Source organism: Cupressus sempervirens, chromosome 4, assembly GCF_028749045.1.
Source record: "Cupressus sempervirens isolate cs-2001-9-10 chromosome 4, ASM2874904v1, whole genome shotgun sequence".
Classification (NCBI taxonomy): Eukaryota; Viridiplantae; Streptophyta; class Pinopsida; order Cupressales; family Cupressaceae; genus Cupressus; species Cupressus sempervirens.
The window spans coordinates 439,524,148-439,668,326 of NC_143121.1; positions in this window are offsets into that span (position 1 = coordinate 439,524,148).

Genomic DNA, 144,179 nt, shown 5'->3' on the forward strand with positions numbered 1-144,179 from the left:
TGATGGATTGACTCAAAATAAACACACAAGGATTGCCCCAGCATCACACATGAAACCCAGAGGAAACAGTGTGGAACCAACACTGGGTAACCCACAAGCAAAAAAGAAACAAATGAAAGACTTGATCAAAATTGTATGCTCAGAGTGCCCCATTCATAGCATACCATGATATGGAAGATCATGGCAACCTTGAGGAGGGAACAAAAAGATTGCTTGAAAAAGATACTTCAAGACCCAAAAGGGAAGATTCCAAATCAAAAGAAAGCGAATATCCCAAAGAGAACCGTTTGCCAACGAGATGGGTAGGACAAGGTACTAACAGACCAAGATCAAACATGAGGAAAGCTATATCCTGCAAGGATCTATCAAAGAATACCTAAGCTGGTGGATTTGGATTAGTGATGCACTTGGTAAGCTAAACTAAGAATGATAACACTTTGGTGACAGGAGCTCTAGCTAAAGGATGCATTTGGAATAGTTAATCAAGGGTTGTGTGATATGTGCAAGATGTTGATCAAGGATGAAATAACACAAAAGCTGGATAGATAAAATGGTACTAAGCTAAAGAGGATGTACAAGCTGATGGACCAAGATATGGTACAAATGTACAAGTTGTTTAAGTTTTTGGTTGGTGAGATGGAAATGTTTTAGAGTGTGTTGGATGTTTTCAATGTGTGATAGATGGATAGTTGGATAATTTTAGGGTTTTGTGAAAAGCTTAAGTGAAGTAGGATTTGTGTGTGCATGTGATAGGGTACAAACTAGGATACAAGATTATTTACAAGCTAGAATATGGTACAAGTTTTGGACAAGATTTGGATATACAAGCTATGATACAAGGGATGATACAAGCTTTGGTACAAGATTTACAAGCTAAGGTACAAGATTTACAAGCTGTACAGGAGGTATTTACAAGCTTCATTATATGTTGGATATTTGGTTGGAACACCAAGGGAACAAGTAGGTGTTTTATGGGATGGTGAATGGATGGATGAGGGATAGGATAGTGATAGATAATAGATTAGTCTTAGTACACAAGGTTCCTAAATTACTAGGTTTTCACCAAGGTACCTATCCAAGGTGCTTGAATTGCCAAGTTTTCACCATTGGACGCTTATTTCTCTTTACTATTTTTTTTTGTATTTTTCATAAGCTAGGTATACCAAGGATCTTCAAGCATAGAACCTCTTGAGATGAATGATGTTAGTAGGGTCATTCAAGAGTTCTTCTTCCAGTGTACATAGCTAATAGGCTCCGGAGCCAAAGGAGGTAGTGACAACATAAGGACCAAGCCATGTAGGTTCAAACTTGCCTTTATTTTCTCGATCAGCTTGGACTTTCATATTCTCTTTGAGGACCATGTCACCTAGCTAAAAGTTTCAAGGAAGCACCTTCTTATTAAAGTTCCTTTTGAGACAAGATTGATAGACTGTGAGGTGATCATAGGCATGTTGTCTCTTCTCATCTAGGAGATCTAGCTGGGTGAGCTGAGCTACCCTGTATTCTTCATATGATATTTGCCCTTGCAAAGATATGTGCAAGGAGGGAAGTTCAACCTCTATGGGTAGTACCACTTCAGCACCATAGACTAGGGAGTATGGAGTTGTTCCTGTGGATGTACGAAAGGAGGTTCGATAGGCCCATAGGGCTGGATTTATTTGTACGTGCCAATCACAACCAGAATCATTGACAACTTTCTTTAGGATTTTGAGGAGGGTTTTGTTAGTTGCCTCTGCCTGACCGTTACCTTGAAAAGAGGTGATGGATGTGGAGGGAAGTACATAATTCTTCCATGTTGATATTTTCAAAGTTACCTCCGTAGTCGGTGAAGATGGTGGATGGGATGCCGAAGCGGCAAACAATGTGGTACAAGATGAACTTAGAGACCTAAATGCCTGTAGCTGAGACTAGGGGGACTACTTCCACCCATTTAGTGAAATAGTCTATAGCTATTATTATCCATTTATGTCCATCAAATGAGAGAGGTGTGATAGTTCCAACTAGATCAAGGCCCCAACATGCAAAGGGCCAAGGTGGTGCAATAGGTTGTAGATCTTGTGCTAGAGTGTGCACAAGATTTGCATGCTACTAACATGGGAGACACTTTCTAACCAAGTCATAGGAGTCTTCTTCAATGGTAGGCCAATAGTAGCCTGCTCTAAGGATTTGTCACACTAGGACAATACCACTCATGTGGGCACCACAAAGTTTGGAGTGTACTTCTTTTAATGCCATTGCGGCCTCATTTTGGTCTAAACACCTAGAGAGTATCGTGATAACCTCGATGATATAGGGCATTGGCTATGATGACATAGCGGGATGATTTTTGGATGAGGTTTTGGCATTGGGTTCATGTGAGGTGAGGGGATATGATACCATCTTTAAGGTAAGTGTGGATTTCATGGTACCAAGGGGATTGGGGACCAACCAAGATGCAAACACAATTTCAATCCTCATTCGCATAGGTGGGTGTGAGGAGCTGCTCGAGTAAAAACTCATACTGCGTAGCCACTTGGGTAATTTCCAAGAGCGAGCCAATAGTAGCCATAGCGTCTGTTGTTTTGTTTTGCATTTGAGGCACTTGTGTAAACTAAAGCTTTGTAAAATGTTGGGTTAGCTGATCAACTAGTTCTTTGTAGGGTAGTAGCTTTTCATCTTTGGTTTGATATTCATTTAGGACTTGCTTGATGATGAGCTAAGAATCACCAAAGATTTATAACTCAGTGAAGTTCCATTCTATGACTATCTTTAATCCTGCTATGAGAGCCTCATATTCAACTATATTGTTAGTGTTAGGGAATTGTAGCTTGAAAGCTTTTGGAATGTAATCTCCCTGAGGTGTGACCAACAATATTCTTGCCCTTGATCCATGAGATGTGTATGAGCCATCGAAATAAAGTTTCCATGGGGGTTGTTCTTCAATTAGACAGATATGCTCATCTAGAAATTTTATGATCAAAGGATATGTATCTACTAGAGGCGCATTAGCTAGGTGATCTGCTATAGCTTTCCCTTTGATTGCCTTTCTATCCACATATTGGATGTCAAATTTGCTAAGGAGCATATCCCATTTGGCCAAACGGCCTATAAGTGTTGTTCTAGAGAGCATATAATTGAGAGGATCAATTTTGGAGACTAGTTGGATGGTATGACTTAGCATGTAGTGGCGAAGCTTTTGAGTTGAGAAAATAACTGCCAAACAAGCTTTTCCATAGGAGTGTAATTGAGTTCATAACCAACTAGGGTTCTACTAATATAGTAGATGGCTCTTTCTCTTCCATAGTCATCGTGTTGTGCTAGAAGTGCCCCTAAAGTAGTAGGTGCTGCTGATATGTACAAGATCAAGGGATGACCAAGAACTGGCAGAACCAAGATAGGGGGATTGGTGAGATACTGCTTGAGATGATCAAAGCTGTGTTGACATAAAGGATCCCACTTGAAGTTTTCATCCTTCTTCAGTAAATGTGCAAATGGTGTACACTTATCTGCAAGCTGGGAGATGAAGCACTAAATGGATTGGAGCTTTCCTTGAAGAGTACAAAGCTGTCATAGTGTTTGGGGAGGAGGCATGTCTAAGATAGCCTTGACCTTCTTGGGGTTGATCTTTATATCTTGTTTAGAAACTATAAAGCCTAGAAGCTTGCCAGATGTGACCCCAAAGACAAACTTCTTGGAATTTAGCATGAGATGATATTTGGTTAACCTATCAAAGACTTTCTCTAGGTCATCAAGATGATCCATGAAGGTATGAGATTTGAAAAAGATGTCATCCACGTAATCCTCCAAAATGCTATGGATAAGATCATGGAAAATGGCTGTCATAGCTCTTTGATAGGTAGCCCCAGCATTCTTTAGGCCAAAAGGCATCATGTTGTAGCAAAAGGTTCCCCAAGGGGTAGTGAATGCTATCTTATGCTGATCTTCTACTGCAATATTGATTTGATTATATCCAAAAAATCAATCCATGAGGGACAGAATTTCATGTCCAGCTGTAAGATCTATAATCATATCTATGTTGGGCAAGAGAAAATCATCTTTTGGACAAGCTTTTTTAAGATCTCTAAAATCAATGCAAATTTTGATGTCATCGAAAGGCTTAGTGATGGGGACCATGTTGGAGATCCACTCTGAGTAGTCGATAGGTCGAATAACCTTAGCAGCTAACATTATTTCTAATTTAGCTTTGACCAGTAATGCCACCTTGGGGTACATTTTTCTAAGCTTTTATCTAATGGGCTTGATCTTTGGATCGACTGCAAGAGGATGAAATACAAGCTTTGGATCAAGTCCTGGCATGTCCTAATATGACCATGCAAATTAGCCAATTTTCTCTCTTAAGACCTTAAAGAGTAGGTTAGCTTGGTCTTGCAATAGGGATGCAGAAATGTGAACAAGTCTGGAGATCTCTAAAGAACCGATTTTGACTTCTCTAGTATCCTCAATTAGAATAGAAGACACCTCTGGTCAATTTTCTTAAGGAGACAATGTTAAATCCTCATGTTCTGCTTGTGACTCTAGATTTTCTTGCTGAGGGGCTCTCTTCACTACCTTAGCTAGTCTCGAATTCACCTTAGTTCCAGTTTTGGGTGTATTAGAACTAGGTTGGGGATTTTCTCCAAAATATGCTTTTGGATCCAACTTGTAGATATAGGCTGAGTCTAGTTTTGTTTGCTTGTTAGGTGTTTCAGCTGCCATGAATCTTAGAAGTGCTTCCTTTGATGTGAACTCATCAATGTGTATGACACTTGATTGGTCCCAATCTGTGAGTTGTGGATGGGCGAGTGGTAGGTCAATGAAATGGATGGATAGTTCTTGGAGGATAGAGTCCCCCAGGAAGATTTGGGCTGGGATATCATCGTAAGCTCTCTTTTCAACTTCCTCAGGAATATCTTCAATTTTGATAAGGTTGTGGTGAATGTTCAAAAAAGTGTGACCATTCTCATTGGTGCCCCTAGTTGTGGGTATGCCAAAGCCAAGACCTAACTTCGTTTCTCGCTTGCGTGCTTTGATGGGGCACTATATGCCTCTTTCCTCTAGTCCTAGACCACCACCTTGATAGTTCTATTTGTCAGTGATAAGCTTATGTTCTTGGGGATACTTCTGGCTAAAGTGATCAAGGCGTGCTTGATTTCTTGGAGGTGCATCCTTATGTAACCAATTGTTGATATCTAGAGTGAGCTCCTCATGAAGAGGGATTTGCGAGGATACAAAGGTTGTTGGGCCAAGCTGTTTGTATCAAGGAGGTGGAATCTCCTTAGCTTTGTGATATCTCAGTCGTCCATGGGTGTGTGGATCAAGTGGGAGTGCTCTGACAAAAAATGCATCTGATAGACTATACTCTCCACAACCTTTGTTATTGATCTTAATGGTAGAGAGGGTGGAGGCGAGAATGGTTTTTGGGTCATTACAAGTGTGGGATGAGCTGGCAATGGCTATGTCGATATCAATTTCAGGACAATGATTTGCATATGAAGCTTCAACCGCATTGCAATAAGCAAAGGGTTCTGGATCGGCATGGATGGTTACCTCAATGTCCTGATGCAAGAATTTGACGCACTGATGGTAAGTGGATGGAATGGCTTTCATGGCATGAATCCATGGGTGATTGAGGAGAATGTTAAATGGTAGGTTTAGATCAATAACATGGCAGAGTGTTTCTTGGACAACTGGCCCAACCTTGATTGGTAGCAAAATAGTTCCTTCTGTGGTTCTTTCCAAGTTGTCATAAGCTTTGATGGTGATAACCTCACTAACGATATCTGGCTCAGTATACCGAGCTTTTTTTATGAATTTTAGGGTCCAAATATTCATAGCTAATCCATTATCTATCATTACTCTTTTTATGACAAAATTGGATACCATGATGGCTATGCAAAGTGGAAGGGTGTGATCTAGCTCAACCACGGGTATGTCGGTGGGTTTCAATGATAGGGCACATGAGGAGGGTAGGTGTCCAATGAGATTACAAAAATTAGTAGCATTGATATCTGAAGGGACACGGGATTCTATGAGACCACTATCAAGGATGTGTTTATATAGAGGACTGGTGCAGATAAGGTCTAAAATGGAGATTTGGGCTAGCATGTTCCCAAGGTGTTCCAAGATATTGTATTGCATTTTGGACGGAGCTGATGATACTACTAGGGTTGATAGTACTGATGGGACTGATGGGGCTGTGATGTTTAATCGTGCTCTTCTAGTGGTGACTACACACTCATTGTTTGGGCCTTGGATATTGATAACATTAACAAAAGGCTCTTTTTCAGATATACAACCAATGAGGCTACCATAGTCTATGTAGGATAAAGTGTGGTCATTATTCTTCTCATGTTGGTTATTTGGTTGGTGGTTTTTGGTGTTGTTTTTGTTGGTTTGGATAGGTGCTTTTCTAGGATTTTGGTTCTTGTGAGGAGGAAAAGCATTTTTATAGATCTGTAAGCCTGCATTGGGAGAGGTTTGGGCACCAACGATGATTTCTTTTCAATCAATGAGGTCCTACACATAATCTTTCAGTTTCATGCATCTGAGGGTGGTGTGACCTTTTACCCTATGAAATTTGCAATACTCATTATCTCTGTACCATGCAGCTTCGGATTGGCCTGGGTCAATTTGCTGGGTAGGAGGAAATTTGATGAGGTTTTCCTTAGTCAATTTCTCAAAAATGACATCTAATGGCTCAACAAGGGGTGTATAGTTTCTAGGTGCAAGTTGGAACTTGGGCTTTAGTCCTACAGCTACATTGATGGCATTAGCTTGATTCCTAGACCTTTGAAAGTTGGGTCCTAGCTTGTGGCTTTGATAGCTTTGGTGATTTTTTTGTTGGTACTTGATAGCTTGTTGATTTTTTGGTTGATATGGTGGGTTGGGTTGACTTTGGGAAGGACCAACAATATTCACATGTCTTGTATCGGTAACCCCATTGATTGCAATGTGCTTGTTTTTGTTCCAATACCTAGACTTGTCATTGGAATGTGATTGATTTTGGTTGGCCTCCTTGTAAATCTTGACCACACCATCTTAAATGAGTCCTTGCTCAAGGATCATTCCTTTTTCTTTGATATCTTTGTAGGCCTGCAAATAGTTCATGGTCATGTGGTGAGCCAAGCTGAGATGGGCATTATCAATAAACATTTTTACCGAATGGCACTCTGGCAAGGTGCAAGATATGCGAGTGGTAAGGGTTTGCCATCTTTGTAGATATTTGGGAAGGCTTTCCCCACCTTTTTGCTTAGTGTGGACAAGATCAACTACTGATAGCTCTGTTTCAACAAGATGGGCATATTGGGCTACAAATGCCTTAGACAATTCAACAAAGTTTTCAATTGTGCCATATGGGATTCTATAAAACTATTCAAGAGCTGGTTTAGCCAAGCTTTTGAGAAAAAGGCACAAGAGGAAGATGTCATTATATGCCACTTCTTGGCAGTGCATATAGAATTCTTTGATGTGGGTGATCGGATCTCCTTTTCCTCTGAATTTGTCAAACTTGGGTATCTCAAAATTCTTGGGGAATGGAGTCATAGTAATGGCTCTATCAACTAGATAAGGACATGCAATCTCAAACTTGAATGTATTTGGATCATTCCCTTCTTGGATTGCTTTTAGAGTTGTCTTCATTTCTTCCCATTCTGAATTGATGGATGATGGTTGGGGTGCCCCCAATGTAGGAGTTCCCTAAGGTAGGTATATGCTAGATGGGGCTACTGAATATGGATGGTTGTGAGGCATTTACTGATAGGGATTGTACATGGCTTGGGCAACTGAATGGTGGATGATGGATTGCTGAGGTGGAGGTGGCACATATTGTTGCATGTGTTGCGAGGCTTTTTGTTGATATTGGATTTGAGGTTGGGATTGAGGAACATAAGTTGGTTGAGGGATAAATGAATTGCTTTGTGGAGGTAAGGTATAAGATGGTTGTAAAACTTGGGGAAAGGATCGAGGAGCTTGTGGAATTTGACTTTGGATTTGAGGAGTTTGACCAATATATGTGGGTTGTGCCCCCATTTGGGAAGGTATCTACATGGAAAAAGAGGCCAAGTATTTGGTGGTTGGTGGTGGTGGATTTCCTCCTAGAAGTGGCATAGAAAAATAGTTGGTAATAGGAGGTAATGGATTAGTTGGTGGTGGATGTGGTGGGAATTGAAAGCTTAGGAATGGAACTGATGGGGTTTGATAGCTTGGTGGTGGGATTTGAAAGCTTGGTAGAGTGGCGGCAGGAGCTTGGGTCACTTGAGAGCTTAGCAAAACATTGGTAGTAGCTTGTGGGGTTTGATAGCTTTGTGGAGTGAGGGTAGTAGCTTGTGGATTTGTGGCTGATGGAACTGAGCTCCAAGGACCTAGTGGAAATGATGGAATTATGTTCTGAGCTGAGGTAAATGAGATGGGGGTGATGAAAGGTTGATTACTTGTCCCCATGGGTGGCATCCCTATTGTATATTGCTGAGGTTGGCCAAAGATACTAGCACTAATTTTGGAGATGGGTGGATTTGGAAGGCTGGGTTGGAGAGCAGCAGTAGCAATAGTGAAGGGAGTTAATGGTGAGGTGTTTTGAGAAAAGATAGTTTGGAGTGGAGTGGTATGGACCAATGGTGGAGTGGTGGTGGTTGGATTGGTTTGCAGAAGGGAGATTTCAACTTGAGTGAAGGCTAGTATGTTTGGGTCTATTGGATCAAAAGGATTGGCTTGAGGCTCTTCTTTTCGTATATACAAAGGATGACTTGGATCATAAGAGCCTATGGGTGGTGGTAGCTGCCCAAACAGAGGGTGAGAAGGATCTAATAAGGGAGGAGGTCTTCCAAAATTGAAGGCTCCTACATTGTCCCTCTAAAAGTTTTCCATGATTGTTTCTTTGTTCTTTTCTATAATGACATTCACCAATACTACATTTCTTGGTTGGTTCATGAAAGCTTCAATGTCATTAGGTGATGCTATAGCTTTGTTTGGGCTGAAGGATGGTTGAGTGCTCAAGGGGAGCGATGTTGTTTGATCCAAATGATAGAGCTCCATTTTTTCCTTCTTCTTGGCTAAGCGAGTGACATGTGGCATGAAAATGTTCCTAGGGATGAGATGCAACAATGCTGATTGATGCAAAGGGGGAAGGATTTTCTATGCAAATGATTTCCTAGGTTGAGGAAAAGCTATATGAAAAACCTAAGGAGGATTGGGTTGGGGATTCTAACTTCAAAGATATGTTTCCAAAGCATGAAAGGTCTGCTTTCCTATGTTCAAGCTTGGTGGTGATTGTGTCAACTTAAGGATAGACTAAGGATCCTTTTGGAAAAACATGAGATTGACCACTTTTGGATCCCAACCTTTAGCTCAAGGTGATGAATGATGACAAGGGACAAGGCTAGATTACCCTAGAAAAAGCTCTGTCAGAGGGATAACCTCGGTGAGACTAGTGGATTTGTAAGATGGTAGGATTGGCAGAATTTTGGCAAGGTGACAACAATTTTGAAGGCTTGGATGTGAATTTTTTGATTACTGGCTAGATGGTTTGGTTCTAAAGAAAAGAACTAAATGAGATGGATGAGCTAAAATGCTTAAAGGGATAACCTAGAATGGCTAGCTTTCCTACAAAGATGACTCTAAAGTGAAAATTATGCAAGAAGATATGGAGAAACAAGGGGCCCTAATCATAGAAATCATGCCTAGTTGGTAAGACATAAGTAGTGTTAACTCCTAGATGCTTGCTAAATCTGATAGTGTGATCTAACCAGGCATCTTGACAGGCAGATTTGTCTTTTGCTTTGTGGAGTTTGGCAATTCGAGGGCTTGGTGTTACTTCCTTTCTCTTGGCTGAAATTTCTTGGTATGCCTGAGATGGCTTGAGTTTGGCTTTGTGAAACTTTTTTTTGGGTTTGGGTTGTTCTGACATATATTCTCTAATCCTCTTGGCTTTGAGAGATCTTGATTGTTTTGCTTCAACATGTTCAACTTTTGAAATAGGCAGTGACTACGCTAAGTGTGCTCTAAGCTAGGATTGACCAAGTTTGACAAATATTCATTCAACAAGTAAAAGATCAAGCATAGATAAGAACAACCAGATAGAAGTTTTGATTTCAAGAATGTGATACTTGCACTAGGGAGTGTGTATGTTTTTATAAATGTTTCAAGCAATCACTTCAAGCACATGAACATCCTAGATGGTTGGCTACAAAGCTGACAGTTGGTTTATCTAGGGAGTCCTCGATATACCCAAGGTATGTGAGGCCCAAATTTGTAGATGAAACCAAAACAATGTCACACAGCTGAGAGGAGCGGTAACCCACTTCTCCTCTTTCACTTCTCAAGGGTATAAAGTTCCTTGAGGGTTAGCCCAAGTGACAAAATCTTGATCCCAAGAGAGGTGTCTTTTGATTCACCTCCTGATCTTTATACTCCGTCAAAATGCTGGAGTTGAAGTCATCCAAAGGGGTGATGAAATCCCCAAGCAAGCCTCCTAAAAAGAAACAAGGTTTTGGATCCTAGTCTTAAGCACCCAAGATAGCCTCGAAAGATGACAAGGGTAGAGAAGATTTGGATGACCTTGGGCTAAAAAACATGTTTGTTCTTTTACCAACTGATTCTTATGTGTCTGATCTAGACTTTGCAAGCCCTCATGTTTAGGATGCAAATGTTCAATTCCAACATGAAGCATCAACAAAAGTAAAATTGATCGAAGAATGCAAGTAAGAAGAAGAGTTAGGGTCAACAAGAAAATAAACCTGTGCGCCCGGAGGCCCTCCACATCAAGTATTGATTGATTTTCTTTAAGGCATTCAAGAATGAGTGTTTGTTCATTTTAAAGCCAAAACAAAGATGTGTGTAAAGTTTGATTTCAAGCATGCACTTAGACGCCCTCCACGTCAAGATTTGTTCAATTTTTTATGCCCAAATGAAGTGTTAGAAAGAATAATGTGCATTCAAGAATTTTTCTATCTTAGAAAAACCAATAAAAACTCAAGTGAGTGGAGTTTGATTTTTTTGTGGAGCACTTAACACCTTCTTAGGTAGACCCATCCCCATATATGGCACTAATATTGCAACCAATGGTTAGAATGATGGGTGATTAAAGAGGGTGAGTCCAACAACAAACTCACTCAAAAGTATCTTTATTTGTTTTTATAACTTAGAAAGTTTCTAAAATGTGGATTCTTTTTATGCCCCAAAAGACGAAGTGTGAGATATTGTAATGATGAATTGATCTTTTGCATTCAAGATTTTGTTTGTTGTTTTAAGCGTGCATTCCAAGAAAAACTTGACTTTAATCCATGGCATTCAAGATTGATTTAAGTGACATACATTCAAAGACAAGTGTTTAAACATTCAAGTTCATTTTTCAAGAGCATTAAACCATGTAAGGAGAACCTACAAGAAACATGGTTAGTGGTTTCATAGATGCTCCAATCTGTAAAGCTACAAAAAGCCAATTTGATTAGTCAACCAAAAACCTCAAAAATTGAAGCTTAACTATGGAGAAAATAAAATCAACTTTTTTTGTTCTTTTCCATAGGCATAAAAATGTTTAGAAAAACCTCTACTCTATGAAACCACCAAAAGTTAAAATTTTTTTTTTTTTTTTTTAAATAAAAAGTGCAAGGATTACTAAGCCACAGAGATTCTAAAACATAAATGATGAGGATGCAGAGAAGCAAAAATAACCAAGTAGAGATGACAATTAACCAGGCAGAGACGTTAAACAATCGAGACGCTAAACTGCGGAGATGATAAACTTGTCATTTTGCAATATGATCTATTGTCATGATTCTTTAACACATCTCAGTTGGTTTTCAAGTTATGGTTATGCATTGCTCACTGGGGGCAACGGGTTAGCACACTTTCCACCAAAAACCCTTACAAGACTTTGGGTGTTCCCAAACCTCTCCAGTGTGTATATGTCATTTGTTCCATCATGACTCTGAAACCTACATCTATTTTCTTGAGGGTCTAGTCCACGCAAAGGAATCTTGTCATCTATGCTACTATAGCATTTGGTGCATAACTCCTTTTGCAAAATCAAACTAAGGTGTGCTCTCCCATATGAACACAACTGAATCTCATGCATTCATGTAGTTAAGTTGCATTTAGAAAATGAGGCAAACTATATACCTTTTTCACCCCATTTCTTCGAGGGGGCACCCTCCTCCCTTTTCATTGTTATGACACCACTCCTGGGACTCCTATCCTTCTCTGGAGAAACCTATGTTTTCTTTTCTTTGATATGATGTTGTCTCAACATCACATCAAAGAGGGGCAAAATGTAGACACTTAAAATTGTCCTAAATACTATATTAATTAATTTTAAAATTGCCTGTGACATTGTAATTAATTATTAATTAATTAATTATATTTCTCACATTCTTCTACTAATTTATTTAAATTATTTTAATTAAATGAGTTCATTCTCCTAAGTATTTAAATTTAATTTAAATACTCCTAGCCCTAATGTGTTAAATTAATTTAACACATGATTCTCCATTATCCCCTTTTTAAAATAAACTTTGTTGATTTAATCCTCACATCCTATTAATTCTTCTAAACCCATGATTAAATTAAATCCTATTTAATTTAATCCTAATCATATCCTAAAACCTAGTCTACAACCATCACTCTCATCCTTTTAAGCCTGCCCACTACTTAAACCCACTTTATTATCCTAAATCCCTTTCTAAACACCTTTTAGCTCCAAAGAATTTGCTCACACATGTGTGAGAAGCTCTTGATCCAATAAAGCTTCCACCTCTTACACATTTATCTCCCACTCCTTCCCTCAAGGTTGCTCACACATGTGTGAGCACACCTTGAGCCTCTCAAACATTAAAGGCTCTTTTTGACTTTTGCATGGCTTTTCCTTTTGCCCATGTGTCTCCCTACCTCCCCAAGGCCTCTCTCAAGCCTATAAATAGAGCCCTTGTCTCAAGCATTTTCCATCTCCTCCATATGCATTGTTATCATGCCAGTTTAGAGTTAGAACTTTCTAGAGATTTTATGCATAGTTACTAACCCTTTGATAGTTGTTTATTTATTGCATTTCTTTATATATTCATGATAGTATTACATTCTTAGATTTTCTTTCTACATCTATTTCCATTATCCATTGAGTGCTCTCAAGAATGGTTGCTTCCATAGCCATCTCTTGAACTATTCTTCATCATTTAGCTTAGTTGCATATTCATTATTGCATCTTTCATCATCTTGGGATTCATAGTTTTGTTTGGGGAGAGCACACTCACATCCCTCCAATCTAAAACACACTAACATGGCCTCTCATGGGTGCCTTTGTTGAGCTATTTGAGGTTGCATGAGAACTTAATTTATTGGTTGCTTGGAGTTGCAAAACTCAAGCATAATGTTAGTTGTGTTTCATTTTGTCTTGAATACCTTAATATCTATGTCCAACTAATGTTTGTTTGTTAACTCTTGCTTCTAACGGGTCAAATTCTCTTGCATAAACATGATGGTAAACTTATTAACAATATGTGTAAAAATATAAGAAATGATATAGAAACACTAAATTTATGCATTAAGGCATTAAGGTAGAGTATGGAGGAAGGGAAGCTGATATATACTAAGTGAAACATGGCATACCTTCACCTTCATAGTTTTGATGAACAAATCAATGAGAAGATAACTAAGCTTCAAACACTCATTGATAACTTTTTGAAATATAATTAGAAGTTAGAAACCACTGAGCATACAATGCAAGCACTTCATGATAGCATCTATGATATACAAGCTAGAAAAGGACAAAGTTTTGAAAAGATTTACTCTTTTGAGGGATTATTTATCTCCACAGATTATCATATGAAAAGTTTGTGGCTTCAGATTTGAATGGAACAAAATTAGCCACATATGCTCTATGCACCCTAATCAGTGTATCTAATACACTAAAAGATAGTTGGAAGAAACACCTTGCATAGATAAAAACTAAATTCAGTGACTGATTCTCCAAGTTTTGATACAACTTTCAAATTTTGACAGAATTTTATTTTGACTGACACATTTGTCATTGATGTCAAAGGGGGAAAGATAAGAAAATTATAATTGCAATTGTAATTGTAAGTTATATAATTTTATCTTGAATTATAGTAGTAAGATTTTCTTTAAGAAAGCTTTGTAATTGGAGTTATAAGGGATGTAATCTTTTTCAAAACATGAATACAATGTGTTTGTTGTGTTATGGTTATGTACTTTGATTGGTATAACAGCATGTTTGGGACTTAGCCAATTTTTCCAAAATGATACCACCAATGCCAAAGGGGGATATTTTTGGCAATATGACCAATTAGTCAAATAAGGTAAGATATGTGGTTGTCATTTATGGACATATATGTTTTTCATTTTAGTTATGATCATTTGTGAAGGAAAAATGTCTAAGTATTGAACAATGTTACAATAGAATGATAAGATTTATTGATAGTAGAATATTCCCTTGGAATATTCTCTTGCACGATTAACCCTAGATGCATGACGTTATCCTAATGATGCATACTAGTGTGCATGGTTGTATGAGTGATGTAGTTCAAGTTATGAAGGAAATACTGATGTAGTTATCTCATAGTGCAGAACAAAGCATGTCAACAAATTGACTTGTACAACTTGCAAAATTGTTTTGATTACTAAATCTTGATGAGATGACTCTAAGGAGGATATATGAGTTGACTAAGGAATAATTTTTTAATATGTTTGATATAAGTAAAGAACTTCAATTGTGAAGTTAAGAGTGAATATGATGAGATACTATGTGATGCAAAGTAATTTTATGTAATGTGAGATATGATGCAAATTAATATATGTGCAATTACCCTTTAATGAAGAATTGGCAATCAAAGGAATTGTGAAGTGCAACAAGTGATCTAGTGTTGTATGTATATATATTCTTTTGAAAAACTAATTTGTATAGTTTCATGTTAGGGTAGTGGGCTCTTCTTCCACATATTTGTATATGATCTACCAACTCCTAATAGAGTTGAAGTAACTCCTAATAGGGTTGAGACTTCTAACAAGGCCTAGTCTCCTACTAGGGACTCAAGACACTATACACTCTTCATAGACTCCTAACAGGGTCAATATCCTTAACTAGATTCATATATATAGTGAATCATCTTGTGAGTTTCACTCCCACTAGGGTCAGCCATTGGCTAGGGTTTCCCTACTTAACAAAATATGGTGTTATGAGTTCTATTTATGTATGGTTGTTTATATTGTTTATCATTGTTGGTTTACTTCCTTATGGATGTATAAAAGTATTTAATAATATTCAGCTATGGGTGAAAAGAAGGAAATACTAATTAACCCCCCCCCCCCCCCCCCCCCTCCTCTCAGTATTATCTATTTCTAACAATCTATTCTATTGGTGACACACCAAACATGGGTTATAATCTTTGATGAATCATTTGCACATAATGGGTTTGGTGCTAGAATTCTCTTCATCACCCCATAGAAATATTATCTACCCAAGGCATACAAGATTATTTTTCCTTGTAAAAACAACATTATTGAATATGAAGCCTTGATCAATGGGATGAAAATTGTCACTGAATGGAGGGTAGATGAACTGAACATCTTTGGTGATTCATAGTTGGTGATCAACCAGGTTAATGATATCTATTAGAAAAAAGATTTTTTTTTTAAATTCCTTGCAAGAGAATGGTTGATCATCTAATGAAGTACTTTACATATATTTCTTTCTAGCAAATTCCTCAAATAGACAATAAGGTAGCTGATACAATGGCTACCCTAGCTTCTATGTTAAAAATGTCAAAAAATGAATTTTGCATGAGTTCCTAGTGGAAACATTATCTACCTTTCCTATCATTCCCCTAAATCCTGAATGATTTGTTCTATCATAAGACATGATTCATTGTGCTACCACTACATATCCTTTTACTTATGTTACCATATTGTTCTAGACACTTTGACCTAGAATGAGAAATTTCACCTTGTTTGAAATGCTTTGTGGTATGTCATCATGCTAATGACTTGTTTAGGAGAGGTCTCAATGGTACACTCCTTAGGTTTTTAGAACCCAAAGCATCACAAAATACATTAATTGAACTACATGAAGGCATTTATGGATCACACTCAAATGACCTGACACTGGCTCACAGAATTATGAGAGATGGTTACTATTGGTTAGAAATGGAGAAAGAGGCAATCAAATATGCCAAGTCTTGCAAGCAGTGCCAACTCCATAGAAATATGATTCACACTCTAGCCAGGGAGCTAATTTCATTCATCACACTTTGGCCATTCTCACAATGGGACTTTAATTTGGTGGGTTAGATTCACCATTCTTCCTCAAATGGATACAAGTTCATCATAATAGCTATAGAATAATTCATTATATCTAAAAGAGCTATTTTTGAAGTTCAATATCATCCAACATTGGTCTTCCATTTACTACCCCTAGGCTAATGGACAAGTGGAAGCATCCAATAAAGCTATTCTCAAGATCCTACATCACACAGTTAAAAAATTTGGAAGGGACTCGCACCTTTAAATCAATCTATCTCTATGAGCCTATAGAATAAGTATCAAAGCTCCTACATGGACAACTCTCTTTTCTTTATTATATGGAGCAAATGTTATGCTTCTAACTGAGGTCAATATTCCTATTTTGTGAGTCTCTTTAAAGGTCCTCATTACTTATAACAACTATAGAATATCTTGTCTAAAAGAACTAGAACTACTCGATGAACATTGTAAGTGGCACTCAATCATCTACAATCTTACAAAAAGAGGATGTCCAAGAGCTACAACAAGAAAGTTAAACCATAGGATTTCCAAGTGGGTGACCTCCTTCTAATGGAGAACCCTAAGAATATGCAACATTTGGTACAAAAGGGAAAGTTTGAACCCAAATGGGTTGGTCCATACATCATCACTATAGTGCTCAGATCAGGTTCTTATCAACTCTTGACTACTGAAGGAGAACTACTCAAATAGCTGACCGACACCCTACATCTAAAAGGGTTCTATAGCTAATATTCTTCAAATCTCTTTGCACATATCTAAAATATCCTTAAAAGAAAGCCTAAAAATTTCAAAAAGTCCTAAAAAATATGTTATCCTAGTGAAAACCTAGCAATAAGAGCCTTAGTAATACCAAAAAAATGAAAAAAAAATTAAAAAAGAAAAATGGAGAAAAACAAGAAAAGTGTCATTGATGAAAACCTGGAAAATAGGTATCATGGTAGATAAAATAGAATCTCTACTAACAAGGTGAAAATATGGTAAATAGACACCTCTTCTCCCAAATTCTCCATCTTGCAGTACACCTTCTTTATTCTATACAATTACTTTCATGATTTAGTTTGTTGCTTTCTCTCATGCGTACATTCTTAATTATCTTCAAGTCTCTACTCCAAACAACATGGATTGAAATTGGTCATATTCTAGTGGGCAATACCCTATGTTCTTTGAAGACATGTTTTTCTTCAATCACTAGTTTTCCTAACTATGTCTGTCTACTAATTGTTAGTCTACTGATGAGATTCCTCTTGAAGAAGATATCTCTCACATCAATCACCAGATATCTTAATTGTGTCTATATTTTTTTTTAATCTATTGATGAGATTTCTCTTGAAGAAGATCTCTCTCTCTCTCTCTCTCTCATGTGAGTCACTAGTTATTCTAAATGCATCTATCTACTATCACTTATTCTACTGATGAGATTCATCTCAAAGAAGATCTCTTGCATGTTAGTCTCCAATTGTCCTAACTATGTCTGCCTAGTGTCATCAATCTATTGAAGAGATTTCTCAAAAATGCCATGAACTTCAAAACATGATATTAATCCTTTGACATTTAAATTGAGTTGGAAACACTCAAAAAATTTGAGTTATACTAAGATTTTCTTTGTGTGTTTGTCTTTCTCTTTGTCATTCCCCTTCAACAAAGTCCAAGATATCTAAATTTGACTAGAGGATCAAGGACTAGGGGCATGATATTTTCTCTATTTTTTGTTTGCTAATTTCATTCTAATGATCTAAAAAATCCATATAAAAGGGGTGTCCACTATAAGAGACTCTATCTCATGTTGGATGGCCATGTGTAACTTGACTCATTTATATGGAAACTTTGGCAAGGTTGGTTCTTCTCCTTGTCTATTTAAGTGAACTCTCTATGCTATAGTAAAATGTTGATACTTACCCTACTATGAGTATACTTACTACATTTATGCCTCAAGTTATGAACACAAGGGTCACTACAAAAAAAGTACTTATTGATTTCTTAGCATGAGAAATATCTCTTGTGTGTCTAGTGTGCTTGTACGCAAGAAACATTCTAGTCATCCTAGCGTTTATGCTCTAATTTTTATATTCTTTTTCTAAATTAACAAGAAAATATGTTCTCATCATTTGGGCTTCTTTTTCCTTAATGCATACATCTATTGTTGATAAAACTACAATATTCATATTCTCATTATTGTAATGTTAGTGAGGATTGTACAAAATTTAGTAGCCTTAACAAAATTCTCTATGATGAAAACTATATCCTGCAGGTTTAGTAACCAATCCTAGGGTTTTCATCTAGCAGAGGACTACATTTCATACTACACTTGCATTAGAGCATGATCTCAGTTAGTTATTTGATTTCATTCCTTGACTTAAGAGGTAGAACACGTATAATGTTTCATCTTGAGTGCATAATTATTTGATCCCATAGTCGATCCTTATGAATTCGATGGAGCACCTGTCATGAGAAAAAAATGTGAAACCTACATGAGATGTTAGTACATATCCATTTTTACATCATCACAACATTCATTTACATTTCACCATAATTAAATCATGTCATTAACATACATCACACACACACATATATATATATATATATATATATATATATATATATATATATATATATATATATATATATATATATATATATATATATATATATATATATAATCCATCACATACACATCAGACATCACATCCCATCTATGTTATGTATTCATACATCATAAACATCTACATAAATTGAAATAATCTTGAAAAAAATCATGTATGAACATCATCAAGAAAACACATATAAATATATAGAAAAGATCACTCTCATATATATATATATATATATATGTATGTATGTATATGTTGAATGAGTCAAAATGTGAGAATGATACAAAAAAGGTGTTACTCGAGCACTATGGAAAATAATGTCTTAGATAGATATAAATGTGTGTTGGTGATACATCTCATATACATGATCTACAATATATAAAAAAGGGATAAAAGGGATTAAGCTAAATGCAACCATCCCCCTCATCTACTAGTGGACAAGGAGGAGGATGGATATCTTCTCTAGCTAGAGGATGAGCACCTTCTAATGCTCTAGCATACTTGGAAAAGTAAGGCACCTACTATGTAGCCACTGGTACCACACTAACATATGCAACATAATAATATGCAGCTTGTACTCTCTATGTATGAGCCTCATCATGTTTTCTCTCTAACTGAGGCCCTATACATCTATCATAGACCTATTGAGATCTAATTGCACTAAGCACCATGTGTTAACCTCCTCGATGAAGCAGACATATTAGTAGTACTCCTGTGATATTTCCTACAACCTCCCATACTACCTCCACACTCATGTCTGTGGGAACCTCTCGATCACACGATTAGTGACTGTGACACAATCATATAACCTAGCTATGCCTGGGTATTTTCCCAAGCCTTTGTATAACTCCAAGGTTTCCATTCCACTAACTCCAGGTCATCCAATTATGTTCTCCACTACTTAGTCTTACCCATGCAAGATGGGCCATCTGACCTTTTTACCTACATATGTAGGGCTCATGTGGCAGTTGTAGGTCTTCACAAAGTAGTATAGTCATGGGAAAGTGCTCCCATACCCACACTTATAATACATACACCCCTACCACCATACTCATTGCCTCTTTATAGGTGACCTCATGCATCTTGTGAAACATGTGTTCCAATATACACTAGCCCCATCCAAAATGACCAGGCTGCTCTATCACCCTCTGTAGTACCCAACCCCATCCACACTTTAGTCCATGTTACCCTTTTTCAAGAATTAGGTAGCAGTCAAGGAACACACCCAATACCACTACTAGCCTATGGGTCAGATCATATTGTAGTACCAACTCCTCCCAAGGGATGGCCCTACCCATAATAATGGCATCTTGCAATATCACCCTCACTGCTAAGGTACCTAACCTCGACTATGTGTCATACTTGATGCATGGTCTATGAAATGGAATCCTAAGTATTTGATATATATTCTTAGCTACAAATGTCATCTCTCTAAGTGGAGGGTGGAAGGTATTCATCTCTGAATGGAAACACTCCACCTATGTTGTCAATAATTTGTAATTCACCCAAATGTCAGGTATATCACATAAATGAGAAAGGCCCAATGTGTAAATATATGTCAACTCTACAACATCCAATTGTCTAAATAAGGCCCCAATGGTCAGGTAATGTGATCAAAATCCAACATCTAGGAAGTCAACATAGAAATAGTCAAATAACATAATACAATTCATATGCAATCAATTAGAATGATATCCCTAAATACTACAAATGTTGCTACCAATTGCCTGCAAACATGCTAAAATAGCTCACAATAATGCTAGAATGATGAAAATCATTCAACTTGACTCATAAACTAACTTGATAGTAATCAAAATCTTGTACAATATTTCACAATCGCGTACTAGACATACACTTTACCATGCAAGGAAAGTTTGTGGGTCATGGGAGAAAACATGCTTGTGCAAGTCCTAACTATGCTACATGCAAGAAAAGAGCTTATCATAGGGTTTCTCATGTGGGATATGGTTATGTCTCCCACTAGGTTTCCCTCATAGCTATGTGATATTGTATTTTCATAGCACATCTTTGTGTGAGAACTTTTATAAGTTCATACAAGGAAATAAGTCCTCATGCGAGGACCTGATGCCTAAAAACCTAGAACAACTCAAAATGCAACATAATTTGAACAATATCCATAAAATATAGAATCACAAGGAGGTTTATCAATGAATTATTGGTGGTCCATAGTCTATTAGTTTGCTATGTCACCTGGATCACTTGAATCAATGAGAACACACAGGGATAAAACTTTTACGTTAGAGCTCCTTCTCCATAAAAGAAAAATGATCAAATGATGTAAAATGACCCTTTAGTGCCTTATATAGGTTTTGACCTAATTTTTCAAAGTGCTTTGATTGGCATGAAAATTACCTTCTAGCTAATTGGACTACTCTAAACTCATTTTTGAGATCGAAATTGAAATCTGACACACCTAAATAGTTCAAAATCACATATTTAAATTTTGGGACTGACATGATTGAATACTTGTGTACTCATCTTTCTTATGTAGAATTTTGATTAGAACAACAAAAATAAAAAATTTCTTAAAAATATTTACTTTTTTATATCAAAAGTCAACTCTAGTCAACCAATGTCAACCTTGGTCAAATGAAACTTTGAATCATGATGAATTGGCTCCAGATTTTTTACATACTCTCCTGATTCATTCTCTATTCTTTTGAATCTCTGATGACATTGGTATCTTCAAATCTACTACTTTACATCATTATTTTGATGTGTCATCTTTCAATTTCACTCCTGAGGGGGCATGATGATTACATCACTAAATCAATCAAATCCTGCTTCAATCTAATCTAAACTTAACGTTCTCGTCACTAGTGGCATATCATCAATAGGGGCATTATTTTTCCCTCTATTTGGAATTATATACTATCTATCTTATTTATTGATAAGTTGATCAAACTTATAGCTCTCCTTATTATAGTTTGATGAACAAGTATCTGGGCATTCTGTTTGGACTTCTAAGGGTTAATCCTCATTATGGGGATAATCCTATGACTCGTGATAGGTCTTGTTATCTCTTTTATGGACCAATATCTAGGAGTTCTATTTGGACTTTGGAGGATTAAGGTTTGATCCAGAGATAACTCTTATCTTTCTTTTTATTGTTTAATGGATAGATATCAATGCATTCTAACCCTAACTCCTAAGGATTAAACCTCATTGTGGAGACACTCCTAAAAGATGATTGATCTTGTCATATTTAATGAATAGGTATCAGTGAATTCTAACACTAACTTTGGAGGATCGAGTGTCATTCTAGGAACAATCCTATGAATCATGACAATCTTTATTATCTTGGAGTGGTATCTAGGTGTTCTATCTGGACTCTAGAGGGTTAAGCTTCACTCTGGAGAAAACAATAAAAATCTCATCAATTCATTTTCATATCATCAATCTCAAAATCAATCCTAGCTCTCATTCTATTCTTTAGACTTTTTATTTCTTTGAATCAACATGTTACTTGTACATTAATTCAAAGAGGGGCAAATGTAATACCCCAAAATTGGCACATTGGCATTCTGAACCAATTTCAATGTATCAATCTTGCAACATCAATTATTTGATCAATTAAGTTCTTTTTTACTAGGCATTCCTAATCCTAATTTTCTTGACTTGATCTCAATGTCAAATACAAAAAATCGCTAATCTATATTAATCACATACTTTATTTAATTCCTAAATATTGACTTAAATTAGCTAAATTAATATTCTAATTTAATTAATTTAATTATAAGTCTTAGCACATCAATTAAATTAAATTCAACCCCTTTAGCTAATAAATATGAAAATGGAATTAAATATACTTGATTTAATAAATACCCTCATCCCAATTGTTGAATTTAATTATTCAATTAATTAGAATATTTGATTATCAAGTCATATTTAATTGAATAAATCAAATATCATCTTCACTATTCCTTCCTCCTTAATCTTATTCAAATCCTTCAATAATGTAAACTTGTTATTCTAACTCAACTCTTGTCTAATTTGAATTGTTCATCTAGTTTGACCTTAACCATTGATTGGCTCTGAGATTCTATAAAAGAGACCATTGGCCTCTCATTTGAGAGGATGTAATTGATAAGTATGGAATCCCTTTTGGATTGAACACTCAAGGATTTTTCATTCAAGACTTCATTGCTACTATTTTCTTTCTCATATAGATTGCAATGCATGCAGTTTGAGTAATTTTCATATCTCATTCTTGGATTGATCTACATATCATCTAGATTATTTCATATATTTTCATATAAAATCTAAATAATATAGATTAATCTTGCATTTTCATTCATTTATATCCTTCATTCTAGTTTATTTGGTTTGTGAACTCTCGATTCTAAGTGTGCATAGTAAAACCTTGTCTAGTTAGAAGGAAATAGATTACCTTGTGCAGACATTTAGGATGAATAATCTCATGTTCATTCTTGGATAAACTTGAGAAATAATAATCACGTTGAAGTGTATGGTTAATTCAGAGGCATATATTTAACACTCACAGGAATCTCCTAACATGGATTCAAATTATCCTAATAGAGACTTATATGTATTGAATGTATTTCACTGACTCCTAATAGGGTCCATCTATTCACAAGGAACATTTATATTAGTACATCATCTTGATGGTACCATACCCATTCAAGGTTTTCTCTATTATCAAAGGTTTCTTTAGTTAAAATATTTGGTGTTATTGTGCAATGTTATCTTTTTTTTGTCTAAATGTTTCATAATTAATAAGGATATTAAGAGTTATTTTCATTGCATAACTAATCAAACCCCCCTCCCCCCCCAATTATCTTGGTGGACTTAACTTTCTAACATATTCAAGAAGAAAATCCTTGATATTGATAAATTCTCGGAAATGCTAGCTTGAATTTTCATGAATTCATGTATGCTCAAATTTGGTTAGTTAGAATGATGATAGATGAAAATAAAATTATCAAGCCTCCTTATGTACTAGTTTTTAGGATAAAAAACAAAGCAAGCCAACCAGGGAGAAATATTAAACAATTTAGAGATCTAAGACATTTCAAGACCCACGACTAAAAAAACCTTGTGGAAGAAGTCAACCTAGTTCATCCTCTTCTAGAAAGATCTAATAAATAATGAAACTACTAGAATATATGACAAAAAAAGGTGATAAATAACTTCCAAAAAATGAGAGATCACCTAGAAATTGAAGAAATATTGGGAAGAAGGAAGAGAGACAAAAACCACACTAAGGATAGCTAAAAGATCTCAAAATTATGTACTTTCATTTTTAGATAGTACATTCAACTCCCACTTTAGTAGGAGCATGAGGAAAGCCATAGTCTTGATAAAGGAAGATGGAGAAGAGAAGAAGAGATAATGTCACAATGAGAATTGAAAAAAAAAAAAAAAAAAGATAAATGGCATAAGCTCTCAAACCTAGGATCCTAACTCCATTCAAATCTACAAAATCATGAAAGAAAATAAAAAAGAAAAACAAAAAAATTAAATAGAATCAAAAACTCCAAATCAACTAGTGAAAGAGACTGTTAAATAAAGGTTCCTCACTCACTAACACCATATTTGGAAGGCTATTAAAAATCCTAAGAGGATAGATAGGAAAGGAAAGAGCGCCAAAAAATATCATATCCCACATAATTATTGTAAAAATCTGCCTCAAGCTCTTATACTATGTAAGGATTTTCGTAAGGAAAGAATGAAATGCCAAGATCTAGAAGCACAAAAGTTATCACAAGAGAGACAAGAGATGATCAAACAAGAATGGATAATCAGATAATTGGATGAATAGATCATAGGATAGCATTGTATATAAAGGAAATCAAGAGGACTATGAGTCATGCAAAGTGATAAGAAACAACTAAGTACATGTCTACAAGGAGTGGATTATCCTCCATTTTGCATGAATGTACATGAAACAATGAGAGGGTAAAAATATAAAGGTGTATCTCATACAAATATGAGTGGACAACATGTGCTCACATAAGATGCAAAAAAACTATGTTGTCAACATGACAACTCATATTAATATGAAAACTCCTAGGTGTCTATATCACAACTAATATGAATATGCATTAACCTAACTAAACTTAGGTAAAGTGTAAATAGCAAATACTTATTTGAACCAATAATTATATCCCATCAATATGGAATCACATGTGTGTGTGAGAGAGAGAGAGAGAAGAGAGAGAGGGGGGGTGATTATCCTAATCATATTTGTGTGCCTTATTGTGAATCACAATAACAAAAAATAAGGATAAAATGGTCTAAAAGGTTTGTGTGCCTAGTACTCAATCCTATATGCAAAAAAAGGATCAAATGGTATAATAGGTTTTTGTGCCTGGTAGTAAATCACATGTACCTATTGAAGAATTTTGCATGAATGTATTTGTATGTGTAACCACATGAGGATCAATTCATTGGTATCACATCATAGTCTAAATATGTACATACTCTCTATGGATGGACACATATTTTTTATCCATATGAAAAATGTGTGTGTGTGTTTATAAATTAATTTCCCTAGGATGGTGAAGTATCACCAATACCCATTTGGGAGTGGTATGTTGGAGTATAAAAGTAAAAATTTAAATTAAAACACAAGGAGTGTGTGTATACTCCTCTCTCCTTATGATGACCACATAGCCATAGAAATCATAAATAAGAGAATAAAAGATAACTACTTTTAATAATAATGAGATGCCTTTTAACAATAATTTATGCTAAAAACTTAACAAAGAGTGTTCACTCTTGTAAGCTAGGAAAATAGACAAACATGAAAAGATATGACACTTATGAGAAGAGAGCCTTGAAAGGAAGATACCTTATTGTCAATACATCTACCTATTGGCTATTTTTTCCCTCTTTCCAAAATGGAAATGCTTGAATTTAAACTCAACAAATGGTCACATGTATTTGAATAGTCAAATTAGGGCATGTAAAATAAATATTTTAAACCTTGGGTTATTCCTTACTTTTCTAAGTTATGCATGATTAATATTTCTTTGTGGACCCATGTTTTATCAACTATCTAATGCAGAAAGATTGAGGGTTGTCACTTTGTCACTATTAGAAAATGTAGTGCCTTTTGTCATAGCAACAAAATGATATATTGCCACATAGCACCATGGGCCTCTTTTCTTCTAGTTAGCATAGTCAATGGTGAGCATTTCATCCATTATTAGATGAAGATCATTTGAGGGTTGTCACTTTTTCACATTTTGGAGTTGTGAGGTTTTTTAACAATGTGAAAAAATGAGCAATTGACATGTGGTAGGTGGGTCATGCTTCCTTTTGTGGGCCATGGGTGAGGTGGATCAGTGTTAATTGAGTTGGCATATGACAAGCATTTCATTCATTGAGTCTCTAAAATGGTCAGTTGGGTGGTTCACATATTCCTAATTTTGTCTTCACTATCAGATCAAAGAGGATCCATAATTCTCACTTTTTCACATTCTAAAGATGCACAAGCTTTAAACAATGCAAAAAAGAGACAATGTGCCACATGGATTTCATGATGTCATCTCCCTTCTAGGATGCAAATGTAAAGTATGTTTGAGCAATGTGGTAGGTTGACAAGTTCTGACTGGTCAAGGGTCTATGTGTTCAATGAGGTGGATGTTGAATGTCCAGTGGACCCAAAAAGGTAAAAAACAAGCATAGTAATAACTAAACTCTTTTATGATCATTGATATTCTCAGATCAATGATTGTTTCTTTATCATATTATGGACTTTCTTGATCTTTAGAAAATGCAAGAAAGAAAAAAATGGCCACATTTCTCATCAAGCCCAATTTAAAAAGTAACAATTATAGTCACATTGTGGTTAAGTTATAGTATTGTAAGCCATCGTAGTTAAACTTTGAATGGTGGAACAATTAATTGGTTAAGATGGTTAGACATGTGAAGACCTTGCAAGCTAGTGGAAATAAATAGCATGGTTAGTCCACATAGCTCATTTTGGTTGCCTGACCAAGTTGACCTGCTAATTTTTCTGATTTGTTAAGCTAAGAATGAGAGAAGATAGGGTTTTCTAACATTATCTGATCTTCTGATGGATCTCAACTACTCCCAAGTTATTGTTGTACTAGAAATGATGTAGAGGCATTCCTTCCACCACCTAATTGTCTATTTTGAGGAATTTTAGCATTGATTGACATTGTTACTATTACTTTAGAGTTACATCAGTCAAGGTTTCCATGATTTTCATGCCTCTACAAGTGTACCAAATTATATCTATTGTTCATATCACCTTGATTGTTCTCTAAGCACTTAGTGACAGTAGTTGTCAAGTAACTTTAGTCAAAAATATCTTAGTTATGCTTGAACTATAAAAGAAAAATTGTAATTCTTTATTAGGGCCAACTCTTCTTTATTTCTCTGATATTGCTCTGCAAGTTCATTGTAAATCTCCTTTGCCTCTAGACTATACATGATTTTCTACCTTATCTCTTTTAGTCATTGATGATTATGCAATATCTATTTGCCTCTTTTCAATATTTTGTGGCTATCTCCAATTTTCATGATTATATCTTTTCAACCTATGAATGATATATAAGTGAACTCTCTTCTTCCTTATTTTATTCATTTTGGTTGTCTAATTTGAATGTGATTGTTGGATTTAAACAAGTCTAAATCTATATATCTTTGATGTCATAACAGTTTAACTGTACATTTATGGGAAAATATTGGTTTAAACACTCTATTTTGGGGTGTCACCTCCTTAGGATAGATTAGGTTAGTGTCTAATATATTCCTTCTCCCCTTTTCCCTTCCAAGAGTAGTTGGGTGCATCCTGATAGTAGAGGAAGCTGACCTTCTCTAGAGACTCAACCTCATAGTTCAATTCCCATAGCTTGTAGGTTGTTTCCATGTTTCATAAGGTTATCCTTAGGTAAAAACTTTGGACAAGGGTGCAAGCTTTTGTGACAATATTTTTTGGCATGCCCAATGGGACATTCATATTAGAAGATTCCAAGTCTACTAGTGTCAAGAAAGAAGAATTTCAAGATTGATAATGATGAAATAGTGATTTTCTCAATATTTTAGGCCCCAAGAGGCTCATATCTGATGGAAACACAACCAAAGATCAAAATGAACACATAGAAAATGGAAATATTATTATCAATGAAAAATTCCCTATGGGCCTACAATAGTATGATTCTAGAGAAAGAAATCCTCCACATAGTACCTTCTCTCTAACTCCACTGACAACTTTCTTTACAATGCCAAAAAAGTTCTTAAATAGACCCCAATTCATTTAGGGTTAGGAATACATTCTATAATATTCCACTTGGCATCCATCCCCAAAATAGAAGGTTCCAGAAGTCACGTTAGACGTCGGTGTAAAATTAGAAGAATCCTGAAATGGTAGTCCAACTTCTAGGAGGCATAATTTTTGAACTGGGACTCTGATTGACAAACTGTTTACATTTTTGGAAAGCTCTCAAAGTTCTCTATAGCCCTATGGACCAACTTTGCTCATCCCCCATTTTTTGGCCCCATACAAGACCATTTAGTGCCCCAAATCTGACTTTGAAGCACTCTTAGGAGGTCTCCAAGAAACTTAAAACTATAATAACTTTCTAACCATAAAGTCTTTTGACCTGATTCTTTTTTTGGAGCACTTTAAATTACAAGTTAATAATCCCTCCAAATTACACCCTCTAACTAATCATAATTTTGGATCTATTACAAAATAAATCATTTTTTGCATTTACATATATCCCAAGGTGCTTAAAAACTCTAACCCAAAAAAATAATAGTAGAACTATGAAATTTGGAACCTTAATTTGACCCAAATTGGTATCCAAAAATAAAAACAAATTGAATAGAAACCATCTCTAAGCATATTTTTGGGTGATACAGGATTTCCCTTACACCACTAGATGCTCCTACATCAGACACCCAAGGTAGATTGAAAAGTGACCCTGTCACTTTATGGTAGAGGAAAACCCTAATGGGCAACCTCTACTACTGATATCCAAGTTGAGTCCTCTATTGGTCATCCTTTCCACTTCACCAGGTACTCTTCATATTGTCTATTTCTAGTACTCCTACCCACATGACTATCCAAAATCTCTCCTATCTCCTCCTTTTTAGAAGTAGGAATTGGACATGGCTCCAGCATCAACCCTTCATCTACACCATCATCATGATATTTTGTTAAGTTTGAAATGTTAAAGATAGGAGAAATTTGAATCCCATCTAGAAAATCCACCTCATATGCATTTCTCGAGTCATGTTTCTTCAAAATTTTGTAGGGGCCAAATTTCTTGACCTTTAGCTTGTTGTAAGTACCCACTAGAAATTGTTCCTTTCATAAGTCTACCATAACTAGATCCCCTACTTGGAACTCCTTATATCTCCTCCTTTGATTTTCCCTAGCTTTATACTATTGATTCATCTTGGTGATGTGTGCATGGACCTCCTCATGTAGGCTCTTGATATGTTTAGCAAATTCTTCTACCTTGGCACTTGTCCTCTCCCCTTGCTCCATCTTCCTCAATTCTTGTGTAGTCCTTGGACTACTTCAATACACAATTTGGAATGGTGATCTACCAATACTCCTATTTATAGAATTATTGTAAGCAAATTATGCTTGTGGTAGAATCAAATCCCATCCCTTGGGCTTATCTCCCACTAAACACCTCAGTAAATTGCCCAAACTTATATTTACCACTTCAGTCTGTCCATCAAATTGTGGGTGATGTGCAAAGTTGAACCTCAATTCTATCCTCAACTTCTTCCATAAATTCCTTGAGAAATACCCCAAAAATTTAGTTATTTTGTTGGAAACAATACTCTTTGGGAGACCATATAGTCCCACCACCTCTCTGAAAAACAAATCTGCAATATGTATAGCATCATGAGTCTTGTGGCATGGGATGAAATGTGCCATGTTGGAGAACCTATCAACCACCACAAATACTAATTCATTGCCCCTTTATGTCTTCACCAGTCCAAGAATAAAATCCATACTTATGTCCTCCCAAGGCTTTGATGGAACAAGAAATGGCTGATAAAGTCTAGTATTATGACTAAATCCTTTGGCTGCTTGACATACTTGACAACTCTACACAAATTTCTTCACATCTTGTGACATTTGAGGCCAAAAATAATGTTCTCTAAAAATGGAAATGGTCTTATCTTGACCTTAGTGGCCTACCATTCCCCCACTGTGTTTCTCTTTGATCAAGTTTTCCCTCATGGAACTCCTTGGAATGCATAATTGACTGCCCTTGAATAGCATAGCATCCTGAATCAAATAATCTAACCACCTGGTTCTATCTATAGTAATAGGTTCTTTACAAGCCTTCCAAACTTCATTAAAATTAGGATCCTCAGGGTACAGATTCTTGAGTTCATCAAACCCAACCACTTCAACCTACATTACTACCAATGGAAGTTGTCTCTTACTCAATGCATCTACAACCCTATTAGACCTTCCACTTCTATGTTTCAACACAAATGTATAGCTCTACATGAACTCTACCCACTTCAAATGTCTCTAGTTCAATTTACCTTGGCTATTTAGGTACTACAATGCCTAGTGATCAATATACTAGACAAATTCTTTTGGCAATAAATAATGCCTCCATTTCTTTAAGGCCTGAACAATTACATAGAACTCCTGATGATAAACAAAATACTTCTTCTTTGCATCATTCAATTTTTCACTAAAATATGCAATAGGCTTACCTTCTTGGCTCAATACAGCCCCAATAGCACTACCACTAGCATCACAATCTACCTAGAACACTTTACTAAAATTAGGAAGTGCCAACATAGGTTTTTCTATCACCATCTTCTTGAACAATTCAAAACTCCTTGCAACTATTGTAGTCCACTTGAACTCTTTCCTATCCCCCCTTATTGTTTCAGTCAGCGGTGCACATATGCCACTAAAATTCTTAATGAACTTCTTGTAAAAACTAACCAAACCATGAAATGATCTCACCTTAGAGTAGGCCATTCCAAGATGGCCTTTACCTTATCTAGATCCATTTTGAGACCTTTAGATGATACAACAAACCCCAAGTAGACTAACTCTTTTTTAAAAAAGTTACATTTCTTCAAATTAATCAACATTTTCTCTTCCCTCAACCTTTCAAGGACACTATGAATGTGCAATAAATGTTCATCCAAATTCTTACTAAAAATTAAAATATCATCCAAATAGACAATAACAAATTTTCCCAAGAATTTCTTTAGTACCTCATTCATAAGTTGCATGAAGGTGCTTTGCACATTGGTCAATCCAAAGGGCATGACTAACCACTCATATAGACCCTCCTTGGTCTTGAATGTATTCTTCCACTCATCTCCCTCTCATATCCATATTTGATGATAGCCACTCTTGAGATCTATCTTTGTGAAGTACTAAGCTCCATTCAAGAAGTCCATAAGATCATGCATTCTTGGAAAAGGAAATCAATACTTGATAGTTATTATGTTTATAGCTTGAGAGTTTGTGCACATTCTCCACTCTCCATCTTTCTTTGGTGCCAATATTGTAGGTACTACACATGGACTCAGGCTCTGTTGAATCAAACCCTTCCTCAATAGCTCCTAAACTTGTCTATTTATCTCCTCAATTTCAGTAGGAGTCATCCAATGAGCAGCCTTGTTAGGCAAACTAGCTCTAGGGATTAAATCTATCTGATGATTGATCTGCTTTAACCCTTTTGGAACATTATCAGAGATGACATTTCTATACTCACCTAATGGGCCTAAAACTTTAGGTGGAATTTCACTACTACCTTCCTTATCTCTTCTAGGAATCAAAGCATAACACATACACTTATGTTTCATAAAATCCAAAAAAAATCTTCAATCAACAAGACATATCCTAGCACTACTGAATACCTTTTCACCTTCCTCTATCAAGGGCTTTAGTTTGTGGTGAACCCCATCCTTTTTCAAATAGTATGTATTTGTAGGACCATCATGTATAGCATGTCTATCAAATTTCCATGGTCTTCCCAATAATAAATGGAAGACATCCATTAGAATAATGTCACAGAGAACTTCATCATGTTAATTCCCAATCTTGAACTTCACCAAACATTGTTCACTAACTAGGACCTTATGATCATCCTTCACCCAAGAAATTCGATAGGGTTGGGGGTGTTTCTCCCTCTTGAGCTTTAGCTTAGAGACTATCTCCTCAGACACCAAGTTTTCAGTACTACCACCATCAACAATCACATCACAACACTTATCCTTGCGCTTGCACCTGGTATGAAAAAAACTCCTCCTTTGTCCAGGTTTAGTCTTACCACTTAGTAAGACCCTTTCATTTACAAGAACCTCTCCTCTTTCTGCACCCTCAAAATGTGATGACTATGCATCCACATCCACATGAGCATCCCTTGCTTGACCATCAGTTCTCCTATATATCCTTCCTTGTCATTGAGGGCATTCAAATGCACAATGACCTTCTTCATTGCAATGAAAATAGGTACCACACAAGCCCCCTCTTCCTAAACCTTTTCCACATCCTCTTCCTCTTCCTCTCTAATCTTCAAAGTTTTGATCATGGGAGCAGTTGAAACCCTCCTTCCTCTAGTTCCTACTAGTACCCACATCTTCGTTTTTCTTTTGGGTCTCATTTCAGCCTCCAAATGACCTATCACTGCCCCTTCCTCCTTGACCATTCCCTCTTTTCCTTCCATCAAACTTTTTTTTAAGCTTCTCTTCAACTTGCAGGGAAAACTGGTATGCCTCTTCAATGCTAGCCATTCTAACCAAACTTAACTCCTCCTAAATGCTAGGTCGTAACCCACTGAGGTAATGGGCAACCAGCTCCTTAGTAGCTTCTACATGCCTTGCCTTAATAAGAAGTCGATAAAATTCCTCTATATATTCCTGGATAGATTTTCTTTCTTTCTTTAACCCTTACATCTTCTTGAATAAATCAAGCTCATAATCAATAGGAATGAACTACTTCTTTAGTTTGTCCACCATGCAATCCCACCTTGTGATTTTCTCCTTTCCTCTTCTACTCCTTTCCAGCTGAATCTCTTGCCACCAAATTTTGGCATGGCCTTTCATTTTTTTGCTTCGCAAACTTAACCCTCTCTGAGTCCCTGATATCGTCATACTCAAAATACTCCTCTAGTTCATTGATCCAATCGATCAAATCATCCGAGTTTAGAGTTCCTGAAAAAATACCCACATCAATTTTAGGTCTTTTTCCAATATTAGAAATTTCCCTAAAAATCCTCTCCTCTGCCTGATTTAGGACTTTCTCTTCACCTTTCCCTTCCTATCCAATATTTTCTTCTTCATTTTCTTCCTCACTTTCATTGCCTATGGCAACATTCAATCCTCTATGGATCTCCTCTTGCAATGCTTGAACTTGTCTCTAGAGGGCTCTAACCTTAGGAGTAACAACTCTAGACCTTCCACCACATTCCCTTTGTGGAGGCATCTTCTTGTCTCAAACCCACAACCACACAGTCCTGATGCAAACTGCCTCATAGTCGGCACTCTGTCTACACACTCAAGAAAACCTACTCTAATACCACTTGATGGCGACACAACCAAAGACTAGAATGAACACACAAAAAAGGGAAATATTATTATCAATTAAAAATACTCTATGGGCTTACAATAGTATGATTTTGGAGAAAGAAATCCTGCACACAGTACTCTAACTCCATTGAGAACTTCCTTTACAATGTCAAAAATGTTCTTAAATAGACCCCAATTCATTTAAGGTTAGGAATACATTCTAGAAAATTCTATTTGGCATCCATCACCAAAATAGAAGGTTCTAGAAGTCGCGTTAGAAGTCTGTGTAAAATTAGAAGAATCCAAAAATGGTAGTCCAACTTCTAGGAGGCATAACTTTTGAACTAGGACTCCAATAAATGAACCATTTACATTTCTAGAAATCTCTTGGATCACTCTATAGCCCTATTGACCAGATTTTCTCATCCCCCATTTTTTGGCCCCATACAAGGCCATTTAGTGCCCCAAATCTGACTTTGAAGTACTCTTAAGAGGTATCCAAGAAACTTAAAACTGTAATAACTTTCTAACCATAAAGTCTTTTGACCTTATTCTTTTTCTGGAGCACTTTAAATTACAAGTATAATCATCCATCCAAATGACACCCTCTAACTCATCATAATTTTGGATCTATAACAAAATAACCCATTTTTTGCATTTATATGTATCCCAAGGTGCTTAAAAATTCTAACTCAAAAAACTAATATTGGAACTATGAGAGTTGGAACTTTTATTTGACCCCAATGGGTATCCAAAAATAAAAACACATTAAAAAAAAATTATCTCTAAGCATATTTTTGGGTGATACAAGATTGTCCTTACAACACTAGATGCTCCTACATCAATATCCAAACACTTGGTGACTCTACTCCACTTTAACATCTAGTTTTAGACCATAGTTTTTGTGAATCATGCCCAAATCTAAAACAAGGATGTCTTCTAGAGGTAAGTTTCAATACCAAGAGTTTTCATTTTCCAGTCCTAGAAGAAGAGAGACTAGATTTCCTTTATCACTAGTTACTAGTGCAATAGTAATACATACACTTATATGATCTATTTCCACTCCTCCTATTGTAGGATCTCAACCTAGAATACCATCTGCTCATATTAATAGATCACTTACCTACATGGCTAGAGCTCATGATTTTGCCACCTTTAATGGTGGAAGTCCTCTCCTATTGTCTTAAAGACATGACATACTCATATCATCTCTTAAAAGTATACTTGAGTTTACTAGTGAAACTTTGTTTTCCTCCTTAGAACACATTCAAGAAGTTGCAAATATTTTTAATATACATGGAATATCGGAAGATGATGTTATAGTTAGACCCTTAGCTTCACCTTTAAAAGGAAAAGCAATTCAATGGTATATAGGGTTGCCTCATAACTCTACAATAGATTGGGATGGGTTAGGAGCAGCCCTATGAGAATATTTTGATGATAAAGTGACCATCTTTCACTTTTAGAATAGTTAAAAACTATAAAAGAGCCCCCCATGAATACATGACTAATTTTAATTACAGATTCCAAAATACATGTGATAGAATACCCACTATAGTGGAGCCTACCCCTGGTAATGCATTCTTACATTACCTTAGAACTTTTAACAATGATATTGCCACTATGATCAAAACTACGGGAGGAGATACATTACCTGATGCTTATGAAATAGCAATAATGATAGAAAACATATTGATACAAGGAGGAAAGTTATCCCCAAGGCCCCCTATGCCCTTCTTCCCTAATATCTCAAATCACCAACCAATAATAGTCCCCATTCCCACACTTTCCACATCACAACCCCTTGCTCTAGCCCCTCAAACTTCCACATCTTCAAATGTAATGGATGAAATTAAGGAGATAATGTAGTCTATGATGTTGAACATAGATAAGAGGTTGTAAGGTTAAGAGAAGAAGTTGGAAGATAGCTTCTTTGTGATACAAAAAGTGAGAAATAAAGTGATGACTTTGGAGAGATAACAAGCTTAGGGTAATAAGGCTCCTCAACTACAATATCAAACTCCAGATTATTGTGGTGTGGAGCCTAATCAGACTTGAAGTCTTATTCAGTGTGCTTTTCTCCCCATATTATTTTGACAGAGTTTTGGGGGCAGTGCCTCCAAGATGAGGTAAAGGGGTAGCATCCTTGAGAGGTCTTGGGGCAATGCCCCATGTGCATTCCCTATCATAGTATAAGGTGGGATTGAGGGGAAATGGCCCTATAGGGGTTTTTGGGGGTAGCACCCTCGAAGCAAAAAATGCCCTTATATTGTAAAAGGCATCAGCTACTATTTTTCTATTATTCTAGCCATAATTTTGTAAGTGGAAAAAAGCTTGTATAGAAAGGGCTTAGGGTTAGGGATTTTCATAATGTGTGATGCCAAAATTTGTTCTTTCAGTGGTATTGAACTATAAGGAATTACAAATTGTAATAAGGTTGTAATCACTGGATAATAATAATATTGGAATTGTTGTTGGTGGATGCAGCCTAGGGATTAGGTGAACCACCTTAATTCTTCGTGTCTTGTATTCTCTTATGTGCGATCTATTTTTTAATAATGGTTATATTTGCATGTAGCTATTATTTTTGTCTAAGGTTAATCCTAATAAGTGGTATTGGAGCTAGACTATCATCATTTTTCTTTAGCTTGACTATTTTCATCTTATTTTTTTTAGTGATCCTCTATAGCAAGGTTCCACGATTGAGTGGGAGTCTCACTATTGAGTGGGAGCAATAGAAATCAAGGGTAAGATGAGGGTTGACAAGTTTAATGGGTAGAACATTTAGTTATGGAAGATGAAAATGGAGGACTATTTTTATTAGAAGGATTCATGGAAGCTGTTGGAAGGAAAAACCAAGAATTAGGGATCTATGAAAAATGATGACTGGGATCTTTTAGATAGAAAGGCACCTGGAAGCATTTGATTATGCTTGGCATCATTGATGGAATTTAATATTACAAAAGTGAAGATGACATAAGAGTTGATGCAAACTGTAGAGAAACTGTATGAAAAGCTCTCCACTTCAAACAAGGTATTTCTCATGAACTATTTAATTAATATGAAAATAATAAAAGGTGGATATATTGCAGATCATTTAAAGGAGTTTAATACTATTACTAGTTAGTTGTATTCTGTGAGTAGTAATTTTAATGAAGAAATTAAGGCTCTCTTGATTTTGTGTTCTTTGACTGAAATATGGAACGGATTGGTAATGGTTGTGAGTAATTCTATTTCTAGATCTAATACTCTAAAATATGATGATTTGATCGGTGTTTTAGATTAAAGTAAAAATAGGTTTTGAAAGGGACCTGAAACCCTTAACAGAAAAGAAAAAGATAAACCATGAAGCAATACCCAGTTTTACAAGGACCTAAAACTTGTAGTTTAAAAGTAACAAAATCAAGTTTTACAGGGACCTGAAACCACATAAAAGGACCATAAAATAAACTCAGGTTTTCTTAGGACTTGGAAACTAGTTTTTACAACAGACAAAAACTAGATAAAATAACCAAGATCAGTGACCAATTACTAGGACCAATACAAAAAATAGAGACCAAATACCAATAACACTACTAGCTACTATTATAGCTCTTTAACCATTTTGACCACCTCTTTGCCTACCTCTGCAATGCCTTGGATGGTATCAGCAGCCGATCCTCTAGTAATCTCAACTACCATTTTCCTAAAGCTCTATTTATTTCTTTTACTTGGTCCACCTAGAGACATGATCTCTTTATTGGTTTGCTTCTCTAAACTCACAGCAATATCACAAATGCTAGAAGTAACCTACTCCATCTTATTGCCACTTTCTTTGATTAGCAAATGAAGTTAATGTTCATACTCCTTTAGTTTCTCTAGTATATTACCCACCTAAACTTCTATCTGACTAATCTTTTCATAGTCAATTTCCTGGTCCTATTGTACCTTTTTCCATTTTTCTTTTTAGAGTCATTAATTCATTATACATCCATCAGTCAGCTTGCAGAGAGGTATCATCTTTAAGCTTTGCAATATTGTAGACACTCAAAAATGGTTCACATCTACGAATTCATCACTTCTTCATACTAATTTGTCCCATTTTCTCATTCTACTAACTTTGATCTTTTGGCCAAATTGACCATATTTTGTCATTTGTATCCCCTTTCACATCAATGTCATATCAACTCGAAATCATATCAAATCAACTCAGAATCACCCCAAATCAACTCAAAATCATTTGAAATCAGTCCTAATCAACCCAAAACATATCAGACATCCCAAATCAATCATCATTTATCCAACTCCTAGGTATTGTTGTGGCTTTCAATGCCTTGGAAACCTATCAATCTTATCAATTTGACCTTAGTACTGTCGTGGCTCTCAGTGCTAGGTTGAACTATCATTCATGTCATCCAATATTTGACATTGTTGAGGATTTCAATGTCAAATCATGGCATCATCAACCATTTTAATAACATTGACAATGTTCGTCAGTGTTATTATGATCAAACCTTATCAATCAATTTCAATCTTGTAGCATTTACAATGTCGGTTAAATGTTACATATCAACCAATTCATGTCATGTGTCCTTGGCATGTTATCAACTTCAATAAATAAATTTGATCATGGATTTGATCTATTGGCCATCATCTTATTCAATCTATATCATCATCACACTTTCATCAAAGGATATGGTCGCATTCATTTAATCAATTTGGCCAATCATCTGCTAATTTTATCTATAGGGTTAAATAACCCATAATTTAATCCTATTCTTTCTAATTATTCTTCCTAATTATAATCCTCAATTAATTAATTTTATTAATTAATTGATTCATTATTTGCAAACCATGGAAATTCTTAATTTCCTGAGTTCCATTTTCCATCATTAATTCCATTTTCTACTAATTCTTATTTTGTGGAATAAGAGGATTTTTTATTCAAATATTCCATCATCATGACACTTGGATATGACACCTCATGGATTCTCCTTTGACACTTGGCTGAGATTTGTCATAATCAAATATTATTACCTCTTACACATGTCTCTATTTGGCTTCTTTGTCATAGATTCTTGGCTTTAAGTGGGTTGAGGTGTCTTATGACGCATCATAGATTCTCTTCCACATTTAACCAAGTTTGACTTGCATGTGTCATAGAATCTTGCAATTGGCATATTCTATCATATGGGTCATAGGAATCTCTTGCCACATTGCATATCTATGGGTGACAAATCCAATTCCCTCACTCTGAGTGTTGATTATAAAATGGACACTCTTTCTCTCATTTTCGGTCCTTTCCTTCTTGGAGTCTTGGAAGCCTTTAGGTCCTAATTTCTTTTAGATTTCTCACTCCCATCTATCACATTCAAATCACAACTTCAAGTATTCTCATGGCATTATCCACATCATAGAATTTTTCTTCAATTTTGTGTGCACTATAGGCAACTTTGGAGCTACAATCATTTGGAGAAGAAAGAAGGACATGGGAGCTACAAATGGAAAAGGGAGTTTTTAATTATGTTTGCTTTCTTTTGATTAGTTTGGCTTTCATGGTAGACTAGTGGGTGCTAATATATGATTATTGAGTTTTTTTATTTTCTCATAGTATGTTATGCATTTTAACCCATTTTCTGGTCCTACATTTGGTGAACCCAACGTGAACATGCATATCTAACTTGGGTTTTCTTGTTTTGTGCTTGTAGGTGCAAGGAAGGAGCTCACTTGGAAGGGTATGATGACTATCTGCTCTTCCTTTTCACACCTAGATTAATTAGGGGGTTGAATAAAATTCTTATATTCTCTTGTTTCATGCATTTTGTTAGCTTGTTGTCCTAGGGTGCACTCTACTCTGTCAGGGCGCACTTGGGACCCCTAGGAGCAGTTTTGGGAGCCCATAAGCCACCAAAACCTCTTTCTGCTATTTTTAACTTACCAACTACACCTAACTGGTCCCCAACTACATCATTAATTTAGTATGCACTATTTGGGTGCACTTGGGAGTGTAGTTTTGAAATTTTCAATTTTTGGGTCTTGTTTAGGCACCATTTCCCCACACTCTGCACCTAACTTCCCAACTGCGCCCTAAAACTACCAACTGCACCCAACTGGGCCCCAAGTGTTTCATTGATGTAGTTGGCACTTTCTGGGTGCACTTGGGAGTGTTCTAAGCCATTTTGGGCTTTTGGGGTGCAATCTGCTCTGTCAGAGCACACCTTGGTTCACAGTAAGCACATGCATCAATCAAAATTTGCATTTTAGGTTCCTATCACTCTCTAGGACATAGATTAGGTGATTTTGTGTTATTGATGGTTTATTTGTAGCATGTGGAAATTGCTGGATGAAGACGTGATCATAAGAAACTACTAATGTGTGCTTTGCAGGACGTTGTCGAAGACTTTGTATGTCTTTCAAAACTATGTGTGTGGATTTCCTAGATTAGATAACATTTTGTTTGGTGCTTAAAAAGAACATTTTTATTTTCTTCCTGGCATGTCAACGGTGTTAAATCCCTAGGAGTTTCATTGGACGTATCCTCTCCCCTCACCATTCGTGGATCCTGGGTGTAAGAGAAATCCATGTAACTTCTATAGGAGGCCTGCTTTGACCAAGATACTCGATATTGGGTATGCCATGGGATGACCTTAGAGTGATAACGAGCCAAAGCTAGGTCAACATTCTAGCCACTATATAAAATTTGATTACGGTGAAAGCCATGTCGATGGTATTGTTGCGTGATAGCTCTCCTCTAGTACCCTTGTGGTGTGTCAAACCCTAGTTCTCGAGGCTGGGAGACCTTCTGTGAAAGTTTATCATTAACTTGCCAAACGAAATGCCCTTACTAAAAACCATGTTTTAGTGGCCAAAATCCTTTCTATCCACTGGCTCAAGGGGTCACCCATGCCCATGAAGACATCTTACATTCTTGTGGTCCTTAGTAGACACAACAGTCCCTTGGCAATTCATGCCCCTTGGGAAGCAGATCTTGGTAGCCCCGAGAAGTGAGTGCGTTGTAAGGGGGAGCCTTTAATGCCAAGATCCTAGGTTTTCCACTCTAGATAAGCATAGTTGAACTTTGGTTCAAGTAGGAATTCAGTGGATACAGTCCTAAAAGCCTAGGTTGTGGTGTGTTTTTTAACTTTTTACAACAGCTATTCTTGTCTTAATGTGTCTTGCATGTGTGTAAAACATAATCAAGATAAAAGAAAAACTTTTAAATTTACACCTTGGATATCATTTGAACTTTTCAAAACATCACACATTGTCAAAAAATTTCAACCTTTATCAAACTTTGCAAACTTTGGTTCAACACACTCAAACCTTGAAAAACATGGCGACTTGTGCTCCTAAATGTGCTTGGCAAAACATAGATCCCACACTTGCATAGAATTCACTTACATTCACCCTAGTATAGGCCTCATTCATGCATCAAATAGACTTCATATTTCACCTTTTATTTCTCATTTAGTATCTATTACCTTTCATATTGCATCCATTTAGGTTTAGTTTACTTTCCTTAGTTTTTGCATTCCCATCTCAAAATCAGCACTTTGCATTCACCACCTTGCATCTTTGCATACCTATTCATCATCTTTACCACTTTATCCATCATTTAGAGTGTCCTAACCATCATTTTGAGCATTCATACTAGCCCTAACACTATTCTCTACTATTTACCTCCCTGTGACATCAATCCTGAAACAATAGCTCCCAGAATTACCTCAATTTCAACCTAGTTTACCAACTGCGCCCAGAAACTACCAGCTATGACCAACTGGGCCCAAACTACATCATTGATGTATACTACATTTTCTGGGTGCACTTTTTGGCCCTAAGATCTAGTTTTGGGTTCCAGATAACATTTTGGGGCTTCAACAGTGTCCTTAGGTACCTAGTTAGCTCCCCTTGCACTAGCTTGCCTAGATCTGCATTCTACAAGACCTAATCTTCATCACCTTCACTTAGTACATAATTCTATAGGTCATAACCTCTATTTTTCATCTCCCAACCCATCCTAACATCAACCCTAGCATCTTAGCTTCATGGCATGTCAGTTTGGTAACCATACCCTTCAGAATCAACAAACATTCTTCCTAGCTTACCAATTGCACCCAAAAACTACCAACTGCACCCAAAATAGCTCCAAGGGCATCAATGACGTAGTTGGTACTATTAGGTTGCACTTGGAACTATTATGGAGCACTTGGGTACCTACATGACCATTTTGGGCCTTCGAATTGCACTTTAGGACCCCAAAACTGCATCTAGGAGCCTCTACACCTCCCCGTTTTGCACTTGACCCAAAACCATATCTTTCACCCAAAATCCCCTTTTTCATCATAGGCAGTATCCATATCACATATCCACTCACCATCACCACCATTTTGAGTCCTCTAAACGTCATTTTGAACCCCCAAAACCTTTGAATTTAGTCAAAAATCTAAACAAAGTATGAGTCTTAGAGTATCTCCTAGTGTTGACGGATAATGGATCTTGAATAGTCTTTTTCTCTTTTCTTATCATTTTCTTTGGTAAAAATATATCTATGTCTTGATAGATTTGACCTTTTCATCTTTTATCAATTTGATCTTTTCATCTTTTATCAGTTTTTTGGTCAAAATCCAAAGTCCTTTATCACAAGGTTAAACTCCTAGACAAAATACTTTCTAAAAGGTTTTACCTAAATTCAAAACTTTCCATATACCCTTGTCATAGCATAATCATATCCCTAGCATCCCCAAACATCATTTTGGCTCACCCTAGTGGTATATCCCCTTCATATTGCATTGATCAAAATCCTTAGCATCATTTTCACTACCCAACCCTATCAAATTGTCCATCAGCCAAATTGCCTTCTTGAGCATTTACCCTCATTTTGCATGTCCCAAATGTCATTACGAACCCTAGAAAATCATTCTTTGCATAGTCTACCTTGCATACACCTACCTTCAATATCATTACAAAGTCCAAAACATAACCCTAATTGTCATTTTGCATACCTTAGAGTCATTTTCATCCCCTCTAGTCAAACTTCAAAACATCACCATGCATTTGCATTTGCATTTGCATAACATCCCTAGGACATTTGCACTTTTCACATCAAAACCATAATTCATTTAGCATTTCCTCACATTGCATAACATTCCTAAACACTTACAAATCCAAAACAAAAGAAAACACTCACATCTTGCATACCCACCACTCTAAATCACCCAAAACACTCAAAAATTCCATTGTATTTGCACTCTTAAGTATCATGCCAGCACTTACTAGGAAAATCAGCTCAGAGACCCAAGGAAATCTATCAACCTTTGTTTTCTAAGGCAGAAGCACAACCAAAACCTCATCCAAGATAAAGAAAGAGCAAGAAAATCCAACAAACCTTTGACGAAGACCAAATCGAGGCATCACAACCATTACTAGCAGACCCCTTGAACATGTATCCGCAAGATCCTCATAATCAAGCTATGGCACAAAAAATCTTGAATAATTCACCTACCATGAGATTTCCTCCAAACACTTCCCCCACAAATGGGATGGTTCAATGGAGTCCTGACTTTGAACCTATATTCATGCCAATGCCACCAGGAGGAGGAAGTGTACCAACCTCACCTGAAGATGAACAATCACATTTCTTTGAATTCAGCCAACCTAACACATCAAACATACAACAAGGTATTGTACACCTAAGTGATGACTCTGACACTGATTATGGCATCACTAATGAAGAAATGGCTAGGGCATGTCAAGACAAAAGTTTTTGCAAGAACTTCAAACGTTTGGCAGCCCAAGAAATTGTCAAATTTAACCCAAACTTGGAAGGTCCTAGGTCCAAAAATCAAACCAACACAACAATTAAAAACATCCAACCCATGATAAATTTGGACTTAGACAAGGGAAAACAGCATTTGGATTTTTCAAACACAATAATGGCACCTATAAGGTCCCATCAAGAGTCAACTATCAAAATCCTCCAAAGTACATTTGAACACATCAATGTTAATCCCTTGTTTGATGAAATACCACCAATCCCTAAACACCCCAAAAGGACATTAAGACTTGATTTTAGTCACATGATGCAACAAAAAGATTCACCTAAAGGGACTCGTGCTCTAGGGATGCTAGACATACCTTCTTTGGAGGAAAATCAACAAAGTACACCTTTGCTCCTAACTTTACCAAGTGCTATGACATCAAATGCTATGGAGCCTCTCATAAATACAACATGTGAAACATCAAGTGCAACCATCCCTATGGACACACAAAGGAAAAGTCTTATTGACATTATGCCCATTCCCAATAGGGACACATCTCATAGTCAAGTCAATATGATGTCACAAATAGGAACATCTAGCACACAAAGGTACCAAAACCACAATCTAGACATGACATTCAATTCTCAAGGACTTAGTCAACCCCCACAACAACAACAACCTACAGTGGTACAAGGACTCCACACTTCCAAGGCGCAACCAAGTATACATCCACTTAACACACATCCCACAATCAACAACAACATCAACGACAATGACAACAACCTCAAGTGGGGCAAACATCCAACATTCCTAATACGCAGTCCAATGTGAACCCACTTTACTTGCAAACAATTTATCAACAAAAATTCCAACAACAACAAATGATGTTTGCCAAACAAAAAGAGCAACTAAAGCAATAGTTAGAATACCGAAGATTCCTTGAGCAACAAATTGCATACCAGCAACATTTGTTACAACAACAACATGTGCCACAATAATGTCAACAAATACCTCTACAACAACAAACATGCACATGGTCTCACATACAACCAATAGAGGTATCCCAACAACAACCACAACACATGGCACAACAACAACACATGGTAAAACAATAGCAGTCAATCCCACAACAAGTGCCACATCAAATACCACAACAAGTACCCCAACAACAAGGACCTTTCTATCTTTGAGGTGCCAACATACCTCCACCACCTAGCAACACTTCATTAGACATAGAAATGTCAAAACCAAGTAGACATCGCCATAGCAAATGGTCTACTCATAGACACAAAAGACTTGAAGGAAAGACCATCATACAAAACCCCAATGAGGAACTATTACAAAAATTCAAACAACTTTCCAAACAAGTCAAGGCATTGGGAGTCCAAATGAAATAGGCTCTATATACAAAAAGGGACCTACGTCCTAATCCATTTGATAAAAATCTGTATATGCCTTCATTCCCAAAACACTTTGAAGCTCCAAGGTTTGAAAAATACCGAGGAAAAGGAAACCCTATTGATCACATTTGAGAATTTTTATGCTTCATGTACCAAACTCAGTGATGAGCCCACTTACCTTATGAGATTGTTCCCTCGTTCTCTAGGTGGGCCTACACTTGAATGGTACTCCAAACTTCCTAGTAATATCAAATCTTGGTCAGAGCTAGTAGACAAGTTTATCTCCCACTTTTCCTTTAACATTAAAAATGAGGTGACACTTTTTGATTTGTGCTCAACTAGACAAAAGACAGGAGAATCATTCATCACATTCTTACTACGTTGGAGAAGCCTAGTTAGTCAATGCTCACTAGACATTCCTGAAGAATAACAAGTAAACTTGTGCATTGAAAACTTAGTCCCTAACCTAATGTATGAAATTAAAATCAAGAGTCCAAGCACCATTTCTAAACTGATGAAAAAAGGGGCTAGTATTGATGACGCTTTTATCCGTAAGGGAATCCTCAAGATAAACAAAGAAAACACAAACACCAACTCGACTAATGACAAGGAAAATATTTTCTCAAAAAACAAGAATGTGACTAATGATGGCATTGTAGATGCCTGCATGATTAGTATAGCACAACCTCAACTGACTTTAAAAGGTGTAAACCCTACAAATTCACAAACCTCTAATCAAACATCACCTCCACAACATAAAACTGAGACTTCCACACAAGACAAAAGACATCCTAGAACCAAAGACAGGAAATTCACACCATTGGGAATACCACTTGAGACTACATTACAACAGTTACTGAGTAATAACTTCCTGCAGCTACCCCAATCAAAGAGGAACCATTAACTAAAGTAGAGTGGTGGGATGACAAAAATTATTGTGATTACCATCACACCAAAGGACACAAGACTTCATCATGCTTCCAATTGAAACATGCAATACAAGACCTTATTGATGATGGTGTAATCACAGTTGATCCATCACTGTTAGCATCAAACTCTAATCATACTATTTTCAAGGATCCTTTGGGTAATCATGACAAAGAGAAACCCTCAAGTTCAAACTCAAACTCACAAGGTAATGTGAATTACACATGCACCAGCTATGACTACACCATCAATGGCTTTAATGAGTCTGACTTTCGCATATCCACATTCACATTGAAGGCTAAAGAACCTTGGTGTGCTATCACTACATGCCGTAGCAAGATCACCCTACTTGGAGCCCCATCTAGACCTACTACTCCTACTTCATCTGATTATAGCCTTGTTGAAAAACTTAGAAAAACCCTTGGACAAATATCCATTTTGGACCTATTGCATGCATCCCCTCAACACCAAAAGATCTTGGGACAAGCCCTTAAAGAGTCAATAGTCCTAGATAACATGGATGTTGCCCAGTTCCAAGCCATGGTTGGGAACCTATCTACCTCACAGCATATCACCTTCTCCCCTTGAGATATTCCTAAGGACAAACCTAACCATAATGATCCCCTTTATCTCAAAGTCTTCATCCATAATGATAAAGTCAAACGTGTCTTAATAGATGGAGGAGCAGGACTGAACATCTATACTCTTAAGGTTGTCAACAATTTGGTTTATTCTGAAGATGATGTGGATCCCTCTCGAAGAATCACAATAAAAGCTTATGATGATGGTGAATGCTTCTCTAGGGGCATCATCACATTACCTGTCAGAGTTGGTCCAACTACTGAAGACACATTGTTCCATGTCCTAGACATCAAAATGAATTGCAACATGATACTAGGATGCCCTTGGCTTCATGCTATGAAAGCAGTCCCTTCTACATATTATCAATGTTTGAAGTTTTTCTATCACAACATAGACGTTACCATCCCTGGTGATCTAGATCCTTTCCAATTTTGTGCTAATCTAAGAGATGCTACTACATTCCAAATCCCAACAAACAATGAAGCACAACCCACAAATCCCTCTAAGTATGTGAATGCTGATATGCTGCTCAATAAAGCCAAGGAAAAGATGAAGATTGAAGACAATGGGTATGGAGAGTACTTTATGTCTCAAGTCTCTCACATTAGGGAATCACCACTTTCTCCCATCAGTACAAAGAATTATACTTCTATCAATGACAATACATCTGTATGTATTGAGAAAGCAAAAGTAGAATGAGAACCCACTTTGATGTCTCCTAGCAAGTATGAACTTGGGTTTACCATCATGCAGAAACAAGGTTATAATGGCTAGAGTGGTCTTGGATCTCAAAAACAAGGAATCATTGAACCTATCACTCCAGAAGGACAACCTCCTAGTTTGGGGCTTGAATTTAAACCATTAAGAATAGGTCCTCCTAGTACCATAGTACCTACATGTAAGACTATGGATGTTTCAAATGATGAAAAGGAATCTGAGGTTATCCCACTTGAAACTAACAATCCCCTAGCCTCTGAGCATAACCCTAATGACCCAGTTGAATCAGTTACCCATATATCTACCTTCAACCAAAGCCCATTCAACACTGATGATGACATATCCTCAAGTTATCTTGAACCTTTGGATTGGGACCAACGTGGACCACCAATTTTTGATCAATTTGACAATGATGACACTCTTATAATAGAATTTGAAGTCATTATGACTGAAGATCATAAAGAAGTAGTTTCTCCTAAAGAGAACACATTGGCATATTTTGGTGAGTCCACTCCACCTTCTAGTTACAAAGCAAAAAGAGAAAGAAATAACAAGCATAGGTCTCTTGGTGAAAATCGAAAGGCACCATTAGACCATAAAAAATCAAAAGCTAAGTAGTTCCCACTGATACAATATGAAAAATATGATGCCATGAATATCAGTGTTCCAATGTTCAACATGCCACAAAGTCTTTTGGAGCTCTCTCAATCAGCGTTCATGCAAAAGGTCATTGGTCTCAACCCTCCCAACCCTCCCTTATATCCCTTTGTTTATCCCCCAATCCAGCTACCTAATTTGTCCTATAACCAAAATTAGTCCTTTATCCAATAAGCCTTTGCATATGTCATCATCAGTGACATCCCACATGAAATTTCTATTGACCCATTTATCCTTAGATGCCTTGATTTGCAAGAGATAGACATTGTCTTACATACGGTACATGATGGTATCTCTCGAGGCCTTTCTAGTGGTTTGATTTTAGCTATAAACTCAGAATAAATCCTCCATAGTTATGGCCAGTCATGGATCCAAAGCTCATCAGCTAGCAGCACCAACAACAGATATATTTTTAGCATTTCTTAGTGACATTCTTGATTTCATCTTAAAGTCCTAAAAAAATATCAAAAAAAATAGTAAAAAGTCATGAAAAAAGCAAAAAAAAAAGTGAAAAAAGTCATGAAAAAATGGATGCCTTGATGAAAACCTGGCAAATAGGCGTCTTGGCCCAAAAATTTGATTCAAGAGAAAAATTCCATCCAAAAGTGAAAACCTAGAAAATAGGAACTTTGGGCAAGTACCACGGTGAAAACCTAGCAAACAGGCGCCATGTTTAATCAGTGTTGCTCCTCCATCTATCGGGATTCCATCTGAAGTTTTCCCCCTTTATCATTCCTTGATCATACCCTTCATATTACAAGACAGCCTTGGTCCCTTATCATGGCTCACAAATTGGTTAATGTCCTTTGTTACCTTGCCTAAGCATCACCAATCTACACACACACTCTGTCATTGGCCTTTGTACATAGTTTGTGTCTTTTCTGGGAGCATATTACCTACATGGTGTATGAGTTTGAATTTGAACTGGGGGCATATCCCTAAGTGCTTTTTATCCATTAGACCTATCGCATAACAAATTGGAGCTAACACTTGTTTATGCTTATACGATCCTAAAAAAAATCCCTACAAATCATAAAATGTCCTGAGAAAATCTATAAAAATCACATAATGTCCTGAAAAAATCCTAAACATTCAAATACGGTCCTGAAAAAATCACTAAAAAACATCAAATATCCTCAAAAACCCTAAAAATCATGAAACCCATCAAAAATTTGCAATAAACCTTGTACATACTCACTGTGGATAACCACCCCTTCTGTGTAAACACTTGCACATTGCAGACTAAAACCCAAAGCACTACACTTCAATGCCAATCACACTATTCGGGCAATGTGAACCAACAATCAATCCAACAGATCACTATGAACTTATCATCTAAATCCACAAACAGTGCTATCACATTATCAACCTATCGAACACCATCTAAACACATAAAACACTAAAAAGCAAGTAATAATGGACAAGGATAGTTGTTGGCTCACGTTGTTCAATGAGTGATTTATTTTTTGCTTTATTTTTCTTTGATCATGTTCCTATGCCACTCGATGATATAAAACTAATCTATGAGACTGGTTGAGATGGTTCATGGTCATCTTTTTTTCCATTTTTGTTTGTTACAATGTACCTTTGAGAGTCTGGGGCATGTACATATGCCTTAGGAAGGACAAGGTCATTCTCTATTTTCATCGTTGTTGTTTACGCAAAAGGCTTGCATTTGCGCTCTGGCCCTTTATGCCATGATGCGTTGCATTCCATTTACCATATCAAAATAAAGCTCCATTTGACATATAGTGCACTTTCTAGAAGCAAAATTCTTTCCATCATACTAACATCTCCTCATCTCATCTTTCTTTTCTTTCTCCATCACCATGATCATGTCTTCTAATTCACCAAATCATCTTCATCTTGCATTCATGCATTCTTGCATCATCCTACACTGTCAATCAACTTTCTATGGCTTTCCCCCTAGTTCAACCTTAGTATGACATTTTTCTCATCATCTTTGACCAAATACATCCATTTGTTATGATTTCCCTCATGTTATGATATCTTTCCATCATTTTGGGCATGCACGCACAGTTTCGGGGCATTTCGAGTCCAATCGGGCTGATTCTGGGCCCCGAAGCCTTTTAGGGTGCAGTCTACACTTTCAAGGTGTAGTTGGGGTTCCCAACTACATCATTGACACACTTGTTCATGCCAACTACTTCATTGATGCACTTGATAGAGTTTGGACGCACTTGGGGACCTAGGTTATCCAGAATTGCTCCTGAAACCCCTAGGTTGCACTCCAAAGGCCATAACTTTTGCATTTCAACTCTGATTTACAAACCATCAGTTGCATTGGACTCATATCTTTCTTGTGAACAAAATAAGCTATCATTTTCATTATTTGGTCACTATATGGAGTTTTAATCCTTGCAATTACTCTTAGGCTCCTAGTTGGCCCCCGTAATGTTGATTTTGGCCCCCAGGGCCTTCTCGGGCACATTTTTTCACTTTTTGAGACCGCTTGGGCTTCCCAAGTGTGTCATTGATGCACTTGGTACTTTCATGGCACACTTGGTTGAGTTTTGGGCGTAGTTGGGGACCTAGGATACCTAGAACTACTCCAGGAGCCCCTATGTTGCACTCTGGAGCCCATAACTTTTGTATTTTAACTCAGAATTGCAATTCGTCAGTTGTTTTGGATTCATAACTTCATTGTGGAAAACATGAAATATCATTTTCATCATTTTTTATTTTTCTTGAGTGGTAACCCATGTAATCACTCTCGGGCTCCTGATTGACCCTATTTTGCAATCTAGACCTCATAACTTTCACATCTTAGCTCTGATTTGCGATCTGTCAATTGATATGGTTTTTTCTTCTTTTTGTCAATAAATTGACTTATCATATGTTTATATTAGTCAATTTCTTGAGGGGGCACCCATATATATCATCCCTACTGGGGCATGTTGTGGCTTTTTCATTAGCATTCTTTGATACAACGCTCTAAATCACATTGTATCAAAGAGGGGCAAAATGTAGACACTCAAAAATGGTTCACATCTACAAATTAATCACTTCTTCATATTAATTTGTCCCATTTTCTCATTCTACTAACTTTTATCTTTTGGCCAAATTGACCATATTTTTTCATTTGTATCCCCTTTCACATCAATTTCATATCAACTTAGAATCATATCAAATCAACTCGGAATCACCTCAAATCAACTTGGAATCATTCAAAATCAGTCCTAATCAACCCAAAACATATCAAACATCCCAAATCAATCATCATTTTTCCAACTCCTAGGTATTGTTGTGGCTTTTAGTGCCTTGGAAACCTATCAACCTATCAATCTTATCAATTTGACCTTTAGTACTGTCGTGGCTCTCAGTGCTACGTCAAACTATCATTCATGTCATCTAATCTTTGACATTGTTGAGGCTTTCAATGTCAAATTGTGGCATCATCAACCATTTTAATAACATTGACAATGTTCGTCGATGTTATTATGATCAAACCTTATCAATCAATTTCAATCTTGTAGCATTTACAATGTCAGTTAAATGTTACATATCAACCAATTCGTGGCATGTGTCCTTGGCATGTTATCAACTTCAATCAATCAATCTAATCATTTCTTTGATCTATTGGTCATCATCTTATTCTATCTATATCATCATCACACTTTCATCAAAGGATATGGTCACATTGATTTACTCAATTTGGCCAATCATCTGCTAATTTTATCTATAGGGTTAAATAACCCATAATTTAATCCTATTCTTTCTAATTATTCTTCCTAATTATAATCCTCAATTAATTAATTTTATTAATTAATTGATTCATTATTTGCAAACCATGGAAATTCTTAATTTCCTGAGTTCCATTTTCCATCATTAATTCCATTTTCTACTAATTCTTATTTTGTGGAATAAGAGGATTTTTTATTCAAATATTCCATCATCATGACACTTGGATATGACACCTCGTGGATTCTCCTTTGACACTTGGCTGAGATTTTTCATAATCAAATATTATTACCTCTTACGCATGTCTCTATTTGGCTTCTTTGTCATAGATTCTTGGCTTTAAGTGGGTTGAGGTGTCTTATGACACGTCATAGATTATCTTCCACATTTAGCCAAGTTTGATTTGCATGTATCATAGAATCTTGCAATTGGAATATTCTTTCATATGCATCATATTAATCTCTTGCCACATTGCATATCTATGGGTGACAAATCCAATGACCTCACTCTGAGTGTTGATTATAAAATGGACACTCTTTCTCTCATTTTTGGTCCTTGCCTTCTTGGAGTCTTGGAAGCCTTTAGGTCCTAATTTCTTTTAGATTTCTCACTCCCATCTATCACATTCAAATCAAAACTTCAAGTATTCCGATGGCATTATCCACATCATAGAATTTTTCTTCAATTTTGTGTGCACTATAGGCAACTTTGGAGCTACAATCATTTGGAGAAGAAAGAAGGGCATGGGAGCTACAAATGGAAAAGGGAGTTTTTAATTATGTTTGCTTTCTTTTGATTAGTTTGTCTTTCATGGTAGACTAGTGGGTGCTAATATATGATTATTGAGTTTTGTGATTTGCTCATAGTATGTTATGCATTTTAACCCATTTTTCTGGTCCTACAAGTATATAGAAAAGAAAGCATAGTATCGCTATGAGTAGACTCATTCTTTTCCTTCCCCATTTCTTCCCTACTAGAAGACTCATCCTTCTCTGTCCTTACATCTTCCCCCATATTCACATTAGAAGGGTCCTCCTTTTCCTTCTCCATTTCTTCTTTTCCATCCCTCACTCCCTTAGAATGCTCACTACTTGACCCTATATTTTTCTCATTACTTTCTTCCTCCTCATCCTTACCAATCTCACCCTTGCTTCCCAGGTAGCCTTCCAAATTAGAGCTAAAATCTCCCACATCTGTATTCTCCTCCAAATTTTTCTCGTCCTTATTTTCTGAGTTATCAAACTCAATAATCTCTTCCACATTTTTCTTAGGGCTTTGCTGGGTTTCTTGCTTGAGACTCCTCCTTTTTCCCTTAACCCCTTAATCACCCTTACTCTTCCTAGAGTAAGTTTTGCTAATAGAGCCCTTCTTTTTTTAGGAGGAAGAGAGACAATGGCCTTGTTTTTATAGTAATCCTCAATAAGTAAAATTAACACTTCATGTAAAATTAGATGAGACTCTCTTTTCCTATGAGCTTGCAAACTTTGGAGTAATGAAAATCTCAAATAAAAAGGAAATGAGAGTCTATCCTTGTGCCTAAAATGATTGAGGAACACAAAATAAAAATTATGAACACTCTTAGCTCTACCATCTAAAATAAAATACTCAAAAATACATGAGAGCACATCTTGCTAGATAACCTTAATCTAACCTAGTTCATAAAAATTTCCATTCTTCTCCAGATTCTTTTCCTCTTCATCTGTTTTGGGAAAAAAATTTAATGTAGCATTTGAAATACTTGTTTCTTTACTAAATTTTATGCCATCCTTAGGCAAACCTATCACCTCAGCTATGAACTCTTCATTCAAATGCAGTGTCACTCCATGCAAGGAAACCCTATCTTCAATCCAATTTTTGAAGAACACCTCTATAACATGAGGTTTATATCCATGAAGATGCTCCAAATAAGTGGTGGCATTACCCTTCTATATAATATGCCAAATAGAAGTTTTGGCCTTCCATGCCTTACAATTTTTTAGCTCCTATTTTGTTGGTTTGTCACCCATTTCCAAAGACTTCAAATTACTCCAAAAAGAAAAAGTCAAAAGGACACAAAAAGCTGATGATTTAATCAAAGACAATACATTCATTAAAACAACTAAGGAATGCATTAAAATAGATATGTGTGAAGCTAGAATAAAAATCACATTAATGTACTTCCTCGGGGAAAGAACACTCGCATTTGTAAACCCACTCCCATATATCATTAAATTGCTAATCTTAGCAAATCTTTCCCTTCATCGCATGAGTTGTATCATAATTAACAAGGTATTTCAAATCCATGTTCCTACTTAAGGGACCATGCTACATCATCATATACCCCTTTTGGATAGTGTAGTTGGAAATCTGGTCAGCCACCGCATTACCTTCATAGAAAGAATGAGATATAATCACTTTTTCAAATTTATTCATTAAAGATTTAATTTCCATAACACTAGCTTCAATCAACCAAGTAATTTAATTTTTATCATTAAGCATATTCACAATATTTAAGGAATCTCCTTCGATCTAGAAGTTTCAAAAACCAGCTTCCACTACTTTCTTCATTGTATATAGAGTTGCAGTAGCCTCAACTTTATGAATATTAGAGATACCAATAAGTATTGCAATAGAATCTATTATATTACAAGTATGATATCTCAAATCTCCTCCACAACTTGCTTTGCCTGGGTTTCCCTTAGCAACAACATCAAAGTTTCCTTTAAGCCATCCAATAGGGGGAGCCTTCCATCTAGTCTTCAATCTTGGGTCTTCTTTTTTAATATTAGAACCTTTGGATAACATTGGAGTGTCAATCTAAAAGTCTTGATCACAATTCTTTGAGACTTAAAATTTTCCTTTATTGCCCTGACAATTGGCCAAGCACCCACCCTACCATTTCTTTCTTTCTAGATACCCCACCAGAGATGGGGAAGAGTGATCTTCCATAGAAAATTAACATTAGTATCCTTATAAGGACATCTCCAACTTTTAAAAAAAAGTTCAACATTATTTTGATGAACCCAAGTTATGTTCTAGTAACTGAGAATAGAGCTCCATACTTGCTAACTATAAGAACAATTTTTTAAAAAATGATCTTTGTCTTCAAAACCCCCTTTACATAGACTATACATGTTAACCACATTAATGCCTCTTTTTTGCAAGTTATCCTGAGTAAGAATTTTGTTTTGAAGAATAATCCAAAAAAAGATATTTATTTTTGGTATGAGACCCTTTATCCAAGTTTGAGACCATAAAGGCTGATTACCTTTCTCCTTAGATTTTAAAAAAAAAGAAACTTTAAACTGGCCACTAGGATCAACAGTCCATATCATCTTATCCTCTTGATGTGGATACAAAGAAAAGGCATTGAATATTATCTAGATGTTATGAAAACCATGGTCAACATGATTTGATCTATGTTATTTTGAGTAAGGAAACTCATAGGAAAACCTCAAGTGGATATACATCAACAAGTTCTTTGAATGTGAGGAAATAATTCTAGAAATCGTAAGAAATCAAGAGGAAAGTCAAAGGGGAAGAGGTCTCAATCCAAAGGACCAAGAGATTGCTGATACTATGGGAAAGCAGGGCATAAGAAGAAAGATTGTTGGACTCAAAATAATAATGAAGGAGATAAACCAAAAGGGAACACAAAGGAAAATATAGTAAGTAAAAAATTCGAAGAGGATGCTTTTATTCTATCTTTAGAAAGTGTTGATGATTTGTGGGTTTTAGATTTTGGTGCTTCATTTCATGCTACAACTCATAGAGGTTATTTCATTGATTATGTCCAAGGGGATTTTGGGCTTGTTTATTTGGGGGATTATGAACCCTATTAGATTATTGGAAAGGGAAAAGTTAAGATTGAATTGTAGAATGGGAACCAATTGCTACTACGTGAGGTAAGACATGTTCCAAAGCTAAGTAGAAATTTTATTTTATTAGAGAAACTCGGTAATGAGGGTTGTGTAGTTACATTTAATGATAAAAATTTGAATATTTCAAAAGGTTCCCTTTTAATAGCAAAAGGTGTGTAAGTAGAACCTTATATCTTTGTACAGTTCATATTGTTCCTTCTAGTTTGATTATTTTAGAGAAAAATGAATGTTTAGGAATAGTTGATATAGTTGAGTAGGGAGAAAAAATAGCCGGTGTAGATTCTGATATAGTGTTGTGGCACAACAGACTTGGGCACATGAGTTAGAAAGGTACAAAGGTATTTCATTCAAAGAAAGTTTTACTAGGTCTAAAATGTGTTAATATGGATTTTTGTGAAAGTTGTGTGTATGGAAAACAAAAGATAGTGAGTTTTGTGAAGACTGGGAAGGAAAATAAAAGTGAGAAATTAGAGCTTGTGCATAGAGATGCATGGGGACTAGCTCAGGTATCTTCCCTTGGTGGCTCTCATTATTTTGTTACATATATTAATTATGCAACTAGAAAAGTATGGGTTTATTTCCTTAGATAGGAATCTGATGTATTTCAAACTTTTAAGAAATGGAAATGTTTGGTTGAAAATGAGACCAGAAAGAAATTAAAATGTCTTAGATCTAATAATGGTGGTGAGTATTGTAGTCATGAATTTGAAGAATATTTCTCCACTAATGGTATTCATAGATAGAAAACTACTCCAAGGACTCTACAGAAAAATGGAGTGGCTGAATGCATGAACATTACTATAATGGAGCATGCAATAAGCATGAGGTTGCATGCATGGTTGTAATTAAAACATGTGGTTGGAGGTTGTTAGTACTTATGTATATTTGATTAATAGAGGTCCCTCTACTCCTTTGGATTGTAGTATTCTAGAGGAAGCATAGATTGGTAAGAAGATGAGTTATTCTTTTCTCAAAACCTTTGGTTGTGCAGCATTTTCTCATATGGATTTTGAAAATAGAACCAAGATGGAAGCTAAGTCAAAGAAATGTGTATTTTTTAGATATGGCATTAAGGTTATAGGCTTTGGGATTTTGCAAACTATAAAATTGTAAGAACTAGGGATATCATATTCAATGAGAAAGTGTTGTACAAAGATATGTTGTAGCAACATAAGAAGAAAGAAGGTGATTATGTAGTGTTGGGTGACACTCCAAAAGATGATGTTCCAACAATTCATCATGATTTACAACAACCACAACAAAAAATACCACACACCCCAGTGAATGTTCAATGGTCAACAAGGATAAGTAGACCTCCAGAAAGATTTTCTCCTTCTTTGCATTCTATTTTATTTATGAATGTTGGTGAACCTAAATGCTATGATGAAGCTATGCAGTGGATACAAAGATTTAATAGGATTCTACAATGAAAGAAGAAATGGAATCTTTTCTAAAAATTAAGACATGGGATTTATGCAAGTTTCCTATAGGTAAAAGGGATTTATAGAATAAGTGAGTTTACATGTTAAAAGAAGAGGATAGAGGTAAGAAAAGATTTAAAGCTAGGTTAGCTGTAAAAGGATTTGCATTGAAAAAGGGCATTGATTTTGATGAGATATTTTCTCCTATTGTTAAAATGACCTCTATTCACATTGTTTTTAAGTATTGTGGCTATTGAAGATTTGCATTTGGAGCAACTTGATGTTAAAACAACCTTCCTTCATGGTGATTTAGATGAAGAGATATATATGTCACAACCACAAGGATTTGAGATCAAAGGTAAGGAGGACATAGTGTGTAGATTGAAGAAAAATCTATATGGCTTGAAGAAAGCACCTTGGAAATGGTATCTAAAATTTGATAGGTTTATGCATAAGCATGGATATAATAGGTGTCATTCAAATCATTTTATTTATTTTAATAAGTTGGATGATGATAGCTACATTATTTTATGTTTATATGTTGATGATATGCTTGTAGCTAGGTCTAACATGAATCGCATTAAGGCGCTAAAACACTAGTTAGCACATACATTTGCTATGAAGGATTTGAGGGCAGAAAAAAAAATCCTTGGTATGAAGATTCGTAAAGATAGGAAGAATAGGAAATTGAATTTATCTCAGGCTAATTATATTGAGAAGGTTTTGTAATGTTTCTCTATGGAGAATGCTAAAGTTGTCAGCACACCTTTACCTAGTCATTTGAAGTTGACTAAGGAGATGTGTCCCAAGACACAAGATGAGTAGGATAAGATGTCCAAGGTACCTTATTCTTCAACTATAGGAAGCTTGATGTATGTTATGTTATGTACAAGGCCAGATATTACACATGTAGTGGTAGTTGATAACACTTATATGAGTCATCCAAGAATTGAGCATTGGAATGTAGTTAAATGGATTCTTAGATATTTGAGAGGAACATCTAGTAAGTGTTTACATTTTGGGAGCTCTACTACTAATTTACAAGGATATGTTCACTTAGTTTTGGTAGGGGATATTAATACTAGGCAGAGTACTATAGGTTATGTATTTACTATTGTTGGGGAAACAGTGAGTTGGGTTTCTCAATTACAAAAGGTTAATGCTTTATCCACTATAGAGGCAGAGTATGTCGCTACTATAAAGGTAGCCAAGGAGATGATATGGCTTTAGTTCTTCTTTGAATAATTGGTGCACCCTTAGAAGGATAATTATTTGTTTACAAATAGTCAGAGTGTCATTCATCTTACAAATAATTTAGCTTTGCAATCAAAGACAAAACACATTCAATTGTAATACCATTTCATTCAATCAATTTTAGATGATGGACGGTTAAAACTAGACAAGATACATATAGATAAAAATCCAACATATATATTTATAAAGGTAGTGACAAGGGAGAAGTTGAATTCATCCTTAGCTTTGGTTGGTCCTCTTGACTAAACATAATTAAAGAACAATAAAGTCTAGGTTATTTTCTATATTCTTGTAGGAGCTACAGGATTACCAGTGCTATGATCAATCTCCAAGTGGGAGATTATTGTTGTGGAGTTTGATTAGTCTCCAATTTTGAGATTATTGTGATGTGGAGCCTAATTAGACTCAAAAATTTATTTAGCTTTGTTTTCTCTCCATATCATTTCTATGGGAATTTGGGGGCAGTGCCCCTATAGGGTCCTGAGGCAGCACCCAAGGTGTACTTCTTGTCATAGTACAGGGTGGGGTTGAGGGGCAATGCCCCCATGGGGGTTTTGGGGGGTGGTACCCCAGAAGCCAAAAATGGCTTTATATTGTAAAAGGTATCAACTACTATTTTTCTATTATTCTAACTCTAATTATGTAAGTAGCAAAAAGCTTGTATAAAAAGGGCTTAGGGTTAGGGATTTTCATAATGTTTGATGCCAAAATTGGTTCTTGTGGTGGTATTGAGCTGTAAGGCATTTTGGATTGTAATTAGGTTATAATCACTAGATAATAATAATATTGGACTTGTTATAGGTGGACATAGCATAGGGATTGGGTGAACGACATTAAATCTTTGTATCATATATTCTCTTATGTGTGATCTATTATTTTCTTATATTGGTTATATTTGCATGTAATTGGTATTTCTGTCTAAGGTTAATCCTAATAAAAATAATGGTAGGCCTCCAAATCATAATCATTGAAATGCTTCTTTTAATCAAAATAGGTAGAATATTCAATCTTCTATTTCAAATGTAAATCAAAGTAGGGCCTTAGTCCCTCAAAAAAAGTGGCTCAAGATCAAGATTTGTGTCCCTCCTACAATTACTCCTATGCCTATTGTATGTGTCAAAAGGCTAAATCTTATTTAACCTTGACCACTCAAGAGCCTATAGTAGGTAAATCATACAAGGAGAGCCAATCTAAGCATGCCTCACATTTTCAATGACAAGGTGATTGCTCCTTCATGATTCGCCTAGTGGAGGAACATTGTAATGTAAACTAGGATTCCATTTCTCACAATACTAAGAGAAAAAGAAGAGCTATTCAAGATGTTACCCCTCCTCCTCCCAATTAGTCCTCAACATCAAATAAAATACCTCATGTGCAAGAAGTTAATGATCAAGCCAATGATCCTCAACAAAAAAGACATAATAGTAGTAGAGGAGATGTGAATAGTCCCCAAGTTATTCCATCTCAACCTCCTATACATATAGCTCCTAAAGCCTCTACCAGAGCACCTAATGCACCATTCAATGTGGTAGATCAAATGAAGAAGACAAATTTAAACATCTCTATGTGTGATGTCGGTTCTACTATACCTATTGAGAAGAGATTACCACAACAAGAATTGGAGAGCATTGAACCAAAGAATCAACCACCAAGAGAAGAAAGTTCCACAAGTCTAGCACAGACATCAAGGGAGGTAGAAATAAGTAAAAAGGTTAGATCCCCTCCATTTTATATTTTTCTAATTATAGGGGATAAGTATGTCCATAATTTTGTGATTGATTTAGGGTCTAGAAGTTCATTGATGCCCAAGTGTGTAGCTAATATCCTAGAGATGAAATATGAGCCCATTGTTAGGGATGTATTATAGTTGGATGGTAGTACTATCAAGACTATAGGAATTCTTATAAATGTTGAAATGGCTCTAAATGCATACCCTAGTTGTACCATAGTTAAAAATATATCAATTGATAAAGTTAAACCACACTTTTCCATTTGTCTTTCAAGAGATTTCACCACCCAAATAGGTGGTTACATATCCTTTGATTGGTCATATATGTTTTTTAGAACAAGATGTTGGTCTAAATTTTTGTGTGATAAAAGTCTTTTGTCCAAATTGTAGAAAAGTCAGACTTTTATTTCTAAGTGAAACATAGGGTTTCTGGATAATCCATCCATGGGCTAGCCTTTGAAAAAACCTTATGAAAACCCTATGTTCTTTCTATTCGTAAAGTGTCGGGCGTGAAATTTTTGAATCCTCAAATAAGACGAATATTTTGTCGCCTTTTATCTTATGTGCCCTCGAGATACCTTGCCTCTCATATTGCCCCAGCCGTCCGATCTAAGTACATCTACCGATGTCATTACCTCGCTATGAAAACATGGGCACTTTTTATGTATGGCAAGGTAGCGAGTGCTGAATAATATATAAAATGGGACTGCAAAATGAAGATATGGTGGTCAGAGCTTGGTTTTCTAACTGATTTATTATGTAGGTCCACTTTGAGATTACCATCAAAACAGGAAAGGGGACCGAGCAGAAGCAGTCTGAAGTTTGAGCCAGAATAATGATTTTTTTTATACTTCGCTACCTCGATATCAAAGAATTTTGACACTTTGCCATTAGCAAAGTAGTGAGGCCCCGTGAAATCAAGAGCTAGTGAAATTGTAATTTGTTAGTACCATAACTAAACCAGGTGGCATGACAAGTAATAGATGCCATTGTAAAAAGCAGTTTGATAGCAGAAACAATTATCTGATGCCCCTTGCATTTCACGGTGCCAAAATTCATTAAAGTGTCAGAGCTTCGCTATCTCGCTATCAAAAAAATCAAACACTTCACTGTTAGCGAAGTAGTGAGGCCCCATGAAATTGAAGAGTTGGTGGGACCTATGGTGATGTGGGATGGTAATTAGGAATGAAATAAAATCTTGAAAGGTGCAACCTATGCAGAATTTTGTATTTCATCAATGCCCTTCTGATCAAATGTACAAAGAGATCCTGAGCATCAGATTGGAACGGAATCAACAGTCCTCGCTACCTCACTTTGAAAAGTTGCATGCTCTTTAAGCTATGCGACATAGTGAATATGAATCAAAAGACTCTGTGTAGTTTCCTCACCCTTGATTGAATATATGATCAACGGTTGTCATTTTCTCACTAAAAAGAGTTGTGAGGGAGATATTTATAGTGACATAGTGAATAGGGCCCATCGCCTTCTTTTTGAGCAAGCCCAGTAGCATATCATCTACCGATTTCAGATCAGATTGATGGTTGTCACTGCTTTGCTATGGCAAGGTGCTCGTTCTTTATGCATAACAAAGTAGTGACATGCTGACACGTGTCTTTAGTTGCTAGTGGGTCCGGATAAGCGCCATCAAGGAAAGAGTTATGTATGTGGTAAGTTCTCATTGGGTGAATTAATTAACATGTCAAGTGCAATGCCTAGTTGTTCTCTCTGTATCACATGATCGTAGGATTCTTGAAGATCGACGGCACAGTTTTAAATATAGAATGTGGTGCCACTCTTTGTATTAATTAGACATGAAAACATCATCTATGAGAAAAAATAGAGTATAATACAGAGATATTTCATCAGTTTAATCTTACGTGAGCAAATATTTTGATCCATTCTTGTGCAGAAACAATTACTAAAGGAAAGTGTGCTGAAATCTAGCAGAAATTGTGAAGTTGTCTGTTAGCGAAAAGTTTGCAGAAATACAGAGGAAAAGAAAGACAGAATTCAAGTAGTACTACCATAATCTTTGTAGGCTTTTTAGTTCTGTAAAAAAATAGTCCAAGATGCCTCCAAAGAAGAGATTTTCAGGTCAAATAAACTATTTGGATAGAAATGTGCATGATGACTTGCTTGAATTGCTTCCTGAATCTACTATAGAGACAGTGCAAGTTAAAAGGTTAACCTCTTTGAACCCTAGGCTAAGGATAGCTGATGGATTGTATGATAAGGGTAATTGGGTCCAGGATGCTCAAACTTCTCAAACTGGTTTGATTTTGTTCAAAAAGTGGTTTGCAAAAAGGAAATTATATACCCCTCATGCCAATATATGGAATTTTGATCTTGGAAAGCTAGTTGTTCCTAGTGTGTTTATGGATTATGACCTTCTTGAAGCTGTAGTAAAAAGTTATGATCAAGCCACTAAGGTAGTGAGAAGAATGGATGGTGAGCTTTTAATTACCATCAGTCCATAAGAAATTAGGGAAGTTTTTAGTCTGGGACCTCTCACTAGGTATTATGTGCCCATTGATTTGATAGAGTTAGAAAAAGAATATATGTCCAAAAGGGATGTAGTTAGACAAGGTGCATTGAAGGCCCACATAGGCAGAATTGGAAACCTACCAGCAATAACATCATCTTCTAAAGAACCTTTCAAGAAATCATGCTTTAATGCCAGGTCAATAGAGATATACAGGACCCTGTGCAGAGTCTTCGGAGAGGGTGAAGAAGATTTTATTCCTATGAGCTTCATGTATATGATCACCCAAATCTCCTCTTTTGGTGTAGAAATAATTTTTTATTTTGCATCTTACCTGGCTAATGAGATTCATAATGGATTGGTGGGGATTGCAAAGGGCAAGGTGGAAAAGGTTTGGGGTCAGTACTCCCTATTGATGCATATGTTTCTATTTAAAGGGGTTACATATTTCGGTAAAGAAATGGTTTTAAATAGGGAACAAGAGGGGGAAGCACTACCAGTTCAATTATGGAGTGCAGACATGACTAGGGAAGCAGAAAATGCTAGTTTTATTAGATTTGATAGGCACTTTGCTTCTAAACTAAGATGCCTCATATTGAGTGACAATCCCAAAATTCCTAAGGCACTAATGCACCTTGTTAGGCCTATGGACGGACCCCATAATCTAAAAGTTTCATATAATTGGGGAGATATCATCCCATATCTAGTCTTACCTATCATTAGGGTTTATGGATTCAAAGGGACACCCCATGTACTACCCTATCAGGTGCCTTTCAAGGTAGGAGTAGCTGAATTTTTATGGTAGTTGGGAAGAGTGGAGGAGATCTTTTTGCACAAAAGGGGAATAGGATCAATTTTTCCTACTTGCACTGCAGCTCACCAGTTTGTAATAACTAAAGAAGGGTGGATCTTCTTCTACAAATTTTTGGATCAGTATAAGATGGCAGTATATCATGCTCATTTTTGTGACACAGAAGGTTTCTTTAACTCTTCTCTTAGACATAGGATCAAGCTTCATCCAAGTCAGCATGAATTCGATTTCCCTAAAGATATAATAAGGAATGAATATTCTCTCCAGGAGCAAGAAAAAAAGAAAGAGAAATGGAGAGTCTATTCAAAAGTTTTGGAGTTTATTAATTATTTTGACAAGGATTACAGTCCTCTTAATAATGTTGCAACTAATGAAGATAGAATAAATAAGCTCATGAGTACATTCTCAGAAATAATGGAGGTAATGAATGAGAAGAAACAACATTTTATTGATTCTTTTCCAGATAAAGCCAAAGAAATTATGAGGAAATTGGGTTTCACTCCTAACATAGGGGCAGGTCCACTAGTTGTGTGAAAGAGGATAGGATATACTGTTATTCAGGATCATATGCCCATTATAAACAAAGAAAAATAGATAATTGAATCTACTAGTACTATCCTTGAAGAAAGACCCCCTGACCCTTCTCCCAAAAGAATTGATCTGGAAAACAAGGTATCTCAATTGGAGAAAATACTTGGGAAAAGAAAGGTGGGAGAATCCAGTACACTTAGAATTGCATACCCTTCACAGTCATTTGTTGGATCAACCCCTATCATTGAAACACCTGACACCCCTAAAAGGCCCCAATTCTATACTGCAGAGGACTTTGAAGTAGAAAAAAAAAATTACATGAGTTGCAGATAGAATTTAGAAATCAACAGGAAGCAAAATTAAAGCAGGCTGTGGTATATTTGAGGGATAAAATACAATGGTCAACTTTTTATGATCAGTTGACAAGAATTGTAACCCTCATGGATGAGTTGAACAGAGATAAGGATAAACTGATTCTTCTTGCATAGAAATGGAGGGAGAGAAATAATGATATTACAATCATATGTATATCTACAGTCCAAATGCCTTATCATCAAGTTGAGAAGATTTTTGATTTATTAAATAAGCTAGAGAATTTTGATGATGAAAGAGATTCTTTACAGAGAAGATTAACACTCTGTTTTTCCCAATATATGGCTAAAAAATTCACTTTATTTCCTTGTGCTTTAGAATCTATTGATACAATAAAGGAAAATGAAAAGTGGAAAAGGGAGTTGGACGAGTTATTTAATGAAAGAATAATAAACATCATGAGTGAGACTGGCCACTGGTTCTGGGCAAAGACAAATGAAGAGCTAGTAAAAATACAGTTATTTTATACTGCTATGAGAAAGGAATTTGATGATTTAGAAGAAAGTGAAAATTCTTTAATAAAGATACAAAGAGAAGCTCTAAGTTTTGATTGGCCAGATGATGATGCTTTTAATAAATGGAAAAATCAGTTTATAGAACAGATGTCAGGAGAGGATGAGGAGGAGGATGCAACAGTAATAGTTACCCTTGCAGTTACTAATGAAGACATGGAAGATCCCCAGGTTAAAGTGAGTTTGTAGGTAACTAAAGATGATACACCACTTTCAGACCTCATGGCTATGTACTCCGAGGATGAAGAATGATTGTAAGATCATATCATATTTTCTTGTCTCAACAACTAAGAAGCATAACAAAAAGGGACCCACCAAGGAATGTTTGTTGTAATGAGCCTTTCTGTTATTTTATTCTTGTCTTTTTGACAGAATTGTAGGTGAGTGCCTTTTTAAAAGGACACCTATTATTTGTCTTTAGCCTGAAGCTTGTTGCATCTCACACTATTTAAGTGAGATCCCAAGGCTAAAGAAGGGTCCGAATTCTATTTCTCTTAAGTATTGTGCTTAGTCTGGTTTTTGGTCCAAATTTTGAAAGCAAGTTTGTAATGTATTTTTCTGTCAATTCTTTGAGAATACATGAATATAGAATGAGTTGTGTTTCTTTCTGAAGACCATTCTGAGTTTATTGTAAAGGATATACCATTTTCAAAGGAAATGAATACAAATTATGAACTGTCCCCATATCAGTTCTTTTTGAATTTTGTCTCCTTTTAAATACTTAGCTACCTTGATGTTGTATGAGTAAAAGCTTGTGCAATTGAATGCAATCTAGTTAGGTTGTATATCCATTTATCATTGTTGTTAATTCAATGGATTAAATAAAAGCTTTGATGAATGTGATGAGATTTCTTAAGTATTGAAAAGGATTTTGAATGATAAATTCTGATAAGAATTGCTGATAGAATTTGTTGTAAGGCAACAAATTAGATCTAAGAATTTGCTATAGACTCTGAACCCCAATGGATTAGGCACTGATCAAGTTATTTCAGCTGAAGGAGAAATATATTATAAATGATTATTCAAATGCATCATCAAATCAAATTTTACTTTTATTTCTTGTAGATCTTCAAAGTTGGCCAGCACTTGTCTGCATGGAATGTTTTAGCTTCAGTTAGCCATTGTTGTTAAAAACATCTACAGATCTATAGAAGAATTCTTGGCCATATCTGTTTATGGGATGTGTTTACCAAGTTAGTAAGAATTATATATGTGTTTGAGGATCCTTAAATGAGAATTAGAATGAAACTAAGAATAATCCTCATACAATTGTTCCAGTTTTGAACCATCCCTGGGTACACCCACCCTGGTTTTGCAGAGCCAAAAGAGTAGAAAACCATCTGTGATTTTGTTGAAGTTGGGTCCAAATACCTTACATATGCAATTGTTAATAAGAATAGGCTAGTCTTTAGATTGTGTATGTACTATCATTCTGGTATTAAGCATTTTGTCGCTTAGTAGTTTTAGTACTTTTTAAAACACCAACAAAATGGTGACTCTGCTGGGGAGTTGTCCAACACATCTGTGAAAAGTATTGCAGTTTCTTTGGTCCTGTTGTGTACATGTGTGTCATGTGATCTATGTTTTTCCTGTGGTTATAAGGGAATATTTTAGTGTCAAACCTTGAGAATTTAAAGAAGATAGAGCCCAAGTACCATTGCTACACACTGACGTATCCGGCCTATCCAAGTGTCTTATCTAACAAGAAAGAGTTGCAGTCTTATGACATCAATGATTGGTCTATCTGTGCCATATATTTTTGTTCCTACTTGTGTATTTTTTTCCTTTAGTCAATACAAGTTTTATTATATATTTTCACAAAATAGGATGGCGACTCAGTCAAGGTTTTGAAGCTAGTGCTTATTGTAACAAAAGGTGAATATGGCTGACAAGAGAAAAAACACAAGAGCTTACATGAGAGCCAATCTTGATGTATCAATGTATACTGATTTACCCCAAGGTGGTACGAAGAACCAAAATAAGAAAAAGACAGATCCAAATCCTACTTAGAAAACTAGAGGTAATGCATCTGTCAATTCCCATTATCAACCAGTAATAGGAAGAGAGTCTTCTTCGCTTAGCTCTGAATCCAAAACTATAAGACTCTTAGGAGGCATTTTCAGTACCCTATTACCAGATGAGAGAGTTTTTCAAGACAAGGATGTGTCTACTATGGGAATTGCTTCATTAAGACTAGATCTTGTAGCAAATATGAATTATAGGCTAGGATCTAGGATTTCATCAGATAATCCTTTTAATCCCAGAGTAGCCCCATATGTAGAACCAAACCTTATAGATCTAGATGACCCTGCTGATTTTGAGGCAACTTCTATAGACCCTAAAGAAGTGCACTCTGAAATAGAATTTTTGAAGAAATGGATTGTTGAGGAAGAAGCTAAACACATTTGTCTTGAAAAAGAGAAGGAGCAAGCCACCTTGGATGCCATAATAGAAAGAGATGCTCTGCTAAGAAGGATGGCTACTTTGAAAGAGAAAAATAAAAAATTAGAAGAGAATACCACAACTCTCCATAAGGATGTTTTTGGAGATGTTGATAATCTGAGAGCGAAAGTTCAAGAACAGGAGAAACGCCTAAATCAAAGGCAAGAACCAGTTATTGCTCAAGTTCAAGCCTATAAACCTGTTCAAGTTGATCCTATAGAGCCCACTGCAAAAGCTCCAGATAAAGGGAAAGGCAAGGCTATAGGAATCTAAATAAATGATCCTCAAGCTATACCAAGAAAACCTATACAACCCTCCATGTTGAAATTAGATCTAGGTCTTGAGAAGGCTCGAAAAGAGAGGGAAGATCTTGCAAAAGAACTTGAGAAGGTTGAGAATGAAGCTCAAGCTGCAGAAACTAGAAGGAAAATCCAATTCATAAAGTCTAATTTTGCATTGGCTTCATGGCCCAATTTGTCTATCCCACCTACAAATCCTGCACTAGTTAGTGGTCCCATAATTTCAACTCAGGGAGTACCCCAATCTGCTCCTATCTCATCTTCCACTATTGGCACCCAAGTCCCATTTGTCCCACCACAACAGTCCCAAGCTGCTCCCCTGAGTCAAGCTAATATAGCTAGCACTTCAAATGTTCCTGGTTTCCAGAAGAAACTTATATACCTGGAAAAGTGTAGACAAATATCATTTGCTGGTATTCCTGGTGCCTCACATCCCATATCATTTGATTTGAGAGATAAAGTGGTTAAGTTTTCTGGGAATAATGTTGTTACTAGTGAAGAACATTTGAGGATTTTCATTGATATGTTGAATGACTATGAAGTTGAACATGAAGACATGGTAATAAAACTATTTATGCATTCACTAATAGAGGATGCAATGGATTGGTTTAGGAGGTTGCCTGATGATAGTATTACCTCATGGAGTGATTTGGAGAAATTGTTCAAGGAGCAATATGGGGACAATACTAATGCAGGATTCATGTTGAACGAGTTCAACAATATCAAGAAGAATCCAAATGAGTCCACATTTAATTTCAATGTGAGATTCCAAAAAGGTATGTACAAACTTTTTCAATTTATGAGGTTAAATGAAGACGTCTGTCTCACAACCTATTTCAATGCTTTTGATAGCAAAATGGCTTATCAATTGAGGGATAAAGATCCTAAAATTTTAAGAGATGCCTATAGAGTTGCAATAAATATAGAGAATAATAGAAAGGCATCTGAAAAACTAGGTAGGAGAGATGATCCTAAGCTTTTTAATCCTAAAAACAATAATAAAAGGGAGGGTGACAAAATTCCTATAGGAAAGAAGCCTAAGGAACCTACTATAGGCCAAGTTTTAGAAATGCTCAAGAAGATGAATCCCACTAGTTTCAATAAGCCAAATGTTGCTGAAAGACCCCCTATGAATAACAACAATTTCAATAGGCAGCCTAGGATGCAAAATCACCCTTACACCACTCAGTGGAAAGATGGTAAACCAATTCCCAACCAGACCCAAAATGTGAAGGATAAGGGTACTCCAGACCCCCTACAAAGGAACACTATAAATATGAATGATGATGTACCATGGTGCATTATATGCCAATCACCTCATTCTATTGATTATTGTGTTGTTGCTCAGTCATTTTCCCAAGCCCAAGGAGTGCAAGCTGAAGAAGAAACTGAAGAGAAAAGCCATGACGATATAAGCTGCAATATGGTGAGTATGTGTGATGATTTGATAGATTCTGATTTAGAAGAGCCTGAAAATGATATTACTAGCCAGAGAATTGCTTACCAGCTACATCATCAGCAAGTGCTTTCAAATGATGAAGGGTATGATACAGATAAGGTATGCAAAACATTTTTTGATGTAGGTCTCACAAGTTTAAGAATGCCCTCCAAGGAGGAAATTGATAGAATTACAGCCGAAATGATTTCACAAGTCCATAGTAATTATAATTTGAGAAATAGAGCAATAAATAATGATGCAGGAAGGCCATCTAGTGTATTCATCAAAGACATCACTCATAAGATAAATGATCAAGACAAGAAAATCAATGTAGATGTGCCTAAAATCAAGGAGAACAAGGGTGAGAAATGGGAACCAAAGAAGAAGGTTCAATTTTAGATAAGTGAAGCAACAAAACCAGTTGTGCAACCAAAGAAGTTAGAACCAGATGGTATCAAGCAAAATGTGGTGCCTACTACTCAAAAGACTCTGATTCTAGGTACTATTATAAAACCTACTGTGGTTGAACCTATTGATATGATATCCATGTTATCTCAAATTACTGTAAAAGTGCCCTTGTCTGAACTTTTTAGAATTGAAGAGCATAAGAATAAGGCTTTTTCATGGTTGGGTGGAATAGTAAACAATAATATTATTATAGATCAAACTGTATCCCAACAGACCCCATTAGTAATAGAGGACAGTGGTATTATATCCCAGATTCCTCAAATGTTTCTAGATGATTCCTCAGTGGGATTCATAGAAGATATTGATCCTTTTTTCCTCAGTCTAATCATAAAGGGGAAGACCTTAAAAATTTGCATGATAGACTCAGGAGCTTCCAACACTATAATGCCTTTCAAAGTAATGGAAGCCTTAGGATTGAAGGTGGATACCAAGCAGGGCAGATGCAGAGGGATGGATACTAAGGAAGTCCCAGTCATAGGTACTATAAATGCCTTACCATTCAAACTGGCTACATATCCTGAAGTAGAATTAACCATGTCTATCCTTGTGGTAGATATACCTCCACACTATGGAATGTTACTCTCCAGAAAATGGAGTGCTGCCATGGGTGGAAGCCTACAATGTGATCTTACTTATGCCACTTTTCATATAAGGGACAAAGCTGTCAGGGTAAATAGGGAACCAAGGGTTAACCACATCTTAGGTGAAGAAATTGACAAAGATACCACTTGTTTCCTAGATACTGGGATTAATGCTTTCAAGGCTAAATTAATTATTCAGGAAGTTAAAAATTTACCTGCTATCATCGAAAATGAAGTTGAATGTTGCATGAATTCACCAAAATTATGGACAATGTTCTTTGATGGGGCTAGTTCTAAAGAGGGTGCAGGGGCAGGTGTAGTCTTTGTGTCCCCTGAGAATAACACTTTTAGGTATTCATTCACCTTGAAGTTTGCTTGCACTAATAATATTGCAGAATATGAAGCATTGCTGCTAGGACTCAAAGTTTCCATACATCATAAAATTAAGAAATTATGTGTCATAGGGAATTCTAAACTAATTATCTCTCAAATCAAAGGAACCTACTCATCCAAGAATAGGAGATTGAAACAATATAGAAATGCAGTCTGGGATCAAATAGAATTCTTTGATGCATTTGGGATCTCATGGAGAGATAGGACCCAAAACAAGATGGCTGATCTATTGGCAAATGTAGAAATCAAGCTGAAAGAAATATCATTTGCAGGAATCTCCCAGATTGAGGTGCAAAATAGACCTTCCATACCTGAAAACATTGAAAATTGGCAGGTTTTTGAAGATGACAAAGATATTACAATTTTTTTGTTAAATGAAGACAAGTACCACGGTCAGGAGATGGATTGCATTGGATTGATTGAAACCATAAATGGGAAGGAAACCATTTTTGGTCAAGAAATAATGCAATTGAAAACAAATAAGATGTCGAAGGGGTTAGTAGTCTTGGAAAATATTTTTAATAGCCAAGACAGAGTAAAATCAGGAGTTAATGACCCCAAACCCCAAGAGTTAGAAGAAATAAACTTGGGTACTAATGAAGTTCCTAAAAGGGTTTATATTGGCCAAAATCTGCCTGTTGAAATCAGGAAAATATTGATTGACCTACTTAGAAAATACATACATGTTTTTGCTTGGTCATATGATGACCTTAAGGCTTACAAGGAGGATCTTTTTTAGCATGTCATACCATTGAAGTAAAATGTAAGACCTTTTACGCAAAAACAGAGACCAATCAATCCTACCCTTGCTCCAAAAATGCAAGAACTGACAAAACTAAGAGATGGTGGGATAATCAAACCAATCGGGCATTCCACCTGGGTTTCAAATTTGGTTTGTGTTGATTTTAAAAATTTAAATATTGCATCTCTGAAAGACAATTATGGCTTACCTAATATGGAAGCCATGTTACAGCAAGTGACTGGCTCTAAATTGATGTCAATGATGGATGGTTTCTCTGGATATAATCAAGTTCTAGTAAAAGAAAGTGAACAATTCAAGACAGCCTTCACAACCCCATGGGGAACATACGTGTATGTGAGGATGCCTTTTGGTTTGATTAATGTAGGAGCTACCTTCCAAATAGCCATGGATGTAGCATTTCATGAGTATATTGACAAATTTATGGTTGTGTACCAGGATGATCTTACAGTGTATTCTAATAAGGCTGAAGATCACTGCAAACATTTGGAAAAAAATCTTTATAAAAGCCCTGGAATATGGAGTATCTTTAAACCCAAAGAAATGCACATTCGGGGTCACAGAAGGAAAATTATTAGGACACATAGTGTCTAAGGATGGGGTAAAAATAGATCCTGAAAGGGTAGTAGCTATTGACAAAGTCCCCAAACCAAAAAAGTGAAAGGAATTCAGTCCTTTTTTGGCCAAGTCAATTTTCTGAGGAGATTTGTTACCAATTTTGCTGAAATTAGTAGACCCATCTCAAAGATGCTCAAGAAGGGAGCCATTATAGATTGGAATGGTGAACCTTCACAAGCATTCTGGGATATAAAAACTGCAATAAAGAATGCTCCAGTGCTGAGGACCCCAAATTATGAAAAACCCATGCATATTTTCTCTTTTGCATCATTCCATACTGTAGCAGCAATCTTATTGCAGAAGAATCAAGAAGGATATGAGCAGCCTATTGCCTTTTTCAGTAAGTCATTACAACCTACTGAACTTAAGTATGAGATAAATGAAAAGCAAGCATATGCTTTGATAAAGGCTATAAAAGCTTTCAGATGTTACTTGGTAGGTGCTACTGTTATCGCTTTTGTACCGAGTGCTGCAGTCAAAGATATATTCTCTCAACAGGAAGTATCAGGTAGGAGGTATAGATGGATCAATAGAATCTAGGAATTTAACATTGATATACAAATAGAAAATTTAGTAAGAGGTCAAGGTTTGGCCAAACTAATGGTTGAAACTAATCTAGAGGCTAAGCAGATAAATCTAGTAAATGATGATCTCAGAGCTGACTTATCTGACATGGGCCAATGTGATTGGTACACCAATGTCATATATTACTTGCAACATATGGAAGCTCCTCCCCATCTGCCTGACAATGAAAAGAGGAATACTAAATTGCAATCCATCAGGTATGTAATTGTCCAAAGCAGTCTATGGTGGAGAAATTTTGAGGGAGTATTATTGAAATGTGTTGATAAGGAAAAGGAAAAAGAGGTTTTGAAAGAAATGCATGCTGGAGTGTGTGGGGAGCACTATATGGCCAAAACTAATGCACGTAAGATAATGAGGGTTGGATTCTGGTGGCCTTCTCTTTTCAACGATGCTCAAGATATGGTTAGGAAATGTGATCCTTGTTAGAGGTTTTCTGGAAAGCTGAAGTTCTCAGGAAATACTCCATTAAAGCTAGTGGAGATTCAAGCACCTTTTCAACAATGGGGTCTGGACTTCATAGGAGAGATTTTTCCCAAGTCTAGCACAGGCTATTCTTGGATTCTAGTTGCCACTGACTACTTTACAAAATGGGTAGAGGCTATCCCCACAAGAAATGCAACAAGTAAAGTGGTAAATAATTTCCTGTTGAATAATATTATTTCTAGATTTGGATGTCCACAGAGAATTGTAACAGATAATGCTATGTGCTTCAGATCTAAGGAGTTCATCAAGTTTTGTGATAAATATGGAATAACAAGGTCATCATCTTCTCCATATCATCCACAAGGGAATGGACAAGTTGAGTCCACAAATAAGAGCCTGTTGAAGGTCATTAAGAGAACCTTGGATGATAATAAAAAGACATGGGATTCCAAGTTACAGTTGGAAATATGGGATGATAGAGTAACTGTAAAGAAAGCAATTGGTGTAGCTCCATTTGATTTAGTGTATGGGATTCAAGCCAGAATGCCTTAGAACAACTTGATAGGACTATACAATTACATCCAGTTATATGATGAAGATACTATAGATGAAATGCAAGAAAGAATGGATGAATTGGTAGGACTGATCGAAACCAGAAAAGAAGCATCTTTAAGGAACCAAAAGTTGCAATTGCAAGTCAAGACACTCTATGATAAAAGAACTGTAAGCAAAAAATTTGAAAATGGAGATTTAGTCTTAATGTGGAATGCCAAAATTGAAGATAAAGGAAAACATGGAAAATTTGTTCCTATTTGGTTAGGCCCATATCTCATTGAAAATACTTGGGGTGAAGATTCTTATATACTCAAAGATATATTTGACAATATTCTTGAATTGCCAGTTCATGGATGGTTCTTGAAGAGGTATTTTTCTTGAAAAATAATTATTTCCTTCCATGAATAGTAGTTTTAAGGTTTCCTGTCATTTTGTTTTTTCTGTAAATCCTTGTAAGTATCCTTGTGCAGTTTGGTTCCTTGTTTTTGTGTGTTGCTTTGTGCTCTCTGAAGAAGTTGTCATTTTTGTACCAAGTATGTGGTCTGCTCTCCCATAGATTCTGAATCCTTGCATAGACTCAAGTAGTCTATCATCCCTAGATAGAGCCACTATTGGTCTGACTTTTTGTGTGATAAAAGTCTTTTGTCCAAATTGTAGAAAAGTCAAACTTTTATTTCTAAGTGAAACATAGGGTTTTTGGATAATCCATCCATGGGCTAGCCTTTGAAAAAACCTTATGAAAACCATACATTCTTTCTATTCATAAAGTGTTGGGCGCAAAATTTTTGAATCTTCAAATAAGAAGAATATTCTGTCGCCTTTTATCTTATGTGCCCCCGAGATACCTTTCCTCTCATATTGCCCCAGTCGTCCGATCTAAGTAGATCTACCAATGTCATTACCTCGCTATGCAAACATGGGAACTTTTTATGTATGGTGAGGTAGCGAGTGCTGAATAATTTATAAAATGGGATCGCAAAATGAAGATACGGCTGTCAGAGCTTGGTTTTCTGACTAATTTATTATGCAAGTACACTTTGAGATTACTATCAAAACAGGAAAGGGGACCCAAAAAAAGTAGTCTAAAGTTCTAGCCGGAATAATGATTTTTCCAATACTTTGCTACCTCGCTATCAAAAAATTTTGACACTTCATCATTAGAGAAGTAGCGAGGCCCCATGAAATCAAGAGCCGGTGATATTATAATTTGTTAGTACCGTAACTAAACCAGGTGGCATGACAAGTAATAAATGTCATTGTTAGAAGCAGTTTCATAGTAGAAACAATTATCTGATGCCCCTTGCATTTCACAGTGCCAAAATTCATTAAATTTTTGGAGCTTTGCTATCTCGCTATTGGGAAAATCAGACACTTCACCGTTAGCGAAGTAGTGAGGCCCTATGAAATTGAAGAGTCGGTGGGACCTTTGGTGACGTGGGATGGTAATTAGGAATGAAATAAAATCTTGAAAGGTGCCAACTATGCAGAATTCCATATTTCATCAATGCCCTTATGATCAAATGTACAAAGAGATCCTGAGCGTCAGATTGGAATGAAATCAACAGTCCTCGCTACCTCGCTTTGAAAAGTTTCATGCTCTTTAAGCTATGCGACGTAGCGAATATGAATCAAAAGACACTGTGCAGTTTCCTCACCCTTGATTGAATATATGATTAATGGCCATCATTTTCTCGCTATGAAGAGTTGCGAGGGAGATATTTATAGTGACATAGTGAATAGGGCCCACTACCTTATTTTTGAGCAAGCCCAGTAACATATCATCTGTCGATTTCAGATCAGATCGATGGTTGTTGATGCTTCGCTACAGCAAAGTGCTCATTCTTTATACATAACAAAGTAGCGAAATGCTGACACGTGTCCTCAGTTTCCAGTGGGTCTGAATATAAGCACCATCAAGGAAAGAGTTATGTACATGGTAAGTTCTCATTAGGTGAATTAATTAACATGTCAAGTGCAACACCTAGTTGTTCTCTCTGTATCACATGATCGTAGGATTCTTGAAGATCGACGGTGCAGTTTTAAATATAGAATGTGGTGCCACTCTCTGTATTAATTAGAAATGAAAGCATCATCCGTGAGAAAAAATAGAGTATAATACAGAGAGATTTCATCAATTTTATCTTACGCGAGAAAAGATTTTGAGCCATTCTTGTGCAAAAGCAATTACAGAAGGAAAGTGTGTTGAAATCTAGCAGAAATTATGAAGTTGTCTATTTGCGAAAAGTTTGCATAAATACAGAGGAAAAGAAAGACAAAATTCAAGTAAGTAGTACTACCATAATATTCGTAGGCTTTTCAGTTCTGTAAAAAAATAGTCCAAGATGCCTCTAAAGAAGGGATTTTCAGGTCAAATAAACTATTTGGATAGAAATGTGCATGATGACTTGCTTGAATTGCTTCCTGAATCTACTATAGAGACAGTGCAAGTTAAAAGGTTAACCTCTTTGAACCCTAGGCTAAGGATAGCTGATGGATTGTATGATAAGGGTAATTGGGTCCAGGATGCTCAAACTTCTCAAACTGGTTTGAGTTTGTTCAAAAAGTGGTTTGCAGAAAGGAAATTATATGCCCCTCATGCCAATATATGGAATTTTGATCTTGGAAAGCTAGTTGTTCCTAGTGTGTTTATGGATTATGACCTTCTTGAAGCTGTAGCGAAAAGTAATGATCAAGCCACTAAGGTAGTGAGAAGAATGGATGATGAGGTTTTAATTACCATCAGTCCAGAAGAAATTAAGGAAGTTTTCAGTCTGGGATCTCTCACTAGGTATTATGTGCCCATTGATTTGATAGAGTTAGAAAAAGAATATATGTCCAAAAGGGATGTAGTTAGACAAGGTGCATTGAAGGCCCACATAGGCAGAATTGGAAACCTACTAGCAATAACATCATCTTCTAAAGAACCTTTCAAGAAATCATGATTTAATGCCAAGGCAGTAGAGATATACAGGACCCTATGCAGAGTCTTCAAAGAGGGTGAAGAAGATTTTATTCCTATGAGCTTCATGTATATGATCACCCAAATCGTCTCTTTTGGTGTAGAAATAATTTTTGATTTTGCATCTTACTTGGCTAATGAGATTCACAATGGATTGTTGGGGATTGCAAAGGGCAAGGTGGGAAAGGTTTGGGGTCAGTAATCCCTATTGATGCATATGTTTCTATTTAAAGGGGTTACATATTTTGGTAAAGAAATGGTTTTAAATAGGGAACAAGAGGGGGAAGCACTACCAATTCAATTATGGAGTGCAGACATGACTGGGGAAGCAGAAAATGCTAGTTTTGTTAGATTTGATAGGCACTTTTCTTCTAAACTAAGATGCCTCATATTGAGTGACAATCCCAAAATTCCTAAGGCACTAATGCACCTTGTCAGGCCTATGGACAGACCCCATAATCTAAAAGTTTCACATAATTGGGGAGATATCATCCCATATCTAGTCTCAACTATCATTAGGGTTTATGGATTCAAAGGGACACCCCATGTACTACCCTATCAGGTTCCTTTAAAGGTAGGAGTAGCTGAATTGTTATGGCAATTGGGAGGAGTGGAGGAGACCTTTTTGCACAAAAGGGGAATAGGATCAATTTTTCCTACTTACACTGTAGCTCACAAGTTTGTAATAACTAAAGAAGGGTGGATCTTCCTCTACAAATTTTTGGATCAGTATAGGATAGCAGTATCTCATGCTCATTTTTGTGACACAAAAGGTTTCATTAACTCTGCTCTTAGACATAAGATCAAGCTTCATCCAAGTCAGCATGAATTCTATTTCCCTGAAGATATAATAAGGAATGAATATTCTCTCCAGGAGCAAGAAACAAAGAAAGAGAAATGGACAGTCTATTCAAAAGTTTTGGAGTTTATTAATTGTTTTGACAAGGATTACAGTCCTCTTAGTAATGTTGCAACTAATGCAGATAGAATAAATAAGCTCATGATTACATTCTCAGAAATAATGGAGGTAATGAATGAGAAGAAACAACATTTTATTGATTCTTTTCTAGATAAAGCCAGAGAAGTTATGAGGAAATTGGGTTTCACTCCTAACATAGGGGCAGGTCCACTAGTTGTGCAAAAGAGGACAGGATATACTATTATTCGGGATTAGATGCCCATTGTAAACAAAGAAAAATAGATAATTGAATCTACTAGTACTCTCCTTGAAGAAAGACCCCCTGAACCTTCTCCCAAAAGAAGAAAAATAATAAAGGAAGAGGAATCCCATGATGAAGCTTACTCACCTTCCCAAACTCCAATGAGAATTGAGGAAGAGCAGCTCACCAATGAGCAAATTGAACAAATGGGGTCACAAGGAGGAGTTTTTGTTACTCAAGTAGAAATTGATGAAGGGAACCCCCAGGAGCCTCCTGTGTCGAGTTTTGAATTAATTGTAGCAGATTTCAGAGGAAGGGAATTAGACCCTATTTTGGAACAAGCTAGTCATCAATTTTTGTTTGATAACAGTATTGTAAAATCTAGGGCTTTCAATCAGTTTGCATGGAGGGCAAACATGCACATTTTTGAACAAAGATGTAGGAATATGAAAACAGAGCATCCAGAAATGGATGAAGCCTCTATTCAGAATCAAAGAAAGGAACAAATGATACAAGAGTTCCAAAATATAACCCCTGAAGAGGGTAGACAGATGGTGAAAGATGAAAATATTTTATTATTGCCCAATTGGGATATTGCTGATGCCTTAATTTTTAATTCTGTGTCAAATAATTTAGGATTATAGGATCCAGATAAAGACAAATTCTTGGGAACAACATTCAGTAATGATCAAGCTACCCTTGTTATGTGGTCATTAAGAAGAGGATCCAGGACTACTCCATTACAGCCTGATGATTCAAGACTAACAGGGAGTATCATTGTGAGGAGGGTCACTGATACTTCACATGTAGAGGCAGCCCACATGAATGTGGACTATTCTAAATTTTCCTTGGCCACTACAGAAAAAGAAGAAAAGGAAATGACTAATCTTTTGAGTAAGTATGAAATAGTGGTGGATGCCTACAATAAAGAAGTAAAAAAGAGAATTGATATGGAAAACAAGGTATCTCAATTGGAGAAGATACTTGGGAAAAGAAAGGTGGGAGAATCCAGTACACTTAGAATTGCATACCCTTCATAGTCATTTGTTGGATCAACCCCTATCATTGAAATACCTGACACCCCTAAAAGGCCCCAATTCTATACTACAGAGGACTTTGAAGCAAAAAAAACAAAATTACATGAGTTGCAGATAGAATTTAGAAATCAACAGGAAGAAAAATTAAAGTAGGCTGTGGTATATTTGAGGGATAAAATTCAATGGTCAACTTTTTATGATCAGTTGACAAGAATTGTAACCCTCATGGATGAGTTGAACAGAGATAAGGATAAACTGATTCTTCTTGCACAGAAATGGAGGGAGAGAAATAATGATATTACAATCATATGTATATCTGCAGTCCAAATGCCTTATCATCAAGTTGAGAAGATTTTTGATTTATTAAATAAGCTAGAGAATTTTGATGATGAAAGAGATTCTTTACAGAGAAGATTAACACTATGTTTTTCCCAATATATGGCTGAAAAATTCACTTTATTTCCTTGTGCTTTAGAATCTGTTGATACAATAAAGGAAAAGGAAAAGTGGAAAAGGGAGTTGGATGAGTTATTTAATGAAAGAATAATAAACATCATGATGAGACTGGCCACTAGTTCTGGGCAAAGACAAATGAAGAGCTAGTAAAAATACAATTATTTTATACTGCTATGAGAAAGGAATTTGATGATTTAGAAGAAAGTGAAAATTCTTTAATAAAGATACAAAGAGAAGCTCTAAGTTTTGATTGGCCAGATGATGATGCTTTTAATAAATGGAAAAATTAGTTTATAGAACAGATGTCAGGAGATGATGATGAGGAGGATGCAAAAGTAACAGTTACCCTCGTAGTTACTAATGAAGACATGGAAGATCCCCAGGTTAAAGTGAGTTTGCAGGTAACTGAAGATGATACATCACTTTCAGACCTCGTGGCTATGTACTCTGAGGATCAAGAATGATTGTAAGATCAAATCATATTTTCTTGTCTCAACAACTGAGAAGCATAATAGAAAGGGATCCACCAAGGAAGGTTTGTTGTAATAAGCCTTTCTGTTATTTTATTCTTGTCTTTTTGATAGAATTGTAGGTGAGTGCCTTTTTAAAAGGACACCTGTTATTTGTCTTTAGCCTGAAGCTTGTTGCATCTCACACTATTTAAGTGAGATCCCAAGGCTAAAGAAGGGTCCGAATTCTATTTCTTCTAAGTATTGTGCTTAGTTTGGTTTTTGGTCCAAATTTTGAAAGCAAGTTTGTAATGTATTTTTCTGTCAATTCTTTGAGAATACATGAATATAGAATGAGCTGTGTTTCTTTCTGAAGGCCATTCTGAGTCTATTGTAAAGGATATACCATTTTCAAAGGAAATGAATACAAATTATGAACTGTCCCCATATCAGTTCTTTCTAAATGTTGTCTCCTTTTAAATACTTAGCTACCTTGATGTTGTATGAGTAAAAGCTTGTGCAATTGAATGCAATCTAGTTAGGTTGTATATCCATTTATCATTGCTATTAATTCAATGGATTAAATAAAAGCTTTGATGAATGTGATGAGATTTCTTAAGTATTGAAAAGGATTTTGAATGATAAATTGTGATAAGAATTGTTGATAGAATTTGTTGTAAGGTAACAAATTAGATCTAAAAATTTGCTATAGACTCTGAACCCCAATGGATTAGGCACTAATCAAGTTATTTCAGATAAAGGAGAAATATATTATAAATGATTATTCAAATGCGTCATCAAATCAAATTTTACTTTTATTTCCTGTAGATCTTCAAATTTGGCCAGCACTTGTCTTCATGGAATGTTTTAGCTTCAGTTAGCCATTGTTGGTAAAAACATCTACAAATCTATAGAAGAATTCTTGGCCATATCTATTTATGGGATGTGTTTACCAAGTTAGTAAGAATTATTTATATGTTTGAGGATCTTTAAATGAGAATCAGAATGAAACTAATAATAATCCTCATACAGTTGTTCCAGTTTTGAACCATCCTTGGGTACACCCACCCTGGTTTTGTAGAGCCAAAAGAGTAGAAAGCCATGTATGGTTTTGTTGAATTTGGGTCCAAATACCTTACATATGCAATTGTTAATAAGAATAGGCTAGTCTTTAGATTTTGTATGTCCTGTCATTCTAGTATTAAGCATTTTGTCGCTTAGTAGTTTTAGTACTTTTTAAAACACCAACACAAGATATGGAACCAAGGCTTAATCAAAGAAGAGCCTTTAGCCCTCCACCATATTGAGCCCTACACACCAAGTCCCATAAATATTAATTTTACCATCCATGAAATAGAAGATAAAAACATAGTAGGGGATCCTACTAATTCATTGGTAGACATTCCTAATTTTCTTTTGGATGAGTGGGCTAGTGCATACCAGTTTGATCCTATATCAAAAGCCTTGGAGACATGCCTCGGTACATATTGTATATTAGAAAAGAGTTTTTTGTCCCTAACCTTATGAATACAAGGAGAATACTAGTGGGCTATGGAGTATGTACTTTGATGGGTCAAGGAATATGAATGGATCAGGGGCTAGTGTGATGCTGGTTTCTCCTATACTAAAAAGGTACTACTCCTTTAGGCTTCAATTTAGTTGTACCAATAATATGGCCATGTATGAGGCATTTATTCATGGTCTTCTACTTGTTCAAAAAAGAGGAGTTCAATCCTTAAGTGTATATGATGGTAATAAGTTGATAGTTAATAAGGAAAGGAAGTAGAATGTCACCAAGAATGGTTTTCTCAAGTCTTTTAAACATAGAGTATGGGATTTCTTAAAGGATTCAAAGCATTTAATATTAAAAGAATCCCTAGGAGCCTTGAAGGTGAGAAGAAGAAATAGACTAGAGTGACGGTTAGGCCTTCTATCCCTGATAATAATGTCAATTGGTATGTATTTGAATCTATTGCACAAATTGTGAGTTTCTTGGAAAATGAAGTAGAGCTCTTAGATAGGAACCATTCGAGGTTAAATGACCAATATGGGGATCAAATAATCAATATCAGTTCTAACAAGATGCCTAAGGGTCTCATTACCTTAGAGAGTGTCTTCAATCCTAACCAAGCAAGAGATGGAGGTATGAACCTCTCTACAAATAAAGATGATCACATACTAGTAGCAGTTGCTGATGGAAAGACTATAAATATGCGGAAGGTATGTTTTGAAACTGAGAAAGAAAGTTTTGTTCATCTATGTCAAGAATTTAATTATTTATTTGCTTGGACATATAATGATTTAAAGGGTTTTGACCCAAGCTTGTTTCACCATACCATAGATTTAGTTGATAATGTCAAACCTATAAGACAAAAGTAGAGACCAGTGAATTCTAAGATCCATCCATTAATGAAAAAGGAGTTATCCAAGCTAATAGAGGCCAATATTATATTCCCTATTAAGCACTCTTCTTGTATAGCAAACCTTTTCCTTGTTAGGAAGAAGAGTGGAGAAATTAGACTATGTGTAGACTTTAGGGATCTTAACCAAGCCTCCCTTAAGGATCATCACCCTCTCCCTTCCATGGAACATATATTGTCTAAGGTTAGTGGTTCAAAGAGATTCTCTTTCTTGGATGGGTCCTCTAGTTATAGCCAAGTATTAGTCTAAGAGTCTGATAGATACAAGAATGCATTCACAATGAAGTGGGGCACCTATACTTACAGTAAGATGTCATTTGGGTTAACAAATGTAGGTGCCACATTTCAAAAGGCAATGGAGATGGCCTTCAAGAACATGATTTAAAAGTTTGTATTGGTATACGTTGATGATATCATAATGTATTGAAAGAATGTTGTAGATCATTTCAGCCATCTCAGAAAATTATTCATAAGATGTAGATGTAGACACCTAAAAACCTTTAGAAAATAGAGTATTTTTATTTTCTGAAAAAGTCCTGATGACATCATCATTTATTAATTAATTAATTAATTAATTAATTTTTATGCCATTAAATCCCTTTATCTTAATTAAAAATATTTAATTAAGAAATCCCTCCCAAAAATGTTTAAATTTTATTTAAACATTATTTCCTTATTTATTAATTATTTAATTAATAAATTGACCAAAAATCCCAAAATAAATAATTTTTTTTTTTTTCCCAAAAGTTGGCCAATTTCCTTAAGACCAATAACCTCTTCCAAAATCTTGTAATCCTTCTTTAATTTTGATTAAAGGCTAATCTCATCATTTCCTACCCCTAATCCCAACTCAAAATATTTAATCAAGATTAAATATTAATCCTCATGTTTATTCAAAATATTTTAATAAATATCTCCTCAACCCAAACCCTTGAAATAAATAAAACTTTATTTATTTCATAAAATCTTATCCTAGGAAGTTCTAGACTCTTCTAGAAAGTCTTCATCCTCATCCAAAGCCTAGACTCTTCTAGAAGATGTCTTTAATCCTAATCCTAATCCCCTCCTAACCTTGTCACATTCCCTAAACATGGGTTAAGACTTGCTAACTCAAGCCAAAGTTAACAAATATCTCCTCCTTCACCCACCTTCATTAATTGCAATCCACTTGCCATCCACTTTCCTAGTCCTAAGCCATCTCTAACCCTTCCTCTAATCATTTTTACAACCCTAAGCAAGCTTAAAACCTCCCTAAACCCTCAAATTCGAATTTCATGGTATCTCTCACAAATATCTTCAACCACAAAACTTTATGAAGCCCACTAGGCCATAAATGACTCTTCCAAGCCCTTTTATTGCTCTTACAAGTCATTATGAGGGTCTTTATGAAGATTTTATCCCTTGAGCCTCCTTTGTTGACTCATCCTTCCCCTTTCCTCCATCCTCTCACCATGTGACATGTGTCACTCCTTGATTGGTTGTAAGGAAGCACAATCCATGTGCTCTCCTCTCATGCAATCTAAGCCCTCCATGAGCTTTTTCCCATCCTTGCATCTTAGCCCTCAATCCCTCAAGCCTCTTGCCTATAAATTGGATCTTTCCCATTTGCAAAATAACACAATTCATGAAGTAAAGTTCTAATGCTATTTTGAGAGCCAAATCCATACTAAAGCCATCTATCCACACCAAAAATCCACAATCATCTATTGAAGCCTTTGGAAGCATATTGAGCATACATCCTATCCATTTAGATAAAGCCACTCAACAAGAGAGCTTCTCATTGAGAGAGCCCATTAATGGCTCATATTTTCAATTGAGAGCTCATCTTAGTCTATCTTGAAATTTATGAATTTTGTTTAGTTTTTAGAAGCTTTATTTAAATTTGGTTTCTATTAGCATACTAACATTGCTCATATACAGTAGAGAGTATGGAGTATCTTTGAATCCAAGCAAGTGTATATTTTCCACTAATCAAGGAAAATTGTTAGGACATTATTAGAAATAATAGTCCACCAAGATAACGAGGGGGGGTGAATTAGTTATTTGACAATTAAAAAATTTGTCTTCCTTAAAAAAAGTTAACCATTCAACTAAAGTAAACAACAACCATAATAAGATGCACATAGACAATTACACCAAATATGTTAACTAGGGAAACCCTTGATCAGAGGGAAAACCCTAGTGAGAATGATGCCCACAAGATGATGTACTAATATAAATATTCCTTGTTAGAGGATGAACCTTGTTAGGAGTCTATTTTGAATCCCAGTTAGGAGATTCCAACCCTATTAGGAGTTGTGCCAACCCTGTTAGGAGTTGTGGTACAATATATGCAAGATGAGCCCACTGCCCAAACATGCAATTTCAACTACAAGAAGAGCTCACTACATGTAATTTAATATTAGGTTCCTCTTTCCTTTGTTCTTTCAACCAAACCAATCACTGTTAGACCTTTTAGACTAGGTCACAAGCCTCAGGTCCAAATATCAAACCTTAGATCACTCAGCAAAACCTTGGCAATGAAGTTTCCTTCACTTCCACACTGCTCTTCTTAACTTCAAATTCTATTCTTACCACTACTTAACATCAAATATCAACCATTTCATATGATAAAGAAAAATTTATTTCCTTTATACTAAGTCCTCAAAAGAATTCCCTAACTCAGTTGTTAGACTTTCTCAATTAATTATTATAGGACCAAATTAAGAACATCTTACACTTAGCGATAACATTAATCTTCCAACTTCCAACTTGAATAAATTTTCATAAACGCAATATTATGACTAGTGAAATTAGCCATGAAATCATCATGTCTTCTTCATGTCCTTAACCTTGATTCTCAAAATATCAACTCTACTAAGAGATATATTAAGTTTACTAGAACATGCCTCTGTAAACTCTATCTTAGAATAGACATCACCAAAACTTACATAACTTCTTCTAGACTTATGATTTTTTATTTTGATGTTAACTACATATAATAGATACTTATAAGTATCTCCCATAACCTTGGATAGTTAGAATACTTAATTAGCTATCCATACCAACTTGATCTTTCTACAATTCTTTGTCAGATACCACAAAAAAATTATATGTTGACATCAATGGCAAACTCAATCATGTATGTAACATATCATCATAGTAACATATCTACAATACTCCCCCATAAGAATATCATCAACATTCATTCTTCCAACAACATTGTATCTAAGGATGGTCTGACCATTGATTAAGAGAGAACAAAGGCAATACTTTCTCTCTCTCTTCTCAATGACAAAAAAGGGCTGCAAAATTTTCTTGGTAGGATAAATTTTTTGAGGATATTCATTCCCAATTTAGCTACTATGGTGAAAATTCTTATAGCTATACTTAAGAAGAACATGGTCTTAACATGGACTAAGGAAGGAAAAGCAAGTTTTGAAGAGATCAAGGGAGTCATAACCTCAATGCCTACTCTCATCAATCCAAATTTTGAAAAGGATTTCATTATTTATACCTTAGAGATGAGTCAATAATTTATGTTATCTTGACTCAATCAAATGATAAGAATGAAGGGAAACCTATTGCTTTCTTTAGTGAAGGGCTCAAAGAATATGAAGACAAATATAGTTATGGGGAGAAGCAAGCCCTTGTTGTCATAAGAGCTTTGAAGAAATTTAGGCACCTTCTATCCCATAATAAGATCTATTTGCTAGTGCCTCATGCAAGTGTGAAGTACTTTCTTTTGAGAAAAGATATTAGTAAGAAGAGAGCTGGATTGATGCAGAGTAAAGCACAAGGAAGCAAAGTTCAATCAACCTTCTATTACAACCTCCAAACTCCATAAGGCTATTCAAGGCTTGACTCACTTCCAAAAGGAACTACTCTAATATTTACAACTATTCAAAAGGTTTACAAACCCAACTCTTCACACAAGACTGAATTCCAACTTCTTCCTACTTAAACCAACAAGACCTACTACACCCTACCTTGGCACAAAATGGGTTTTGGAAATTCCAATATTCCTAACACTAGTAGTGACTTAAAACCATTCCAACATGACCCAAACAAGGCAAATTAGTGATCAACTCCACTGTTATCAACCCACAAACCAGAATGCAACACGTAACGTATTACACACAAGATAACAAAAGTGAGATTTGATGTTCCAAAGCTTCCCAACAGCAAAGGTAGTTTAGGACAACTTCATTATAACCAAAATAAGATATAATGCTAGTTGGGACCCCTACTAACAACCTACAATGTAAACTATTGCAATAGACCTCGTAGGCAATTAGACCTCTTATGACTATTTTTCACCAATAACACAAAATTATTGCAAAGGACTTGGCAAACCAAAGATAATTTTGAACACACTTTTCAAAGTATTAAAGGATTCCAAAGTTTGAAAATTTTACTACTCTCCAGCATTTCTTAACCTCTACCATGCACTCAGGCCTAATTAGCAAGTTTAGGCATGGTTCACAAAGCAATGATCAAGAAATGGATTCATGGATTCCATTTTCCAACTCTCGAGTGTTCTCCCAACCTAGATGAAGGTGTTTTTCTAATTCACCAAGTCCTCGACTCCTTTTCTTCCTATTACTCAACCAAATCACATAAACAAGGTCTAATGCATGGGTCTTATTAGACCTAGGGCTTGCTTCCATAAATCCTTGTTGTAGCCTCCTATCTCTAGACCTTTAAAATATGATAGTACATTTCCCTAGCTTTCCCCATACAAATTAGGAATAATTTCCAATGGTGGCAGTTCAAACTAGGGCCATTTCTTTGGTCAAACCCTTGTTTTGAGGGTTTCACATAGCAATGAGAGAAAAATAATAATAACTTTTGAAAGAAAAAATATCTACCCTTCAAACCAATGCCAAAACTCTTTAAAATGGCAACTCCAACTTATCAATGCAAAACAGCCACCATGCAACCAATAAAAATCCATACAGTATGGCAAAACAAGGTCAAAAATGCTAGAACAACAAGTTCTTTATTTGATTTTGAAAGCAAATACATATGAAACTTCTTCTCTACTCTAAATCAAGTGCACAAGGCCTATAAAGGCTATTTCCAACTATTTCAACTGACCCATAAGCAATTTTTCTAGTTAGAGGTTACATTGCAAAAAGTTGTCAATTTGTTGCAAAAGGTTGTTAATGCAACTTTTGCAATTTTTGCACTTTTAGACATTAAAAAAAAAATCCTCCTAAACCAATTCCAATCATTCCTAAGGTTATTCTAAGTCTAAAAACCTTTAAACAAACCTAGACAACTCAAAACAAACCAAAATTCCACCTTTTGGACCAATTGATACCTAGGTTCATATTAACACCTTGTGGTGTTGTATCCATTACATAGGTAGATGGCCTTAAGGAGATTTTTTATCAATCCTAAGGCCTTATTACATTGAATAAAACAAGTCATTTTATTAGGTGCTCGACACCATGGATAGGTCACTAAGGTGATGGAATGTGATGTTGACGTTTAGATCACCAAGTTGGTAAGAGGGAAATGATTGTGCAAGTAGATGATCTCATTTCAAGAGTAAGATGAGGAAGTTGTTACGGTATTGACAAAACAACAAGAGGTAGGAAACAAGAATAAAAGGAGTTGTATGGATGATATGATGACCTTCTTATTAGGCAATGGATATTCTTAGGGATTGGATAGGGAAAAAAGAAGAAAATTCATATTGTAGTCCATTCCTTATGCCATAGTTGATGGTATCCTATTTAGGAAAGATTTCAATGGATCCCTATTGAGATGCATTAATAAAGAGCTAGCTGATAGAATAATTAAGGAGCTTCATGATGCTCCTAATGGTGGCCACTTTTTGGCAAGGACAACTACAATGAAGATCATGAGAACTAGTTACTATTGGCTATGCTTATTCCATGATCGTCATAGGTATGTGAGGAAGTGTGAAAAATGTTCTTTTTAGGTAAGCAAAGGCTTGTAGCCCTTCCATTTCATCTTATCCAAGTTGATCAACCCTTTTCTTAGTGGGGATTAGATTTCATAGGTCTTATTAATCCTCCTTCTATTTTTGGTCACAAATGGATTCTAACTGCTATAGATTACTTTACCAAGTGGACAGAGGCAATTACATTAAAAGATGCTACTGAGAATTTAGTTGTTAAATTCTAAGGTGGATGAAAGACAGGAAGAACAATAACACACCTACTCAACTCTATCTATCTTGGTGGAATAGGGATCCTTAGATGAAGGATGATAGAATTTAAAATGAAAAGTGAGGGAAAATATTTATGATGAACATAGTTTTGAAAATAAGAAGAGGCAATGATCAAAGACATGCACCCTTGTATAGAACAAAGAGCCATGATCAAGCCATTTCTTTATTTGAAAATAATGTCACCTAATAAAAAAATGTCATTGCACTAAGAAAAGTTGATCATTTGAGAAGTAGAGAAATAATATACAAACAATCCTTTCCCCTCTAGTGTTAGGAAAGAATGAGAAGTCCACGATGGATTATGAAACAAAATCTTGTTAAATGTAAAGATTAACTATAAAGAGAAATGATAATCTATCTTTTTACAAAATAAAACACCCCATATCCAAAAATATGTATCATAGAATAATGCAACATCATAACAAAAAAAAGGAAAGAAACATAATAGGATATGCTACAAAACATATCACATATGAATTAAGCTATAGATGAATAATTAAACAAAATATTACATACCCATAGATAATGTTGTGACTTTAAATAATGAAAAGATATAGAGGAATGAAATCAAAAAGAGAAAAGGATACCATGGTATGCTTACTTGGTTATCATGAGAGGAAAAACAATGAGATAACTGATCTTTGAGAAAAGTAAGAAATAATGTCCAATTTATGCCCTAATGAGAGATCTTTTATACCTAAAATGTATTTACAAGAATAAAATTTCACTCAAGATTTTAATTCTTATGTAACACAATAAAAATATGCAAGAGAGAGAAATAGACTATAAGATAATGTGTTGAACAAGAGATGGACACATTATGTCTCCTTAAGTGGTTTCAATTTATACTAGAAATGATCTGATTTCAAGAAAACATAAGATTGCACTTAGAATATTAATCTATTTGTAACATAATAAATAAATTCAAGAAAAAATGTCATCATATAAAATATCTCATCAACAAAGAGAGAGAAAAGATCCTATGGTATAGACATGAGAATGAAATATGACACTTTCCCCCCAGGTGAGGGTACAAGGGAAATGACAATTATATTCCTCACAAAATAGGACAATGATCCCATAAAGGAAAGGCTAGAAATTTTACATAGTGAGGAGAAATATAATAGGGATGTAAATGTATCAAGTATAATAATCATGAAAAATATACCATTCATCATTGCAATTCATTGAAAATATACCATAAGCAATGAATTCATTATATTTCAAATAATGATATTGACTATTATTATATATGTTATGAAGCATAGAAAAACTAGATATTTTAGATGTTATTAGATTGAAATATAAAGAGAATCATTCAATATGTATACCCTTAAAAGCTATTTGGTTGGAAAGTCAAGAATGATTATTTTCATAAAGAATATTTGTGTAAAATCTAAGATACACAATCTTGAAGAGTTGGTAAGAAACCCATAGGTCAATGTGATTAGGATCCATATGATCTATGATTGGATTTATAAAAACTAGTTCATAATTATTAATAAGACCTAATTGTATTTGAGATGTGTCTTGAAAGGAATATGAAGAAGCATCAAGGCCTCATCTATGGAAGGAATGCCAATGAAATGTATATACATTAGTTGATTATTAGAAGAAATAATCATGTTTTCATCCAATTGTATGAAGGTTTCTCTATGATGAAGGGAGTAATCTGTGTCCTAATTCCCAAATACTAGAATCATCCAAGGAGGACTAATCATGACTCAAAAATATTTTATGAGGGAGGGAGTAATCAAAATTATTATCCAAGCGCTTATCCCAAATGGTATCACTATCAAGGATATGAACAAAATGATTCACTAAATGTTTATCAACATCATGTTTGAAATGATTGCCCTTTGGAGGGGGACGTGAATCAATTAAAGTAAAAACTTAAGTTTCATCATATGCATCAAATATAACATATTTAATACCATGGAGAAATACTAAAAATAAATATAACAACCTCATTAAAATAAATACAATGACAATGAAAGAGGTATAGTGCATTTTAAGTATGTAGGATGTGTTGGGATTCAAAATTGAATCACTAATTTTGAGTACCATTATGAAAATTGAGTCTAATTAAGCCCCTATAAGAGATTTTCATGCATATGTACCTTGTTGGAAATGTATGTGGGCCTAGGTAACTGAGAGAGGGGGGTTGAATCAAGAAACAATAAAACTTTAACCTCTATTCACCAATTAATCCTTCATAAGATATCTAATCTAATTGCATGTATGAAAGATTGAAAGAAATAAAAAATTCATAACACTTGACACAATATTTGGTTACCCAGAAACCTTCCAAATAGAAAGTAAAAATGGGGTGGGCATGATACCCACAAGCTTTATGACTGCAATATAAATTTGGCCTATAAAGGCTTACAATGATCATTTCTAGTGATCTTCCCTATTAGGAGCAACAAGGACTATTAGGTCAACCTTGTGAAAGGATTTATTTAATACACTGAAGTATGTACTCAATTAGGAGATTTAGCATAAGATTATTAAGTCCACCTTGCTAGAGGATTTGACTAGTGCACCTATTAGGATGAACTAGTAGTTGATCTCTGATCTATAACTTGATTTGTTGTATGAGATTCCTTTGATGTACAATGATCACCTTGCTATGATAGATGAGACACTTCTTTCCCTTATACTACTTGTAGCAATTTTCTTATAATTCACATTCATTTTGATTCTTACTTGTTTCTCACTGATGCTTGGATATGATAACATCTATTGCATATATACCAATCCAATTAATTACCTTCTGAAGTTGGCTACAACATCAATTCAAACAATCTTCATTGAGTTGGCTTGCTACTATAACTCAAGTTTCGAAGACCACTTGAGTGATATTTTGACACTTGGCAACACTGTTAACTCAAAAAGCTCTAGAATTCAATTGAAATTGGTGCTCAATTCACATTGATCACTTAGGAGTAGGCATGAACTTGGTTAGTATTGGGTGACTCGGTAAACACTAGAGAACTCAGTAGACACTAAAAGGCTTGGTTGATACTATAGCTTGGTCAACACTACCTTCATTCTTCTTTGTTAGCATTGCCACCTTAGTAGACACTGATAAGCATGGTTAATACTAAAAAGCTTGGTTAACACTACTTCCTGCATGGTTTTTACTAACAATATCGGTAGACACTATGAAGCTCAAGAGAAACTTCTATTTGATGTGAATCTTCGTAGAAACTATAAAGCTTAGTAGAAATGTAATATATCCATCTAATTAAGTGTTTAGTTACTAACAAAAAAATAATTCAACCATTAGGTCAACAATCTCCCTCTTTGACATTAGTGAAAAAAACACTTATCATACCAGAATTTTGAATACTCAAAATATAAGTCAAAACCTCCCTTTCAATATGCTTGGGTTTGCCACTCGGTTTTGACTACTATGCTAAAAACTTAGTAGACACTGACTTTATTTTTGAATTTTCAAAATTCACTTTATAAATATATATCTACACAACTACATTTCCCCTTTCTATACATATGCACTATATAGTATGATAATAACTATTTCCCCTTTGATTTTGATGCAAATGCCAAAAAATGCATATTTACAAGGTAATACCAAAATATTAAAGGAAATCACTACGTACCTTCAAAATTATGGACATGATTTTGTCCCAATCTCTTGAAAAACTTTTAAAGCATGAAAAGCTATCTGCACTTTAGCTGATACTTCCATCATGTGATCAAAAATTGAAAAATAGTTGTCGTGGATTAATGTTTTGGCATGTATAATATGTTTTTGCACTACATCCATGTTAGCAATTATCATATTCTATATATCTGCTAGTGTAGCCCTTATGTTGGCTTCTTACCTCAACAATTCTACTTGTAAGTCTATTAGATACCTAATTTTTACTATATGTGTAAAACTAAAGCTAGCGTCAAGTGACAAATGATGTTTACTTGCCTTCAAATTAGTATCTATCTCTAACAACTTATCCTTTAGTTCCTTGGTGAAATTTGATGTATCACTCAACTTAACAAATAAAGAAACAACATTATTTACAAATTTTGCAAAAGTAGAAAGAATGGCGGACAATTCCACTTGATCAATGGCAATCTTTTGCACCACTTTCTCCAAAACTTTGTTTTCAAACTTCCTCTTTGCCCTCTATAGAAGTTTTTCATATCCACTCAATTCTTTATTAAACGTGTGAACAATATTAACAAGTTGATCCAAAATAAGTTTCTTCTCATCAACCTATATACTAAGTGCATCAACAAATATTCCTTTAATGTCTTTAAGCAATTGATATTTCTTCTTTCCTTTCTTCTTTGAGCTTCTGTTGTCTAGCTCTTTTCTTCCATAGCTCACCAAGGGTATCCATTTGTTTAGGAGTATAACAATGTCTTCCTCTAGATCAATTACATGAATAGAGGCTTCTACCTCTTTACCCTTTTCCTTTTGAATAGTAGAGGGAATAATCTCCTTTCATTTTCTCAAATCTTTAGTGCCTGGTTCAGGCTTGGACTCAACTATCATTGCACTTGCAATAGTTGAAACAATAGCATTGAACCTAGGAATTATTTTATGTTAATTATTTTTCAATTCTTCCTTCACTTCCTTATTGAAAATATATGGCATAACCTTTCTTAAGGTCCATTCTCTGATATCTCTAGAAAAATTTAGTGCATTTTCCCATTAATGAGTAACAACCTTTAGTAAGATATTAGGAACTTTCTTTGTTAGTTCCTCTAGAGAGTACTTCCACTTAGCCATTATAGCCACCAAGGATTCTTCAATTTTCTTTTATTCTTCCTTGGTACTTGATTCATACTTTAAAAACTTGAAATCAAACATATCTCCACCATCTTGCGGTATTTTCAATATTTTTCCAAAGGTGGGGGCATACCTTGTTGACATTTAGGTCAATTTGTCTATCAGTGACTCAACATTTAGTCAAATGGTTGTATTGCTACCAAGCTCTATAGTTGCAACTGAGCTTATCATTCATCTTGTAGTGTTAACCAAGTGTTTTAGTTTCTCCTAAGCCAAGTAGTCAAAATGAAGTATCTACCAAGCACTTGAGTCAATTTACAATGTTTTCCAAGCCATATAGTGTTTATTGAGCTTCAAATACTATATAAAGTACAAATCAAGTGTAGTAGAGGCTACCGAGCTACTTAATAGAAGTGAAGATGATCATAGTGTTAACTAAGCTCTAGTATGTTAACCAAGTTCTCATATATCTATCGAACTCACAATGTTAACAATGTGAATCTAGTGTTGATCGAGTCATGTAGTGTCAACCGAGTAATTTAGCAGCTACCAAGTTTCTTAGTATTCAATGATTCACATAGTGTTGGCCAAGTTTGAGCTAATTAGAACTGATTAGTATGGACCAAGATTCAAGTTCAAATAAGTGCCAAAGTTTTTCAAGCATTGATAGTGTTTTCCATGTATCAGAACAACACCAAGTCTATCTTCTAAACCTGTATTATAGTATTTGGGCCAACTTTGTGAATTATGATGAAATTGGTATTATAGTTGACTCTAGTAAGTTGTTATTTGGATTGGTATGTATGTAACACATTGTATCATATCCAAAAATGTCATTGAAAAATATTATGAAGCGCATGAGTGAAAATTGAAGAAGGTTACAAGTAGCATAAGGGATACAAGATATTTATCTATCACACTTAGGTGATCATTGTAATACAAGGAATCTAATTTAGAAAATTAGAGTTGTAGATTAGAGATGAGCCACTAGTTCATCCTAATAGGTGCATCAATCAAATCCTTTAATAAGGTAGAATTAATAGTCTTTTTCTAATCTCCTAATCGAGTGCATACTTCATTCTTTGTTTGTAAATCATTTAACGAGGTGGACCTCATAGTCCTTATTGCTCCTAATAGGGAAGATCACCTAAAGTGGTCAATTGTAAGCCTTAACAGATTAACTTTATACTATAGTACTAAAGCTTGTGGGTATCACCCCCAACCTAGTTTTACTTTCTAATTGGAAGGTTTCTAGGTCACCATATTATGTGTAAAGATGTTATGAATGTTTTATTACTTTCATTCTTTCTTGCATGAAATTAGATTAGACTATTATATGAAGGATTAATTGGTGAATTAAGATAAATTTTTATTGGTTCCTAAATCGCCCCTCCCCTCTTAGTAACCTTTCCTACCTTATATTTCCAACAATTGGTATTAGAGCTATAGGTTCTCACATTAGAAGTTTAACAACTTGAGATAAGATCAAAGGAAATGGAGGTATACAAGATAGATAAGGCTACTAATAATGAAAATTTGGATCTAGAATTGGCCATTGGACAACTCAAGAATGAAAAGTAGAAACTCTCTCAATCTTTGAAAATAAGGAAAGATCTTGTAGTACAAATGAATGACAATCTCTACATTGAAAATAAAATTGAAGACTTATGTCCAAAAAGAAATTTAGATGAAGCTAATGCAACAATCAAAGACCTATTGGACAAGAATTCCAATCTTCAAGAAGAAGTTAAAAAGAGAACAAGAAATATAATCAATTAGAATGTGTGAGGTCATGGAATAGAAAGATAAAGCCAAAGAAGAGATAGAAGAAAAGGACAATAAAATTCAATAACCATCCCTTCAACAAGAAGACTTTATTGATCAACTAAATGATGTAAATCAAGAGCTTATCAATCTATGGACAAAGAATGAAAGACTATAGAATAGTCTCAGCATTGAAAAGAAAACTAATGAAATAAAGATGAAATCTCAGGAAAGAATGAATCAATTGAATGAGAAAATTTAGTATAGAAAAAAAGGAAAAGCTAGATTAGGATATATAGAAGAAGGTGAATCATCTCAACAAGAAGCTCAAAACAATAAAAGACCTACTTGAAATCATTGTGTAAGATAGGTCATACATCAAATAAATGTTTGAGCAATGGTAAAGCAAAATTCAATGAAAAATGTTACAGTTGCAACAAGCATGGTCATAGAGAAAGTGAATGCATAGAGAAACTTAAGTTTGAAGGAAAGTGTCACAATTACAAGAAACAAGGAAACAAATCTTCAAAGTCAAAAACCAAGAAGTGGAGCCTAGCAAAACAAATTGTGAAAGCAATATTTGGATGGGATTACAACACATGGTGTATATTTCACTACTATGATGAGTTTGGGCACATTGGAGCAAACTGTGTGAAACATCATGTGGAAAAGAGATACTACAAAGAGATGTTTTATTTGTACAGAACTTGGACATCTTGCCACGAACTGTATGAACATAGGTAGAATTGAAGATGAAAAGAAAGAAAAAGCTAACAATATAAAAAAATAAATGAGGTAAAAATGGGTACCAAAATCTCCAGAGAATACAAGCCAAAATTATGAAGTTATTGACACCCAAGTTAATGAGTTGGGTGGCGCAATCATTTCAACTTAGTTCCCTATGGAGATCATTAGAACTATAATTCAGAAGGAGTCATTTAACATCAGTTCCATCTAGTTAGCAAGAAAATATCCATATCAACATTCAAGACCTTACCAAGCAAGCTCAAGGTACACTAGAACATTGGATGCAGATATCGAGTGATGGAGACTCTACCAAGCTATAAATGACTCCCAAGCATTAAAAGCCAAACCAAGTGGAGGATAGTCTATCACTGAGTGAGTATGAAATATGAAGTATGAAGTATGAAATATGAAGTATGAAGTATGAAATATGAAGTATTAATGGTGATCAAATAGAACAAAATTTTTTAAAAGGAAGAAATCAAATACATTATTTTAGAGCCCCCAAGTGATTTGAACATTTGTTATTGAAGATTTCTTGTAAAACCTACCAAGCAATGGCATCATCAAGAATCAAAATCATGAAAGGTTCTAAAATTTTGGTACATGGAGTCAAGTGCAAGGCACCTACTTTCAAGATGATTCCAATGATTGCAGAGGTGCTCGACCTAGCTAGTACATAGTCTCAAATTCTGCCCAAGGTATTACTCATCCCTGATATCTATTCATTTTACCACTATTCTATTTAATATCTTGGAACCTTAGAGATGAATGAGACATTGAATGAATTACATGTGGATGGTGTATTAAAACCCGAGCATCAACATTTCGAATCTAAGGGTTTGACACATATTTCACATATGTTAAGGTATTTTCAAGATTAGAGTTATCCTAAGTGATGTTTAGAATGGAAAATTATGGTTGGACCAACCCATTCAAATTACTAGAAAATGATTCAAAAAATCACTAAACTACCAATGTTAAACAAAGCAAAGATTCCCAAAACCCTAGGTTGGGTTGAACTAACCAAGAAGACTCATGTCAAGTGAGACAGAAGAGGCATGAAGCTTAATGGTGTAATAGTCATGGAGCTAATGTTTAGCATACATGTGATTGCTCAAAAATTTTATAGCTCTAGTAGGTTGAACAATGTGTCATGTGAAGCTGTTGATCTTGCATACAAGGTGGTAAAGAATAATCTATCCTTTGACCTTTCCAAGTTACTGTTGAACCAATTCAACAAGAACATGGAGAGCATTAGAGCGTCAAAGAACAACCTATGTAAGCTCAATTCCCTTTTGACATTTCTATTCTTCTTTATTCAAAAAATGTTCCCTTCAAAAGGTTTTGCACTATGGAGGAAGGATGTTTCAGTTTTATTCAATGAATATATAGTAGAAAGGGGTGAGAATTTTGATAGCATCATGGATAATTATTTTGGAACATTCAAAAAAAATGCAAAATTGGTTTAGGATACCTAAGAAGATTTTAGAAGGCTATGAGAAAGATATATTTTTCATGGTTGACTGTGTAAAAGTTTATATTCAAGTAGTCAGACTTAGAGTGGCATGTGTTGAATCTCTAAAGTATGAGGTTAACATTCATGATACTAAGCATATAATTAAAGCTCTATTGAATGAGCTTGTGGACCCTAAAGCCACTTATTTTGGAACATATGATGAAGAAAAGGAAATAATTGTGCTTGAGATCAAACTTCCTCAAGCAATGAAAAAAGGAAGGAAGAGGCTAGAAAAGTTAATGAAAAACACAAAGCAAGCAAGTTCTCCTCTCATGTTGATAGAAGGAAATAGAAATGATGTAGAAGATGATGATGAAGAGGATGAAGTAGAGGAATCTAAATCTAAGAAGGAAGAGCCTCCAAAGAAGAAGGGGAAGGTCATTATAACTAGACCTACCAAATCCTCCCATAATATATTTACAAGAAGGGTGGCCAAATCCTAAAAGAAGTTGAAGTTAGGTGAAGATGAAGCCAAATAGATTATCTTCAAAATATTTGCACGTACATTCCAAGAAATATTAAAGAGGATGGAAGAAGAAACTAGCATGACATGTTTTAACTTTCTCAAGCATGAGACAAGGAATGAAGAAGAGAAAAGGTAGATTAAGGATACTCTTGTGACTAAGTTGGGAAAATGGAAGTACTCACTAGATGAGCTTTCATAGAAAATTCCTAATGAACTTGTGAAGGCAAAAAAACCTAAATGAGAAAATGTAAAGAATATTGTCAAGGACATCTTTGAACAAACTTTTAAGCAACTCATGTCAAGTCGCAATGAGAAGTAAGTGAAGGAATCCTTGAAGAAAAATGAGAAGAAGTTCACTCTCAATTTAAACACATCTATGATATTGCTTAAGGATGTTGAATTTGTGGTGAAGACAAATATTATTACATGGAAAAACATCTATCAGCTACACAAATCTAGTGACTTTTTTATGAATGATGATGAGAAAGATGGTGAAGATGAGGAAGAAGAAGTAGAAATAAAAGATAATGAGAAAGATGATGTCAATCTTGATGATGATGAGGAAGAAAAAGAAGATACTATAGGAAGCCTTCTAGAGATACAAAGCATTGAGGAAATAGATGTAGAGAAAATTGTAGCTTAGATTATCACGTTATTCCTCACTCTCTGAGCACAACCTTAGTGTAATCAGGCTTAGAGAAAGCTTCTGCTAAGTTGGTTATAGATACCACTACTATACCAAACACCCAAACAAGCTCTAGATCTATTCTACTGAGTGTTATATTGATTGAAGTTCCCAATACTTTATCTACTGAGCAGTGAGTTCATCCATCATTAGGCTTGACTGAGTAACAACAAGGTATTCTTGTTGTAAGTACCATTTCTACATTTATTGCTATTCTATCTATTTCTATAATTATTTATATGATGATTGTATCCATACTAGTGCAATGATAGTTGAGAATCAGTCTCAACTGAGCACTAAAGTTAGAAATAAGGGTAAAGAAATTGTTTCTATAATTCTAAAGGTTAAGGGTAAAGAAGAGGAAGAAATTGATTGGGATGAGGACATTGTTATTCCAAATTCGGGTATCTCTCTCCTCACTCTTGATCAAATGGATACCTAGGGAGAACTATTAAAGAAGAGAGCTAAGCAAAAAAAGCTTAGAGAAGAGAAGTAGAAGAAAAATGAATTCCTTGAGGTTATAAAGAGCATATTTGTTGATGCTCTAAGTATTGAGGTTGATAGTACACAACCTATTCTTAATCAACTAATTAAAATTGTCAACAAATTCAATGAAGATGTAAATGGACAAGAAACATTTTTGCAAGTTGCAAAGAAAATTATAATAAATCAAATATAGTTATCGACTATTCTTGTTTCACTGGAAACATCTATAAGTAATTTTATTTCATTATTTGTCAAATTGAGTGACACATCTATCTTTACAAAGGAGATCAAGGATAAATTGTCCAAGATAGATGAAGATATAAAGGCAAGTGCACACCAGCAGTCACTTGACCCAAGTTATACTTCTACACACTTCACAAAGATCAAATTTCTGACAAATTTGTAAATAGAATTATTGAAGTAAGAAGCCAGAATCATGGCCACACTTGCAAAAATTTAGGGCATGATTCTCCAAGACATGGATGCATTGTAGAAACACATTGCACATGTAAAGAATCTCATCCATGACAAAAAAATTTCCATAGTTGATCACGTGATGGAATTATCAACATAAAGTCAAATTGCCTTGCATGCAAGTAAGGCATTACAAGAGAATTGGGACAAGAGTATGGTACTAATTTTGAAGGTACATTCTGATTTCTTGTCATAGTTTGGTATTTACATATAGATATTATACACTTTTGGCATTTATCTCAAAAAGTGGGACAAGATATTAACAAAGGGAGAAAATATTACTATACTCCAGATGTATATATATAGGAGAGATATATGTACGGGGGAGTAGTATAGTATTATGTAGATAACTGTATAGATAATCAAAAAATATCTTTACAAAAGTAATTTTGAAAAATAAGAATCAAGATACAACAAGAAGAAGTCAAAATTGAGTTGAAGACTCTGAATGATGATAAAGGAAGTTTTTGACTTATAGTTTTGATTGTTTAGATTTTTTTTTTGGTTTGATAAGTGTTTTTGTCACTAATGCCAAAGGGGGAGATTATTGATATTTAAGTCAATTTGTCTATCAATGACTCAACACTTAGTCAAATGGTTGCATTGCTACTGATCTCTACAGTTGCTACCAAGCTTATCATTCATCCTATAGTGTTAACCAAGTGTTTCATTTGCTCTTGATCCAAGTAGTTAGAATGTAGTGCCTACTAATAATTTGAGTTAGTTTACATTGCCAAGCCACACAGTTTTTATTGAGCTTCAAAGACTATACCCAAGGCAAACTAACAATAGCAGAGGCTACTAAGATATTTTTTAGAGGTGAAGACAATTGTAGTGTTAACCAAGCTCTGGTATGTCAATCAAGTTATATTGTATCTACCAAGCTCACAGTGTTATAAGCAATGTCAATCTATTGTTGACCATGTCATGTCATATCAATTGAGTAATTCAACAACTACCTAGTTTCTCAGTATTCATCGAGTCACATAGTGTTGATCGAGTTCGAGCTAGATGGAAGTGATTATTATGGAACAAGATTTAAGTTTGACCAAGTGCCAAATTTTTCCAAGTTTTGACAATTTTTTTTGTGTATCAAAACATCACCAATTTTGTCTTCTAAACCTAAGTTACAATAGTTAGGTCAACTTCGTGAATTATGATGAAACTAGTATTGTAGTTGAATCTAGTAAGTTGTTATTGTTGACAATTGGCTAATGAAGATATGTAATTGTTGTCATTAATGGAAAAATGTGATGTATATTCTTGTAGAAGACCTTAGAAATAAAGATACTTATCTTTTGGTACCTAGGAAATTGTCTAAGTATGAAATTGGTTTACAACAGCATATTGTTTTATATGTAAAATGTCTCTAATTTCATATTATGACTAGAAAAGTTAGATGGAGATAGCACACATATTTATGATGAAGTGTATAACCTTGAGCATTATTATAGATAGTACAAAAAATATGTATTCGCATTCTACTGGTAAAATAGAATAGTGGAATTAAAGGTAAAGGAATTATTTTGTTTACAAAATAATTACTTGACCAATTAGGGCCGACATCCTAGATGTTTACTCTAATTTGAAAAATCATATTATGGTCTTAGTCGACCTAGCAAGAATTTGTGAAAAGACATGGTATTTATGAAAAGGACATCTTACAAAAAGAAGTGTGCAATTGTATTGTGATAAATGATATGCAAACATTTTTTGAAGTGATATATGCAAATTTTTGAGTACCTATCTGAGATTGAGATGAGGTTAGAGACCAATCAAGAAAGAAGTTACAACACCTATATACCTAAGGACTAATTACTTGTTTTGGCAGTGAGCTCTTCCCTTAATTGGAAGTGCAAATTTAGGTAGTAAGCTTTTCTTGCATCTATACTACAACTCCTAATAGGGTTGGAATCTCCTAATAGGGATTCAAAGTCTCCTAATAGGGACTCTTTATACTAAACTTGTTCATTGACTCCTAATAAGGTCCATCCTCTAATAAGGAACATATAGATCAGTATATTATCTAGTGGGTATCATCCCCACTGGGGTTTTCCCTTGGCTAGGATTTCCCTAGTTAACAAAATATGGTGTTATGAGTTATCTGTGTGCATGGTTATTGTTACTATTCAACATTACTTCTTTACTTTATTATATATGGTTCAAAGTATTAAATAATATCTAGTTGGTGACTAAATTTTGTAAATAATTGATTCACCACCGCTCCCCCGCCCCCGCTCCCCCCCAAGTAATTCTTATCAAGATTATGAAGATTATATATGTAATGCATTGTATCATATCCAAAAATGTCATTAAAAAAGATTATCAAGTGCATGAATGTGAATTAAAGAAGGCTAAAAGTAGTATAAGGGACAATAGAGATTTATTTATCACAATCAAGTGATCATTGTAATACAAAGAATCTCATTAAAAAAATTAGAGTTGCAGATCAGAGATCAGTCACTAGTTCATCCTAATAGGTGCATCAGTCAAATCCTTTAATAGGGTATACTTAACAATCTTTTACCAAATCTCCTAACCAAATGTATGCTTCATTGTATGTTTGTAAATTATTTAATAAGGTAGACCTCACAATCCTTATTGCTCCTAGTAGAGAAAACCACAAGAAGTGGTCAATTGTAAGCATCAATAGGTTAACTTTATATTGTAGTACTAAAGCTTGTGGGTATTATCCTCACTCCAGTTTTACTTTCTAATTGGAAGTATTTTGGGTTACCATATCTTGTCTAAAAATTTTATGAATTTTTTATTGTTTTCATTCTTTCATTCATGCAATTATATTAGAATATTACATTAGGGATTTATTAGTGAAGTAAGATAAAAATTTATTAGTTCCTTATTCACCTCTCCTATCTCAGTAACCTTCCCTACCTTACATTTCCAATAGACCTTCTAAATGTAACTTGTTGCTCTTCATCTTCTTCTTCACCATCCTACAATTTTAGCCTCTTTTAGGATTTTGCAGGTCTTCTTGTGAATACTATAGGGGAGGACCTTATAGCCCTTATGATTGTAACCTTCCTCTTTTTCTTAAGAGGATCATCTTCTTCTAATTCTTCTTCTTTTTCATGTTCTTCTTCTCCCTCCTCTTCTTCAACATCATCACCCTTTCCTTCTGACAGTAGAAGATGGGAGCTAGATTTATTGCTCTCCTTCAAAATTTTCTCCACCTATTTTCTTCCTCTTCAAATCCTTAGTTAGCTTAATTTCTAAAGAGATTATTGATCTGAATTAAAGATTCAAATTATAATACCTGGTGTGAAACCTGTGATATTGAAAAACAATAATAATGAACAATAAGATTGCCAACCAAAAACTTCCCACTCCATTCTATTTGAAATATGAGTTTATACAAATATGGAGGATCTCAAGGGTCACCAGAATCCCCTTGGAAATGAAAATGAAGAGTCGTTGAATGTTTAATACAAATAAACTTATTCAAACTACCAAGATTATCAAAAAACTATATAAAAAAAATAGGTCCACTTGGATGAGGCATAACTTTCTAGTCCTAGCTCCGATTTGTAAATCATTTACTTCATTGGAAAGCTGGTCAAAAACTCTAGAACCAAAATTGGGATATCAAACCAAGGAAGATTGTCACAGAAATGCTCTGAAGGCCTTCAAAAATGCAGTTTACTGAGACATAGAAAAATACAGAAGAATTTTATTATTTTTGTATTATTCCACTGCCAACCTGATAAATTCTAGCCTAGGCTTCTTCATAGGTGCCAAAGTATGGTGTCTGAGGGTCCACTGGCTCATTTACAAGAGCCTTAATTATTTCTCTTGTATCATCAATATTCACCTCATATCCAAGAGGTTTCACCCATGCCACCCTTGGCCTGACTGCTTATAGATGCACCTTGTCACAATCCACAAGAAAACATATATCTTGCTCATAGTCATCAACTAGTTGTTTAGAAATTCCACTCTCCTTGAATGTCTCAAAGTATGCATCCATGATTCCCTCAAAATTGTCACCCATCTCATCTATATACTCATTTATTTGATATATAATAGGTATATTCTTTTTCCATGCCACAATGCCTCTAGAAGGGAAAAAATATGAACATAAAATAATAGATAGGTTAAGAGTGATCCAAAATTACATGGATTTCACTTTAATGCCAAGATCCTCTGCATATTTTTTCTTAGTTGATTCAATTGTAACTTGACAAGGTCAAATAATAGGTTATTTTTGACCACCTTGAATGCTAGGTTAACAGCTTTGCAAGGAACATTGTTCAATTTTCTCAAATTGTAGATTTTGTGGGCAATTACATGTATCCCTAAATTGATCTCCATATCTGTGACTCCATTCAACTTCATACCTCTTCCATCCCACTCAGCAAGAGTCTTCTTTACTAGCTCAACTATACCTAGGGTTTTTTTTGTGTTTTATTTGATGTTTAGATGCTCTCCATATTTTTTCTTAGTTGCTTTAGTTGTAACTCAGAAAGGTCAAATAACAAGTTATTTTTTACCACCTTTAATGCTATCTCAACTTCACAAGGAAAACTGTTCAATTTTCTCAAAATGTAGATTTTGTGGGAAATTACATGTATCCCAAACTTGATATCCATATATGTGACTCCATTTAACTTCATAGCTCTTCCATCCTACTTGGAAAGAGTCTTCTTTGATAGTTCAACCCAATTTAGGGTTTTTGTTGTCTTTTCTTTGTTGAGCATCAGCAACCCAGTAACCCTATGAATCATTTTATATGTTATCTAAATAGGTTGATCAAGCCAAAATTGCATGTCATAGACACAACTCAAGATGAATCTAATCCATTTGATTTGGAAATCCCTTGGCATATGCAAAATGTGAGTTAAACCCTTTGTCTCCAAATGTTGATGCTTAGGTTTCAAAATCCCATCCACACATAACTCCACATATGCTTGATTCATCTCAAAACTACCCAAATCCAAAATTTTACAATGATAGAATGACCTAATGTTGTGAATCAAAAGTATTTTTGGAGGAATTTGTAAATGAGCTCTGACTGGATCGATTTCGTTTGTTATCATTGGACATAGTTTGAACACTGGGGTTCTAAGTTCAACACCTCTGATTTACATCTTAGAAACTTTCTTCACTTTGCTATTGGATAAAGAAACCATTATGCTCAGTCAATGATTGATAAAACCCTCAAAAAATTTACACCAAATCACTTTTGATCACTTAGACAATCAGGAATTCTCTACTCTATTTGCTATAAAATTTGCGATGAAGAATAAATGCAATGCCCCACCTGGAGATCCTTGGAACAAGGATTCAATTCAAGCCAATATTTTTTTTAAAGTATGAATTCACATGAAAACATCATACAAGGATCACAAAGATCACAATGGAAGACTTCACCAACAATTCAAGTAACCAACGAATCTTCAAATGCCACTACCAAAGAAAATGACAAACCAGTATCATATGACCTTTCTCTAAGAGGTGTGTGATACAATAGAGTGTCACATGGTAGAGTTTACAAGGGCATGTGATACTTTCTAGTATCATATGATTCTTCTCCTTTGGGCATACTGTTGGTGTTTGAAAACGTTACCCATTTCCAATTACCCTGATGAGAACAAGATGCATCTAGGGGCATCTAACTCCCATTATCAACACATCCATTCAGACACCAGGCCAACTATAAGGCCGTACTCCTTCTGCACTTTAGGCTCTGCAAAACCTAGGCTGGTGAACCTCTTTAGGTCTGACTATGTGACCAGTGCAATAACTAGATTCAGGATCTATAAAAGCAGATGAAACCCCTAATTCTTCTACACTCAACTAGGAATCACAAACATGAAATAGCTAAGAACATAACTCATGAAACTGGCAAGCTAAGTGTGGGTTAACATTGAATAGCTTTCAACATAAAAGGGAAAAGTGATTTAATATGTTGATATCAGCAAGACCCAAGTATGAGCAACAGAACTTAATGATCCTATCTTTGACCAATGTCTTATCTATTGGGCAATTAAATGAATCATAACCATACATCTCCTGGGATCCTCAAACGTATCTCTACATCAAGATCCCTGATCTATCTTTCACCTTGTGAATAGACATCTGCTACAGAATGAATCTCATACTCAGAAAATCCTATCATGAAATCTGCAAACCCTGTGACAAATATCAAGCAATTACATGGTTCTTTGTTCCATAAGCAAGACATTTTAACCACATACATTTCAAAATGTAATGCAACCTAATTCATGCTCTTTGATGACAAATTAGAAGAAATAACAGAGCCATAATCAGGAGACAAGATTCAAACTGAACTTCAAAATTTTGTTGCACTTTATTTGTTTTCCTTGAAATCAAATACATGAAATGTACAGAAAATAACTCATAGATCACCTAACAGAAAAGAACTATCTGCATAAAACTTAAAATGTTGTTCAATACAAGAAGAAATGTTGAAGAATGGTTTCTCAGTGCAAAAACTGGAACCCTCACAATGACAGAAAGAAAGCAAGATATAGCCTAGAGATGAATTCCCGGATTGAAACTGAAGACGACAAGTGTCCACTTGGAATCCCATCTTGTGCAACTGAAAACCTCTTTCTTCTTTCATCCCTTCTGATCTAATTTTGTTTCATCATTAATCTATAACAAACTTGCAAAATATCCTTGCCTAATGATGAAAACCCTTTACTTGCAAAAATATCTGATTGCCCCATGAAAAAGCCAGTGAAAATGAGTTTTTACTGAGTAAATCAGAACAAATTTGACCCTAACTAAAATTCCATTGCCTTCTATTGATATCCAGGTCACTATCTTGACAAAAAACAAATCTGAACTTCCTGGTATGAATATGGTTGCACTTTAGATACCTGATAGAAAACCTCATGTAGCTCAAACTGACTGATACCTGTGCAAAAATTGACTCCAGAATTGGAAAGTTCGTCTTCTCTTGATTCCGGCGATATATGATAAGGCATATCTAGCCTCTGGGAAACGCCTAAAATCTTCGTTTGAAAAATAGTCCCCTTCACTAGAAACTCATGCCTGCACATTTTATTTTTTATAAAATTTAAAAAATTCCAAAGTATAAACTTTAGAAAATGTTTCTCTTTGCAATTTTTGAACGTGACCCACTGCCTAGAAAAGATTAAAAAAATATTTTTTATTTTCTACAAATTTTTTCCTGCCCTTTTAATCCGGGGTCAAACTGACTTTGACCAGCTGCCACATGTCATCTTTTAACTAGTTCAAGCTTTGCATAGCTAGGCACCACATCATCATCTTGCTCGTTGTCACGTCATCTCCACCTCACCCCTGCCACATCAGCCTCGCTATCTCACCATAGTTAACTGGCGAGCATTTTTGTATGGCAAGGAAATGATGACCCTCCAATTAGGACATTTGTCATCATCTAAACGTATTTGAATCTGGGTGCCACATCATCATCCATGCGTGCTCTGTCAAAATTTGGCTTCGCCTTATTGATGACATCGTTGTGGGACCCCCAAGCCTATGTGAACTTCTAAAAAGCCATGTCTTTCAAGACACCTTGTTATGTGAGCATTGGGGTATAAAAAGACGTCGATGAACAGCCACATAATGCATGTGGGACATTGCATTTCCAGCATTCTCCCTGCTCTATGTCTTTTCTTCAAAGGTGCGGCTCTTTCTCTTCTTGTTTGCTCTATGGCTTGTTTTTTTTTTTTAAATGTGGAAACCCTTAAGTGTGGGCATTTTTTGCTGAAGTTGCTCCTTACTGAGTGGGTACAACTTTGGGCATTCTCGACATCAAATTCTGTTGTTCTTGCCAGGGATTAATGCATGAAGGCAAATTGGCTTTGAGTTCGCTCATCTATCTTCTTCCATTAATGGCGCCTGCTAGCATAAGGGAACTACGATTCCCAAAAGCAACCACTTGGATATAGTTCTGTTGCTCTAATGCCTTTCTTTCTTTATCGATTGCCCGCCCTCTTGTTTTCATTAGCTTTTGGGTTCTAATAGGCATATTTATCTGGCACTGTTGCCTCGCCAACAACAGAATAGAGGGCCACCCACATTTTTGTCTGCCATAGAATTTATAGGAGGGGGCTGGCACGAGTCCACCTATCTCTATTCCTTCATTTGCATGGTCTTCCTCTGACAGCGTGGAAGGCTATTTGAAAATGTGGCTCCCATTTCTAGCTTGAGGCGTCTTTGTGATAGCGTGGGAAACGTTGCCTCTTATTTTAAAAAATGAGACTCCTTTCTTGGTGTGGCTTTTCTTCAATATGCTGGGCTCTTCTAAACTGGGCAGCTTATTCCTGTCACTCCAGCTTGTTTAGCATGTGTTGATTGTCTTTTATGCTGTCAAGGGTTCCTCTATTTGGTGTGAACCTCCCATGTTTTGCTAAACATTAACATGGTGCTTTCCTTGCAGGGCGGCTTCTTTAAACATGGGTGCCGACCCTCTTTGACTGTGGAAATCAATTATGCCAAGTTCATCATGTGTCCCATATGCAATGTACATTTTTGGACCTAAGTCAGGCTTCAAGAAAGTATCAGGAAGTTTGCAACAATATTTAATAAGCCCCATTTAGGATGGGTATACTCATGAACTGGCAATGCACTAATGAACTCAACTTCATGTCGAGGTAAGCACTCTTCAGATAAAATTGATGTGCTGAGATCGGCATTCCTTTATGAATCCTTTCCCTTGACTGACTATTTTTGTTGCCATTTCCTTTTCCATCGAAATTCACTTTCCTACTTCTTTTCCACTATAATTACATCAATCAAGATCTCCAGGGTACCATGCTTGCTGGAAAGAAGCTTTATGATCTCCTCCTCCCTAATAGTGATATTTGAAAACTTTCCACCTTCCTTTTGGTTTTCCTCTTTGCATTGTGTGGCTACCTCAGTTTAAATTTTATGCAAATCTGTTCGACAGAAAGTTTTACTTCAAACATAAAAATGCTTTCCTTTGTGCCACAACCAACCACTTTGCATGCATAGCTTTCTTAGTAATACTGTGCTCCCCAGTTGGTTTCAAATTTTACTCCAATACGTTCATGCCTTCCCTTGAAAATAGAAATAAAACTCCTCAAGTTTCATATCCATTAGGCCCTTTTGCCGGCTTAAAGTTTTTTAGGATCATTTGTAGCTAGGAATCACTTCCATCATAGTTACTATCACAAAATAGACCTTTTCACATTCGTCCCCATGTAATTCCTTCATTGAACAATATCACTTTAAACACGAAGGTATTCACTACTGCTTTGAACTATTCTGTATGATGGAATCAATCGGGCCCACCATGGGTCTGGCCAAAAAATTTTCACTTTCGAACAACTGAAACCTCAGATTAATCTATTCCTTATCTTAAACTGACTGAAAGAAAATTGGATCCCGGACTGATCATTTAAAACTCATTTTATTACTGATTTGCAAACTATCAATTTTGTGCCAGGAGGTCTGTTGACTGCCTTTAAAAACTGACCTGAACAACTGACCAAACTCTGAAACTCGGGATCTCTGTTCTCTCTGACATGTTCAATAGGCCTGCAAGATCTCGTTGCATGACGACATTAGGATCAAAAAATATTGACCTCCGAAGTTGCCAACTTAAAATCACCTGCAGATAAACATGTTAGAAAACTAGAAAGTGTGTTTGGAAATGGCCTGGAAAACTGGACAAATGGGCACTTGGGGATCTGGAAACTGGGGCAGTGATTCTCTGTCATGAGGACATTATGGATCTATGATTTAGGCTCATGACGAATAATTGGGCGCATTTGGCAAGCGTCTAAAATTGGCTACCTGGATTTGCAGGACAGGAAACGATGACAACATAACAATTTTTACAAACGAAATGACCCTGGAAAAGTGTGCAAACGGATTCGTCAAGATTTGAAATCTGACACACTTGGAGTATTTTCAGTATAGAACATAGGGAAACAAACCATTTGATCTCATCTATCACGGATCAGGAGATATGATGTCACGAACAGGGGTTCCAATCAATCTGCAAATGCTGACACCAGTAAAAGTTAGAAATTCCATTTGGAATCGAGTTTGAAAACTAATCAAACAGATTCGTCAAGGGCTAAAACTTGAAACATGACAAGTCTCTGACATCTAAAATGCAACGCAAAAGGAATTTCAACATTTGGGTCAACTGGTCAAAAGTTACAACATGTCAAACAGGGCTTCCCAGAATTATGTGTAAAGTGCATCAGCATGAAAATAGTAACTGACCAACTTTGAGGGATTCAAAACCTAGTCAAACGGACTCGAAATGACTCAAAATCTGAAACATAGGTTTTTAGATATGGATATTAGGTACTCTCAAAGTGGCGAGTTATGATACAATTTTGGACAAAAGATATTTGAGTTCAAACACAGCCTCCTGTCGCTGTTTGACACTAGGGTAGAATTGCAAATTCGACAAATGCTTGAAACAGGACTTCGTCAAATGACTCAGAAACTCAATTTAACTTCACGAAACACTTAGGCATGTTGAATGAAAAGTGCTAGGAGCATAAAACACCTCATAGGGTTCAAAGGTTCAGTCGGGTACAATCTCATCTAAAAGCATTTATAGGGCTAATTTTTCTCAACAGGGCTCAAAATTGACCATGCAATTTTTAGCGCCAACACATACAATACTTTAAGGTATCACCCAATGTTGATGCATGGTCACCCAAAGAAAGAAAGAATTACTCTAAGGGCCAAAACAAGGGATAAAACAAGAAATCAAACCTCCACATTAGGGAGTGCTAGATCCATTAAGATTGAAGAATGAACACTTGAGTTCATAAACAAAAAGATTGCATGAAACAATAAAGACGAACATCTATCCATCTAAACCATAGCAGTAAAAAGGATGTATTGAAAGCAACATCAAAGTGTATAGAAGAAATATCGCAATGTACAAAAATAACATTACAATAACTAAAAAACCAAACTAAGTACACAATTCCTCCCAAGTGTAATAGCATCATAAGACCATCATGGGCCCTAGCCATCCCCAACTACCAACTAGATCATCGATGCTATCTTATGAGGACATCACTACTAAACATGCAACAAAAAAAGAATAAGGAAATCTAACATGCTAGAAGTAAAGCATAAGATAATCCTACAAGTTAAACTCATCATCTAGCATATGCTAAACATCATAATAAGGAAATGCATCAATACTAACATCATCTAAACATTGTATAAAAGCATTCCAATGAAAGCATAAATCACAAGAAAGCATTCTCTAGAACCTAAAGTACCAAGTGAAAACATTCAACAATGATCACATTGCGATAGTAGACCATCTCTATACACCAGTCTCTAATAGTGGTATAGGTAGCTATTCCTTCCAACCATGTGGAACCCATAGGCCCACTCCCACCATGCTAATGGAGATAATGATCCAACCACAAATACACATAAAGAAAATTTCCATGGCTAACACTCATGCTAGATAGTGTGATGACTGAAATCAAGAACATTGACAATGCATAAACTATAGGTCCTGGTTAGACAGTCAATGGGCTACCAAGTAGGGGTTGACATCATGGAGAGTCACTTGGCATCCAAAAGCCCAACCTCAGATCAAATCTGGAAACACTCTCAATGTACTCCCTTGGAGGCTATCACACAGATGCAGACACTCACTTAAGGTACTCCCTTGAAGGCCAATGCATAGAAATTTTTTCATTATCTTAAATTTTATTACCATTCACACATTATATTTAGTTATCACTTAATTAAAAATTTCTCTACCAACCGTCTAGGCACAATGATCACCAAACTGTGAGATAGAAGCCCCCTCCATATGCTACCCTACCCTAGCCATGTTCATCCAACAATGAGTGCTAGAAGGCATGCAAAATCCCAACCAAACTCCAAATAATTATAACTTTTGAAAAGTCCATCGAAGATTGGGCCTCGCAAGTCACCCAAAAAATATGCGCACAAGTACTCATTTGTGGTGCACCACCATCACAAAGATCATAACACAAGGATTGGATGAGAACACAATCAAAATATCACTCAATCAAAACAAACTTGGGAGAATAGATTCTACACAAATCCCCAAAGTACAATAAAACCATACATCATGAACTCACTCGACTAGCCTCATTCTGAGAGTATGGATTCTACATGATTCCTAATGTCCATGAAACAATAACAAAGGTCCAAAAGAAACAATAACACTAGGTGTAAAATCACTCAATCAAACACAAAGTCAAGAGTACATATGTGGCACATCCCAATGCAACATAAAAAGTGCAATAATGGTCTCAATAACATCCTATAGATGATCGAAGTCCACGACCAACATCAGGCCAAAAAAACTCAAGAAAATTGGGCAGTACACAAACTAAGGTAAAAATCCCAAAAAATAGGAAAACTTCAAAATTAAAACCCATTTGGTCTTTGGTCACAAAAACTACAAAAATATAATAAAATTTGGGTTTGGACACCATACACCAAAGTGGCCAGCATAATGGCATGAAACCCTAAACCCCCATCCTGAAAATAGGAAAAATGTTCATACTCAACCAAACAGGAAGAACCAACAAACAAAAATGGATGGGAACACTAGTTCTCAGCCTCCTAACAAATGGCTACCCAAAATAGAAGTTTAAATAGAGTAGAAACAATAAAACAAGTGAATCATAGTTTTAGTGATCTCCATGGCTAACTAGTTTGAAATGGTTGAGTTACCCAACTCATTGACTTGAGTGTCAACATTTTCAAGACTTTGATTTGTATTGTTTAGAGATTTCTTTATGTAGTGCTGCCTCATTTGAATTCTAATTTTTTAGCCTTTTTTTGTTCTCATCTTCAACTTTACCTTAGTTCATATAGTTTCTAGGTAGATGTCCAAGTTTTGTACATATATAACATCTCTTTGTAGGGTCTCTCTTCCTCATGTGACTTCTTATTCAATTTTCTCCAATATGACCATGCTCACCATAATAGTGACATCTATACCATGTGTATAATCCCAATCAAATATAACTTTGACAATTTGTTCTATTGGGTTCCATTTCTTGGTCTTGCATTCTGAAGATTTGTGCCCCTGTTTGTTGCAATTAAAACACTTTCCTTCAAACTTATATTTCTCTATGTATTCACTTACTCTATGTCCTGGCTTGTTACAACTGCAACATTTTTCCACTAAATTTTGATTTCTCATTTCTCCAACACTTGTTTGATATATTCCCTATCTTTCCACAATGATTACAATTATATCTTTTATTCTTTTAAGCTTCTTGCTAAGATGATTCACCTTCATCTTTATAGCCTAATCCTTCTTTAGCTTTGTGTCTAAATTGATTTTTCTTGTCTAATTGATTCATACTTTCTTGATATTTCATTATCCTCTCATTGGTCTTCTTTACTATGTTGAGATCATTCTACAATCCTTTAATCTTTTTTCTTAAGTTGATAAGCTCTTGAGTTGTATAATTGATTTGATTGATCAAATCTACTTGCTAAAGAGATAGGTGACGAATTTCATTATTCTTTTCTTCTATCTTTTCAGTTAGCAATATTTTATCTTCTTTTGCTTTGTCCTTTTGTTCCATGTCTTCACACATTCTTACTAATTGAATTTCATGTTCTCTTTTCAGTTTTCTAACTTCTTCCTAAAGAGTAAGATTCTTTTCAAGTAGATCTTTGAATGTTGCATCAACTTCATCTAAGCTTCTGCTTTGACAAATTTCTTCAATTCTTTCTTCAATGTGGAGATTGTCATTCATTTGTACTGGTAGGTCTTTTCTCCTTTTCAAGGATTGAGATAGTTGCTTCTTCATTTTCTTGAATTGATCCATGATCAATTGTAGATCCAACTTTTTATTCTTAATAGCTTTCTCTAGTCTATACACTTCCATTTCCTCTAATCTTTTCTCAAGTTGCTTCTAATGTGAGAACCAAAATCTTTGATACCAATTATTGGAAATATATGTAGGCCCAGGTGACTGAGAGGGTGGAGCAAATCAAGAAACAATAAAATTTAACTTATATTCACCAACTAATCTTTCATAAGATATTCTTATCTAATTGCATGTATGAAAGACTGAAAGCAATAAAATATTCATAACACTTGACACAATATTTGGTAACCCAAAAACCTTCCAAATAGAAAGTGAACTTGGGGTGGGGATAATACCCACAAACTTTATGACTACAATATAAAATTGGCCTATTAAGACTTACAATGGTCACTTCTAGTGATCTACCATGTTAGGATTAATAAGTATTGTTAGGTCCACCTTGTCAAAGGATTTATAATATACAATGAAGTATGCACTCAGTTAGGAGATTTAGTATAAGATTTTTAAGTCCACATTGTTAGAGGATTTGATTGTTGTACCTATTAAGACTTACAATGGTCACTTCTAGTGATCTACCATGTTAGGATCAATAAGTATTGTTTGGTCCACCTTGTGAAAGGATTTATAATATACAATGAAGTATGCACTCAGTTAGGAGATTTAGCATAATATTTTTAAGTCCACATTGTTAGAGGATTTGATTGTTGCACCTATTAGGATGAACAAGTAGTTGATCTCTGATCTACAACTTGATTTTTTATATGAGATTCCTTTGATGTAAAATGATCATGTTGTTGTGATATATGAGACTCTTCTTTACCTTATATTGCTTATAGCTTTTCTCTTCTAATTTGCATTCATTTTGCTTCTTTCTTGTTACCCACTCATGCTTGGATGTGATAAGATGAATTACATATATCAATCCAATTAATTACCTTCTAGAGTCGACTCCAACACAAAATTCAAGCATTCTTCACTAAGTTGTCTTACTAATTTAACTTGGGTTTTGAAGACCACTAAGGTGATATTCTAACACTCACCAACACTATCAACTTGACAATCTCTTTCATTCGATTGGCATTGGTTCTCAATCTACATTGATCACTTTAGATTAGGCATGAACTCAATTAGGATTGGGTGACTCGATGAATATTGAAGAACTCAGTATCACCCAATGCTCTCAAGTGGTCAATGTGGATCGAGAATTAATGTTAATCGAATGATAGAGCTTGTTGAGTTGATAGTGTTGGTGATCGTCAGAATATCACCTGAGTAGTCTTTAGAACTTGAGTTATAGCAATTAGACAACTTAGTGAAGATTTTTTGAATTTGGTGTTGTAGTCAACTCTAGAAGGTAATCAATTGTATTTCTCTAGTGTTCACTGAGTCACCCAATGCTAACCAAGTTCATGCCTACTCTCAAGTGATCAATGTGGTTCAAGAACTAGTGCTAATCGAATGATAGAGCTTGCCAAGTTGATAGTGTTGGTGAGTGTAAAAATATCACCCGAGTGGTCTTCAAAACCCAATTTATACTAGTAAGAAAACTTAGTGAAGATCAAGGCTGACTTATCAAAATAAATGAATTTGAGCATTTCTATCCAAAATCTAATTTTCTAAAAGATATGACCTAGATAAATTCATTCTAGCTAAATTACATATAGTCTCACAATTTTCCAATTGGAAATATCTATTAAATGGATGTTTTATACTAGTTTGTATCTAGTTACTAAAGAAATTAAACTATTTCAAAAAACTAACATTTCAATAACTCTTACTATTTTCTATGATATACTTTAGTAATATATAAACACCATTTTATAGAGCTCAAAGACAAGAATATTCTCATATAGTATTTTATCACTCAAAAATATGTTGATTTTGAGAAAGTAAAAAATATTAAATCATATCAAAAAAATATAAAAATTATATGAGGTTCTAGAGGAGAGATTCCTCTTTATATAATTTTCCTTCTGGCTAGAATAGATTGGTTTTGAAAAATGTGATGGGAGATGAAAACTATCAATTTCATATCATTATAAAAGAGAAAATATAGGTCTAAAGTCAATTTTTATTTTTGATTATTCTAGCTCTATATGTTATCTATAACATAGTCAGAGTTCAAATGGAAATATGTTTATTTACATATAGTTCTGTGGTGGGAACTAAATCCCTTATTTTCAACATTTTTTAGCAACTTAAAAATTTTCTGTAAAAATTAGAAAAATATATCAATTCATATTCCAAATAATTATTAAAAATTATAATCCTAAACTTCATCCATTTCTACACATTTCATTAGTTTACTTCATTTTTAAATTCTAAATAATAATACTAGTTTTATGTCATTGAAGGTGAATAGTTATACTTTTGTTAGCCTTTTCCATTACAAAAGGGTTACATTGGTTTGTAATTTTACCCATATATACCAATATAATTAATTAACTTCTAGAGTTGACTACAACATCAAATTCAAACAATCTTCACTAAGTTGTCTTACTGTTGTCACTCGGGTTTTGAAGACCACTCGGGTGATATTCTGACACTCACCAACACTATCAACTTGGCAAGCTCTATCATTTGATTGGCACTAGTTCTTAGTCCACATTGATCACTAGAGAGTAGGCATGAACTTGGTTAGCATTAGGTGACTAGACTAACATTGGAGAACTCAGTAGACATTGAAAGGCTTGGCTGACACTGCAACTTGGTCAACACTACCTTTATTCTTCTTTGTTAACACTACTAGCTTGGTAGATACTAATAAGATCAATTAACACTATAGATCTCGGTTAACACTACTTCCTATATGGTTTGTAATGATGAGCTTAGTAGACTCTGTGAATCTTGGTAGGCACTACTATCTGAATGTGAGGCTTGGTAGCAACTATAAAGCTCAGTAGCAATGTAATCAATCAATCTGATTAAGTGTTTAGTGACTAACTAACAAATTATTTGACCATTAGGTCAACATACCTGACCATCATTTCAAATCTTGTGATGTGTTTCAGCATGTAACAACTTTTATTCAGTACATACATGCATTCCTTGATGATAATTTATCATTTTGAGTCACTCTTTGAAGTGTCATTTTGAGCATTTGTCAAATCTACATTTTCACCTTGTCAAAAAGTAATAGGAAGCCTAGTTTGCAATTGAATATCTTACACTTAGTTAAGTTTCATGAATCGCCACTTTGGGAGTGTTTAGTATGAATATCAAAGAAATGTAGTCTCAAATTTTGAATCATTTTGACATGTTTTGACCAAGTTTTGAATCCCTCAAAGTTGGTTGTTTACAACTATCATGCTAGTGCATATTGTTTTGAATTACAAGAAACCCTATTTGACCAACTATAACTTTGACCTGGTTGACCATATTTCTTGTATCACATTCTAGGGGTTAGGAACATGTTAAATTTTATATTTGAGTTTATGATGACTCCATTTGACTAGTTTTCAAATGTGATTCCAAATGCAACTTCTAAAGTTTTATTGGTAACTAAAAGTGTAGATTGATCAGTAGCTCTGCTTGGGATGCTATAAATTTGAAACTATGATAGATAATACCAAACTTATTGTACCAATTTTTTTTAGACTAAAAATAATTTATGGGGTCTAGGTTGTAATTCTTGACGAATCCATTTACACAATTTCCTAGGTCCATTCCATACACAAAAATCTTTGTTTTGACAATTGGCCTAGTTAGGCAATTCTAGATACCCAACTTTGTGCACTTGCCAAATTTTCCCTATTATTCTTCATGAGCCCTAATCATAGAATTATTTTCTCTATATGAAAATGAACAAATTCTCTAGATTTTAGGCCCCCAAGTGATCATATGACCTATTTTCAAAGCCAAAACATAATGCAATTTATTATTTTCTAACATAGTACTTATAGGATAAATTTTAAAAGGTGACTTTGATGATAAATATATTTTGACATGTTTGTCATCATGAGTCATAAATCTAATAGGGTACATGTATGTGGACCAAAAAACATGAATGCAAGGTTTTAGGGTTTTGTTGGGTATTTTTATCATCTTTTAAAGCTAGTTTTAGAAGCTCCTAACACAAAGTTAATAGTTTACAAAATAGGTAAAACATGTGTTTTGTAGTGCCTCTCCCATTCGATTTATGTAAGTCAATTTGATGTATACAACCTTGATAATCTTTCTTTGTGAGTGATTATGATTGGGACCATGAGTCATCTACACCCTTGAAGTGATTAGGTTTATGTTATTATATCAGTTGGATTGATTATTATTATGGATGATTTATGAGATTATGATGTGTTAGATGGTTTCAATGAGGTTTTTTCTAATGGTTACTAGGATTGATGTGGTATCATGATTTTTTTTATGATTACCCTGAGTTTTTTGCAAAGATTGCACTATGTATTATTATCCTGCTACACTTGATTAGGTTCTTGTAGCAATGGTTAGTCACATATTTGACCATGTTCACTTATGGATTTTAAGTGCCTTTTTATGTTGATTAATAATTGTTATTAATTAGGGCTTTTCCCTTTGGTGAAATGGTGGGGCTTCTCTCCTATAGGGCCTACAACCAAGGTTCAAGTCCCCACAAGGCCTTTCTCTACTGTAGATCTTAATTGAGAATGTTTTTCCATTGACCCTTGGTGAAATAGTGGGCTTCTTATCTGTAGTGCTTACAACCAAGGGTTAATAATTTTTTAAACAAACAACTACTTTCTACTGACAAAGCCTTAACATCTCCAACTACTTGGTTCAACGGATGGTGAGTGGGAGTGGGAGTGGTCAAGGGAAAGGATAGGGTAGTGCTCCTTTTCAAAATTTGAAACCTGTACTGGGTAGGATTCCACAAGGATGACAAAACTAGAAAACAAGAATGAAGAAGGGTTTGCAAAGTGTCAGGGGATTGCAGAGATTGGAGATGAAATGGAGAATTGGGATGGGGACCCACATGAAAAGTGTAGAGGTACAAAAAAATCTATTCCACTACCCAAGGTGGACCGATTTGGTTTTCTAGTGAAATGATGATCTCTTTTTAATGTTAAACCCTCTGGTAAGTCTTCCTTCCCTCCATTAAAAATTATTTCTAGCTTAGATAAGAAGTCTTGTGTGATTGTTATTCTAGATGAATTGGTGGATCATAGTATTGCCTCAATGGCTTCTACTCTGGTGGGAAAGTTTATTGGACAAAGGTTGAACATAGACATAGTGAGATCTTTCATTCAAAGAAATGGCAGCTTAAAGGACAGGTCAATGTTATGGCCATGGCAAAAGGCTTCCTATCTTTTTATTTTACTTGTCAAGAGGATTTTTCTAACATCTTTTGTGGAGAACCCTAGAGTATAGGTTGGTCTACCCTTGTGCTTTAGAAATGGTCATTGAAACTTGATTTGAATGAATCATTCTTTGTGCAAGCACCAGTTTGGGCCAAATTTCTAGAGTTTCCATTGGAGTTCTGGAATGAGGATGTGTTTGTGGGAGTTGTTCATTCCTTTGGAGAGCTTTTGTCAATAGGCCCAATTACAACTTCTAGAAGTAGACTAATGTATGCAAGGATATGTATTGGTGTTAGAGAAGGGGATGATATGCCAAAAGTTGTGAACTTTCACTCTAAGTTAGGAACACATACTCAGCAGCTCATCTATGAAAGTATCCCTTTTGCTTATTTTCACTATCTAAAATTTGGACTCAAGGAAAATCAATGCCCAAAGGTTAAAGTTGAAAAAAAAAAAATTCATTCCAAGAAAAGAAGAAAAAGATCTAGAAAAGGAAGGGCTTCAAGGGGTCCAAAAAGTTGAGGTTAATGTTCCTATCGTAGGAGGAAATAATTTAGATAGCATGACTTCTAGGGTAGACAAGGATGTCCTGTCATGAAAAAAGATTAATGTACTAGTTGAACTAGCATCAAGGATTAATGGGTTTGTAGAACCAGCAAGGATAGTGGAGGAGCCAAAAAAGATAGTGAAAGTCCTTATTGATGGAAGAAAAGAGATGGTCCTTGGAGAATCTAAGGTACATGAGATAGTTATTTCATTTGTTGGAGAAGAGGAAGATCTAAGGACAGTAAAAGATTCAAAAAAGAAAGTGGAAATCCTTGTTGATGGGAGCAAAGAGATAGTCCTTAGAGAATCAAAGGTAGATGAGACAGTTATTTTGTTTATTAAAGAGGAGGAAGATCTATCAATGAATCCTGGATTTTCAAAGAAGGCAAATCCTAGTTTTTTAAAAGATAAGGAGGCAAATGGAGCTAATTCAATTATTGCTCATATTATGAGGGAGGACTCTAGAGCTGAGGAGGAAAGTCAACCTCAGCAAATGATGGTGTTAGATACTCAAATGCAAGAAGTGGGGGAAAAAGCCTCTCTTGAAGGGGAGTTAGTGAGGGAAAATCAAGAGGATGTCTTGGCTCTCCCCTCATCTCCTAAAAAGGATCCAAATGCTACATGCAATCTAGAAAAGGGATTAGAAAAGGAAAAATCTTTATCTCTAAAGCCTAAAAAGAAAAGTAATCAGGAACCCTCCTCAGTTTCACCAGCGGAGACAAGGAGTCTTAGTAAACTGGACTTGGGTATAAGGTCAAGATCAAGAGGAAGGAGACATGCTAGCCAAGTTAGAGAAGATGAGACCAAAAGATGTTTGGTGGATGGGAATCAAAAAACACTTCTATAGTGTTCCCCTAATTTTAAATGAAGATAATCTCTTGGAATATAAGGGGCCTTAATGGAGCCCATAAGCAGGAAATCATTAGGAATTTGATTAGAGATCAAAGATCTAATATTCTGATGATTCAAGAAACTAAGATGAAAAAAGAGAGTTTGGGTAAAATATCTTTTAGTAATAACATGAGTGGGGAAGCCTCATATTCTAAAGGAGCATCTAGAGGACTATTGACCCTTTTTAATAATAAGCAGTTTAGATTCACTATCTTGTATAATGATGGTCTTATCCTTTTTTGTAAATTTTTCCATATGTACTCTAATGATTTTTGGCTCATTTTGAATGTTTATGCTCCTAATTCCAAAAGGGAAAGAAAGGATTATTGGTCCAAAGTCTGTGATTTGGTTTAGACCAATAACATAACTAAAGGAATTATAATGGGGGATTTTAATACTCCATTAGTGGATGAGGAGAAGTAGGGAGGTTTGGCACCGAACTAGGAAAGTAAAATGGACCTCTCCAATCTGATAAATAATCTAGCTTATTTAGACCTAGATCTGTCGAGAGGAGCTTTTACTTGGTCAAATAAAAGAACTAGAAGGGAGTATATTCAAGTACATTTGGATAGAGCTTTTATCTCTCCAAACTGATTACATTCCTTTTCCTATAAGTTGTCTCTACTACCCAGAATTGGCTCTGATCAATCCCCTATATCTCTCTCAATTGTCTCTTTAGAACCAAGAAGGAACTTCTCTTTTTAGTTTGAAAATATGTGGACTTCGCATTCTAACTTATTGAATAAGATATATAGCTAGTGGGGGATAGAAGTCGAAGGTACTGCCATGTTTAGAGTAGTGAAGAAGTTGAGTAATGTGAAAAGAATGATAAAAGTTTGGAACGAGACAGATTTTGGTCATATTTTCCATGATAAAGATGATCTGGCTATCAAACTCACATCCATTCAAGAAACCATTCAAAAGGAAGGGTATAATAATTTGAATAGAAATTTTGAGGTGTCTATTATGTTTGAGTTGCATAATATTGTAAGGAAGAGAAGTTTTGGAAGCAAAGATCTAGAATCAACTGGCTGAAAGAGGGGGATCAAAATACAAGGTTTTTCCGCATTTCTACTCTAAATCATAGAGCTAATAAAAAAATATCTACTTTAAAAAAGGGGTAGGATATGTTGATAAAAGAAGATGAAATTTTTGTTCAGGCAGTATCTTATTTCTTCTCTCTTTCGTCTTGGGACTCCTTGTTATTGAAGTTGGATTAGACTGAGATTATCTCATGTATTCCATAGATTATTCAACCCCATCACAATAAAATTTTGATGGCTATTCCTAATTCTTAGGAGGTAAGAGAAGCTCTTTTTTCCCTACCTACAAATAATTCCTTCGGCTCGGATGGATTTCCTACCTTATTCCAATTTTACTAGCAAGTGGTTATGGAAGATGTTGTGAAGGTTGTTCAAGAATTCTTTGGAGCTAGAAGTATTCTTAAAGAGATTAATTCTACTTTTTTGGTCTTCATTCCTAAAACTCTTGGAGCTAACTCCTTGGATAAATTTAGAACAATTAGTTTGTGTAACTCTTTCTACAAAATAATCTCAAAGGTGCTAGCCTCTAGAATAATTAGAATTCTTCCTTTGATCATATCTCAGCAACAAATGAGATTTGTCCCTAGAATACAGATTTTGGATTCAATCATATTGGTGCATGAAGTTATCCATTCAATGGAAGCTAGAAAAAGAGATGGAATGCTTCTCAAATTGGATCTTTCAAAAGCCTATGATCGGGTCGACTGGACTTTCCTTGGTTTGGTGCTCTAGGCTTTTGGCTTTGATCATAAAGTTTGTAAGCTTATATCTCAACTAATTTCAACTTCTTCTCTTGAAATTTTGGGTAATGGTAATCCTTCAATTTTTTTCAAACCTTCTAGAGGGATTAGATAGGGGGACCCCCTCTTACCTATTTTTTTCATTATTTTGGCATAATGTATTGGGAGGTTAATTGAGAAGAACAAACAAGTTGGAAGGCTAAAAAGGTTTAAACCATCTTCTAGGTGTGATCTTTTTTTCTCACCAATATTTTTTGGATGATACAATTATGGGAGGGGAAGCTTCAGTCAAGGTAGCTAAGGTAATCAAGGAGATTCTTGATTTGTACACTAGAGGATCTAGACAACTCATTAATTGGGAAAAAATCTCAATTTTTTAATTAATACTCCAGAGGACAGGTAGAGGATAATTGTGAGGAGCCTTGGTTGTGGAGTGGGAAAGCTTCCTTTTACTTATCTTGGTCTCCCTTTGGGAGCTAAACCTCTTGATTCCTTCTAGAATGGGATCATTGATAGGTTCAATATGAAGCTAGTGGGTTGGAAAGGGACTACTCTTAGTCAAGCTAGCAAATGTCTTTTGTTTAAATCTACTCTTCAAAAGCTCCCGATGTATGTTGTAGCCTTTTTGGGATTCAAATTAAATTTGTAGAGAAAATAGAAATTATTTAGAGGGATTTTTTGTGGTTGGGTCTTGAAGGGAGGAATAGATATCCCCTTGTGGCTTGCGATAATGTTTGTCTTCCAAAGTGTTATGGTGGATTGGATATCAGGAAACTAAAGCATCTTAGTATGGCTCTCCTAGCCAAAAAAATTTGGTGCATCTTTAATAGTATTGGGGAATGGAGAGATGTCTTTGTTTATAAGTATCTTAGAAGACCTTCAATTTAGTTTCTGATAATCAATGAGGAAATTTTGAGAGGGTCTGTTATCTAGAATGGTATTCTTAAAGCAAGAGACCTGGCCAAGGCTAAGGTTGTTTGGAAAGTGGGGAATGGGGAGGATATTCTCTTCTGGTTAGATCATTGGTTGCTACAAGGACATCTTATTAATAACCCTACATTTGAAATGTGGGCTAATGATTGTATAAGGAAATTTGGTCTAAAAGTTAGTGATTATAGAATTGACCAAGGATGGAAAGACCTATCGGCTATCTCTTAGGATCTCAAGCCGATCATGACTATGTTGAATGCTATGGTTATAAATAACAAAAGGGATGAAGTTATATGGAGTGACAATCCTAATGGTTGTTACTCGATAGCTTTGGGCTATAATTCTCTTTGGAGCCTAAAAGAGAAACCCCCTTGGGTGAAAGCTTGGCTACCTGGGCTTACCCCAAAGATTAATATTTTTTACTAGATAGCCTTGCAAGAAAAAATTCTTACACAAGATAATCTGATTAAAAGAGGTCATAGTATGCATAATAGGTGTATCCTCTGTAAGAACTAGATGGAATCAGTTAATCATATGTTTATACATTGTCCTTTTTCAAGGGAGGCCTGGGACAACATAACAAAAAATTTGGCGTTAGCTGGTGTAAACCAAGTAATCCGCTAGATTTCTTTTACCATTGGATAAGTATGTTCAAGGGTTTAGACCTGTTGGATTTAAGTACTTGGACTTTGCCTATTTTTTGTTGGGGAATCTGGAAGGAAAGAAATAATAGAATTTCCAGAGATGGAGAGGAACCTTCTTATGTTCTAGGAGAGAAGATTTATAGAAGCATAAAGGAAAACTACAAGGTGAGGAAGGGGGGTGATATTGAAAATGGTGGCAATAAGAAGGAGAAAGAAAAGTACATGAGGTCCAAAAGACAAGATGTGAAATGGTTGCTCCCTCCTGAGGGATGGCATACAACAAATTTTGATGGTGCATCAAAAGGTAATCCTGGACCTTCAGGTTGTGGAGGAATCATAGAAAATAATTTTGGTGGAGAGGTGGTGACTTTTTCTCATCCATTGGGTTTCCAAAATAACCACTTTGGAGAAGCCAGTGTTGCTTGTCATATAGTTAAACTGGCTTTTGAAATGGGGATTAAAAAATTATGGTTGGAGGGGGATTCAAATAACATCATAAGATGTATTAAAGGAATAAGTCAACCTTCATGGTCTATTGCTAATTTAATTGAAGAGACCTAAAATCTCCTTCAAAATTTTGAATGTATCCACATCACCCATGTTTATAAGGAAGCTAACCCCATGGAAGACTAGTTTTCCAATGAAGTAGTTAGGCAAGATAAGGTGATGATTTGGAATTTAGATGGGAATATTCTAGCAAAAGTGAGAAGTCTTATCAATTTGGAAAAAAATTAGGGAAGCATGGTGGAGATCTTATTGTAATAATGTTAATTTATGGAAGTTGGGGTATTAGTTATTGTAATTATTATGTTTACAAAAAATGTAGTTGTTGGGCATTTGTTTTGCACGAGGTCAATGATAGGAATCCATAGTGTAATTCCTCTCTTGAAAAGAAAATCTTTGAAGGATCCACTCCAAGGTTCAGTGTTTGTCTTGCGATGTACCAAAATCTACTCAGTAGAAGATAAATGTTAATTTTCACAAGGAGGCCTTTGCTGGTCCCAAAACTCTTTTACCTTGGAATCAAGTAAAATCTGTTTGTTGTCTCAAAAATATCACACCAAAAGAACAATGTTTTTGTATTTTCTTTTTTTTAATGAATGCAACTCTAACAATGCAGTTAGTATGAGGTCCTAATCTAACAGGGGGGTTAGCAAAGCAAATAACAAAACTGAAAGCAAATAACATGAAATCAAATAACTTCAAATTGAAATTCCTAAATGGACATAAGCTACAGAACACAACACACTGCGAGTTAAACCTTTGAAGAAATCAATAGGAAACCAATGAAAATAGGAGTAGCACTTCCTAGAATCCACTAATGCAATCGTCGATGAGAATCTGCAACAAATTGAATGATGTTTCACTCTTCATCAAATCGCAAGGCCACAAAAAGTGTGCTCATGCAAGACAAAAAGCTATGTAGACACACTCGAGTGATTTCTTCTCAAGCTCGTTACATCAACAGAATTCATATATCTGTAGCAAACACCAGAACTAAAAGATTGCACAACCAAAAACAATGCAATAAACCTTTGGGTCAATCACAATCTCATGAATAAAATCCACAAAATAATGACACATTCAAGAAAGAATAACTAGAATCCAAATGCTAGCACCAAAAGCATAACTTTATTGCATAATAACTACGGCCCTTGTTACATTTTACAATGGGGTATTTATAAGAAATCATCTCCTCAATTTGTGTTGAGAGTGAGAGCTATCTTAAGGCAATAAAATGCTTTTAAAACATTAAAACAAACTAAATATATACAAACTGGTAATCTAACTGGTGCTTAGAGGGACTCCATCCATATTTTATTCATTAAAAGGATGCATGAGCCCTTTACATGTCAAAAACAATGAAAGCATGAGAGAGAAAGTAGGAGGAAGCCATCAGTCAAAGTAGAAGTGCACGGAGACACCAAAAATAGAAGTTGGCCCTTCACTTGATGTGTGTCAGAGTTAACTTGCCATCAAAATGTGTTTCCAATGCATGGAAAATGCTATTTATTAAACTGGTAGTCAACTATCGGTGCAGCTTTGAATTGCGGAGCTGTGGACCTACAGAGCTGCAGAGCTACGGACCTGTAGAACTGCGGAGCTATGGACCTCGACTGAGTCAAAAATCTCAAAAAATTTCTAAGTATCAAAATTGAAATTCTGGCACCTGGGTTTTGTTCATCTTCATCCTAAAGATATGTTTGGATATTTGACTTCAATTTTCTCTATAATCTCAGTAATCTTAGTAGCATCGGGAAGATCCAAAGCCTCATACTTATCTTTGACCTTCTGTCTGTAGTTGTCCACCTCAATTCAAGTTTCTGCAAAATCCCCAAGTTTGGTATCCAACTCTAACAATACTTCTTCTGTCCTGAAGGCTTGTCTGATGTCTTCATCAATGGATGCTTCCTCTAAAGTCTTTCTAAATTTTTCTACAACTACCTCAACTGGTAAAAGCTTCTCTTGTTCTTCATCTTCAAAAATATCCAAGCATGCATCATTATATAACTTTTTTGCTTCCAAAATTCACTCTCGAGCTTGGTCCTTGAGCCTATCTATCTCATCATGCAATGTTTCCATCACTTTATTTCCCTCTGCAATCTTTTCTATCTAATCATCTATCATGTCTAGCTCTTCTTCGATATATACATCAATCAAAATGCAGTACCTTTATCCTTTTATGGCCTGTAGAATTTGCAAATCCTTGCTCCAAACCTGTACCTCATCCATAATGTTGAAGTCTTGCCTCAAAATTTCCACGATCTTATCAACATTGTCTTGTGTAGCATGTAATAATTTCAGACTTCTTGTAATTATAGTTATACCCCTATCCTCAAGGTTGTCTCACCAAACCTGACAAGCTCTTAAAAATGGATTGAGCCGTACACCTTCCCCTTCTTTAAGAATGGTAGTCAAAGTATCCTCGGGGCATTCAAAATCAAGAGGACCAATAACTTCAGCTAGATATCCTTTCAAGATCTCAACTTGCCTTCGAAGTGCTTTGATTTCAATCTCATCACATTCCATATGGTTAAGAACCTCTTTGACTCCCATAGTCATCATATGTCAAGAAGTATCCTGTGTAGGTTTCCTTAACATGATATCCTTTACTTCATAGTCCTGAAGGCTGACAGCTTCTTCATCTGTACCTTTCAGGGGATGAGCCACTTGTGCAAATAAGTCCTGATTTTGAGTAGTGGTAATGAATGCAAATGGTGTTGCATCCTATAATGGAGATTCAGGCTTGTTCAAAATCTCTACAATGTCACAAATACCATCCTTTGAAGCAAGGAATTGATGCTTAGCACTTCCCATTATTTCCTTCCGAAACCATCTCGAGATATGTCTTTCTTTAACCTTAGCTCTAGATGATGAAGGGATGTGTTCAGCTACCTCCTTCCCTTTGTCACTTTTTCTTGGAGTTTCTTGTTGTGAGGGTTCTTCTTATGTAGTCTCAGTTTCTATAGATCTCGTAGTTTGATCCTCAACTCCCTAGGAAGGCTGTTGTATACATTCCATCACCTGTGCCTCTTTTGGTGGCTCATTAGTAGTCATTGGTTCTAGTTCTCCTTGTAATGATGATTCTTTCTGAACATATTCCTTTGAACTCAGAGGTGGAGGTTTCACTAAAACCTTATCTACCATCATAGCTTGAGGTGAAGATGGGGGCATTGGATGAGGACCTTGTGTCTCAAGTGGCATCTACATCCAATCTTGCTATTGAAATTCACCTGTAGGAGTATCTCTAATCTTATCTCCAACCAATTATGTACCCACTAGCTTGAAATCAAAACCTGGAATGGAGAGAATATCATCACCTAGCTCTCTTTACTCATTCACCCATCGTTGTACTTTGTCTTTCAAAGAAGAGAGCTCTACCATTTCAGCTTGGGATGGTGGTGGGGTATTTGTGACATTCTTCTTTCTTTCCAATTCTGTGGCTTTGGCAAGCCAAGTTTTCCCTTGTAAAGGCACTTGTTCTTCCTCCCCATCTGACTCTGTCTCATCCTCATCTGATTCTTCCTCAAGAATGGTTTCAGGAATAGATGGATTAGGCACTAATCTTTTATGAACTCTCTACCTCTTGTTCATTCTAACCTTAACCCTCCTTTGCTTAGGTGGAACCATAAGAGAAGCAGGTTCTTCATGCATCGGATGAATGGATGTCTCTAGAATCTCTCCTTCTTCTTGTTAGCTTGACAAAATAGGAGGCAATGGAAAATCAACCTAGATATGAGAAATAGGGTCTCAGGGGTCTTGCAAAGTAGATTCATGTTGCTGCACAGGGGCCTGTTCTTCAACATGCTCTATCTAGATCCTCTGAGGAGAGGCTCTCTTCCTCTTTTCTTTCTTCTTCTCTGAAGGATGGTAGTACCCCACTAGACGATCAAGCTGGTAGACTGTTTCTAGCCTGATAGGAGACTGGAGCACAAAGATAGGAACTGTGACCTTCCTCTCCTTTACCCTTTCTGGGTGAGCATGTGCATGGAATATCACTATTTCTGGAATCAGATCAAGTGGAAAGGGTTTCTTGATCCAAATCTTTGTCATTCTGATGACATGTCTTGTTCGATGATTAATATCATCTCCTTCATCCCTATCAACTTTTGCATTCAGAATGGACCTCTCACCAACCATATCTATATTGAATAAGGGATCCAGTAGCTCCTACAAATCTTGTAGCCTTATCTCATCCGAGATGGTCAAATGGAGAGCCTTCTCTACTAAATATAGTCATTCTACAATAGTCCCTGATATGGACATCATAGTCATTTATGGCATTCATCTAATGATCTTCAATGGCATCCTCATGGTAGAACTCTTTTCCTACCAGATTTTCCACATTACCAACATTGTCAAAGAATGGCCAGGGAGAGTTATATTCTTTGAGAGGATAATTCTCCCATTCCCACTCGAAAGTTAGGATATCCTGTTGTCTCTTTACCTGGTATGCTCCTATTACAAATGGCCAATCCCAACAAGATCTTCATTGTTTCTTGATCCTCTCATAAGCTAACTCAATCTGCCGAGAAATTTCCATTAGAACCAACTTGTCACTTGGGTACCTTGGGAGCTTCTTTGGATGGATAGATGCATCACCAACCCAAATGTATGTGAATGTTCAAAATTGGATAAAATATGCACCGAGAGCTGTGATCTGTGCCTTGGTCTCATCAGACAATCTCTTTCCATAATCGCCTTCGATGAATTGAATGATGGAAAAGATAAAGGCATCATTCACAATCTTGTATTCTTTGCTTTGTGACGAGAGCTTCTTCTTAACTAGCTAAGGATAAACTATATATGGCCATGCGTTAAGGTCCTGCATATTGCCCCTTTTGTACAACCCAGGATAGTCGGTGGCTCTTGCTACAAGTAGATATACCACATAGGAAGTCATATAAAACTTCTTCTTGTCCTTTATTGTCTATAACTGATCACACACGCTCTCACTAAGTGTGGTGGCCCAATCCAGTGACATTTTTGTGTGTCTGATGGTTTCAATGAAGTTAACCATAAATGGAGCGAGATGACCTGCTACAAGCAATCTCATAACTCTGCTCAGAAGAATGATTGAATATCCAATGTCATCCTTCATGTATCCTCGCACCATATCTACTTTGCTGATTGTCTTTCCCTGAGATGGCTTCTCAATGAAGTATGAGGAATATATAATGTCCATGGCCTCCTGGTGATGATCCTTATGCCACCTCTCAACTGCTTCATATGAAAGTCTGATATACTAATTAGCTCTAAGTAAGTGAAAAACTCTCTCGATATTATCAGGTCTTAGATCTAAGACCACTTCCCTAGTGACGCTCTTTACCACCCTTTCCTTGGGAACAAAATGTTGAGATAAGGTCATAATCAATTCAGCTGACTAAACGGTCCCAAGATGTGATGCTGCATTTACCAATCCAGATCGGATTAAGGAAAATCTCAAAGAAGATCTTTCTGTTGGGTTGTTACAAACCCTCAAAAATTCTCCCAAGTCTGTGTGGCTAAGTTCTATGTCTTTGATCTCAGAGTGTTCATTGTGTAATCATGACTTTTGGGTCACGCCTTGGAACTTGTACACAACTAGCTTTGTTGTTGATTCGGATGTGGATGCCATTTGATTATATTACCTATACATCACAAAGAAAAAGAACGATTAATTATCGAAAACATATAAAAAAAAAATTTAATGATATTCTAGAATTTATTTTATTTTTTTGTGAATTTTTTTTTTTTTTAAGGTTTTTGAGGTCATATATAAAAAAATTAAAAATTAAAATTAAAAAAAAAATAAGTTTGGGGCGGCAGCCCCACGCACACATCCGAGAGAAGGGCGCCGCTGTCGTCGTGCACGCGCCAGGAAGGGCACGGCGAAGGTTGCGCGCAGCTCCAATAAAGGCGCAGCAGAAGTCGTACGCATGCATCGAGGATGCCGCAAGGGAGCAATGCACGCGCGGCCTAGAAGGCACGTGCAGCTGCCATGCCACCACATGTCCTTAAGGGCACACGGAGTAGTGGCCGCAAGCGGCCCTATAGGTGCACGCAGCTATTGCACCGTCACGTTTCCAAAAGAGCACAGGAGCAGTGACCATGCGCGGCCCCGTAGGTGCTCGTAGTGGCCGCACTGTCACACATCCAAAAGGGTGCATGGGAGCAATGGCCATGCACGACCCAAAGGGACATGGTGACAATGCCACGTGTGTGCATCGAGAAGAGCGTAGCAGTAGCACATCACGCAGTTCTTCTCCTGTGCACATGCTCAAGCATGAGATCATGGGAATGGAGGGGAGAGGTTTCATACCTTCCTCTCTCAACTCTACTATTTCAGCTTCAAAAAAAATAAAAGAAAAAAAGGGGGGAGGGGGTTTTTATAACTTCCCTTCCTCCTTTCCTTGCATGCGCACGCACCTCGATATGTGCACGCACGCAAGTTTTTTTTTAGTTTTTTTTTGTTTTTTTTATTTTGTGATTATTGGACTCAACTCTCAAACAAAATTTCTTCTCTCGAACTCGAATTGTGAGTCTGAGAGTCAAAAAAAGTACGGGGTCCCCATTCCTCACTAGGAATGGAGCATGTGTTGTGGAGACCACAACAGTAGTCAGGAGGTGAGGTTGTTAATATCATATCGACACATTTTTGGGGTTGATATTTTTGTCTACCTTATTTCCTGGGGTATGGAAAAATATTTTGGCACTTCTTAGAGACATGAAAATTAGAGCTTTCAAAGGGTTCAAAAGGGTTTGCAGAATAGGTTGGCATTTATGAGAATATTAGGGGCAAAGAGCACAAAAATAGTGGGGGAATGGAGTAGGAAGGAGCCTGTGGGGGAAGCTGATAAATGGAGAGAAAGGGAAAAACTATGGGAGAAATTGGAGAAGGGAGGTATAGAAAATTACATTGATAAACTCTATGGCTTCAACCCAAATGTTACCAATAGTATGGTGAACTCTTGGAAGGATGGAAGAGTTAAAGTGAATGGAGTTTCTTTTCAGATTATAGAGGAAGTCATTGCTCTTATGTATGAAATTTTGGTGGAGGGCTTTGTTGTGGTATCCAAAACACACGCCCCATTCCTCACTAGGAATGGGGACCCCCTACTTTTTTTTCGACTCCCAGACTCACAGTTCGAGAGTCAGGAGAAAATATTAGAAGTTAAAAGTATTAGAGTCGAGAAAAAAATAGAAAATCAAGAAAAAACTCAAAAAAGAGAAAAAATCAAAAAATCAAAAAATTGGAAAAGTATAAAAATTATAAAAAATTTCAAAATAAATTAAAAATTAAAAATATAAATATAAATATAAAAATAAAATAATATAAAAAAAATTTAAATGATATAAATGATATAAATAAATAAATAAAATGCCCAAATTTGGCATTATTTTTCTTTTTGCTTATTCAAATTTAGAGTTTTTCATTTTATCTTTGGATTGATAAACTTTTTTTTGTAATGACATGTAGGTCAACAAATGGCCTCCACATCTGGAATGGCACCCAAACCCATCATCTTCAAATTCTAGGGTGTTCCTTCAAAATTGAGATTTCATGATGACCACACAGAAATCTAAGATACTAACCTGGGGCACACAGATCTAGTAGAATTCCTCAAAATTTGCAACAAGCCAATAGAGAGATTTGCACTAGTATCTTCACTCATCTATTCCAAGTTGGTGAACATAGCTTCACATCCCATGTCAGTACAATCAACTAAATTAATCATGGCCCTATCACAGCACTTTGTTCCCAATGAAAGAGTAGTCAAGAGCATCACAGGAAAAGTTGTGTTGGACCTCTAACCTGATAACATTGATAGGGTCTTCCATCTCCCAAGGGAAGACCAATTTATAAGACTCTCATATGAAGCAGCTAAGAGATGGTACAAAGAACACCAATAAGAAGCCATTGACATCATACAATCCTCGTACCTCATGGAGAAGCCTCCTCAAGGAAGGATAACAAGAAAAGTGGATATGAATCAAGGGTATATGAAGGACGACATTGGATACTCTATCATTCTCTTGAGTAGAGTCATGGGCTTACTTGCAGCAGGCCAGCTCAACACTTTCATGGTCAAATTCATTGAGACAATTAGACAGGCAAAGATACCACTGGACTGGGCCACCACACTAAGTGATAACTTGTGTGAGAAATTGAGGATAGTAAAGGAGAAGAAGAAGTTTTACATGACTTCTTATATGGTATACCTACTTGCAGTGAGGGCAACAAACTATCCCAATTTGTACAGGAAAGGTAGTATGCACGATCCCAATGCCTGGCCATACATAGTCTACCCTCAGCTAGTGAAGAAGAAACTCTCAGCGCAGAGCAAGGAATATAGAATTGTGAATGATGAGTTCATTTTTGCAATCATTCAATTCATTGAGGGAGACTATGGGAAGAGGTTATTTGATTAAGCCAAAGCACAAGTTACAGCTCTTGGAGCCTACTTCATCCAATTCAAGACATTCACATATTTGCAAGTAGCTGGTGCCTCCATCAATCCTAAGAAGCTCCTAAGATACCCAAGTGACAAAGTGGTGTTTTTGGAGATATCTTGGCACATTGAGTTAGCCTATGAGAAGATAAAGAAGTAATGAAGACCTTGTTGGGCATGGCCATTGGTCATTGGACCATATCATGTAAAGAGGAAATAGGATATTATGTCTTTCAAATGGGAGTGGAAAACTATCCCCTTGAAGAATATAACCATCCCTGGCCCAATTTTGATAATGTCAGGAGAGTGGAGAGTCTAGCAACAAAGGACTTCCATTAGGAGGATGTTGTTGAAGATCACTGGACAAATGCCACAAATGACTAAGATGTCCACATTAGTGACTATTGTAGGATGACTTTGTATCTAGGAAAAAAGGCTCTCCAATTAAACATCTCGGAGGAGATAAAGCAATAGGATTCTAAGGAGTTACTAAACCCCCTATTCAACCCATACAATATTGGTGAAAGACCCATTATGAATGCTGAGGTTGACAAGGAGGAGGCCAATGATATTAATCATCAAGCAAGGCATGTTATCAGAATGATAATGGATTAGATCAAGAAACCTTTTCCACTTGATCCAATTCCTCATACTATCATCTTCCATGCACATGCTCATCTAGAAAAAGGTAGAGGGAAGAAAGTAACAATTCCTACCTTTATAGCTTAGTCTCCTATTAGGCCAGAAATGGTATACCAGCTTGATCGCCCAATTGGATATTATCACTCTCCCGAGACGAGGGGAAAGAACAAAATAAAGATGACCTCCCCTCAAAGTATTCAAATAGAATAGGTGCCTCCACAACCACAAGAACAGAGTGCACAATGGTCTCAAGATACTGGAGCTACCCAAGTCCAGGATGAACCGCAATTGCCTCCAATTGTGTTTAGCCAACCAGAAGAGCAAGAGATTCCACAAGTCTCCATTCTTCTTGTGCAAGATGAGCTAGCTTCTCCTTCTACTTCCAAGAAACATAAGAAAAGGATTAATATTTGGATGAAGAAAAGGTAAAGGATTAGTAGAAGATTAGTGCCTAATCCATCTATTCCTAAAAGCATTCTGAAAGGAGATGAAGATGGAGAAGAGAAAGAATTAGAAGAGGAAGAGAAACAAGTGCCCCTACAGGGAAGAACTCAACTAGCTAGAGCCACAAATTTGCAAAGAAGAATGAGTGCCATGAGTACCCCACCATCTACTCAAGCAGAACCCTTAGAACTCTCTTCTTTGGAAGATGAAGTATAGCAGTGGATGCATGAGTAGAGTGAAGAGAGCGATGATGTTTTCTCAATGTTAGATTTTGATTTCATGTCTGTAGGTATAGAATTGATTGGGGATAACATCAAGGACACCCATACAAGTGAACCTCAACAAGAAGACTGGATGCAAATGATGTCAGATACATAGGGTCGTGATCTTACTCCTCCATCTCCACAATGAGTTACAGTGGTAGAACAGGGCTTGGTGACTCCTCCACCTCAAAGTTCAGAGGAAGAGCATGTTTAGGTTTTTTCATTGGAGGAGAGACTAGAACAAATGGTGATCAGTGAAGTGTTAGAGGGACAAATGGTAGAATATTCTCAACCACTTTCCCAAGACGTTGAGGTGCAAGCTACAAGATCCATGGAGACTAGGGTTATAGAAGAAGAGCCCTCACAATAGGATACAACTCTGAGCAAGAGGGACAAAGGGAAGAAAATTGTAGAACATACTCTATCATTAAGAGCCAGGTCCTTAATAGGATGCATTCCTAGATGGATCTGAAAGGAATTAATGAGGAGTACTAAGCCTCAATTTTGTGCTTCAGAGGAAGACATTTGTGAGATTGTAGAGATCTTGAATAAACCTAATTCTCCATCACACAAGGCAACACCATTGGCATTTATCACCACCATAAGGAACTAGGATTTATTTGCACAAGTGGATCTCCCTCCTGAAGGCACGGATGTAGAAGGCCTTAGCCTCAAGGATTATGAATTAGAGGATGTTATGTTGGGAAGGCCTACATAGGATTCAGCCCAACAAATGATGACTATGGGAGTCAAAGAGGTTCTTAAGCACATGGAGCAAGATGAGATTGAACTCCAAGCACTTAGAAGGTAGGTTAAGATCCTAAAAGGATATCTAGCCAAAGTTGTTGGTCCTCTTGATCTTGAGCACCCCAAGCAAACTCTAAATACCATACTTAGAGAAGGGGGAGTTATACAAATTGACCCATTTCTGAAGGCTTGTCAGGAGTGGTGAGAAATTTTTGAGGAGAAAGGTGTTATGATCATCATAGGGAATTTAAAGTTACTGAATGTTACAAAGGAGAATGTGAATAAGATCATAGCAATTTTGAATCAGGTCTTCAGTATCATGGATGAAGTACGAGCCTGGAGTAAGGATTTGCAGACTCTACAAGTCATAAAGGGCCAAAGATATCAGGTTTTGATTGATGTATACACCAAAGAAGAACTAGATATGATTGATGATTGGATAGAAAAGATAGTGGATAGCAATAAGGTAATGGAGACATTACATGAGGAGATTCATCAGCTCAAGGACCAAGCCCAAGAGTGAATTTTGGAAGCAAAGAGGCACTATAATGATGCATGCTTGGATATTTTTGAAGATGAGGAATGAGAAAAGTTGTTACCTGTAGAGATAGTAGTGGAAAATTTTAGGAAGATTCTTTTGGAGGTTGTTGATGATGAGGACATCCGACAAGCCTTCAAGACAGAAGAAGCCTTGTTAGAATTGGATATCAAACTCGGGGATTTAGTTGATACCTGAATTGAGATAGACAGTTACAGACAAAAGGTAAAAGATAAGTATGAGGCTTTAGATCTTCCAGATGTAGCTAAAATTTCTTAGATGATAGATAAATTCAAGGGAAAACATCCAAACATAGCTTTGGGATGAAGAAGAACAAAACCCAAATGCCAGAATTTCAATTTTGACACTCAATAAAATTTTGAGATTTTTGACCTTATCGAAGTTCGTAGCTCCATAGGTGCGCAAGTCTATAAGTACACAGCTCTGAAATTCAAAGGTGCATTGATAGTTAACTAATTGTTCCAAATAGCACTTTCCATGCATTGGAAATGCATTCTGACAGTAGTTTAACTTCAACACATCCCTAGTAAAGGAACAGTTTCTATTTTTGGTACCTCCAGATGCTCCTACTTTGACTGAAGGCTTCCTCCTACTTTCTCTCATAATTTCTCTTTTTTTGACATGTTAAAGGGCTCAGGCATCCAATTAATGAATAAAATATGGATGTAGTCCCTCTAAGCACTAGATTAATTGTTAGTCTGTATATATTTAGTTTGTTTTAATATTTTAAAAGCATTTTTATTGCATGAAGATATCTCTCACTCTCAACACGAATTGAGGAGATGATTTCTTATAAATACTTCATTGTAATATGTAACAATGGCTACCATTATTATGTAAGAAAATTATGCTTTTGGTGCTCGCATTTGGAGTGTAGTGATTCTTGCATGAATGTGTCATTGTTTTGTGAAATTTGTTCATGGAATTGTGATCGAGCCAAAGGTTTCTTGTGTTGTTTCCGATTGTACGATCTTTTAGTTCTGGTGTTTGCTATAGATTTACAAATTTTGCTAAAATTTTGAGCTTGAGAAGAAATCATCAAGTTGTGCCTGCACAACTCTTCATCTCACATGAGTGCACTTTCCATGGCCTTATGATTTGATGCAGAGTGAAATATCATATGATTGTTAAAGTTTCTCACCAACGATTGCATCAATGGATTCTAGGAAGCGTTGCTCCTATTTTCATTGGTTTCCTACTGATTTCTTCCAAAGTTCAACTCGCAGCATGTTGTTTTCTATAGCTTATGTTCATTAGGTTTTCAATTTCATGTTATTTCAATTTCATGTTATTTACTTTTAGTTTCATCATTTGTTTTGTTAACCCCTTTTTAGAATAGGATCTCATTTTAGTTACATTGTTTGAATTGCATTCATTGAAAAATAGAAAATACAAAAACATTGTTCTTTTGTGTGTTATTTTAAGACAACAAATAGATTTTACTTCATTCCAAGATCAAAATAGAACCAGCAAAGGCCTCCTCATGAACAATCACATTTATCTTCAACTGAGCAGATTTTGGTGCATCGCAAGACAAATGCTAAACCTTGGAGTTGATCCCAAAAGATTAGCTTTTCAAGAAAGGAATTGCACAATGGATTCCTGCCATTGACCTCATGCATAATGACCGCCAAACAGGCTTCAAATTTTATAGAGACAAGAAGTTGTCGGTGAATGTGGTAAAAGATTTTGCAAAGAAAATGGAGGAAAGGAATGATCTAGTAAAATGTAAAACATAATATGAAATGGATTCCATCAAAAAACTTTGGAGGTATGTTTTACGAGTTGTTATAGAGTAGATTTTGTTGGATACCAGATTTGATCAGGTGAGAACCCATCACTTTGTTTTTCTCAACCATTTTCATCATGGCATCAAGATTTCTTTCCCCTTTTACTTATTTACTTCTATGAACAAGGCTATCATAGGATATAAGGAAAAACCCTCTATAAATCATGCCCTTCATGAGGGATTATTGTTGTTAATTTATGAGTATTTTAAAGACAAGACTTTAAGAAAATCCCCTCAACCTAGTGTAGATGGCTCTGAGAACTTAGGTAGCTCTAGTTTTTCCTTTGATTCCAAGGATATTGAAATTATCAGTTTAGAGGGGGAGGAAAAAGTTTCCTCTGGAAAGAAGGCTAAGGAGTTGGAGAAAAAATCACCCTCACCTATTATCCCTAGCAAGAAGAGCCCTAGAGGACATGGGCCTAAAATTATAGGCCAAGGTGATGAAGAAAATAATGAGGAAGGAGAGGATTTAAAAATTGATGAGGAGGAGGAGGAGGAGATGGAAATTAAGATTGAGGAACCAGTTGCAAAGAAAAGGAAAAGGGAAAAACAGATGGATGTTGAGGGGGTTTTGGGGTTCAAGCCAGATATCTCTATTATTCCTCTTTCCCCTATTCATCTCCAAGAGTAGGAGAAGGAGAATATTAGAAGAGAGGGTGGAGAAGTGATTATTAAGGATAGGAAAAATGCTTGCCAAAATTTTAATGTCGAAACATCCAAGATGGGGATTGTCAAGGAGATAATGAATCCCCAAATTTTCAAAGAGGAACAGAGCCAGCTCTAGTTTGAAGAACTTATCGACCTATCTATGGTGGCAATAATGGATAATGCTAGAGAAATGGGCATGAATCTATTGAATAATGCTTGTAATAGCATGATTGACAACTTTAGGTCAATTAAATGGCTTTACCACAAACTGGGAGAGGTCAAGGAAAAAATTAGCCAAATGGAAAATAGTAGGAAGGAGCTAGGTCTGAAAAATCAAAAGAATAAGGAGGATAGAATCAATTTAGCTGAGAAGAGAATCCTAAACTTGGAAAACTATAATCATAATCTGGTGAACTAGATGATCTCCATCCTCAACTCTATCAATGATAATATTCTATCCCTTACTAGAATGTTAAAAGCCAGAGGCCTACTAGACAAGAGTGAGGATAAGGATAGGGAAAGAGCTAGGGGAGAAGAGGATGTGGCAATCGACATTACTTTTAGTAGCTTAGATCAGGAAGTCCAAAAGAGTCAGGAGTAGATTGCTGAGGAGACTCACAAAGCCTATGAAGCAGCTCAAACGATGCAGGAGCTTGAGTGAAAGATAGAAGAGTAATCATGTTTTATTTATTCCTGTCTTTAGCTATTAGTTTATTACTATTTTTTGTCAAGTTGGCTTTTTCTTGTTCTAACTTTTTTGATGTAAGTTGAACTAGCCTTTTCTTTGGCCCTTGTGTTTGGCTGGGCTTTAATGCTTATTATCAGTCATGTGACTTGTCTATGTTTGGCTAGGCTTTATATGCTTATTATTCGCCTTAGTTTTTGTTTTAAAATTTGGGTTTTAGGATCCCTATAAAACCTATTTTTCTTATCAAAAAAAATTGTTATTAATTCTATTATTAAATTCTTAAATAATTATAAATGAATTATCTATGTTGGATTCATTAGTTATGTGCTACAAAAATTTACCTTGTTCATTTTGGTAATTTATGCAAAATGGGCTATTTAAATGATTATTGAAATTAAATTAATTGAATGCTTTAATTATGTATTTTTTGTACTTGTCACTACAACTATTATTATTGTGCATCTACACTTAGTTGTGTTCATTATTATGCGAGACTTAAATCCTCAATAGTGGTACATGGAGTTATTGATCAGACCTTTCATGTTGAGCCAATATCATCCTTGTAAGGGCAATGTACCTTTATTGTCATTTTAATCCTTTGGTAAATTGTAAATCCAAATTCATAATGCATTATGTGATTAGACCCGTGAGCATGTCTATGCATTTAGGATTTCATAATGGTTGCAGAAAAGATTAAATTAAATGATGTTTAATGGGTTAGAGGGATTTTAATTATTTTATTTAATCTTTATTTTATTATCAGCTAATTTGTTATAGTTGGATTTCAATTCAATTGGAAACACCTGATTTAATTTGGGTTAAGGGAGCCAATTAAATTATTTAACTTAAATAATATAAATAATATGTCACTATGCAAAAGTGCATATATTGGCTAAAATTGAGTTTATTCTCACTTCTCACTTTTTTATTTGAGAGTTTTTGGAGAAAATTCCTCCAAACCCTCTTGTGAGAAATTGGTGTTTTCCTCATTGTGAAGTCATTCTTATTGGATTTGTATCAAGATTTCTCTGCTATATTGATGGTTTCATCTGATTTGGCATCCCCATATTTTACGAAAGAATTTCTCATTTTTCCCTCTTGGCTACGAGGTGGAGCTTTGGAGTTTTATTGGTATTACTCTATTTTAGCTTCTATTTTGTGTTTCTAAATGTTAAGGAGTGGAGAGCTATTATCCTTGTCCATTTTTATGCATTCATATCACCTAGTTGGATGGGGGTGAGCATTTCTATTTCATAGGAAATTAGAAATGCAAGTTTAAGCATTATTATGTTGTTGGATTTTTGTGAAGAATTCGGGTCCATGATTTTACTTGAAAAGTGTGATGTTGGGTATAATTGATCAGTGGGTTTTCAATTCTATTGAATTCCAAGATGTTTTAGTTTTGGGTATTTTGGCATTGTCTCATTTTGCATGCAATTGAGGTTTTCTCCCATTTCTTTGTTTTGCCTATTTAGAGATTGGATCTTTTATCCCTTTCCTTAATGACTAGGATCATGGGATCAAAAAGGTTATAGGACATTTCAAAGTATTTTGTTTTTTGATCCGAACTCATGTTTCCATAATAGATTTTGTGGACTTGTGTCCTTTGCTAGATTTTCCAAATTGGGAATATGTGCATGTTTGGTGAATTTTATTAAACCCTATTCTTGAATTGAGGTTTTAGTTTCATTGTTATTCAATAATTTTGAGTTTTTGGCTTTTTATTGTTGCCTTAGTTTGCATGCCACCTATATTTTCTTGGGATTTTGGCATTGTTTCCTTGGATGGTGAAGATGGATTTTATTCCATGTTTCCTTGCATGTTATGTTTCCCCCTCATGGACATTTGGATTCATGTAGAATCCATACTCCTAGATTTAGGTTAGTTGAGTGATTTCATGATGCTTCGTGATTCATTATTGATTGGGATTTATGTAGAATCTATACTCTTGGATATAGGATGATTGAGTTATCTTGTTATACTTTGTATTTTCATTATTTGTCATGTAGCCCTTATTTTTATGATCATCGTGTAGCTGGTGTGCCCACACATGAGCACTTTTCTATGAGCTTGTTAGGTTCTTGCAAGACCTGAGCTCCCTGTTGCTTGTTAGTTGAGTTATGTTCATTGGAGTTGGGTTGGGAAATCTCATTTCCTATGGGCAATCATCACATGATGAGCATGGGTATGTAGGGTAGACAAGTGGAGGGTTTTGTCTCATATACCTTGGCTATTCTGATAAGGTATACATGAGGAAGTTTTTAATAAATGATAACTAAATGAATTCATGGGTAGTTAACTAAGATAATAAAATGTGTATGGCTCATCTGAAGGTATGTGTTAGTCAGTTTATCCAAGGGCCAATTGTCTACATGGATCATTTAGGGAGACAGCATGTTGGCCTCCCAAGGGAGTCCCAAGAGGAAAGGTGTCATATGATGTTTAGCTTGGGAGTCCCAAGCAATCTAATCTCCACTAGAGTCCCTACATAGTAGACCAATAGAGCATCTAACTAGAACATATTGTATTGTATTGTCTCATGATCTTGGTTTTAGTCCTCTGTACTACTTGGCGTGAGTGTTAGCTATGGATGAGTGTATTTTTTTATTATGATTAGATCATTATCTCTATAAACATGATGGGAGTGGGCCTATAGGTACCACATGGTTGGGAGGCATAGCTACCTATACTACTACTAGGAACCAATGTATAGAGATGATCTATTTCCAGTTTGAGGCTGATGATGGAAATTTAGTTAGTACTTGGTGTATCTAGAGTATGTTCTCTAGTGATTTATGTTTTACTTTGGATGCATTTTCTATCATGTTTAGATGATGATTAGTATGTTACTTGATGAATTCCTTTATCATGATATTGTATCATATTGCTAGATGATGTTTCTTACCATTACTTTGGATTAGTGATTCTATTAGTAGATTAGCATATTGGATGTACTTGTTCTTATGATTTTATTTAATAATTATTCATAAGAATGATCTCATGAAACAACTCCAACTATATTTTGTTAATTTGAGATTCATGCTCAGGGGATGGCTGGGGCCCTTGAGGTCTCATGATGCTATTATGATTGGGAAGAAATGAGTATAGTTCTTTTAGTCTATTGCTTCATTGCTTGTGCTTTGCTTCTTGTGATATTTGATTTATGCTCATGTATGTTCATTGTGATGTTTCTTTCCGCATGATTACATTAGATGCTATAGATTAGATGTTGTGAATTATATGTTAGAGATATTTAATCTCCTTTATGCTTTCAAGTGTTTGTGCCTTGACTAATGTGGTTCTAGTACTCCCCAATGTTGAGGTTCTAACCCTATCTTCCTTCTAGAATTTCCATCAGAATTTTTCCTTGTAATCTTGGGAGACATTGGTTCAACATTAGGTGATACTAGAGAATTATTGCACAACTATAGGGAGAAATGTTGTGTGATACTGGAAAGTATTGCATAATAGTAGAAAGTTCTATTGTATGATACTAGTAAAGTATCACAAAGTAGTAGTAAGAAGTATTGCATGATACTAGAAAGTATCACATTGTAGTAGTAAGAAGTATCACAGGATACTAAAAAAGTATCACCTAGTGGTAGTGAACAATATTGTACAATACTGGAAAAGTATCACATGGTTTCTATGCAAAAACCTACTCAAGAAAATAATAAGTATTTTTGAAAGTGTCAGATGAATTTTGAAGGGTGTTTTGGATACTCTATTGGGTTGTTCCCTTTCCTTGGTCTTGACAATTCATTGATTAAGTGTTTCTTGTTTGTTAACTTTCTTAGCCAGTTATTGTTGCATTGGTAAGTATTGATGCTCAAAGATCGTTGGTTGATTAGATTATTTGGTTGAGTCTTTTGCTGTGATCTTTGTGATCTATTTCATGTTATTATTCCATGTATCCATGCTTAATACCTTTTTAAAAATGTATTGGATTATATTTTTCCTTGTTCCAAGGATCTCTAGGTGGGACATTACATGTTTTGAATGGTGACTCAGTCATTGATTTTGATTTTAATTTGTATGAGGTTTTGCATGGATCAGTTTGAAATGTTAGTTGTTTGAAAACAATATTTTTTATAGCCAGGCCCACTTTGGGGCCCGACTAACTTCATCAAACTAGTAATATTTGGGGGATCCAAGTAAAAAAGATTTATAATGACAATAATCAATAAAAGAATTTGAAAAATATAAATATCATCGATTAAAATTAAATCATATTTCCTTATACATAATGAATAATAGAAGACAAAGTTAAACATACTAGAGCGGTCTGAAAGCTTACAAAGATACAGTTATGTTCACAGATAGGCTTTCCATCAAAATGATGACTTAATGTTTCTCTTATAAGGTAATGTGTTATGATTTATTCCTCACTAAGATTGAACTTGAATCTACTAGGAAGAAAATACAGTGCTTCAAATGCTTCCTCATATACATGATAAAGAAACCAATATAGTTTTTGGAGTAGCTCAAGAATCATACAAGTTGAGTTGTTCTCATCATATCCCAAACTGAAATATATACATTTGCAATGAAATAACTACTTTGCAAGATTTTTCATTTACAAAATAAGGACACAGATTTTTAATTAAGATGCTTAAAAGAAGCAAGAAAAGAGATAAGTAGAGAAACATGTCAAATTTTGAGGTCAAAATGATGCCTTTAGTTATTTGATTGATGCTAAATGACCAACCAAGCTGAAAATCGAACTCTTCTTCACTAGAAAAGCCATTTTAATGAGGCTCTATTCATGCATTGGGGAAAATCAAAATCCATGCGGAGGTAGACACAATGTGCATAAATTATAGTTGGACCATCATCATCAAATGATGTTGCATCTTTTCTTAGGTTCAAGAACTCTATCCATTCTCTTCTCCTTCCAATTTGGAGAGCAATGAAAACAAGGCATAAGGAGCACAATATTTAATGCATGAATGTAGATGTTGAACTCAAAAATTGAATAACAATGATGTATTGATTGAGTTTTTTTAAAAGAAAGAGTAATTATTGTGAGTATTGTTTGGTCTTAATCTCAAAAATTGGAGAGACCACATTATGGAAGATGAATTGAATGCAAGATTGAACCCCCTCATAGAGCTTGATTTCAGCCCACATTGGCCCAATGAAGGCATGCTAGAGGAGGCTTTCTCAAGTTGTGAGTGGAGGTAATTTAGAGGTTGCACCTAGAAAAACAACTTTTCTTCAATGTCTCTATGATGATATGTGTTTTTCTCCATAGAAAACCATCAAAGTGTATGAAGATTTCATTGAAAGACAACTCATGAATTTGAGGGAGCCATGTAGGTGGCTTTTTCCATGTTTGTAGGATATGTGCATCAAGAGACCCAAGATAAATGAATTGAGCTTTTAAACACTTCTTCTACCAGCAAAACTGATCAATGTTGCAAAAGAATCATGGTGTCTATATCAAAGGCTCCAAAATTTGTAGTTTATTGTGTAGGGCCAAGGTCAAATATTCTTGTGACCTTACAAGACAAAATCACATAGATTTTGAATGTGATTTTGGAGAGGCAATGCACCAAATCTACCAGGCATCTAAATCCAATTTCAAAATAGATATAAGGTTGAATGGGACAAGGCAAAAGGGAGGAAAATACAAATTGGGGGGGAGAATACATAATATCTGTAATACAAAATTATCCACCACTAAATTGATGCAACATTCCTTGGAGATATATGTGTGCCCTTTGTCCATATTTTTACCAATGTTCAATATTCCCAAATTTTGTTTTCTTTTTGGATTGTTCACAATGAAACAAATGTTAAATTTCAAATATGTTGTCATTATAAATCATTCAGATGCATCCAATCTTACAAGATATAAAACTTTGCACAAGAATTTTCAGTGATATGTTTAGTGTGGGAAGTATGGATTCAACTCCTTAGGTGCACAAATGTTTTCACAAGAATACCTCATATGCTTGAAGAGCCATGAGTTATGGCTTTATAAGGAGGATAGTCAAAATGATTAATCCCACATTCACCAAGTGAGGGAAACATAAAGTATTTTTATATGGGAAGGTGAATGCATTAAGTGTCTAAAAGACATGAGCCTATTAAGAGAGGAAAATTAGTCACCTAGGCCCCACTAGGTCAAGTTGGTGACCAAAGTATAATATTGATAGGAATGGAAACTAAGAAGATGACATGGAAAACCAATTCAACCAATGAATATATGACACATTGTACATATCCTGAGGTGAGTTGACATAGATAAATGGATACATGGTAATGCATCAAATTCTCACAAACTATGTAGAAATTGGTTCCTTAATACATGAGAATATGATAATCCACCATGTGGCAGGGAAGCTGAGGTGGCAAGAGGACATGGCACAGAGTTTGAGGAATGGTGGCTAGAATGGTGTGAGACATGTTGCATTATTGCAATGACATGGTGAAATTTTGACTATGTATGCAAGAATGTGATAGTGTGACACTTGGTAGAGGTGATGAGGTGGCAAGTTTTAGGCAGATGCACCAGATTGCATCACATGGTAGAAATAGATGATTGTCATAATGTCGCTATGGGAAGTTACTCACAAGTTAGCTAATGTGACAATGCAATGGCCAATAGGATGGTGATATGTGGCAGCATATCAGAGGCAAGGAAGTAGTCTGTGGGCCATTCAGGATGATAGGAAAGTATCACCCAATGAGAATGTGATGTGTCATTGGACCAGTCAACTAGGTTTGACCCAAGTGAAAAAGAGTGAAAATTTTCAAAAAGTCAAAAAATTCAAAATTTTAATAATTTTTCCTTTGTTAATGTGTAGGAATTTTAAGTTGAAACATGTTTCATATTATATAATTCAAACTTTGGTTTAAATGAAATTTTTGCAAAGTTAATGACTCTATGAATTAGTCCTAGACCTAGATTTTCAAATGGTTATTTAGGGCATGTATGAGAAGAAAATATAGGCTTATCATTTATCAAGTGGAAAGCTCTCAAGGTCTATTTTCCATATTTTGCATTATTTTCAGCATAGGTGTCAGTGGGTAAGAGTTATACTAGGTTTTTTCTGAGGTGCTCCTTATCCAACTATATTATGGTATGGGTAGTTCAGAATTAGTTTCTGAAAAAATGGTGAAATGAGTAGGTGCCAAACTTGGAGAGGTTCATTTTAGCAATATTAGTTTTCCTCAAAATCAATTTGGTAGAGGTTTTGGAAACTTTTGACATCAAATATGATATTTTATTAGAAAGGGGCTTTTCTCATCATTCTTGGAGATATTTTCAGAGCTTGTTGGGCACAATGATGGGATTTGATCTAGTTTTCAATTCTAGAGAGAAGAAATATATTTTGCAATAATAATGTATGGAGATTCAAGTGGACAAGTTTCAATTCCAAATCAGATCTGGGACTCTTTCCTT